The sequence below is a fragment of the Cygnus atratus genome, chromosome 11 (genome assembly GCF_013377495.2).
Source record: "Cygnus atratus isolate AKBS03 ecotype Queensland, Australia chromosome 11, CAtr_DNAZoo_HiC_assembly, whole genome shotgun sequence".
In the NCBI taxonomy this organism is placed as follows: Eukaryota; Metazoa; Chordata; class Aves; order Anseriformes; family Anatidae; genus Cygnus; species Cygnus atratus.
This window is the reverse complement of record NC_066372.1, coordinates 19,688,530-19,830,668: the sequence shown is the minus strand read 5'-3', so window position 1 is coordinate 19,830,668 and position 142,139 is coordinate 19,688,530. Positions and strand designations below refer to the sequence as shown.

Here is a 142,139-nt window from a genome sequence, read left to right as displayed (position 1 = left end):
CGGCGGTGTTTTTCAAACAAAGCTTAAGCCAGCCACAGAGTACATGTCCGTAGGAAACAGAATACGGAACCAAATGCTGAAAACAAGCCAGGGACGTCTTGAAATTTAGGCAGTAGTAAATTCAATACTCCATAGAAAAAAAAATGACAGATGAGAGAAACTGACCCTTCTTTTAATAAGGTCTGGTCCTAGAGATGAGCAAATCACCTTCAGTTAAGCAAAACCTGACCAGAACCTGAACTCATGTGGCAAATAGAGCTCTTCTTCCCCTCGCCCCACAAATACCCCAAACATCTATAAAAAGTTCGGCCACCTCTGACGGGCCTGGCACTGCTCCAGCCTGTTCCTCCTGACAGGGCTCGCTCCCTGGATCCATGTCAGCTGGGGCGACTCCAGCCTCGTTTCATTGAGCGGTTATCTCAGAGACTACAGCAAAAGTCAGAGGCTGCCTGAATCTGGGCACTTGGCCAAATCTGCAGAGACAAAGAACTTTGTCCAGCACAATGCTAATAAATGATTACACCCTCCCTTTGCAAAACATTAATTCACTTCACTTGGGGCATAGGGCTCCTTTTTCAACTCTACAGTAGGGGTTTAAAGAAAAAAAAACATGCCCATTTGCGAAGCAACTGATTCAAGACCTGATCAAACCTATTTTCCCACAGTCACCTTGCGCAGACTCCCTCATCCCACACCAATGACCTGTAGCACAAAGAGGGAAGGCCAACACAGAAGTGAAGGCAATCTGCGTGTTCTGGAAGAGGCACGGCAGCACAGCACAAAGGCTCGGCTGCGTTCCCTGTGTATGGCCACTTACAGTGCCGACCACGAGAAGCACGACCCCTGAACGCCCAGGTTCTCATATTCTTCTGGTTAAGTACTGGCTGGGGACGGCTGTCCACCTGCCTCAGCACTCTGCGTTGGACCTTTGCCTGATCCACATGGCCGTTCCTAAATCCTCTGTGCAAAATAATGGAGAATGGGGCCAAGTCCTGCACCTCCGCTCCTCTGCTGGGGAGGATGGCAACGCTGCAGCTCGCCAGCAGCCATTTGGAGCGCAGAGCCTCAGAAGCTCAACAGCATGGGAGAACATTTCGTGTTCTTGAGCACCATCTGCTGGTACCTGGGCCGCTGACACTCGCACAGCCACCTCGGGCTGCTCTTAGGAGGAGCCCAGCGCCTGGGACTCCTCTTTGAGAGGGAAGGACGAGGGCTTCCTCCCGCCCAGCTGCTGGGCTGCTTCCTCGCGCATCTCAGCAGTTCCCAGGCAGTGCCTTACACATGCCAGCAGCAGGCCGATGAAGCCTCATCCTTTCCTCAGGGGGAACATCCATAAGTGAGACAACTCCGGGGACCTGTAACAGCATTTTAATTTGGATTAAAAATGTGATTTTGGAAAATGAATGTACCAGTTCTTTCGTTTGCAATGTCCTGCAGTCCCACGTCGCCTGTCCCTCAGTCCCCCTGCCCTTTCACCAGGTGACACCCCCTGCTCACCGCTCACACGTGGGGCAGCACCCGGGATGCCCATGCAGGACCTGCCCTACCCCACGAGCAGGAGGAAGAGGCAGAGCACCACGGGCCTGACCCCTTTGCCCTTCCCAAGCAGTACAAGCACGTCCCGGTCCCGCAGTCCTGCGAGGCCTGGCGACGCCTCGCCTCCCCCAGCGGCCCCAGCAGCCTGCGGTTCGCGCTCACACATGCCCCCGCAGCAGCCCAATAACCCAAGTGCCTGTAACACTGCACGGTTTTGCCTCTGCAATCACAACCCATTTCCTTTCTTCTCCTCAGTCTCCTTCAGGCACCCAGGCAAAGGCAGGGAGAGAAAGCAGGAGTTAACCCCTTCTTCAGCTCTGGCCAGAGAGTGCCTTTGTCCCGCGCTTCAAAGGTGCCCCCTCAGAGTCTGAGGCTGGCAGCATCATTTTTCCTTGAAATATTTCACAAGTCCATGATTTGAGGATGGCCACACAGCAGCCCAGTCCTCACCGAAACCCTCCCAGGAACAAGGTCTTTCCCAGAGTCTGGAGCTTCCAGGCTGCAAGATGGCATCTCCGTCCCTCTGTACGCTTCTTGATGACAGTCACGAAGAGGACAAGGAAAATGACAAATAATAAATGTTAAATGTGATTTTGATACAAGGTTTTTTTTAAAGGCCATATGTTTTTCTTGTGTGATTCGGAATGATTCCCTGTTCAAAGTCATTAAGATAAAAGACCTGTGATCACAAATTAACAGCTGTTGACCAGTCACCATGCAGAAGGTTTCACATTTCCGTGATAAAGATGATGATCAGTTTAAAGATTTAAACCCTGTGAACTCACAGAATGGGGATTTTCGTGAACATCCTTGCTTTTGCAGAGTCCCAGTTCTTCTTCCTGTGCTTCTGGTTTTCTACGCTGCTCTACAGCAGTTTACTTCTGCCCTTGGAACGCAGCTCGCTGGCAGCTACTGTTAATGCATTCGTCAGGAGTCTGTAAACTCCAGATGGGAGCATGGGATTAATCCGTGTATGTGGCTCCTAAAGCATCTGATATTCACAAACATCTGGGATTTCTGCAGTGTCCTTCAGTGCAGAACTTTTCTACCACCAAATGACAAAACTCAGCTCGCTCTTCAGGAGAAACAGCAGGGCCAGTAGGTCTTGGTCTCCCTCTTCAGTTTTTGGATTTTGTTTTTCAGGTTAATCAGAAAGACTTTATACCGAGTAAATATTTGGAGTTTAGAGGCTTTCTTTCTTTGTTGAGTGAGTTCTCAATACGTGGACTTTCTGTGATTGTTTCTATCAACATCGGGGATTTGTCCTTTTTCTTTTTTTAATCAATTCCCCAAATCCTTGAGAAACATTAAGACAAAGGCATGACTCACGTTCAGAATTTCCTGTTGAATTTTCTTGCGTGTGTTTTTTTGTTGTTTTGTTTTGTTTTTTAATGACCAGGATGTCATTGGACAGCTTGTCCTAAAATAGACTGATTACGATAATTGTAAAAAGACCAGGGATGTAGAAGCTTTAAAGCAGCAATTTTGCTTTATGAGCCCCTTTTTGCCCGCACTGCTGTGACTGGAGGTCCCAGGGCAATCACTGGGACTTTTGCAGGTAGAGGATTCCCAGAAACTGGCTTTACAGAGCCAGTTCTCACTGAGGACTGACAAAGCAGTTCGTGTAGGCCATGAACCGACAGAAAGACAAAGACAGAGCCACGAGAGAAGCAGTGCCAGGGCTCTGTCACCCACCGTCACCTGGTGGTCTCTGTTAGGGCTGTAAGCTCTCCTCACTTCAGGGTGCAGCAGGATCCAACCGAGGCAGGGTAGGGTACATTTGCCCCCAGCTTGCGCTGCATTCGAGGAGGGTGCTGAGCAGGCTCTCTCTTCCTTCCCCCTTGCTGTGGCTCCATACCTCCCAGCGCAACAGAAATAAAGTGAGGACAATAAACCGGTAAATTGCAAGCGCAATTTAATGCTAAAAAGTTCTTCTGAACTGCTAGTGGCAGGAAAGATGAAGATAAATGGGAAGGAGGCGCACTAGGAAAATATTAAACAGCGAGGAAGTGGTTTGGGATGGCACTTGGAAGTGTCCCAAGAGCATATGCCTGACGGCAGGTTTCTCCAGAGCCCTTCAGAGAAAGGAAGTTACGGCAATTACGCTCCTTACAGGCACATTAGTTGGGAGAAGTGAATTTTCAGTTTTTCCTCGAGCTCTCGCATTCATCCAGAGCATTTCTCTCTTTGAAAAACGCTCTATTTTTTCATCAGACAAGGGGGCTTTCTGCTAACCAGGACTGAGTTTGAATGCCATGTGCTCCATAAATCCACTTTGATAACGTTGATGATCTGTTAGTTATTTCATTAGCATCATGCAACTACAAAGGGTGAGAGGCCACAGGAAACTCCATAAAATTGTCAGAGTCCTGTGGAGGAGGGGTGCTGGGGAGAAGAGGGAAGGAATCGGCCTTAGGAAAGTAGTGGGGAAAATGATACAAATGATGTACTCTGAAATTCGGTTTTGGTCAGATTGACAGGGTTAGCAGGTGGAGAATGCTTTCGCGTGCCTTTCAGATACACATGGATATTTTGCAACTGCAGAGGAAAGCATTGCTACAAAATTATCAAAGACTGAAGGACAAGCCTGTTCCCTGATCCCGTTTGAACTGCTGCGGGTCCCAGCACATCAATCACAGAGCCGGCTGAACACAGGATGCTTGCTAGCATAAAGACACGAGCAGGCCCTTAGTTTGCAGCACTACTGACCTGAAAGCAACAACAAAACAGGGCAGGAGGTGGTAAAACTGCCTTGGGAGCACAGTCTGCAGGACGCATTCCCCCCAACAAGACCCTTAAATGTCTCACAGCTGAGAAACAGGCAGCCAGGAGACTTACTAGTCAGAAATAGAGTGTACAAGGAAAAAAAAAAACACTCACTGTGTAGTTACATATGGCACTACATCTGCAAATATTTTACATTTTCAAATGTTTAGAGAATTATAGAAATACTAACTCTTACAGTCTCCCCGTAAATGTTCGGAACACATTTTATAGAATAAGCTGAGGCAGAGAAGTAGCTTGCTCCAACGCCAGACAGTCGGTAGCAGATTTGAAGAGATCCAGAGCTAAAAAAACACTGCAGAAGATTAAGAATGCTTATTTCATGGCACATGCAGATTTACTTTAACAGCATTCACCATCCTTTTTGACCTGTGTCAGCAGGTTTCCTTTCGAGTCGTTACTTTGTTCAGGGAGAAGCAGAAGTCTCAAACGCTCACTTTTCTGCATCTCTGCTGACTTTCACCATGTAATGCACGTTTCACAAAATGTGCACGTTTTTAAAGCCTCAGCTTGGGGAATCAAACCTCCTCTTTTATTCTTATGGTTTGGGAATTTATTTCTTTATTGTACTTAAACTTCTTAAATATATTTGTGGAAAAGAGCCTATGACAAAGCAAATAAAAGAAAACCCTCTAGTTATTTTTAGATACTCATTATTCCTGTGTACATCTCATGATACTAACAAATTGATTTAAGCTGACAGAAGCAGGGCCTACGTGGAGGATTGATACTGAAATATCCAGAGAGTCCTTTTGAAGCAAACCCTGGTTTAACTCCTCCAACTTCCAAAGCCATTCACAAAATACGAGCATCATCGTGCAGCTCAGTTGCCCAATCAAGTATTGCAAGTACCAAATGATGACAGAAACGGAAAACAAAAAATTAAGAATATCTTATGGGCTCTAATCACTTCCCAGGAAGTGAATCTTGCATGGTATATAAGAGTGAAGCAACAAAAATGAAATTCTATTAAAAATAATCTATAATAAAGAGAAAAACTTAGTAAATTACTAACTGCAGGCTCTGCTCAGGAGTTCCTGGCTCCCATTCCCCAGCTCTGTCCTCTAAACCACATTGGTTTCTGCTACACAAACAGCAGATGAAAAAGGCTCAGCTTTGGGTCTCCTGGCTAAACAAAAGAGCGGGCAGGGCGGCAGCCTAGAGCCTGTAAACATTCTGCTCTGGGTTTTTGGCGTCTGCAGTACACAGCTTTCTATACGTGTGCTTAGGCATGTGCACAGCCACCCACTAATAAATACGGACTGTTACCTTGAGGGAATAGCCAGAAAATTCTGAAGCAGGGACCTGCTATTACTGTAACCATATCGTGCTGAAGTTGAAACGAACCTTTCCTTCACCCCTCCTTCCCTTTCACATTCCTCATGCACTTTGAGCACAGATGGTCAAACCCAGGCTTGCTTTTAGGAACTTCCACTCTCCTGAGCTGCATCGCGATGCAAATGAGCTCCCGCTTTGGTCCGCAGTATTGTGTGTGTTTGCAAAGAACACAGGAACCGATACAACACATCTGCTCCCACTGCTTCCACAACACTATTTCTTTCATCTGTTCGAGTTTTGGCTTCTCTGAGAGGAAGTAATTGGCTGTTAATTATGGGGGCTGAGAACTGGTCACATCACAGAACTGTGTTTGCAAGCATGATTCATGACAGCATCATTTCTCAGCAGCTGTCAGCAGTAAAGGCTCAGCACTTACAAGAAACTATTATAATATTATACCAGCAAAGGATGAAGACAAACGCTGTGCACAGCTGAGAAAGCAGCAAACAAAATATTTTTTTAAAACCTTTATTCGATAGAGAATCAACTTGAAACATGCTGTTTCTCAGGAGAGACAAACAATAATCCTGCCAGCATGGCTTCCTGGACCATGAAACTGAAATCCAAACTCTTCAGAAGTCCTCCCCAGAGCTGGATGAAAAATGAAAAACTTTTCTCATTAATAGCTGGAAATTTTAAACTTCTTCTTAATACTCCCCACTCTGTCTCTGTTCCCCTTTCTTTCTTGTCTTGTGCTTAAATTGCTTGGTCCTTGGGGAAGACATTTTGATTTGTTATCTTCATATAGGCCCTAGGAGATCTGGCCAAAATCCAGTGTTACAGTACTTAAAACCAGAAATAGTCAGCCTGCAGCAGATCAGGAGTCTATATAGAACAGCATCCTGTCTCCAGTGACTCCCAGTAGCAAACGCTTTGGGGGAGAAAATGCAAACATCAGAACATGTGCGGGCTGAACTTCTTCCTGACTGCATTCTCCCTGCTTCCTGCTTACTAAGCCTCCTATCAGCAGCTTCGTAAGAAACAGAGAATAAGAGAAATTGGTAACGCTGGCAGGGGTGCGTCACAGAGAGACCTAAGTGTCCTTTAGTGTGTGAGCAGCTCGGTCCCTGAAGTCTGTGCTGCCACGATTTGTCACGGTTGCTTCTTTCCGAGGGAGCTTTGGCGAGAAGGGACAGCTCGTCCCTCGGAGCGCTAACTCACGGTTGCAGATGTCGTCACCTGAGCGAGCTCGAGCTCTGCTGCTGGAGACCGCTGAAGGAGGAGCTGTGCCTTCCACAGCTGTCCCTGCTGTTGGGAGCAGAAGCTGGTGCCCCCTTCTGCCACGCCAGCTAAATCTGCTCAGAAACATAAGGCAAACTTTCATCACTGTTCTTGGAGAATTTTTCTCTCTAGAAACCAAGCGTTAGCACACCACTCACTGGAAGACAGGGCTGTGCACTTAATTTGCCTTAACTCTAGTTCTAGGTTGGGTTTCCATGTCAGGAGCAGAAATGAGCAGCTCTACACAAGACAGCTCCTCTCTCCTCAGTGGCAACCGCTGTTTTTGCCGCAGCGACTACCAAAAGGAAGAAAATGATATAAAGGACAGTCCCTCTGCCCCACTTCGTCATCAGCGACTGAAAAACAAGGTGACCCAAAGCCACCACGCAGAGAAGAATGCAGCCTTTTGTGAGAAACGAAAACGCATTTATACGGGCTTCAGACTTTTTGGTGTGGTTTTACATACGCAGTTCCCTTCAGGATAATTGATGCTGGGGAGAAGTCTGGTTTGCAGTAGGCAGGAAAAATTAAGGCATTCAAAGCAGCTTCATGTTGTTTGTGGGCTAAACCAAAATACCAGGACTTGTATGTAGAACATAAATGAGAAGAAAGGAAAAACAACGTTATAAAAATCCCAGCAACAGAGCTTGGAGAGAGTTGATAAATAACATCTCTATCCTACCCCTCCAAAACAGGGCCCAAGCTTTTTCCCCCACTGACTTCCTTTTACTTTGGAGGAAAAACTGAGCAGAATGTTTGTTTGTCAGCACCCAGGAAACTTTAAATTCAGGGCTACTCATTTCAGGAAAATGGGAGCTTTAGGAACTTAAAGATACTAAGCACCCAGTTGTCTGATTTTTACATCAGAGAGAAGAGCAAAGGATTTCCTCATTTTCATGAAAACCGTCTCTCCTTGGCATTAGAAACAAGATACATACAGGCTCATGGATGGGGAAATGACTGCCAGAAAGAAGAAATCCTTTGTCCACGAACCAGAAAGTGAATCTTGATCCCTCGAGGTACAGTTCAGTGCCTTAACCCCAAGACCATCCTTTCACTCACAGTCACGTATCAAAGTCCATTCTCCACGGACTCCACCAAAAAGCCTCCCAGTCCCTCTGCACTTTGAGCACCTGAACTGAGGATAATCCTCCAAGCTTTACCAGAGCCCAGGCTGTACTTGTTGAACGCTAAGAAGTTCCTAGTGCTTCTGTTGTTGCTTGGTGGGTACACAGGAACAGTGTGCTGTTCTCACAAGTGGCAATATCGTCAGCACTGACTGGAGGTCGATTGCCACACTGCAGTGTACGCTGCTGCTTTACCAAGTACAAATGATAACATTTTTAAGACTGCACAGGGGCAGACCTGTGACACCACGCTACCAGGCCATGGATGTATGGCCAACACATATGGACACGTTCAGGTCTGTAGTTTAGATTTTGGCTGTCTTTCCTCCCTTGGTGAGCTGGAAAAACTGGAGGTGTGGTGCTCTCAGCCCCAAAGGATCACGGCCTATGATCTAACGCCATCTGAGTAAGCAGAAGCGTATGATGACCGGTTCCTGAATCATAACGCTTTGTGCTATTTTTCAGGTCAGGTAATTATCTCCAAACCCAGTTCCAGTTCCTCAGCACGGAGAGCCACGTCCTTGTGTCTGCCCAAGATGCTCTGCACAGACCCAGAGAGCAAAAGAAAAGCCACCTAGAATACCCCACATCTCCTCACCCGCTCAGTGCTCCCAATCCCAACATAAATTAGCGTTGGTCCTGTACCAGAAGTTGTTCAAAACCACAGGCACTTGCAGAGGTATGAGAGAACGCTCCAAGCACACACTTTTTCCTTGACTATTTCTGTAGTCACCCACATAAAGGTTTCCCAAGATACATCTGTCCCACAGAAGTCCCTGATAAAAGCTCGTCAGCTCTTTTAACACTTGCAGGTCGTACCTGTGTGATACTAATCACCTGCTGGGAACTGTCTGCTAGCCCACTGGCTTTGGGGTGAAACTGTGCTTAAAAACATGCTCGGGATAAGAGTTGAGTGAAGCTGCCCAGGCAAGAAAATCCAGCTGCATATTGCTGCTGTCTTATTCACGCGCTGCTGAACAACTTCTTACGAGGTCCCTCCAAAACACCAAAATGGTCGGTGGGGCTTTGGTGCCACGATCCTAATGAGGCACTTTCAGTCCCACGTGACAAGAACCACACAGCCACAACCTGCTGAAGGATGGCCCCATCTTACACAGTACTTGATACCACCCCAAATCCGATGCCAGTATGTTTCTTCTTAGGCACTGAGAAGTGTGGAATGCCCCCACCAGCCCACACCACTCTCCTAGCACGGCAGGAGCGTCCTGCACCAGGGGATGTGGCTCAACAGGTGAAGGAGCTTTGCTCCAAAGTCGCTCCTCGGATTTTCTCATCGTAAAGCAGCCCCGGTTGGAAAAACCTTACCGCAGCCTTCAGTGGCTTTTGCCACCTCCAGGCAGCAGAGTTAGTCTCACTTATCCTGATAACCGGGATCTCGGTGAGAACAGTGCACTCGGTGTCCCGGGAAAGCCGGAGGCGCTGCCTGTCCACCACATCTCCATCTTCAGCAAACTTTTGGGGCAGGGAGCAGTAATGTCGGAGATCTAGCTAAAAGCAAACATCTCAGCTGCATCATCTTTAACCGATTCATCACAAAGAAAATCCTATCTTTTCCAGAACTGAGAGGAAATGTGGACAGTTCCTCCCTGCACAGATTTACTGGAAAGGCTTTAATAAACACAGATGTTGGGAACGGATGGCTACTGTGTAATCATGGGTAGAAAAAGCCAAAGGACAAAATATCCCTTAATGAAGACCTGCATACCGTGCAGTATTCCAAAACAAGTGAGGAAGAAATATGGTCAGTGTTACAAGCAGACCAGTTACAAGATTCCAGGTGCTAAAGGTTTTTCTGTTGTGTTTAGCTGACAGAGGAGGGGTGGGAGAGCAAACGATGCTAAAAAAGCAGAACCCCGATCAGAAGTTGCTCTGAGCATCCTACCAGACAGCTCAGGAGTTCAAGAGACCTACAAGGTATCTGCATCAGTTTTGCAGACATTTATATCCAGTTTAAAACAATGACATCTAAATATGAGAAGTCTTTCACTATTTCCTATAGTCTTATTTTATAGTTACTGGTGTTGCAAGAAGTGCACACGCATTTTAATTTCAACAGGAACAAATATGTTTATATGAGGAACTTCTACTAGATTTTAGCCTCTGTTCTGCTTTGGTTTTTAGAGGTATAAGAAATAAAATAAAATGAAAAAGCATGAAAATATTTCTATGGCAATGAGCCCATTATTGGCCTATGCGATTACCAGTAACAACACTGGGGCTCTGCTGTGACCAGAAATAATCCTCGATTAGTACGAATGTGTTCACTTTTTCCAAAGAAGAGAGAAGAGAAAAAAATTGGACTCTGAAGCAAATAAAATGTCCATATTCCTGGCTTCTAACAGTTTTCAGCACAAAACTACAAATTTCATCTTTTTCCTGACCCGGCTGTATATGTTGGCAGAATATCAGAGCAACATTTTCATGGCATCTTCCCCCGCTTCTCCTTCCCCTCCCCCATTTGGGACTTTCATTCACTCGTCACAACTAAATAATCCCCAAGAAAAACCAGTTATTTTTGCCAGTCCAATATCCCTGTGATGCCAGGGAGCTTAGCTGGAGAATCCAAAAGTCAGGCAACTTACGAATATATTTGTAATATTCAACAAAATAATAAATTCTGCACATGACACAGGAAATAATAATCAGATGATCTCAGCCCCAGAAGTATTTCGCTGCTGTGGAAATGCCATGTTGGAGAGTTCATGTGGAAAAGGAAAAGCCTTGTAACTTCTCCAAACATCAGTCATCACTTCCAGATACCTCTAAATACAGCCATTCATTTCACACTGCAGGATATTGTATTGAAAAGCAAGGCAGGGCCAACGCAGCACCTTCTACCACTAAATATGCACTGCACAAACCTTAGCTAAGTGTGTTTTTCCTATTTGGAATAGGGCTCTTTCATTTCCAAAAAAGAGCTCCATGCTTCTCGCAGAGCAAAATATTTATAGCCACATGCAAAAAAATATAAAAGAGCTTGAAAAGACAAACCCAGAGGTATTCCAAGATAGCTCCGTGTCAAATAGAGGATGAGTCATCCACCTCTTTCAATGAAAATGTTCATCCTAGATAGATCAAAGGCACTAAGTACACCGAGCCCTTTTTGCTAAACCTGGCAAGAAAGTAAAAAGGTTTTCAATCAGCAGTCACTTAGTGGGAGGTCTGCGAACAAATGAAAGCCATAAGATGCTGGCACATGAAAGAAACCATCCCCTACAATGCACAATAGGGACAATGTATAGCATCTAAGCGTAATTTGTGAGGAACAGAAAGTTTGGATGAATATTTTTGTGCGGCGAGACCAGATGCCATATGGATCTGATATTAGCAGCTCGGCGTTGCTTTGTGCTGTCGGTTTTCAAAGACCTTCACGCTGCCTCCCATCCGTGTGCTCTCAGACACAGCTTTGAAGGCAGCCTGCCGCCTCATCACCCCGTTAGTTTGTTATTTTTGTGACCACTGCAACCCACGCGTGGACCCCAGCGGGCTCTCAGCAGCCCCAGCACCTCCGCAGCGGGGGAGCCTCTGCCAGCTGCGGTGCTCCTGCGGGGGGCACTCACTGCTGGCCTTCCACCTCTCCCCAGCACCCCAAAAGGCTGAGCCGCGGGGAAAGGGAGCCAGACCCTCCCCGTGACCCCCAGACAAGCGCGGTGCCGAGGTGCAGGCGGACACAGGCAGCGGGACCCGGGGCTGCAGCCCCACGGTGCTCCCCCGGCCCCGCAGCCGCAGCCCGGCGGTGCCACGCTGCCACCCAGCGGCCGGCCCCGAGCAGCCCAGGGAGCCCTCGGAGAGCTGCGCCTGTGGGCTAACTTGTGCAGCTCGCACAAGCCCCCTTCTGCAGGGCGGTGACTTGGTTAGCGTTCCCGATGCCCGTCTGGACAGCTCGGGGGTCCTTCAGGGGGGCTGTGCTGCCCTGCAGCCCATCAGAGCAGGACCAGGCTGCCGGTTCAGCCACCTGCGCTGGGGCAGCTATGTTGGGCTGTCTGAGCACTGGGGTTGGAGCTCCTTAAGAGGAGCGGGGACAGCTTCAGCTACCTTCACAGAGATCTGGCTCCCGGATCATCGAACAGCACGACGCAAAGGTCTCCACTGCTGCCAGGGCAGCTGGCATCACTCCTCTGGCGCTGCGGAACAACCGACTCAGTGATTAACCCTACACTGGTAGCTGGGTGCAGAGGCGATAAAGCCACCGGGGAAGACGAACACAAGTGCCCGGACCACGTGCGTGAGCAGCGCTGTCTGACCCCGTGAAGAAGCAGCGCCCGTGCTCGCACAAAGCCTCCCTGCCCAGGACTGATCTCACGGCCGGCGAGCTCCCTGGGACGGGCAGGACAGAGGTGGGCCGGCCTCGGCCGTAACTAAGAATGAACACCTCTGGGCAGGGAGCATTCCACCCCCAAAGGTTTAGCACTTCTGAGCTAAAAGGAAAAAGAAAAGCTCTCGTATTTCTCCCACTGAATGCTTTACTTCGCTGTTTGTGGGAAATGGAGAGAGCATCTTTCCCTAAAGCTTTCTTAACTCGCCCCACTGTCGCTGCCCTCCCACCTCCCTAGCTGGTGTTCGCCCTCAGCAGTGCGGAGCAGAGGCCCGGAGGCCCATTCGCATCCTGCAGCGTGGCTCATCCGCAGCCAGCAAACAGCCAGAGGGCCCAGGAGCACGCGGGCTGGCCAAACCCTTCCTGGTGGAAGGAAGCGGTGCCAGACCACAGCGCCCGGCATCCAGCTCGCTGCGCTGCGATGAAAAAAAGGAGCGGGGATGACGCAGGCGTGCATTAACACCAGCCTGACCAAGGCGCGGTTTCCATCCAACCGTCTCAGCAGCGCTGTCGGTGCACACACATCCTCTGGGCCAGGACGTTCAAACCCCACCAGCGCACACTGCTAGCTCCTGCCCTTGAACAGAAAGCTTTTAGGAACTTGACGCTTCATCACGGGAACACTACCCTGAGAAAAGCTGAGTTGCAAGTTTTGTGCTCAGGGTTGGGGTTTTTTTGCTAAATTCTTGCAACTGTTTTTAAATATTAACTGTGCAGAATTGTTTACTACAGAAGGGAAAATCCCGACGCTAACATCCTTCCTAGTCAAAAAGAATTCACGCATTTTACCCTATTTTGAAACTTTTTAACCTGGCTTCTGGACCAGATTTTTTCCATGACCCTTAAACTTCACCAGTAACAAACAGTTTGAATTTTTTCCTGGGTAACAGTTGCCTGCAAAGCACTTAAAATATATAAACTTCTCGTACAGCTTCTGACATTTATCATTGCTAAAGTAAATGGAGGCAATGGAATCGACTATGCATCATGAGTAATATAATGCAATATTAAAGGACACCCAGTGGAGTACTTCGGAGGCTCAAGAATCTAAATCATACACTCAGTGCTGGGAAGCTGCATAGGAAAATGTGCGGCACCATTTCTTGGTTGACTGTAGCTGTCACTGCTCAGTGTTACGAGAGCTAAGCTGCGCTGCTGATGCGCAGGGTTACATAATTGACAGCAGTGATTTACTATTTATGTGAATTAGAAGAGAAAGAAGCTGTGGAAAGAATTCCTAATGAGTGCTCACAAGTGTTTCCACACGGCCTGCCACAGCCGAGGCTAAACAAAAACTTACAGCAAGCCAGGGAGAGGGGCTCAGGCAGACCAAGAGGGGAACTCGCGCTGTCCCTGCTGGGGTTCCAGGCAGGTGGCTGGAGCTTCCCGGCCCTCTTGGTGTTGTGCACCTAAACTACTGCACAGAGGAAGAGAGGTAACAGGCATAATGAGCAGCACTGGTGAGATATGAAGGAGATGCCCACCTTCCTGTCTTCTGACTTCTTTTTGTTATCCTCCGTTGCCCTGGTGCTGGTCGCACATGCGGAGGCATGGAGCAGATGCACCGGGCAGAAACAAGAAGTTCTTTGAATGCACATTTATGAACGCTGCCACAGCCACTGCAGTCTCTGCGTGTCACTAGGAAGCAATCCTGGCTTGTCTTTGGCAGCTCTGTGGCTTACACAGGTCTTGAAAAACATGGACACCTCCTCCTTTGTGACCACAGGTTTTGTGCAGGCAGAATCCGAAGGCTCTAGCCCATTGCCAGCGACCTCCAAACACCCAGCAGCCCGGTCACAGCAAACTGCAGGTCAGTGCTGCAGGGTACGAGCAGTGTCTCTGATGCAAACCAGTTTTATCTGATCACCCGGGGGTGATGGGCTGATGGCACACAAGGCACATTTCCATCTGGGAAGACCCAGACAAAGGAGAAACAAATACAGGAGATAGGAGAGCTTTGTACATTCATTCTTCCCGACTCACTCACTGGCTCTTACATATGTCCCAAGAAAATATATATAGATTTTTGAGTAATAATATCCAGTACTGAGATGACACATTGGAATTCTATTTCCCACCCCCTTCCTGTTTTTCTCCTTTGCTTTGTTTTGTAATCTCCCCTGCATTCTCTTTCTTTCCCTCTTTTTGCTTCTTCCTTCAGTCCCACTGAGGCTATACACATGATCATGACATAAGAAATAAGTCACCCTTCCCATTCCTCTATTCCTCCTCCAATAATCTGCAAATTCTATTAGCTGAAATGATGTGGGACACGGGGATGGATGGGGGCAGACGGAGAGGCGCAGACAGACTGCCTGGTAGCGTCTGGTAGCCTGGCACCCACTGGCTACTTGGTACGGAGCTGCACTGTGGGAGAGTTTTATCAGAAGCATCAGTACAAAACCTAATCGTATTACAGAAATTGCAAGATGAAAATGAAAGTTTAAATTACTTCAGTGTTTATCTTCATTTGTATACATCTGGCCGTTAACAAGATGCGCACATACGCAATGCCACCCCCAGCAAAACGCTGAGAGATCGATGCTAGAGGAAGCAGTACGACCTGAAACCCCCTGCGTCCTGCCAGCAGTGACAGGAGGCGTTTCTGGGGGCGGTGGAAGCACCGCTCACTCCACTGCTGAAGCTCTGCACCCCTTCAATGCAGCGACCTGTGGGACCACGCTGTAATCTGACCTCTGGAAAGAGGCGGGAGGGTGTTTGAAGAAAAAACGGGTTTGGAGGACTCCGCACACTGCACCATGAGATCTTGGGATCGAGACCTGCTGCAGGAAAGGCATACAGATCACACATGAAGTATCACTTGAATACAGCTCTCAAAATACTATTTAATTCATGTTTGTGTCTTTGATATCAAAATACTTATTATTTTTCTGGTATGATAGTCAAACAGCTATATTGCTCTTCTGGGATTATTATGTGTTTCATTAGCAAATCAGCAGCTTCTGAAGTCATGAAATCGATTTTCAGAGAGTGAGTGCTCCGTTCTCAGGTTTTCAGTTTCCTTAATAAAAAGTTTCTAAGTGCCACAATTACAGTAGAAAAGTTCAGAAGAAATTAGGTAAGAGCAGTCTAATGGCTCAAAATACAAGGCAAACAACACATTTGGAAAGTATACTTATCTATTCTAAGCTTATGGCCTTCAAGACAATCTCATGACTTTGGGGAGCATATTTTACTTTGGAAAGCTAGTGGTTGGACAAGTCATACTGCTCATCACAGCTATTTCCTTAAAATCTTTGCGGAAAACATCTGCGACTGAAACAGGGAGCAAACAAGCAAGCAAGGTTCACGTACAGCATTCACATACAAACCTCGTGTTTCGCTGTTGTTTTTATGGCATAAGCACATTGGTATGGAAAGCCAGAAATGCTTTATTAGCTAACCAGCAACACGCATCACACGGTGCAGCCAGTAAACACATCTATCCCAAGAAAACATATAATGGGAGGGAGATTTAACTTGGCTGGCATCATTATTTACACACAATGCTGCACAAAATCTTTGCTTCTAATTACAGCTGCGCCTGGCTGGGGCGGGTGGATCAGATGTGAAGTTCCCAGGCAGGATGGAAGTGCCAGCAGGACAGCGGGACATCACCCCTTTCAGACCATTTTCAGGTCAGGCCCCCAGCGATGCTGTCTGACGCTGCCAAGAGCAAACTTGAGACGGGTGCGTGTGCTCTGTACCCGACCCAGCATCCCCAATTCAGTCTGGCAGGAAGGAAGGACCAGAGGAGCATCAGCTTCTACCCGACAAGCTAACCAGCCACTTCATCCCCAGCTGCACGTGCAGCAAAGCACCACTGCACACCCGTCGTGAACGGGACAGCTAAAAGTGGCGACTGCTGAGCAATGAGCTTCCTAGTGGGAGCTGTCTGAGCACAGGTCTCACGTCAGCCAGAACTCGGGGGGGTCACGGAGATGTGGGGAGGCGCTGAGCTATGGTCCTAGAGGCAGTGCAGTGAGGGGCAGGAATTAGGAGTGCCTCATCATCGGCGTAAGGTTTGTTTTCATACATACATGCGTAGGCACTTGCACACAAACAAACGATGTATGGCCAGTTTGTGGAATGGTAAGTTAGACTCAGCTGCTTGAAGATGCTTCAGGAAAGCACTAAAAAGAGGCCATATTCTAAAAGTGTAATGTAAAAATCCGGTTTCTATTGTCTCTAATTTCCAAAATATCAAGCCCCTGAAAGACACACACATTAAAAAACAAAATACCATAGAAAAGATCAAAGATCCCTCTGGAAATACGTTCTCTGCAAACTTCAAAGCCAAATGTCCCCTCACTTGCCCCCTTGTAAAGAGATTAACTTCCACGGGCTGAACCTGCTCACAAAATCAACAAACTCATGCAGTGAAAACAAGGATTCGTACACGTTAACTCGGGGACCTTGAGCAAAACCAAGAGATCCCTCTGTATTTTCCTCTGCTTGACTGAAATACTAGCATTTATACCCATTCTCACTTCCGAGCTGCGATTGGTATTTAATCTGTTAGCCTGCAGTTTGTCCTTGAGTCATTTCGCACGTGGATCAGCTGCAACCCCCTTTCCCTGAATTAAAGAGGAAACGAGCGCACCATCTGGCCAGCCCCTCGCCTGATTCAGCCCCAGCGCCCGCGGTGGTATTCCAAAATGCGAGGAACGCTCACCCAGTAGGCTCGGTTCACATCCTCCCTCCTATTGACTAAAGCTGCTCTGTCCCCTTCTGGGCCGCTTTATGTAAGTATTTGGTGGGAAGACGAGGTCTCGGAAATCTGAACCATCTTCAAATGTGCGCGTGGGTGGTCTGAGCAGGCAGCTTATGCAATGAGAAATGGGAAGCCACTAAAATGATTCTGCTTCTAAATATTTTGACCTTTATTGACATTTATAAGTAGCAGGCAGCTTAATTACCAATTAAAGGAAGTTATTAGCTACAAAAGGAGCCTGTTCTTTTTTTTTTCCTTTATGGCTCCTTTCCCAAACCAGCGCTGTTCAGAAGAGATTTCTGTGGCAGGACAAGGCAAAGGAGCCCGGGAGACCTCGACTCCTTTCCAGCTAACCTATACAGCGATCCTTACAGAAGTCAGAGAACTTGCATGAAGTGGCTACTCCAGAGACAACACGTTCAGAACAACAGACCCTCCACTTCTGTAGGTGTTAGCACCTTGTATTACAGTACTGCCCCATTTTTCTAAATAGAATTGCTTGGTGGGCATTTGTGCTGGCTTGTTTTCTTTCAAGCACACTCATAAACAAAGCCTCACCCTATTCTTTTTTTCCCCTCTTTGGTTGGTCAGTTGAGGATTTTTTGTATGACACATATCCAGAGGATGGCATGAGGAGCTGAGAACATACAAGACTGCCTAAGCCACTAATCCCAATACAAACTGCTGAAACAACTGGAGGTTCCACCCCAGAGATGGCTGAGTCCCTACAGCAAACAAAGCAGTTTCTTTAAACCACCCAGGCCCCAAATCTGCCAACAGGACTGCACTGGCTACCAGCTTTACACATATTTATGGCCCCGCTAGTGTGATAGCATTGTTTGCTGGGTAATAGCATTTACAAAAACCTATTGATTAGAAAATATTTATTAAATTTAAGATACTCATTAGAATGAGCAATGCTCTCCCATAATTTTAGAACATCTTTCTTTTAATAAATACAAACTAGGAGAACAGTATACCAAAACCACAGTACTAACAGAGCTCTAATACATTAAATATATGATCAGTGTGATGTTTTCTTTTTTTTTTAACCAGATTAGTGCTAATCTGGATTAAAAATAACCTTATGAAATAGCTAACTCTGTACACCGATATTATTTTCCGCTGTATAACACAGACGAATATTGTTTTAAGAGGCTCTGTGTATGAAGGGAAGAGCAATGCAGAACACACGTGAAAACCCAAAGATACTTAAAGCATTTTTCTCAATGGATGAATAATCCCAAGGAATAACTTCCCTGGCAACTACGAAAGTAGCTGCATGGTCCAGACCACATTTTAGAGTAAATCAAACCAAAAAAGCAATGGAAGTTCCAGCATTCTCCCAGGCAGGCACAATATTTTAGCTTTTCATCAGTGCTACTCCTGCATATATCAAAAGAAGTCCCACGTTACCTTCTACCAACCTCAGTGTCTGACTTTCCGGCATACTTCTGGGCTCTCTCAAGCAAGACATTTAACACTTTTTTTTTTTTTAACCTCTCTGCAATCTTTCCCCCAGATCCTCCTGCTTTTTTTTGTCCACATTCTTTACACTCCCTTTACTAAGTTGGTAATGCATGCGCAGTTTCACAGAAAAAAATATTTAATTGCAACCTATTTGAAACCCGGAGCTTGATCCTGCAGTCACTAAAGTCAAAGGCAACAAGGGCATTCTGTTCAATGGGAACAGAACAAACTCAGAGTTCCTGGACAGTGTGTTTCTAATCAGGGAGCCTTCACATTTAAAAGGAAATCATTTGCATCATATTAGTATTCATTGTCCACCTACACAGGATGGGAAATTCACTGAACAAAAAGGTTAAGTGTGTTGATGCCAAGAAGGCTTGCCCATTGCAGAGCCGGTCACAGCAATGAAAGCCTCTCAGCTGTACCTGTTCCAGGAAATTACATCGAAAAGCCTCTGCATTCATGGCTCAGGGGAGCCAGACCTGTTTCTTATGGTACATAAAAGGTCAACTGAGATCACTGTGTATTATTCATCCCAGGAAGAGTCCAAGCGTACCAAAAACAAAAATAAAGCTCAGTGAAGGAAGGTAGCAGAAGGGAAGCTGTTGCAGGCCGCCTGACACAGTTTACTCAAATACGTCACTTCAGATCAACAGAGAAATGTCCTCCTGCAAATTGTTTATCAGGGGACCCTTCACTGGAAAAATGATACAAGAGTTCTTTGTGCCTGTTACAGAAAAGCACGTGGGCTTTTACAGTTCTGCCCAGCCTGTGGTTCACAGGGTAAGCAGGACTCTGAGGCTACTTCCGAAGGACCGGTGTAACAAAACCGAGACAGAAGAGCCCAATGTCACAAGTCACTGGAAAATGTTAGGCACCTGCATTTTAAAAAAGACTGCAAGTCACTTATTTAGGTGTTTTGTACAAGATGATATTTATACAAGGTTTCTTCCTGTAACATTTGATCTAATATTAGATATTACATCTGGTGATTAAAGACTGAAAACCCTAGTTTTCTTTCCAAGAGGCCTCCCAGAGCTCCTCTGAGTCCTTCCATGCTGTCTTTCTCCAGTTTCATTTATATCCACCACATAATTTTTCTCATCTTTTAGTTTCGAGCAGAATCCAGAAGTGCAAAGCTTGTCTGTTTCCAGGTCCCTTTGTTCCTGGGATGGGTTTCTGATGATGAACAGCATCTTCTTATCCTTGCACAGAACCCTGTCAAGCATGACCAGTAAGACTGGGAGCTCACAGATGTTTAAAGGTTAGAAGGGACCTCTCAGGATTGTCTAGTTCCTGCCCTCTGTCCTGGAGAGTCTACTAATGGCAGTGTGCTCTCCAATAGACGTATGGTGCCTGCAACCTCTGAAAAATGAGCTGTAAAAATTAATCATAAAACATAAAGCATAAAACAAGCAATGGGGGGGGGATGCATTTTGGGTTTATTTAGTCTAAGAGTGCTTAAAATTAATGGTCGGGGCACTGGTGGAACACAACAGAACGGAGATACCTTTCCTGCTTCTTGGCAGAAGCAGCTTCTATCGACTTGGTTACATACAGCTCATTGCAGGTCAGGTAGGTAAAAAAATATTGGAAGCACTAGAAGGTTGCTTGCTCGTGGAACTGAAATTAATACACATTGAGCTGAGCAGGGCAGAGAAAATATATGATGCTTGACAGCAAAATGCCCACGAGGCTTGTTGGTGTAGGCAGACTCGCCGTCTGCTCAACTTTGAAGTAGCCCTTTGCTGTGTTCTGTACTGGGTAAGAGCAGGGAGCTCCTCCCATCCCCTTCAGTCCCACATACAGAAATACCACAGATCCATCCAGCTCTTCAGGAAAAAAAAAAAAAAAATCAAGAAATTAGTTTTCAAGGTGGAAAGCACTTTATGGTGCATCACTTCACTGACGTGTTGAGACTGTTCAGGACCACTGCACATCACAAACTCAAAAGGCTGTCTGTCAGGAAGATGTCTCAACCCTGATCCTTCTCCTTCGGCAGCTCTTCTGGCAGCTCCTCCTTTAGCAGCTCTTACAGGAGGGATAGAATGGGATCTCACACCCTGGGTTAACTTGTGGTTATCAAATGTCTGAGAAGAAATCATACTCAAAGCTGTTCTCCTGAATATTAACGAGCAAGGCTTTGCAAATATCAGCCAAAGTAACAGCTCATGTGTAGGCTCCAAAAGCTCGGGAAAGCAAATCAAATTCAAGCTTGCAGTAGTGAACAGGTATCAGCAGGCATGAAATATTTGCCCAAATTTTGATCGCCTTGAACAATTCAATAAATCACGTTGCTCCATGTACGCCGTTTGATAGGAGTCAGACGGCTGCACTGCCCCTGAGAACTGGGCAGTGGGTTTGAGGAGGAAGGAAATAGCTGCTACATGCAGTAAATAAAAAAAAAAGAAACAGTTCTGCTGCAGAATCATTCCATTCAGCCTAGCTAGAAACACAGGCAGCTACAAACCGATCATTCATCTCCAACATAAACAGAGATTTGGTTAGACCAGCAGTAACATAGGTTGAGATTTTTAGTAGATGACATAAATAAATGTATTTTTATATTTCCTGACCACATTAAGCTTGGAATCAGAGTTCTAAAATGCGAGCCCCATACTATAAGACTTCTAATAGCCAATAAATTCAGATAGTCACAGTGAAGCAATGTTTCCTCCTTAAAGGTACATTTTGCTGCAGTGTATATAAATACAAGGGGACTTGTTTTTTTATGGATTTGGAATTTTATGTAGCTGAACATGATCATTCAAAAAAGGTTAAAGTTCTCGTAGGAGGACAGCAAGATGGAAACCACTTCAGAAGGCACATAGTCAGAGTCCAAATATTATTCCTACATAGAAAGACATTAGTAAGGAGATGGGGGAAGGTTGGGGAAAATTATTTTCTCCCCAAAAGGCACCATCCAGGAGAGCAGAGGCATAGCTAAAACATCCCAGCTCAACAACATCACCGTATTTCTCCCTTCCTGTCCCACTCTCTTACACTAAGCAAGCATTAAACAAGCTCTTATCCCGCCCAGTGCATCCACTTCCCATTTGTAAAGCAGGCATTACAGGGCCAGAATTCCTTTAGGTGGTGCCAGAGGAATGACTGAGTTCAGAGCGTTACCGGTAACACTTAGTGCTAAAATACTTAGATGCTAAAGGTCGTTTTTCATCCCTAAATCTTCCAGCACTTTAAAGTGGAGATGACGATATCCCACGCTGGGAAATTGAACACAACAGATGGAATGACTTTTGTGGCTTCTCAGAATGCCAGTAGCAAAGTCAGGAGTGATTCTCAGGTTGGCCATACAACCCTTAAAAGGTATCTTATGCTTCCAGACCCATCAAGGCTGATGTCCAGGCTGATGCCCAGCAGTCAAAGGTTTTAATGATGAAAGAGAGCTTGCTGGATCGCCAGGCTGCCTTTCAGCACGGCATTGCTCACTAAGCAAGCTCTGGCTGAAGGACAACACTGCGCTGCATGGACTTTGAAGGCAAGTCCTTCGCCACGGAACAAAGTTGTTTAGTTTTTGGACCTACCACTTTCAGCGGGTCCCTTACAAAAAGACATGATCCCAGTGGGGGAGCAATAAAGAGAATCAGTGCGGACTGGCTCTGCTGCCCGTTATTGACTTAAAATCCTTGGAATAGCCAAGATGAAAATGTCTGAGCATTGATGTCACTTTGATACAATTGCTCTGGAGGCTATTCAGTTTTCCTCGGGGCGCCTATTCATTTTAGGAGACTTGCTGATCTTTGTCTGACGGCTGAAGTTTTATGACCAGGAAGAAATGAAGATGGCAGCTAAGAGCTTCACTTCACAATGAGAAAAATAATGCTTCTAAGGGAGAATTTGTCATTCCTAGCTCACTTTGAGAACCAGCAGTTGAGACTAAGTAGATGGAATGTACCAGCAGAAGAAATGTTAAAACTCCGAGTACTTCCAAGTGCAATTTAGCTGCAGGATGACAATGAAAAGAAAAATAATAATAACCTCCCCACACCCACCTATGTTAAGGTTGAAAAGCCAAGTATTCGAGGGCTGGAACTCCAGAATTAAGATTGCCTTGTGCCATCCTAATTCACTTCTCCTGTGTGATACAATTAAAATATATTTTCCCCCATGGCCTCACCCCTTTAGTAGACAGGATGAACAGAGCTATTCAGTTGGGCTTTGGGTTTTTTTTTTGAACCTTTTTGAGTCAATGTGTGGCCTTGGTTTTATTTATAGCACGCAGTTTAAACTCTTCACTGAATACAGGATTATTCATATCCTTATGGGTTTTTATATAACACTTATCACAGAAATATTTTCTTCAAAAACATAACAAATGTCTCATGACAAAACCCCAGCCAATGAGGTAGAATGGTAGCATGGGTCCCTTCAGCCCAAGCGCTTAATCAGAATCAGAGGTCCCACAAGACTGTTTTGATTAGTATGAGATCATCTGAAGGCAATTTAGTGTATAATATATTCTTGTTTCTAGCAAACCGATGGTAACAAAACCCCATTTTTCTGGAGAGAGCTCCAAAACTTCCACTGCCATGAGTTTTCTGTTTGAGAAACCATCTGCTTCCTTTCAGGGTCATCCATAGTATTTGCAAACTTTGTTTTCTGTGGTTTATAGCACTTCCTTCTAAGACCTCTAGACAAACGACAAGCAAGGCCTAGTCTGGAGCGAATCAATGTAGCACTGTAAAGCTAGAATAAAATCATTTCAAATTCACGTGAACTAGAAAGATTCCCACTTACATTTGTAATTAAAAAAAAATAAAAATAAAAATTACTACCTATCTTTGTTTACATGCCCTCTTATTTAGAAGTGTAACTGTATGTGCACGTGATTATGTATACATGCATGTGATTATGTATATACACCTAAAACCAAAAACCTAGTCATATCTGCTAGCAAGAATACTGAAAAAACATCATGTTTGTAGGATTTTGTTTGAACAGAGCAGTGCTAATCAGCAAAGTTTTAAACAAACTTAAATAATTCAGAGACTACATAATCATTCTTCTCACTGACAAGACAATTTACATCCACCCTTTTGATTTGGACCTAAGCTACAAGTCAAGTCACTCTCCACAGAGATAAATGTTACCTCAAGTTCACCAGTATGAACCCATTTGAGAAACACAGTTTTCAAGTTTGTGCAAGCCTGCAATCCCACCTGCACAATCAGAGAGATCGATTTATGATCCCCTATGTCATACTGCTTGTTTTACATTGTAGTCTTGAAGAAAGGAGCAGATGTTATTTAAGAAATAAATGACTTACTGATCTGACAGCCATCGGGATCTCTCTCTGTTCTTTTGGTTCATACTGCTTATCTCAAGCTGTTCTTCAATGATGCTCTCTTCAGAGGAGAGGATCTGACGGCTGAAAGAAAAATGCACGATGCTTACAGTTTATATCCACAAGACTGGAAATTTGGCATGCCTGGAGGCTTTAGCATTATTATTATTACAAATATATTCTGGAATTTGTATTTTTGGCATAACTGAAAGATTTGTTGTAAAGAATGTAGCTTTATTTTTTTTAACGTGTTAAGTTAGCTTGGATTATTTTGAATTCAAGTATTTCAGCGATGACTGTAAATAACATTCTTTTTTGACTTGATGTAGTAAAAAGAAAGTTAACAAACATGATCTCAAGCATCACTTAGCAACGTCTTTAAAAACACCACCATCGTTATCCTAGGATGCAGCTACCTGAAAATCTGGCCCTCCTACAACCTGGGTTCAATTGATACAGATTTGTTAACTAGAATGGCCTTTTTTCTTTAATGGAAATCTATTTTAAAGTCTAAAAAGTTTAAGAAAACCAAATTATCCCTCTCCAGAACTACTGCTACCCATCCTACCTTTTGCTCTGTTTTCACAATGATGTGCTTAATTCATAATATACGTTGTCCCACTGCAACACCCCTAGTTTAAGGCAAGGCCTCTAATTTATAAATACAGAAGTTGGTGCTGTTGTCTAGATTGTAAATCCATCCTCCCATCCACCACTGTTCTTCGGCACTATTAGTACTACAACACAAAGCAGTTTTAAGAGCACCAGGGAGCTTCCATTGCAGACACGGACATCACTACGCCGAGTGGTGTATAAACACAGCAGGGAAATAAAAATTACCACATCCTCAAAGAGATTGACGCAATTATTTTGTTGTTCCTGTATGAGGATCCCAAGGCACTTTGCAGTCAAATCTCTCAGGAAGACTGCATTTCCAGCCTTGTTTTACAGAAGGGGAACGTGAGGAGGACTGAGTACAGTAGCATGACACAATGAACTATGCTTTCGCTCTGAAAGGGGATGTACTCGGAGTGCTGGACTGAAAGCTCGCTGAGGTTCCCTTTTTGCAGAAGTTATCACCGAAGGTAAGAATCCACAGAAACTCGTAGGTCTGGTACGAGCATTTAACTCTGTAGGCACCCATTTCCTCAGCCTGACTGAGACTCTGGTAATTATTTCTACCCACTAGCCATCTGATGCTCTCAGCTGAGCTCACTGATTTGCTCTCAGCACAAAAATGCCTCACTCAAAGAATGCCTACACGTTTGTTAGTACACTGGGAATCAGAAGTCAGTGTGGCTTCCTATATGCCTTAGGAAGCTATGGTGATGTAACGTTTGCCATGGCTGCTATACAACATACAAATTACAGAATATAATCATCTTCCTGCCAACATCTGGTCAAGTTTAAAATGGGAATCTTGTAAAGCTTCTAATTACATCTCATACTTTTCTGAGCTTTATTAATCTCAGCTCAGGGTTTTGTTGTTGTTGTTGTTGTTGTTTTTAACTTCAATAAGTACGTTCTCTGATTCATAGCAATGTTTCAGTGAATTATTTCCATTATTCCCCTTTTCACTGCCTAAAATACAAAACAGGCTCCTGAAGTTTTAACCCTTCACATCACAAAGTGACAAAGGCTCTCAGAACCTCATCCAAGCCATGCTGCCATTAGCTAGAGACTTTCCACTGACTTAACTTTGGATCAGTCCCCAAAACAACAAGGGAGGCTGCGATACAGGAAGGCATTGGGACAGATATTCCACTTGAAGAATACGTTACATCTCCATTGGCATCACTTAGTCATCTGTTTAAGACAGAGGAATTCAGCATGTTCTTACATATTTTGCAGAACATATTTTACACCCCAAAATTGCTAAGGAGTACTAGTAAGGTCTAATCTCTGAAATTCATCTCTGAAAAAGCAAAAGCAAAAGTCAGTGCTTTTCTTTTGTTTAATAAACAAGCTACAAGAAGTACCATGTCGTGCCAGCACACAGCCATCACTAAACAGCTTACTTCAGGTGCACAAGAAGGAAATTATCCTAGTTCAACTTCACACTTTCCCCATGAAGTTTAAGAGTTTACCCAGGAAGTAAGGAGCCTGGCAGTTTAGAAAGCAGTCCTCTCAGGCTTTGCTCATGTGCAAGAAGTCTTACTGTCCCTTGCAGACTTGAAAACACACCACTCGCACTGACAGCTCTCCCGAAGCTGCAGAGAATCTTTTCTGTTCCTTTGCTGCTCTTCTCTGCGTGCGCTGGCCAGGCAAAAAGGACAGGTCCCTACTGCTGAACTAGTAGCAGTCCGTCAATAAATAACAGATTTCCAAGTCACTGGTACCCTGCAGAGCGCTTTTCGCTAGCATGTTTCAAAGTGGTCCTGGCTGTGCACGAGGACTATCAGCGCTGCAGCCATTCCCCAGGTGAAGGCACTGGGGAAGCAAGCCCAGGGTCAGCCTCCTGACCTCCAGAGTCAGGCACTCCCCCGACTCTTCCCAAGCTCCGTCCGTGCTGTGCAATGCTGCCTCTTGGTGGAGCACAGCTAAACACTCGGCAAGGCTTTCCGCTCTCCTCTCCAGCCTAAGCCTCCAGACCTGCACAGAAGCAAAACTAGTCTGTGTCTTCACCTATTAAGGTGTCCACGTCCTTACAATTCCTGTCTGCCTGCTGCATGTGAAAAGGACAAATGCCATACTTACCAGGACATTATTAAAGGTAAGATGTTCCAGGGGTGTGTTTTAAAACTGATAATTAAATTGGACAGCCAGAAGCACTGAATCTGAATGTTTTATAAGCCGAGTTGAATATCCATAGAGAAAAAATGTATGATTTTGCTAATGAGCTAACCCAACTAATTCAATAATGACCTAATTCAACTTCTTCCAAAATAATTCATGAGCTCTTACTCATTATCAGTTATACAGTACACTAGGAACTTCATTAATTATCATTATTGATAGTTGTTATATGTATTTATGTTATAGGTGCAACATAAGGGTGGACTTGGAAAAAAAAATCAGCTGTGCCTTTTCATTCCTACTCACAAACAGTGATGGGAAAACCTCCAAAAGCATTCTCAGTGTTTTGTAGTTGTTAAGACACTTCATTTTCTCTCATTCCCAAGCTTCAGAAGCTTCCTCTTTGTGATTGCAAACAGATGATGGTAGAGTTTGCAATTAAGCTAACACAAGTAAATTCCAGCCAGCGGTGGCCTACAGCAGCTTCTCAGTGTTCACTTGAAATGGGGGCCAACTCTTAGTACGAAGCTATCAGCGGGAAAAGCTAAATTAAAATTGATGTTTAGACGCGGTTTCAGTGACCCTCCTTGCACCCAGGAATATCTGTAACATCTGTCATGTATTAAATACCAAGTTTGGGATTTTCAAACATCCAGTGAGCTTGGGCATTGAAAATCCAATAAGGCCCTTGAATACATCAGTGCAAAATCTAAAGAGTTTTTACCATTTGGGAGAACAGCACTCCACAAAAGGGAGAATTTTGTGCATCCCTCTACATTCATCAAGAAACATTATTAATAATACACAATTTAGGGGCTTGTTTGAAAACTAGGCCTTAAAAACTGAGTTTTTAGTGTAACTGCAATAGATTTTGCAGATTTACCCTATCCTGTCCATCCTTACAATACTGTGGCAGAACAGAGATGGTAGATTCTTGCATATTTTAGGTTTTCCAGAAATTACCCCAGTAGAACCAGTGGTTAGTGGTTACAGCTATTCAGTGTCACAGACAGGCATAAAATATGATGGCATGGGCTTTCACAAGGGTAGGGACTGCTAAGTAAATATGGTGTAAGTTTCGGTTACCTATTCTTGATCTCATTTCAGGGAGCACAGTTCAAACACGAGATCTTCCAGACTTCTGGAGCTGTGTTTGTTGTTGTTGTTGTTTTAAGACGGAGCCTCTCTTCAGCAGCAGCACACAGATTCTCCCCGACACAGAAAGATTTGCATCCCCTGCAGTGGCAGGCCAGCAGAAGTATCTCTGTCGTGCTGGGTACCAGCCAGTTGGATGGTACAATTCTGCTGATGGTGCCAGCCAACGTCACCAGCAAATTGCATCCCAGATGCCCTGGAAACGGTGGCGAGCCTCCTGGTAGTCCCAAGGGAATGCAGGCTCACTGGAAGCCCAGGTCAGTTGGCAGCATGAAGAGCTGGAGAAAAGGCATAAAACAAGGTCAGGTCTACCAGGCTTTACTGGTAAAGGGCAGAACTGTGCAAACTTGAGCATATCGGTCTGGATAAAAGCATTTGTGTAGAAAAAAAATACTCTAAGCATAGGAAAAAAAATAAATAAAAAAAATCTTTAGAGTTAAGTTAATGGGCAAGCCTGGTGCATATATATATGTATACAAGTTCAAAAACAGGCTCTTAGGGCAAAATGACTCATCAGTGCTCTTGATCTCTTTTTATAGACAATAAAACGCATCCCCCACATTTCCAAACACTCCTTTCTGCCTTTTGAATGCACTCAGTTGTAAGAAACAGTTCTGAACAACTCTGTTAACAGCTCTGTTCCTCCAACTGCTTTGAGTCAAAGCAACATGATTGGTGGTAAAAGAAGACATCCTCATTTAAATTACTTCCAATTTTCTATTTTTCTCTGAAAAGCAAGTCCAGGCCATTAGTACAGTTGAATGTTGGAAAAAAAGTTTCCAAAACCAGCTAATATAATGCAACGAAAGTCATGTTGTAACACAGAAAAATACAAGTACAGTTATACAAGTGTTCTTGTTCCAAGAACAATTGTAAGTGGGTTTTGTTTTGATTTTGAAAAATCTCCAATATCTCAGGGTAGTTGCAGTAGACCACACACTGGAAAAATTACATGTTTTTCTGGTCGCTGTGTAATAAAAGGATTTTTCTCTCAGAGACAGAAAAGGCCTATTCAAGGTTGGAGAGGGAGTAAAACTCACTAGCAAGAATGAAAGATCAGGAAAGACTGGGTTCCAGCTACAGTTGTATGAGGATAATTTGGTCTAGTTGTCTGAGCAGCTGTCAGGGAATTAGGAACAACAGCTTCTACTTTATCATCAGCCTGCAAAAGACCCTAGGGCTAAAAGCAAAATCAATCAGATAGCAGTTTTATGGTCTCTAGTATTATGGGTGACTCCATTTCAGGGTGTTGAGAGGTTTTGCAACATGAAGTAGAGCACAAATAGAAAATCAACTGGGAGAATAAGTATCAACTGGGTTAAGATGGAGGGGTTTTTGCAAAAGTTTGTGTGATATGGCCACATAGTAAGCCTGCAGCCAGACAGCACGTAAATACCTACATCATTTACGGATGAAGACCCACTGCAGGGTGCAGACAATAAACTGCAGATAAGCCTAAACTGAGAGTCAGTTGTGACTTTCCCTTGACTTCACAGCACGCTGCAGTAAGCCAATTGCATAACCTACTTTCCAGGTTATTTTACTGCAGTCATAGGGCAATTTTGGACCGACTCCACTAAGTACATTTTTTTAACATTCTTTTTACTCACCAATAAAACAAAAGATTTTATAGCCTTGATGTGTTTCTGGCACATTTTAAAACTGCTGCTAATAAAACTTTTCCAAGATGAAACAAGAGGAAAAAATGACCCAGCTGTAGCAATGTGATTATCTCATGACTTGATTTTTTAGTTTTTTGTAAAGTTGAGCTTTTATGCAGGAAACTGGGAAAAAAACATCCCAGAATAAGATTGTGTTAAGAGAAGAAAACCCATGTAAGCACAACTCACCAAGCAGAACGGCGCTATGATTCTAGCAGCCAACGTTAAACGTAGCTTGAATCATCGTTTCATGCACACCAGGGGCTTGCCCCTTCTGACCACTGAAGTCAGTGACAACTCACCAACAGACTGCGGTGACGCATGAGCCAGTCCCTGAGGAAGCGGACTGGCTTCTACGTGCGGCACTGGGTGGAGAGCCAAGAGCTCTGAGCTCCGTTCCTAGCTTCGATGCAAACTCCCTGCATGATTTTGGTCAAATCTCCCAGGGCCTCGGCTTCTCATCTGTTAAGAGGGCGATCTGTCTCTGTCTGCTTCCACTGCTCTCGGAATTGTCATAGCCTCTCTCCTGGCATGCCAAAGCCTTGATTTTTGGTGTGTTGGTAGGTGTAGATGTGCTGTAACAAGGAATGACTAATGCACAGCCTTAACCAGCCTAACAGCTCCAGCATCACAGAACGCTGCAGTGACTCAGGACACTGCCGTGCCCACCTCTGCAGGAGAGAAAACTTGCCGAATCTGTGGCAAGTACTTAAAAACGTGCCTTAAGCACCAAGCACAGCTGCAGTAGGCTGACCTACGTATGCTATAGTGGCCTTTCTGTGCATCCTAAAACCCGAAGTGCATCAGCTGGTTGATTTTCAGGGATCACCTCCTCCAGGCTTGAGAAGGGCCCATCCTGATGAGCAGGGAGTCAAGCAGGAGACCTGCATGGATGCACAAGGAGCTCCTGACAAGACTCCCTCTATAGCTTTGAATGCTCTTTTCCACCTCTCAGAACAGAGTTATTATATTAACTACAGTGTTGTTTATTTTAGGCTACCAGGAAACCTTTTTAATGTCAACTATCTTTCATGAAACTGACCATGAGAGGGCACCAACACTTCTTTACAAATACAAAAACAGGCAAATAAATAATTGGGAATTTTCTTACAGACTGTATAGCTTCAAAGGCCTTGAATAGCGGGTTCCCCAAAAGCCCCCGTGTCAGGCAGCGACGTGGGTGCACTGCAACAGGAAAAAAAGCACCCAGCTCCCTAAAGCTGCTTCCCCTACAGACTCCCTTTATATACAGAGTCCCTTTCCTTAGGGCTGGTGAGTAAAAGGTTCACACACCTTTTTCTATCGATGCTGCCCAGAGCCTGCAGTATCTGTCCTACCCCAGACCTCCCTTAGAGGAGCAGTTGTTACCTTCACTGCTGCTCCTGGGAGACCCATCCCCTTCTCTCTCAGGACTACACCCCTTGCCCTTTGGTTGGGAAGTCCAGGCTGCTAGCATTCAAGGGAGAGAACTCGTTCCTGAAAGCTGGATGAGCAGCAACATCTGAAACCACAGGTTTTCAGCCCAGCTCGCCCTAGCAATAAGTTTGTTCATTTCATAGTCTTTCCAATTCATACATATGCTATTTTGTATTACAAGCCCAGCTCTCACAAGCTATTTACTGACAGCGTGCAACTTTACAGCACAGAAGAGATCCCTCTGTTTCCCAATTATAAATACATAAAGTACTCTGAATGTAAATTATTTCCGTCAGCTGAACTTCTAATTTTGAAGGGCAGCTGCAGCGATCTAAGGAGCTCCCCCTGTTACTGCAATGCCCAGCCACGCAGCCCCCGCAGCTGCAGTGTGAGACCTGTACCAGCAGACTGCCCTGTTCTGAACTGCTGATTTACATTGCAGAAAGCTGGAAAAACAGGGCAAAGATCAGCATTAAAACAGGTATCTAAAGCTTCCGTTGGGAATGATACTCTACTTGTACCCTAGAAAGCTGCCAGTGAATATTCATTTCATACTACTTTCATATTTTAGCAAAGACATCACCCTAACGTATTCCTCTAGAAATAAGAGAATGAAAAAGCTTATTATTTTTCAAGACTGCCTTATAAATACCTGATGCAGAATTACTCCATGTAAAAATAAAACTCTTGGCCTCCCAAAATCCCTCAGTCAAATCTCCCTGCCGAATACCATCTGGGATGCAGACACCTATGCCAAGAGAAAAAAGTGTCTACAAATGCCCTCTTCAAGAGCAAGCCCGATTATGTATGAACATATAGATCACTCAAAAAGCTAATTCTGCTTACAAAGGAAAATATCTCATTGCTAAAAGATCTGTACGGTTAAGCTAAACCTTTTCCTGCAGCATTGACTGTGGATACAAAAGGATTGTTCTGTTTTGTTTTGTCTGTAAGTCAACAAAATGCTGTTTTCAACTGGTTGTTTCCCCTGAGGTTTCATGCCAGTTCGATTAACTCTGTGCAATTATTCCATGAAAGTAATTTTACTCTAAATGCCCTGGTAAACATCTGGCAGTTCAGAGGAATCTCCCAGTTGGGACACATCAATTGAGAAGAACATCGGGTAAGCCAGAAACGGGGGGAGATGAAAATAACTCAGCCAGGGTGTGAGATAATGTAGCATCTGCAGAACAAGAGGGTCAACAGGGAGTTCTTTATAACAGCCTTACCGTCTGAACTTGATAAACCTTATTTTCTTCTACTGTATTTTTAAAGGTATGTGCCAGAAAAACAGAACAGAGGAGTTCCAAAAACCATGTATTCATTCAAAAGAAAATTAATTTATAGAACAGTCCACAGTGAACTGTGCATGAAATAAGGCTGTTTTTGTCAGTACGGGGTGTTGTAAAATTTTCAGTTTGTTTAAAAATGTGCTTCTTGTATAGCATGCATCATGCAAGTAGTTGAGTACTTAGAGTACTGAAATTATTTTTAATGCAGTTCTCAGGTGAAAGAGCAAAAAGATCTACTGATTTTGATTAATTGTTGTTCCTAGCTCCAATGGAGTTATTATACAAAATACAAATCAGATTGTTATAATTGTATAAAGCCATAACAAACACCCTAACATCTTATGAAAGCTATGTTCTAGCTTTGGAACTGAAATACCAGCCCTCCTGCAAAAGCATACACTCCTCTTGCCTTTGGGTTGGTCACGCTACAGAAGCCAACAATCTACATTGCAGCACGTTTTCTGCTCGCTTTGCTTCTTTTCACCTGACGATCAGTCATTGCTAACAAAAATAGGAAGGGTAATGCTAAACTTAAACAAATGTATGGACTAGGCTGAAGAGAGAGATTTAACTGTCAATGTCTAAATTAAAATCACACGCATCTGCAACGTTTTATATTAAAAATACAAATACTTAAAAGAGTATTCAGACACTGTGACCCGTAGCATGGAATAATTAAAAGCCTTTCCTTAAGGGCAGTATTAAAAGACCCCTTGTGGACTTGCCGGTAGAACCAGGCCTTTTTGTAGCTTCCTCCTCATTAGAGGATATTAAGTTCATTATGTTTTTCACTTTCGCCATCCCCAGAGCAAGATTATCCACTGAGATTTGAATATTTGGCTTCATCCTCCACATTGCTTTTACAATTGGAAAAAATGTAAATGGCTGCAGTCTGTTCTCTATTTTTTTTCTCTTGCAATTGAGTTCACATTAGAAATGCAGAGGTGAAGATTCTTTTAATTCTAAGTTAAAAGCACTTGATGTAGAAGTGGCTACATTTTCCCAAAGCAGCTTTGCAGTTCCTGAGCTAATTAGGAGACACGGTATGCTGTCTAATGAGCACAGAAGAGAGGGGAGAGAGGGGGATCTCTGAGGTCATACATTTATTACATGTTCTGAAAAGTGGTTTCTTTTTTGCCTTCCAGTTTTAACCAAACTTGTTATTTTTTTCATTTTTATCAGGAACCAATCTGCAAGCAACACAGATACTACATGGGCCCTTTGGACCTGGTCTAAGAGATCACTAGAGCTCTGACCTACAGGCCAGGGAAGTCAGTGCAAAGTTTCCCACCAGGCTTTGGCTTTGTTCCTACATTTTACATGCAAGAGTTAGATACTAGCAAATTGCAGTAAAAAAGCAAGTCAGAAATAAACTGTTGCTTAGCTGAACAATGCTGCTTAGCCACGCTGTCCCATTACTGACATCTAACAGAGAAAGGTGGAAGAGCACACAGTGGGCTCATCACAGGCAATCTGATTCTGACCGTGGTTTTTCCACCCTGACTCTGTCACTTGCCCCAGCTCTGTGCAAGAAGAGCTGATGAGAAGAGATGCTGTCTAAAATCCAGTTCCCCTTCCTGCGTGTCACAGAACAACTGCAAAGCTGGTTTTGTACAGGCAGGCAAGGATGTAGCGTTTTCAGACCTTCATTTACCTGCTCTTGGGATCCCCAAGGCTGTTAAATGCTCAGACTCACAAAAGCAGTCCAATTGATTGGCTTAGCAGACAGGTCCAATCCTGTAACCCCAGTTTTCTTTTCAAAGCTCCAGATGTATTTACTCTTTGTGAAATGCTCCAATGCAAAATATGATTATTTTTAATTAGATGTTTGTTCTGCTTTTCCTCACTTCCTTCCCCCATCTTCAAATTCACCAGCAGAGGCTCATGTAAAGCAGGTCCTTTGAGAACTGTATTAATTTTGTAAAAACAGTACTGTTCTACAAAGCTGCTCTACAACTTCAAATAAAATAGTTATAGCAGGTCATTACTATAGCTTAACCTGCAATAGCAGTTAAAAGTACAGTGCGTACATAGTAGCATACATACTAGTATTTTAAATGACTGCTAGAACAGGATAAAAGGAACATCATCAAGATAAAAGCTGCAGGTATTTAAAATTATTAAACAAGCCACAAGGTTTGTTTCCATTACATAGCGTGTTTAGGTGGCAAGATGCTAGCAGCATAATCACCTTGATTTCTTGCTCCCACTCCCACTCACTGTTTGCAGGGTTTCAGCTACTTACATTGGTGGGAGAGTTTGAAATCCAGAATGAAACAGTTGTCAAAGACACTTTTAGAATATAGAAAATCTAAGTAACATTATGGAAAATATGCAGGCAGCACTTTGAATAGTGATAACTGCATTTCATTCTTATCACTCTGCCAGATGCTTAACTGCATTTTCCACTTATCCCAAACACTACTTTTAGCCTTCACCGAAAATCAAACCCAATCAGCAGCAAAAATAAGCTTTTCCCTCTCGATCAGCCTAAGCCTGCTTTGCAGAGGGACAATACTTGACAATGCTGTTCTATTTCATCAGGTGGGAACTTGAAGAGAACACTTTGCAATGACAAAATTAACAGGGATGAAAATTTACATTTTGAGAACATGGTATACGCTCGTGCTGGCACTACGTCTGAACACTGCTGAAGATTGCCAGTGGACAAAGAATAATCCCAGCTCCTTCTATTACAGCACTTTTCCAACAGGTACTTTTCAACTGCAGTTGACTGTCGTTTTTACAATGCTCTAGATTGACCAGTGTTTGCAAAAAAAAGCTACCAAAGTCCTTTCCTCGCCCTTCCATGGAAATAGCTGAAACGTACAGAAATGCACTTTCTGCACCTAGCCCTGGAAATGTAAGGATTGGGTTAACCCTGCACTTCCTACAGTCATTTAAAACACTAAACTCAGAGTAATTGCTATCAGATTAATATTTTATATCCAGATCTCCCTTTCATGTCTGTGATGAAATAAGATGCACAGCATAACAAATCAAACCTGAGAACTCTTCTCCTTTTTGACCAATTATCTACAACTGATGAAAAACTACAAACTAAAAATATCCTTTGGTATGCAAAAATATTTATACACACACGTTTCATTCAACCAAAACCAAAACTTAAAAGGATATAGGCACTGATTTGGTTTTCTGCTTAAGTTTTTTTAAGTGGCTTATGAAATGGATTAATCATGTCCTTTCGCACAATACTAGGAAAAAAAATCAGAATATTTTTAGATATTTTTGGTAACAACAGCTAAACTTCTTGTCACCAAGAACGTAAAAAGTAGCAGGCATAAATAACATAAAAAACATATTTTTTTCTTACTGTAAGCCACTTGTACCATGCTATCAATGCACTACTTCAGCACTGTAAAATAATAGTAATACAGCTTAGTAAATGAAAAATAGATCATTTTTTCAGTGTATCATAAAAGGATACACCTGTACTCTGTACCTCACTTTCAGAGTCCCTATTTTATGCACCAATAACATTTCACAAAGAAAACATTGGCCCCGTGTTCAGTAAGCATGCAGTCACGCACATCTCACAGCAAGCTACGCAGCAGCTGCGGAGGTGCATCAATTGCTTTCTCATATGCAAATTTAATACGAAAGAGCAGTTGGGCCAGCAAAGTGTTTGGATTGTAACTCACTTCTTCTTACCCTTAGGCTTTTCATGGGGTGTTGGAAGTTCTGCCTATCAGACTGAAGGGGCCTGGGATGTGGACGGGAAAGGACCAAGTATCTGGGATGCTTTTACTCACACAAAAGGGAAAGTGTTTAGAAATGAAACAGGGGATTCAGCCTGTGATGGCTACTACAAAGTTAAGGTATCATTAAGGAGGAACTATCCCTCTAAAAACATTCTGGAGCCATTTCATGATACTGATTTCCCATTTAGAGCTAACAACTACGATGTAATATTTTGGTTGCCCTACAGCCACGCTGTATTAAGACAGATGAATAACTGAAGAGTTATTCTGCTTGGATATGACATATGCTAACTGGATTTTCTTTTCATAGGATGACATTCAGTTACTGAAGGAGCTTAAAGTTAATCACTATCTACTCTCTATCTCGTGGCCTCGGATTATGCCCACTGGCATCAAAAGTAAGCACAACAATTTCACCATACACTTACCAGTAGTAATATACAAGCAATTTTACTTCCAAGTAAACCAGAGTTGTATTTTTTTTTCCAGCTTGGAAAGCAGTCCAGGTAATTTCTTGTCTGTGTGTTTAATCAGCAGAACTGAACAAGAAAGGAATACAGTTCTACAATGACACCATCAATAGTCTTCTGGAAAGCAGCATTATCCCCATCGTGAACCTCTACCACTGGGATCTTCCACAGGTTAGACAAATTGGTGAAATGTCTAATGAAATGTTTCTGATAGGAAATTTATTTCTACATTTATGGACTACAAATGCATTAGAAAAATGCTTAAAGATGCTTGCATGGTTTTAAGGGTGCTTATAGTTACTTTTACTCACTTGCATTGATGTATTATTTATATTTCAGCAGCTCTGAAGAAAAGTCTTTGTTAGCTCGAAACTGACCTTTAGATAACATTACTGATTCTTGATATTCTTACTTTTGAAGGTTCTCCAAGAAAAGTATGGTGGCTGGCAAAATATAAGCATGATAAATTATTTTAATGATTATGCCAACCTATGCTTTGAGAAGTTTGGTGACCGTGTGAAACACTGGATTACTTTTAGTAATCCATTGGTAAGTTATCAGTGCTTTCCTTCCAATCACTTCAGTTGCTCAGTTCTGTTCCCAAAATTCTGTGGAAGGGACACTACAGAAAAGTAGGTTAAAAATTGTAGTTTAAAATGATAGATTGATGGATAGATAGTCTTCTGTAAGCAATCTTTGTGCCCAAAAATTGGTTTCAACCAGGACTGAGTTTCAAGACACATGAAATTCCAGTGAAGTTTTGAAAAATCATCAGCTAGAGAGGAGACAGGCACAGAAATCAGACAGGCAGTTGAAATGGGTGCAGGGCAAGCTACATCAGACAACGGCAAGCTGGCAAGTCAGTCCCTATGGCTGGTCAGCAACACGTTGTTTCCAACAAGCTACAGCGTACCATCAGCCAAGCAGTAGGACAGTAGACAAACGCCAAGGGCACGAGAGGGAAAAAGGGGTCTGGAAAGGATGAAGACATTAAGAGACAGATCCTGCATGGTCTAAATCCATAGGATGTTAGCAAATTCGTTAACTGCACTGTTCAAAGAATAACTATTTCTATGTGTTTGTAGGCAGTTGCCGAAAAAGGTTATGAAACAGGAGAGCATGCACCAGGACTGAAGCTCAGTGGATGTGGAGCGTACAAAGCAGCGCACCATATAATTAAAGTAAAATTAGAGTTGCACTTTAAATTATGTGTAAATTGAAAATTATTAGCAGACTGATTAAGCTTTTCCTCCTGCTCTTTAAACAGAAATATAGTTTAGTAATGATGTCATTTCCAACTGCCATATCAGATTTATTCAGTAGCTGAGGTAACCCGGTTTTAGACCACCAATGCATATTCAGGTGTAGCAAGCAGTCAGCTGTGCTCGATGTGACACTGTTGCAACAGCTCAGACTTCCCTTGTAATTTAAAGGTCCCTTTGAAACACCCTGTAAAACTGGTTGAATAAGAAAATATCTAGGTTACTCTAGTAACAAGGAGTAAAATCCTGGCCTAGTGAAATGAACTTGAATTTTGCAAGTGACTTCAGTGAAGCCAATTCTCACAGAAAAACTTTCACATGCCTCAATAAATTAGGCAAAGACATCCAAAGACCAGAGACGCTGGAATGCTGTACTGAATGCTATTACCTTTATGAGGACCTCGAGGAATTTAGGGAAGAAATATTGCAGCAATGTTTTTTTGATATCTTCTATAAAATGAAAGCTTCCACAATGTACATGAAAGAAATGATGCGATACTTCCAGATGTACCCTAATGCAAAAGCTTCTCTCCATCTTCAGTGTCTCTCTACACTTACTGTGTGACTGTGTATTTGCCCCTTTTTTCCCCCCCTCTAATTCTTACAGACTCATGCAAAGGTATGGCACTCTTACAATAGCACGTGGCGTAGTGAGCAGCAAGGTAATAAATGTTCATTCTGTGATTATGCTTCTATTTACATTAAGGGCTTAATGATTACGCATAAGCTGCAGAATTGTCATTTTGTTTTCAAGGTATGGTTGGAATTTCCCTAACTAGTGGCTGGGGTGAACCCATTGATCCTCACAGCCAAGCAGACATAGATGCAGCTGAAAGATACATGCAGTTTCATTCGGGATGGTTTGCAAACCCAATTTACAGAGGAGACTATCCAGAAGTGATGAAGAATTATGTAGGTAAGCCTCAGCAGCCCACTATGACATGCACAAATCACGCAACTGGAACATGTAACAATGGAATACCCCTAACCAATATGAACCTTAGTCAACTATGAGGACACAGGCAAGACGAAGCTAAGCAACGTGGGCTAGACGCATCCCGAGTATTCCAGGGGGACATAACAGAACTAAAATGTGTAACTGCTGTTGAGCTCAACAGTTGCCCAACTGAGTGTCCCAGTGAATGACTGGAAGCGAAGCAACCGTCTTTTCAGCGATAGCCTGTTTGCAGTGGTCTAACCAAGACTGGGACTTACTAGGTATTTTTCAGTATTTTCTACCTAAGCACAAAGAACCTGCGGAATTTTTCATCGCTAAAAGCTTGCATTTCTCCAGGACGCCATTATTTCACAGATAGAAGAAGAGAAGTGATGCACCCAGCAGCAAAGTGCTTCCTTTCTCATCACATTTCCAAGCTCTTTGAAAAAAGCAGCACATGAATTCACTGTCCTCTCCATGTACTGTACCTGACTTATTTCTGCAAACCAAAAGGAAGAACATTTATTTCATCTAAAGGAAAAAGCAGGCAAACTAAGCTGTCCTCTACACTAAGTTCAGGAAAACCATATTTATTGTTTGTCATTTAAAGAAAACAAGGTTCTGTGCTGCTCAGAAATATGTTTCCTGTATTTATTTTGATAGGTAGGAGGAGTGCCCAGCAGGGCCTGGGGACATCAAGGTTACCGACTTTCTCAGTGCAAGAGAAAAGCTATATTAAAGGCACAGCGGATTTCCTGGGAATAGGCCATTTCACTACACGGTATGTTACACAGAAGAGCTTTCCACTTCTACAAGTGTCCAGTTACCGCACCGACCAGGATCTGGCAGAACTGGTGGACCCAAAACGGCCAGCGCCAGGCTCAAAGTGGCTATACTCTGTGCCTTGCGGATTCAGAAGATTGCTCAACTTCATTAAGGTGATTACAGAGTATATCTTTAAAAAGAACAAAGAGTCAAGTTTCAAGCAGGAGTTCCACTTTTACTGTAAGGACAGATTTTCAACAGCTTCACCTATATATTCATCTACTTAAACTGGCAAGTTTCTTTTTTTTTTTTTTTTTACTGACAAACTTCATTTTAGTTTAGAGCTATAGAATTCAGTAATTTTAAATTGTAAAAGAAAAAGTTACATTCCTAGTTACACATTCTTCTTATTAAAGATAACTAAGTAAATCTAGAAAAATAGCTTTAAAGCATTTTAGTAAGAATTTCATGTTCTGTCAAAATAAAGTGATTTTATTCCTACAATCCAATTTAAAGACAGCTCTGTTTGCAGACACAGTATGGGAACCCTCTGGTTTATGTGACAGAGAATGGAGTTTCAGAAAAGGTACAGTGCACTCAACTGTGTGATGAATGGCGGATAGAGTATCTGAAAGGATATATTAATGAAATACTAAAAGGTAACTTTAAAAGCATGTTTTTCACTTTTCTAAAAATTCTTATAATTTACATCATAGAGAAATAAATATTCACAGATCAGACTGGACAGCAATCTAGACTACTGAATTCTTTCACAAAAGTGATTCAACCTGACCAAATGTACTCGTGCTAATAAATACAATAACCTACACGAGGTCAAATACCGTAATAGAACATCAGTTTCGGTAGAAAGGAGAAGTTGCACCTAATTATCATACTTAGGGAGCTCTTCGTACCTTTAAGCTAAAGATAATGTTTTCAAAGGATCTAAATTATTTTCTACTTTGTCATTTTTCTGTCCCCCACACCCCTACTTCTGCTATAAAACAAAACACCTACAGAACCATATTTTAAGGAAGACAAACACAGGCAATAAATTTAACAGAATAATTTGCGTTCTGTTTACAGCTCTAAATGATGGTGTTAATGTAAGAGGTTATACTGCCTGGTCTCTGTTGGATAAGTTTGAATGGAACAAAGGTTTCTCTGAAAGATTTGGATTTTATCACATTGATTTCAAGAACAAGAACAAACCACGATACCCAAAAGCATCTGTTAACTACTATAAAAATATTATTAGTGCAAATGGACTCCCAAATCCAACAGAGGTAATGTCCATCACACTTTTTTGTGTGCACGCATGCTGTGTATGGAAACTATCACACAGCTTCATGAAACAACTCGCATGAACATAGTACATGAAATTTGATGCTTTGCTACTGTAATTTAGGGATGTGTTATATATACTTATGCCTCCAAGAGTGGAAATGGCCTCAATTACTGCTTCTAAGGCATTCTACAAACACTAATTGGACTTAATTACGTGATAAAACTTTTGAATCGCAAGTTAAAAGTACTTGGTCAGGTTTCTATGCAAAAAATTACACATACGTGATACTTAGCTGGAAAATAACATGGAATGGTATGTGCTTTTTTCTTTTTTTTTTATTAAATAACTAAAATGCATTCGAAAAAAAACAAAGATGCAAAGAAACTTTCAGAAAATCATGTATTCACAGAGTAAAATACTTTAAAGTGAATTGTAGTGGACAAATGTTCAGGGACCAAGAAGCTGCTGCTGTGAGTAAGACAGAATATTGCAGTCTAACGGAACTGCTGCATTTCAATCTTCTCAGGTGGAAAACTGGCATCAAAAGGCCATGGACACTTGTTCTATCACACACCAGCTCCTTGATGCAGGTAATTATGTTTATTATTTCCCCTGAAAAATCAAAGGAACAGTAGAATACTGCTCATGTACTGAAGCTCATTCAGGGTAAGCAGAACTTTGGCAGCCCATTGAGCACTGACATCTTCAAAAATTTACCTTAGAAACAGAAGATGAAAGTATGTTATGGATTTGCTCCAGCTTGTACAGAGCAACAAAAATGTTTGCTTTATTTTACTTGTTATTTATGTTAATGTCAACATCTGACAAAATAATTTTAGGTTAAGGATTTTTTGAATATTTATGGCTATCTCTAGCCTAACAATGAGTGTATTGCTGAAGTTTCTTACATATTATTCATTTCTCAAATTTTAGATTCCTTGTTTACTCATATGGAAATGGTGACAGAGATCGTTCTTCCTACAATTTTCACACTCTGCATACTCATCAGTATTGTCCTACTACTCTTCTTCCTTCAAAATCAAAGCTAAAATTGCACACTTGGACACATCTTCATTTTGCATAATACAATGCAACTGTTTCATTATATTGTTTAAATCTTACCACAAATGCCTCTTTTTGTACCATTGTAAAGGTGAAGGAATATTACTTTACCTGCCCACATAGCACTGCTTCTAATTTTTTCTACTTAATTCTCAAAACAATTTAGAAATTTTATAAAAACCCGAAGTACATCTTTTTTTCTGCATTATTTTCTACACATTTTAAGTAGCAGATTTTGTTTCTTGTTATTTTGGAAACTATTATATATTTTGTTCACCAGAACAATAGTTAGCTAAGTGTAAAGCAGCTCTAAACTTGTCAGTACAAATTTCAAGTGATTAAAAAATATTTTATTTTTAATATTTTATTTATTAAAAACTATTCTGTTTTCAATCTGCTCATCATTACACTTTTAATTATCATGTAGCTGCTATTTGAAAAGAGATAAACACAACTGTAAAATGGAAGGGGACTTAACTATTCCAATAGCACTGCTTAAATATTAAACTCTTATTTCATGTCTAAACGTTAGGATAATATATGCCTTACTATTTAGGTGTGGAATAGAATTAGTTGAAGTGATTTATCAAAGATAATTGCTGTGTCAGATTTAAATTACAGAATCTTTTTTTTTTTTAAATAGGGAACTAGGTTTACCTCATACAACAATATATTTTATTGCACACACAAGTATGTAACATAAGTAATCCAAGCCACTTCCAGAATATAATTTTCCACTACAAATTCACTCAAGTAGGTACAAGTTAAATACATGATTACACAAAAAAAATAGTTCCAGATTATGGCCAGCTGGCTACATTTGTCTTTGGCATTGTGCTTGAAATCACTCCTCTAAAGCAAACCAATAAACCAGTTTCCAACTTAGCTCTCAATACAGCTTCAACACTGCTGTACGTATACTGAACACAGCAGCAGCGCATATATACAAAAATTCTTAGCTTCTATTCAAAGGCATTAACTATTAAATTGATAGTTATTCTTTTAAGATGCAATAAACTAAAGAAAGGAGTAAGAAATAAAAATAAAAAATAATATTTACTGAGGAGAAACGAGAAATGGTAGATGCTTCAGTTTTTAAATGCATGAATAAGAAGGTTTTTCTTATTCTTACTTATCAATAGTGAAGAGTTTTTTAAGCAAATACTTCCCTCTCAAATTAATCAGCATAGACTATATAGTTGGTTATACTACCAAAAGGTTACATACAGTATCTTATTAATGTACGACCATATGTAACTGTCAGTAATTAATCCCAACACATTTAAGTGATTATGCTTATCCAGCTATACTGAATAATTCTGAAGAAAGTAATGTAAAAGTATATATGACACCATCTAAAGTAATTCACTCTGCATTAAGGGAAAAACTGAATATGAGCAGCAGAAATAAGTATATCCAAGAATACTGCAAAGTATAAATACAGGAATGAGGAAAACCAAGCTGTCACAAGTTCATAATGCCCTTGATGAACAGCTTTCCAAATATATCGGAAGGATGAAATATCGCTTGGTACCAGAAAAACGTGGCAATATTGCCTGTTCTGTAAAAACCAAAATAAAATTTTAAATCCCAAAGTGTAGAACTTTATTGAATGTTTGTAAATTTATGAACCAAAATATCTACTATATTTTCAAAGTAACTATACTGTACATTCATAACTGCACAATATGTACAAACTAGACGGGTACAGATGAATTATGGCTGCTTATGTCACATGAGCATACTAAAGCAAATAACTCAGTAAGATGTATTGTTCTTCAAATCAGAGAATGTTGCTAAATATACTGAACTTTCCCCTTTACTGTACCTTTCCAGTGCCTGCCTGGAGAGTAACATCTATTTATGTGAAATGCACCTGACTGCAATTAGTCATTGTAATAAAATACATTCTTTCTTCAGTGCTTCCATTAACTGTAGAATCGCACAAGAGACCTGCAGAGATGAAAGATATGGTTAGCCAGAGTATTTAGTTCACGCAGTAATTTTGAAAACAGTTCTTGAAGCTAAGTTTTAGTGAAAGTACTTCATGACAAAAATTGAGAAAGATAGGAAAGCTTTACCAAAGCATTACTCTGTAACAAATCTCCTCCACCCAAGACAAAGAGGCAAACCATTTCTATACCAGTCTATATTCTGAATTCGTCCCTGTCTTTATGCATTTTCACTTATCCTACATTTGATTTTATGAAGCAAGGCATGCCTTCTCTCCTTAGTGCCTGTTTGCTTTTCAGACTAGAGGCCAGCATTCAGTAACAGGTAAGTTTCTCTTCAAACCCGTCCTCAGATAAACTGGCAAAGATATTAACAGTTATAACATACTGCGGAGAATACTAAACAATCATGTCTTATTTAGAACTCTTCTGTCATTTTAACTCCAAAAACATAACTCAGCAAAAGTAAGAAGGCAGGTCACAACTTTCCAAAAATCTCTTAGATGCTATAGATACCATCTCACATTTTTATTAAAAAAACAAACGCTGTTTCAGTTTTGCTGAAGATATAAATAAGAAAAAGTATAGACCCACTGAACACAGTATAAAAACCGAATTTCTTTTAAAATGTTTACTTTCATTACTTCATTTCGCCATACATATTCCTTACCTATATTGTTTGATATCATATGTTCAACAGGAGGACTAGTACTAACTTGCCATGTTGTTTTAACTTCCTTTTGGCCATGCCCACTACTTATGTCCACCTTCCATATTTCTGGGTGATCACTGACAAAATAATCAAAAAATGTTAAAATTTAATTAGGTATTCAGATCTGAACTCACAATCTGAATTTTAATGCTACTGTTTAATTTTAAAACACAGAAGATTATCTTACTTTTGATAGAACTTCTTGACGAGAGCTGGCCTGATTGGCAGTTGAAACACATGCTTCTCATTTAGAGGGTTTTCCTTATAATATTTCAGACAAGTTCTAGAATAATATAAATCAACTAGTTACAAACATTCTTTGGAGAAATACTTGTGTGACACGGCATAAGCCTTGTCCAAAATTAACTAGATCCTCAGGTTTTATAATTTCATTTGTTTTATCAATTTTAATCACAAACCAAAATTTAATAAGAAGATCCAGCTTCTGCAGTCTCAATCATCAGCATTCAGGAGGGTTGCTTTTTTTTTTTTTTTTTTTTTTGAAAGTTTCTTTACAACCATCAAAGAATTTATTTGCTCGTACTATTGAAAAGGAAAGTAAAATGAAATAATTACTGTGTCAAAGGGAAGAGGTTCTCATGTTTAAACTGAAGTAAGACTGTACAGCTGACCATTATTTCCAGCATATGGTGAAGCTTCTGAACACGATGAACTTGTTCTTGTAGATCTACTGATGTGGAAATGAAGTAATCCTGGAACAGCAAACAGTTTCCACTCTTAACTGGACACTCAATTTCTACAGACACACAACATACTCTCAGTTTACTAAAAACATTTTCTTGCTTCTTTTGAAAAGCAAAAATATAAAGAATGGCCCAACAATCAGAACAAAGTCAGAACTATACTGCCTGACGACTCATACCAGATACCTAGGAAATAATATATAAACTACATAATTACAGTTTTGCAGGATAATGTCCCATCCTCTTGATTTGCAATTCAGTTACTCAACTTTTGCGAAAGATGACTTGCATCCCACCATCAGCTAAGTGTGCTCTACTTTAAAAGTTAAAAGTAAAGGAACTCACCAAATAGGTTAATGTTGCAAGTTCCTGACCTGTAAAGTGAACAGGAAAAAAAGATTACCCCACATTGTCAGATGACATACAAGCAACACTCAGGTGATCTAACAGGGAATTTCAAAACAAAAAGACAGCCGTTAAGATACTAAGATTGAGGATGTTATTTATTGATGATTACTCTTTCAAAATAAGAAAAAAAACCTGCCAAGTGGCATTGTCTTACATACCACCAAGGCTGCACAAACATGGAAACACAATGTAGAAACCTACTGTATACTTTGAGACAATCAACCTCCTAGAGACGTACAGATTTACATATAGCAAAAATGAGCAAGCAAATCAAAGAAAGAAAACAGTGTGACAAAGCAAAGAAGAAATCAAGAAGTGAAGAGATGAAGAAAAAGGAAGTGGATAACACCACTGGTAAACATGACACCCCTCCCAGATTCAGAAAAAAATACACCTGTAATACTGAAAATAAAGCCACAATGTTTTCAAGAAAAAAAAAGTACTTTATGAAAATCATTCCAGCCTAGTTTTTGTTTCAAGAATAAAATATGTACAAAAAAGTATCTAATTACTACAGACCATACAAACACAGCTATTACATACAAACACCCTTGTCTGATTTCCTTTTAACCCTTGTAGACCATAGAAGAAAAGACAAAAAGAGCATGAAGGTCTTATTTTATCACCTACAGCAAACAGATAGGAAAACAAAACAGTCCTGTTACATAAGTCTGGTATCATTTTACACTAAGTAAAACCTTGAGATTTTTTTAATTAGAAAAAAGAAATACACAGCTTTGCTAAGCGTAGTTATTTTGAAGCATATTCATTTTTTAAGTTTGGAAAAATATATACAACTGGGAAGTACAAATACCAAGGATACTGGAGATGGAAATTCAGCAGATGGCAGGCAGAAGTGAGATCAAGGTTACCACAAACTTCATTATTTCATTGAATGGCTCAGGTCAGAAAGGACCTTAAAGGTCATCTCGTTCCAACTCCCTGCTGTAGGCAGGGATGCTACCCACTAGATCAGGTTGCCCAGGGCCTCATCCAGCCTGGCCTTGAACACCTTCAGGATGGCGTATCCATAGCTTCCCTGGACAACCTGTTCCAGTGCCTCACCACCCTGAGTGAAGAATTTCCTCCTAACCCCTAATCTAAATCTCCCCTTTTTTTAGTTTCGAAAGTAGTGAAAGTTTTTTAAGTATTGAAAAGCTGCAATGAGGAGACCCAGGAGCCTTCTGTTCCTCTGGCTGAGCATCCCCAGCTCTCTCAGCCTTTCTTCATAGATGCTCCAGCCCCCTGATAATCTCCATTTCCTGCATGAAGTAACCTTTTCCCTTTAACTTCTAATCATGTTAGTAGATACCAGGCTTACCTATGAAAAAGCTGACGTAATCCTTCTTCATCTTATCCAAACCAATCTCTAGGAGCATTTGAACTGGAGTGATGCCACTGAGGAAAACGGCCTCTATCTTGCCATGGTAAGACTGCTGAATCAATTTACTTAGCAAACTGCTACTCCCTTGGTGAATCTGAAAATTAAAACAGTTTTACTATGTTGTAGCTGTGTGCTAAACCTCATAATACTAGAAGTACAACACCACGGAAACAGAGACAAACTGTAACATGCAAAAGTAACTTAAAAGCAACGTAACATGGAAATAAGGGGCAGCTAAATGAGAAAAATCATGTTCTCCTTCAAGCAACTCAAAAGGATAAAATTCACTGTGAAATACAAATACATACCCATGGCTGTACTTCACCATGTTTCAGGGATTTTATGATCAATGTGAAACACTCTACCAACTCCTGATAGGAACTGACACCTTAAGAAAAATGATGCAATATTTTATTTATCAATCCAGGCTTTCCCTTCAGCTGTTAGATCAATAACAGGCCAATGCATACTTGCAAAAACTAAACTGCTCATTTAAAAAAATGATAGCTGAAATGACAGATTGCATTGCTTTTTGTTAAGTTTGTCATATCGTGACTTTGAATAGGGTTACTCTAAGGCAACAATGATCAGAAGAGACCACTGAAAAGCATAACTGTTTGAGAACAGAATATGACATAAGCTGCTTGTCCTGTAACACTTTTGTCCACATTCACTCTCTACACATTGCGACTCGGCACACTTTATAAAATTAGCTGAATAGCATCAGTTTAGAATATGAAGAATTAGTATCTCCTTATATAATAGCACTGTAAGTGCTATTACAAGAATAATAAAATCTGTATGCAGCCTCATCAACTTTAAAAACTAGTCCTTCAGATCTAGAAAGACAATTTTATAAGTATTTTATATAAGTATAAACTTCTAGAGCTGATGCATGCTACTGATTATTTAGTACCTTTTAAAATCAAATAAAATTAAATATAGTATCTCCTGCTAGATGTTGGTTTATATGTTGTAAGAATCATCTTACATACCTAAAACTAGCTCTTTTAGAAAAAGCCTGTTGGTAAAAATTTTCTGAAGAGCTGATCAGCCCTTAAAACTCAAGAGACATTTACATTCATTTCATCAAGAAAGCAATACAGTATGGTAGGTACACGGAAGAGAAGAATTAAAGGGCAATGGATGGGGTTAAAAAAGAAAAAAAGTCTACTTACTTCTCATTTTGCACCATAATTGTTCAGCAAAATCCAGGTCTCCTCGTTCACTGAAGATTGATTTTATTGAACTATCCACTGCAGCAGTGTCAGATTTGATATTCTGAAAGAGGTTAAGTAAAAAAGTATGCCTAAGATTCAAAGGCCTTATAAATTCAAATTCCTTCCAGAGATTAAAACTGGGTGTGTTACTGATTTTTCCCCTCTTCCATCCAGGGAACGTACTCCATAGAAGCTAGCACTGCACGGTAATTTAGAAGCATATTTTTATTGAAAAGTAAAATTAATTCTTTTCGTGTTTACCACCCCGGAGAATTACTAAGTTTAGTCCAGGAAGTGAAGTCTACTGTTGGAAAGATTTTTTGATGATAGCCAAGTAAAGACTGTCTTGTAAAAAACACCTGCTTAGCTCAAGATGATCTTTTTCAATTTACAGTGGCATGATGCACACAGCATCAGTAAACAGCCAGAACACAGGCCAGCAAAGTAAGCACAGACCGTATTTTGTGACAGGATACCAAGCTCACAGATGATTAAATAACAGTATATATAACCACTATATATATAGTGGTTAAAAGGGAAGGGAAAGAAGCAAGAAGGTATAGCTCCAGTACCTCAGAGACTGCCGCTGAATGCTAAGTTATATCAAAAATATGTTTAATGGACACTGGTAGAGCATTTAGTATTAAAAAAAAAGGGAGTTTTGTTGAAGGTAAAAATTATAGTGAACTTACTAGAGAGCAGCTATGGAACTTGTAACTTTATGTTTTCATCCATTATTTTTAAAAAGAAAAAAAAAACAGAAAGCAACAGATCTTTATTCTTTATGTCTATATATCTACATATATGCCTAAATAATATACAAGACATAATGAAAATTTAGAATAACTACTTATCAGCAGACCAAGGTGACAAAAACTGGTAGGAAATTGCATATACCTCTGTTTCATTCTCATTTCCTGATACACAATAGCCATCCAGTTTCTTCTTTAAATCTAGTAGAGGAGAAAACGAAAATCACCACTATGAAAAAAATATAGTCGAACCAACTGCATAAATCCCCTGGTACACCATAATTAACAAACACTTTGCTGGGTGGCTAATAGACAAAATGTATAAATTTTTAATTTTTTTCTACTGAGCAACCATATATTTTGAAAAATAATTTCTTAATATGTTTTATTATAAAATACACGTTTTCTCTGTATATCTTTACTACATTCTTGTAGCTAAGCATTAACTCCTTAAATTCCAGTGATGAAGGAATAAAGATTGAACAGTGGTCTAATAATCGTCTCTGTTTTTCTTCCAAATTCATTTGTCAGAGATTGTTTTTGTCTGTTTCTCCAAGTACTTTCTACACAAAACTTTCTGAAAAATCTACTGTCACATTTGAAAACCTTTTGGTGCATTCCTACATCTGATTTTCTTTTTAGATTCATTTTCTAATATCTTAAACTTCTGATAAGCAGAATTTCACAGCAGTTTTCAGAAGCAATCAGTAATTTTGGGTGCTTTATTTCAAGATATCAAACTACTGTTGTCCACCACCACTCCTTGGGAACCTTCGCACTTTTAACGCTCATATGCATGTCAAGTAACTTGAAAGATGCACCCAGAACTTGTCCAATTGTTTTTTAAACATAGTTCTCTCATTTTACAAAGAAAAAAATTTATTTCTTTTTTACAAGGTATTGGGACAAAGAAAATTTCAGAGATGTACCGATTAACCTATTTAACTGCTCTGTGCAGATTATTTAAGAATATAAATTACAATCTCTAATACTTTGAAAATTAAATATTGGAATTTCCTTTGCTTCTATGAAATCTGACATTCCTCTCTTCCCACACAACAAACAGAAATTACCAGTCAGAAACCCTTGGACCAGTTCAAAAGCTGATTTGGACTCCAAGGACTCAGGCCATTCAGTCACACCTGTCTTCAAACCTTCAGCCAAAGTCTAAAAGTAGCATCAAAAACAAAACACAAAACAGTTCTTGTTTAAGGTTCTGCATAGGTCTTTCTTCAAAATGTAGTTAACTTCTCCCAGAATCATACATCTCTGTACAGCTAACTGAATTTTGAAACTTCTCAGATTTCCTGGCTTTGCAATTCACAATTTGTTCTCTGTGTATTCCAGATTCCTGAAACTGAATTCAAAGTTCATTCTGAACTAAATACTTAAAGGTATCTTTGAAACACCTGATGGAGTTTTAAAAAGAGTAAATTATTAACACAAATTCACCATTCCACGTACATCTGAAATCGGAATTTCTCATTTATACTTACAAGGAGAAACTGCAGTTCTCTATACAGCGGATATACAGGACTCCTGGGGTCCCCAGACTCCAATGAAATATTCTGAAAGTTCCAGAAACTTATGTCAGGCTCAAGCTTTAGAAATCAAGTATCCAAAGATTTTCATTAGGGAAATGCAGATTAGCATAATTAATAGTTTAGCCTATGAACACATTGTATTGCTTATATAAAGAATATCTCTTACATAAATAATAAACAAAAATGGCAAGAGCCAAACATATTTTCTATTCTTTACACTATTCATAATATAAGCAGTGGAAAGAGTTTGAGCTCCTCGACTTACCAGTGTGGCAGCTGCAGTAAGTGGGGGTGGCTGCAGAATCTTATCTACAGTATTCCACGTAATGTCAATACATATATTGCTTTCAGATTCTACAATTGTGTCCTCTATTGCAGCAGCTCTAATAAGTTCATACTGAGCAAATCCTTTTGTCGTCACCTAGAATAAATAGATTTTAAAAATTATTAAGAAGCGCAACATCATTTGGTACCCCCACAAAATATTTTGGAAGTAGTTCACACACAAAAAATTGGCTAATGTGAGACATACTATGTAATATAAGGAGCCCAAACATCACTTCAAAATAGATTATGGTATCTTAGGGTTATGCTGAGTTTCTAAATAACATCTACAAAGCTTCCCAAAACCAGTATGATAAATGCGAATACAGAGGTTTTAGAACTTAAACTGGAGGCATGACGGACCATAGAAACCTACAATAGATGAATGGTGTTTGACTTTATGTGCCATTTTGAGTTCCTCTAGGTTTGCAAAACAGGTTTTATCAGCTGTAGGACCTGGGAAAGGAAAAAAGTAAGAATCAAAAAAAAAAGAACCAGTTGCAACATGACGTAAGTCATATTTGCCATGCAGAATTAATGCTCAAATATTCTATTTGGACTCATGTTGTCCTTCAGAAAGCTGTCATTTCTCTTGCATCTACTCTACTGACAATAAAAGCTGATGTCAACATTTAAATGTTTAGTAAGAGTCAGTGCTAGATGATTGCACCTGACTGAAGGTAGGCCTGCACAGATACTGCTGCTGTAAGTATATTTAAATGTTATTTCCCACACTGCACAACAGACGTCTTTCTCTTTTCTTTCACAAGAAATAAAAATTAAAACCACACATATCCACAAACAACAAGGAACCAGTACCAAGCCAACATCACACAAAGGCAGAATCCTTATATTTGTATTCCCACATTCTTAAGCCTTCCTCACGCAATTTTACGCGTAACATCATAATCTTACCGTTACATGTAACCATATAGATATTGATCCCTGTGATTTTGTTTCCAGCTTTGAGAGGCTCAGCTCCAAGCCAACAAGTACACTCTGGATCAGAGCCATCACACCTTATCCAGAGGGGAGGAAGCACAGCCAGTTCACTTGTCTTCAAATGGGTCATGTTTGGATTTTGTGCCATTGTATATAAGGAAATCAACTGCCTAGAGGTATGAACAGGAAAGAATCAGATGCCAGCAAGTATAACTAAATCTTTCTCTTACATAAAACTTTGAATAATCAGTAACACTTAACTCTTATCTGCCCTGCTTCATGAGCAGACATTAAATCATTTTACAAAAAGAATGCAGTATTATAATCCTCTTTTTACAGGTAGAGCAATGAAGTCATGAAAAAAAAGTAAGGTATCATAACTGATAATATATTTAATACAATACTTTCATTTACACTAACAATTCTAAAACTGTAATTGAATTTTACATTTCAAGTGTTTTAAAAGGGTAAGTTAGTTAATCAAACTAGTCACCATGCTTTGGTACCATGCCTTGGTACCAAACAGTCAAAGATTAAATCCCAATGAGATTTTTTAAACAGAACTCCTACAAAACCAAGCATTTAAGTCTTAACTAAACTTTCTTTGTGCATCTATGTTCAGGCAGTCCCATTAACCAAATGGGACAGGCCACAGGTGCTTTTCCAGTACTTGGACTTTAGTTACACTTCATTAGGGATACTTCTACCGGGGGAGGTCATTTTGGAGGACGAAAAATGCTCAGCTCATCATTAATCCGATGAGTAATTTAATTTTGAGGGATCAAAAATAACACAGGTGCTGAGTACCAGCAAGAGAGACAACAGTTAGGAAATAAAAAAAAGAAAGAAAGAAAGTTACATTGAAATAAGTGGATGGAGGCAGACTTGTGCACTTACTTTGCCCTTCTAACAGAAAGAGCGACTGGTCCAGCACTCTCCTTTGGTAAAAGCTCAGAGGCATAAAGAGCATCATCTGATTTTGATTCTTCCATTGGGTCACCTCCCTCATTGTGGCCCTTTAAGAGAAATGCACAGATGAGTCTAAAAATACAAGGTATGTAGAAATATTTGATAGGAATAAATTAAAAACTTTATATTACATTTAAAAGTTTAACAAACGTCATACACACTTACTGCTTTTTGCAAAATATACACCATACTACTTCCATTCCAAAATCTTTCAATGGGACTTTTGCAACCACGACCAAACAAACAGATCTCTACATCGTTCTGGAGGAAAAAGAAAATAAAAATAATACACTATGTGTAATTGATGTATTTCAGCAACTTTGTAATACTTCAAATTGTAAAACCAACAAATTACTTAAGTCTTTTTTCAACTCCATTGCTACCACTCATGAATCCAAGGCTTTCTTACTTCAGGAGAACAGTTACTGCGTAGGAAGTTCTTGGCGTTCAGTTCCACAAAGACGGAACTGAATATTAAAGCAACTGTGAAAACGCAACAACTTTCAAATAACCAACATAGAAACCTTCATCTTTAACGCTTTGGTTCTTTGAGAAAATGAAGTTTACCCAGATGAACAAAAGTTCAGGTATGAAGATATTATCCCTCAGATAACGAGGGATCATTGTTGTCAAGTAGCAACTGCAGTCAGTAAATATCTTTAAGATATACGCATTTAAAGTAACATTTAAAGTCAATTGATCTCTAAATTTCTCTTAAGCGCGCTAAACATTGTTCGTAGACATCAAATAACCCAGGCCTGTTCTTGGGAATGAAGGAATACCTTTATTTGAGCATCGTTTCTCTAAGAATACAGGGAAGCATCACTTGATCCATCATATCTACTTGGTTTTTCATATTACCCTATCTTTAAATGATCATTTGATTTTATTTTCAAACTACTGCCAAACTTCTAAACCTTGAGATTAATTTCTTGAGCCAGCCCTGTCCCGCAGCGCCCTCGTACTCACTTGTTCCTACTATTCTTTTAAACAAGTTAACCGTTAATAAGTGCAAAGAACTGGGGCCAGGCCGGGGGATGCTGTGAGGTAAATTCAGTATAACGCCATCCCTGAGGTGAATTCTATGGTTCTAATTTCCACTTCTGCGCGGTGCCCACACACCTGCTTCAACCGGGACCAGCAGGCGCTTTGCCAACACACAGACTTTCGAGGCTTTATTTCTACATATTTACCTCAAAGAGATAGGGGTGTTCAGGGATGCTTTTCTTTCCTTCTTCATATACCCTGAAACAAAACGAAACATTAACTACTTGGGATCTCCCTCACAGAAAATCCGCCTCCGTACACAAAAACACCGGAGACCCACCGGAGACCCCACCGGAGACCCCCCAGGAGCCCCCTCCCCAGGCCCGGGCCCGTCGGAGTTTCTCCCCGTCTCCCTCGGCCGGTCCCGTCCCGCACCGGAGGAGCTCTCGGTACAGCTCCGTCCCCGCCGCCCGCCGCGCGCGTCCCGCCGCCATCGTCGCCGCCTCAGCCGCGCCTCTCCCGCCCACCCCGCGCGACGGCCCGCCCACCGCGGCCAAAAAATTATTTTTTTCCCATCTAGGCAAGGATTTTATTCGGTTTTATTCTCTGCCTGCGCCCTTCTATGGAAAAATAATAATAATAATTTTAAAAATCTTTTAAAAATTCAACTTTTGTGAGACTGAAAGGGCCGCCACGGGAATCCCTCCGCCACAAAAGAGTCCCCCAGTTTGGGAGGTGACGGGCGGCGACGGAGGTCCCGGGAGGGCTCAGAGGGCTCCGTGCGGCCGGTGGCGGGGTGCGGGGAGGGGACCGGAGCCGAGGCCGGGGCCGAGGCCGCAGCCGGGGGCCGGGCGGTGCCGCCGGGGGCGGCGGGCGGGCGAGGAAGGACACGGCTGGTAGCGAAGCAGCGGTGCCACGTCCTTCCTTTTCCGGTTGTGCCGCGGCGGCGACGGGCGGCAGCACGAGGGGCTCCGCCGCTGCCCTCATGGTGAGGGGGGACGGGGCGGGACCGGGCTGATGGCGGGGATGGAGGCGGCCTGGGGCGGGCGGCGGGACCAGGCTGAGGCTGGCGGGCAGAGGGCCGAGGGCAGAGCCGGGCCGCGGGCAGCGCGAGGGCTGCAGGCGTGGAGGGGGGGGGGGCGGCCGCCATTTTGGAGGCGTCAGCGCTCTGCGGGCCGCCGGGAGCGGGGAGGGGGGGGTGGTCCCCGGCCGGGCACCTCCGCTGGAAGCCGGCCTGGGCCTGGGGTCCTGGCCCTGGGGCCCCGGTCCCGGTCCTGGCCTCGGTCCCGGCCCTCGGGCGGCGTGGGAGATGATGCGGCCTGCTGCCGGGGCAGCAACCGACCAAGTCGGTTTTGTCACGTAGCTCCCTAAAGCAACTCAAAAAGAAGCCACGTGGGAGCTTTGGAGCTAATGTTGAATAGTAGATAGAACGTTCCTTACAGCTGTGTTGTTTTTTTTTTTTTTTTTAAGTTGTATTTCTTCTAAAATATTTTATATACATGCAAATATAAACAGGCCTCGGTGTGGAACGGGGCTGCCAATATATATAAATATATATGTATGTATTCATTGCTGATACAGTTCAGATCGTGAACAGTTTCATTCACCCTGACGAAGTTTGTTGTGTGTGTCTGTGAGGCTCTCCAAGAGTCAGGGCCTTGCCGGTAACCACCATTAGGTACGCAGCACAGTGCCCTCAGTACAGCTGGCTGGTTACTTTTTGGAGTTTTGTGGTGTTTTTAACATCTGTGAAATGAATTATGCACGAGAAAGGGAAGGAAGGTACCTTGCCGGTACTGTTGCCATGAGCTGTTAATGACAAATGAGTTACAACGCTCAGAGATTATTTTGTGAAGGTTGCTGTTCAGATCAGCAAGGTATCATTGCTCATCTTCAAGACGTTTTGAAGAAAGAATGGCCATTCACTTTTTCATCTCTCAAATTTTGAGGCGCTGGGGACTGTTTGGGGATCCATACTTTAAAAAAGAAATCAGTCTGATCTTAAGTTAACTTGCTTGTAGTCCTTGTGAGCCTCTATATTGTACTAGAGAAGTTGGGTACAGCATTTCAGCTGCTGTACATGATCTGAAGTCTTGAGAAACTGGTAAACACAGGTGGGTTTCATACTTTTTTTTTTAATAGCAGATGGATAGTTGTTGAGAAAGCCTAGAGATTGGGTTCTAGATTAACGTTACCCAAATGACATCTCCTGAATTCAAACCTCAGGTGTGGTGTTCAGAACGTGGGAAGCGCTGGGGAGCACTATTTTAAGTGAAAACTATTGCTGTGATGATGTAATTTGCGTCTTATCCAGTGTTCAGTGACAGTTGCCTACTGTCAGCGTGCTGGCACTGTCGAACTGAAGACACCTTATATTCTGAGCAATATTTGATGGTTTCAAATGCTAGTGATGGACTTGACTTGTGCTCAAGAGTTTTTCCTTTTTTCTTTTTCAGGCTTGCGCTCGACCGTTAATATCTGTCTACTCCGAGAAGGGAGAAGCATCAGGGAAGAATGTCACCCTGCCTGCCGTGTTCAGGGCTCCCATTCGCCCTGATGTCGTGAACTTCGTTCACACCAATTTGCGCAAGAACAACAGGCAGCCCTATGCTGTCAGTGAACTTGCAGGTATGGTTTGTCTGCAGAACGGGTGGAATAACTTGTGGTAGCTGTTGATTTTTAATGTAGGTGGGTTAAAATTGAAACAAATCTAGAATTGAAATAAGAGAAGCACCAATCAGTAGGATTTCAAAGAGAAAACAAGGAAACTATTCTGATTCTTAACGATCTGACTTTAAATTACATGAAATGTTAACTGTTAGGAAAAGCAGATCCTTAATATGGTAAGAGTTATTTTACCTAATCATGGTTTGTTTTGCTGAAATGATGAGATTCCACTTCATCGGTCCGTGTTTCTGAACCATGTGATAACAGTGGAAGTTCTGATTATTGGTCTCGAACTCAGCGTATCGGTGGCGTAGGGGAAATTGCAGTGTTGTCGCTCTCTGAATTAAAATCTTTCTGCTGCAGGTCATCAGACCAGTGCCGAGTCTTGGGGCACTGGGAGAGCCGTGGCTCGTATTCCTCGAGTACGAGGTGGTGGAACTCACCGCTCTGGCCAAGGTGCCTTTGGGAACGTATCCTTTCGTAGCTGCTGCTTGCGTCGAGTGTAAATCTAAACTCATCCAGGAGAAGTAATTGTAACTAAATGCGAAATGGAATTCCTCCATGTCTTGGGGTAATGGCTGCCCGCAGTGATCTGGACTTCAGAGTCTGAGAAAACTTTGTGACTAGAAGCACCTGTGTGCAAATTCAGACTTACTTGAATGAACAGAGGCGTTCATTCTTTTTTTTTTCCCCCCTGCAAAAGTGGTGGACGAATCTTGTGATGCATACTGTCTTGCCATGATGTCGTAATTTGCGTCTTACTCTGTGCTCAGTGACAGTTGCCTGCTGTCAGTGTACTGGTACAGACGGTTGACGAACAGTTGATGCTGAGCAAGTATTAAAGAGGCGCACTGGAAAAAGAAGCTTCAAAAAGGTTGTTCTTAACTGTAGATGCATAGATGTGTCGTGGAGGCCGCATGTTTGCCCCAACCAAGACTTGGCGACGCTGGCACCGCAGAGTGAACACAACTCAAAAGCGTTACGCCATCTGTTCCGCGTTGGCAGCATCGGCTCTTCCAGCACTGGTCATGTCTAAAGGTGGGAGCTCTGCTTCGGGAAACGTTTGCCTGCGGTTTGGCATTGCCTGAGCAGTATCAGTAACTGTGATTACTTGAAATGTTTCTTGTGGATAGAGAAGTGCTCCTTTAAAGAGTTGAGGCAGGATGACTTTTTGTTAAGTACAACTGGGGGAGGTAACACACAGTTTTGCAGTATTGGAAGTTAGGGGATGCTGATGTACTTTGTGCGTTACTGGCACGAATCTTGTCCTCACAGTTAGTGAAAATGAGATTGAATTTTGAATCACGTGGCAGTTCAGTTTGATTTCTGTTCATAGAAGTCATAGATTATGCTTAAAATTTACTTGGGTATTGTTTGAGGCAGGCCTGTAATACTTCATTGAAACTTGTTTACTGTTCTTACTCTGCCTGCATATTAGAGTGTGAATTTCATTTCTGCTGCTTTTGATGTTGTATCCTTGTTAGGCCACCGCATTGAGGAGATTCCAGAACTTCCTCTGGTTGTTGAGGACAAAGTTGAGAGTTACAAGAAAACGAAGGAAGCTGTTCTTCTTCTTAAGAAGCTTAAAGCTTGGAATGACATCAAAAAGGTGAGTTGCTACAGGTATGTTCTTAAGAATGCATTCCTATAATCTGCCATTGTTAAATTAGGAATCCCAAATAGTTCTATTTGGGTTTGATGACACAAAAAATCCATTGGAAACAAAACTGTTTGACTGCTTAAACTTTTTTCTTAATGTCAGTTTCTTCCTATGCTGCATTACTCTGAGCTCATTTCTCTTCATTTCGGTGTTGCTTAACATTGATAGCTCAGTCTTTTTTGATTCTTGGGAATGATGAACTTCTCACTGGTCCGTGTTTCAGATAATCAGTGATGATTGTGAAGTTCTGACTAAAATGGATTTGTCTTACTATTGTAATTTGGATGTTTTTGAATATTCACAAGTTCAATTTTTTTGTGTAGGTTTATGCCTCTCAGCGTATGCGGGCTGGAAAGGGTAAAATGAGGAATCGCCGTCGCATCCAGCGTAGGGGACCCTGCATCATTTACAACGAGGACAATGGTATCATTAAAGCTTTCCGGAATATCCCAGGTAATTTTAACTTGGAACATGCTTACTCTTGTTGGGAGACTGCCTTGAATGATGAGATTCCACTTCATTGGTCCGTGTTTCTGAAACACATGATTTTGTGGAAGTTCTGACTTAAAGCAGTTGACAACTTTATTTCCAGGAATCTGATTTGGTGATGCTGACAGATATTTACAACAAATTTTATGGCTGTCACCATTCATAAACTGCATTTGGAACAGTATAAATCAAATTCTTAAGTTTGTTCCTGGAAAAGGCTTCTTTTTTTTAATTTATTTAATACTTTTTCATGCATATGCATATATAACTTAGTGATGTAGAAGTTACTAAGTCCATATCAGTTTCTGTGTCTATTTCTTTCTTAGTTCTGTGTTCTTTGATTTTCGTGATAAATTGAAGAGGTGTCTGTTTTACTATAGGAATTACTCTTCTGGATGTGAACAAGCTGAATCTGCTGAGACTTGCTCCTGGTGGCCACGTTGGGCGTTTCTGCATTTGGACTGAAAGTGCCTTCCGCAAGTTGGACGATTTATACGGCACCTGGCGCAAACCTGCTACTCTGAAGAGCGACTATAAGTAAGTGCAGCTGATCTCTGACACAACTACATGCAGGGTTAAAAAAAAAAAAATATGTGGCAGAATAACCTGTCAGTGTCAGGGATTCTTCAGGTTAGGTATGGAAAATGAACACCAGTCAGTACGTTTTACTAAATACCTCTTTTCATTGAATTAGTCACGTTTTTTTCCTACCAATCTAAACTCTGAACGTTTGTTTCACAGCCTCCCAATGCATAAGATGACCAATACGGACCTTGGAAGAATCCTGAGAAGCCAGGAAATCCAGAAGGCACTGCGTCCTCCAAAGTAATAATTTTTAACTAATGACTTCCAAGTGTAGTCTCTTTTTAGTAATTGCTAAGTGTAAGACTTTTTATTGAGATCAGAAATCTGTCCCTTGAGATGTGAGAGAATGCTGAGGTTTCTTTAGTTACTGGGTGTAAATACTAGGAATTACAGTTCTCCTAAATCAGACTTCAGGGAGAGCTTTATGGAACTTGAACTGTGAAATGTGGTCATGATGTACGTCTGTTCCTTTCAGGAAAAAGATTCACCGTAGAGTCCTGAAGAAGAATCCACTGAAGAATCTGAGAATCATGATCAAGTTGAACCCGTACGCCAAAACCATGCGACGCAACACCATCCTGCGCCATGCTCAAAATGTGAGTACGAATGGAAGCCAGTAGTACAATCTGAAGCATTAAAACCCATTTTGTATTTGCTAATGATCCTTTTTCTTTTTTGTAGCACAAACTCAAGGAAGAGAAGAAAGCTAAGGCCAAGGTCACAGCTAAGGCCAAGGTCTCAGCTAAGGCCCAGACCAAAGGCAAGACTGCACCAAAAGCTCCAGCGAAGGAGGCAGCAAAGGCCCAGGCTGAAGCGTAAACACCATGCAGTCCTCATCTGCCTAACTTCAGAGAGCTGTATTGTGGATTCACAGCTAATAAATTCTATTGGAACAGTGAAATGCTTCCGTGTTTTTCTGACACTTGTTTATTTTGTGGGGGCAGAATGAAGTTCAACAGTCAGGAAGATAAAAGTGTAAGTCTAACGTGGCTTTAGAAGCACGTTAGGAGAGGATGTATGGAAGAATTGTGTGTCTTACTGTCCAAGTGGAATGCAGAAACCGGCAGTAGCCTGGGACAAGGGTGTCTGCAACAACATCAACAGCCTGAGACTTCACATTAAACCTTTATGTCTTAAAACTTGTGCTTTTTGGGTTTGAGGGGAGTGTTACTTAAAAAGAATGCAAATCCTTGCTTTTAAGTATCTTAATTCAGGGTTAGGAAACATTTACCTGACTTAGCCCACTTTGAGCAGCTTTTAGAAGGGAAACGAGCAGAAAGCAGGGACAGTTGGGGCAGACAGGAGAATTCCTGTCAGCAGAGGGGGCTGGAGCTGGGGGGCTCCCCTCATGTCTCAGTAAAACTACTTTAACGAGCCCCTTTCTGCCGGTACAACTGCACCGAGTTACTTGATTTTTTCCCCTTACCGTGCACGACGAGTTAAAACGAACGTTTAATTAACGGGAGGCGGCAGCGGCTCTGCCTGCCCCTGGGGCCGCGGCCGGGCGGGGGCAGCCTCGGCCCGGCCCCGCTCCCGCTTGGGGCTGCAAATGGCGGCGGGCCGTGACGTCACGCGAGGCCTCGGCCGCCGGCTGCGGCGGCTCCGCCCGCGCTCACGGGGGCGCTGCCGGGGCCGGGCCGGGAGGGGCCGGGAGGGGCCGGGGCCTCGCGCAGTCGCCGCCAGGGGGCCGGGGCGGCGGGGCGGGCGGGCGGCTGGGCAGGATGCTGAGCCGCCTGCAGGAGCTGCGCAAGGAGGAGGAGACGCTGCTGCGGGTGAAGGCGGCGCTGCACGACCAGCTCACCCGCCTCAAGGTCGGCGGGCACCGGGCGGCGCGGGGCGGAGCGGAGCGGCCGGAACGCGGCGCTGGGCGGGCGGCAGCGGGCCCGGCCCGCCCGGTGCTGGGCCTTCTCCTCATAACGCGAGGGGGCGGCGGCGTCCTGGCGGCTGGCTGCGGCCCCGAGGGGTTTGCTCGTTCCCCGGGGCTTGGTTGGGATTTGGGGGCTGCTGCAGGCAGTAACGGCCGGGCTGGTGGCCCCTCACGCACTGAGGGCTGAAGCACGGCTTCGCGGCTTTGGCTGCTGTCAGTCATTCAGAAATACCTCATTTCTGTGTGGTAGAGTCCGAGAAGTAACGGTGTAAAGGCTTTTCTGTCCCCGTGTTCGCAGGTGGAAGAGCTGGCGCTGCAGTCGATGATAAGATCCAGGGAGGAGGACGCGGCCGTCCCGGCGGCAGCCGCTGCGGAGAGCCAGGAGGTGAGGGCAGTGCTCGGCCCTGGGATGGGTGGAAGGGGCCCGAGCGGAAAGCTGGGCCCCCTGAATGTGTGCCCTTTTCGGTTGTGTAGTGGTTGTTTTTTTCCCCGGCCGGTTGAGCTTCTTTATGCTTGCTGTTGGTTGAAAGGCCCAGCTGTAAAATCTGTCCCGTTTGTTATGGTTTAAGGTAAGTAAGTCCAAAGGGGTTTTCCCAACCCTGAAAGCAGGGTGTTGTTTCCAGAAGGGTTGGGCATACCTTCACTTCACAGTATGTAAGTATACGAGGCTTATTAAGCATTGTGTCTACTACTCTTAACTGTGACACAGTGTTTTAGCCATCTGATCGTAGGGGATGGAGGTACAGGTATCATCTGAACCTTTACCTAAAGTATAGGTTGAATGGGTTGAAACTCTTTTATGGAGAACTGATGCTCTTTGCTTCGATGGGCTCTTGCAGCCAATGGTTCTAGTACCAAGATCTCTAACAGACACTGTCACCACTCACTTTCAATAGTGGTGTGAGAAGCATTTGGTATTGCTGCTGATTTTGATAACTGGTGAGTTAAATTCTTTTATTGTAACAGACTCTTGGGCAGATGGACAACGAGGCTGCTATCAATCAAACTGAATTACAGCTAAGTCTTCAAGATCATGAAGAGGAAGAAGAAGAGGAGGAGGAATCAGATTCTTGAGAGAAAAAAATCAAGGATGGTTTATAATACAGACTCAGGAATTTCTTCTTCATTCATATAAAATTTGCCTACAGATTTTCATGTTCTCCTATGTATGGATATGATCCGTATGATACGCAAGACTTGGGGAGTCTGGGGAAGTTGCCCTTGAAGACATGAATATCAGAAGCTTGGCAAATTTTGAATTAGATGTTAAAAGAATGAAAACTTGCTGCACAGATATGTAGCATAATCCATTTTGTGTTTAAAACCTAATGTGTAGCTTATTACATCTTTACACATGGATGGGAAAAGTCATTAATCAAGTCAGACTAATTTAACATAGTAAAAGCAATAATTTGTCTGTTCTAATTTCCAGTTGCTGAAATATAAAACCAGGCCACGGAGGCTGGTTGCTAAACCAATGATTATATTATAACCTCATCTGCTTTAACTGGGAATTTTAAGATATGCAGTGAGCACAGATGTGTCCAGGATTGTCTCCAGGCATTCAGCTGCTATGTTCTCAGTTACACAGACCACCAGACGTACACTTCCTAGAAATGTGACTGATAGATGTAGGTGTTCTTACACTGGGAGAAGCAGATATTGCACTGTTGACCTCATTTTAAGTGCAGTAGCAAGGGAGCCTCTCTTTGTCCCTACTGGTGCTGTTCTTAAGTACTGTCAGTCTGACTGAAACAGTGAAGTATTTTCTACTTGCTCTTTCAGCGTAGCAGCTAATTGTCCTTCTACTGTTCCACAAACTGTATGGTAATAATTAGTCCACATTACTTGTAATAAAAAACTAATATTTTAAAATTAGTTTTATTTTCTTTTTCCCCCACAGTAATTTCATAGATCAGCTTAAGTCCACTTTCTGCTTTCAAGTTATCTTCGAAGAGTAGGAGTTTAATAACTTACTTATAAAATGGAAAGGGATATGAAGTCTCCTCCGCAATTTCTTTAACGGTACAGTAACAAGCTAGTGCTGCTCCTACCAGTAACAGTATGTTCTTTCTCCTTGTGGAATGCAGACACCATGTGGTACAGTTATTTTATCAATTCCTGAAGACTTATTTTGATGCACACAAATTCAAACTCTGTTAAAGTGATTAAAAACAAATAAAAGTAATATTCTAATTCAGATACTTTGTCAAACTGTCTTACTAAGAAACTGGTCAGTTACAACAATCCAGGCTTATTCACTGCACAGCTAGTAGCTAAAGGTGCTACTGCTGTCTCTGGTATTTGGTATTAGTAGCTCGGAAAAATAATCTTCTCAAGTTTGCTTTTAAGAGTGGGGAAAGTACTTGGAAAAGTGTCCAGTATCCTGGGTGTGGTCAGAACACTTGATTCAGCCACCAATAACTTCCTGCCACTGTTTGAAGGGAGATTATTTGGCTCGTATTTGGCTTGTAGCTATAGGAACTAGACCATTAGAATGTAAATGTAGCTTCATCCTGTACTAAGGACTAATTGTTTATTTGAGAAGCCTGGATGTCCTAATGAAAGAGCTTAGAACACCAGTGCAAAACACTTGGCAAAGCCTTCCCAAGGCTTGCAGGGAGAAAAAAGTCTGAGCAGATGTTGTGGCTTGCAGAGACAATTCTTTGGAAGTATCATGCAAAGAGCTGGTTTGTAAGGGGCTCAGTAGACATCCTCTCCTTCCTTTGCATTAGCGCTTGATCTGCTTTGGGCACTGCACTTGGTCCCTTGCCTCCATCTTAAAACAGGTGCACCTGCCTCATGCTTTGCTTCTGCAAAGCCAGTTCTGGAAGGGTTGTTCTAGGGTTTCATTACCAGAGGCTCATTTTGACCTTCGAAAAAATTGTATTTGTCTTCAGCATGTTACAGAGCAGTTTTCGGGGCTATACTTTATCTCCTTTCTTCCCTCTACCTTTTGTTAGCCAGTGCCTTTTGGATTGGATACTGGATTAAAATAGACAAACTAGTTTGCGTGTTGTAATAAAGTACTCCTGCTGTTATCCTACTACATATAACTGTGCTTACAGCACTCACATTATTGCCGTATGTGGAGTAAACAAGTAAAATCAGCTTTCTTCTCTAAATACTTGCTATTCACAGGCTGCCTATTTCTTTTAACAAATGATACAAAGTACTATTTTTTTTTGTATGTATTTCACTTATATTCTTAAACTAAACTACACAGCCCTGTCAATACTACCACCAGTCACAGTCAAGTTGAGGGAAGCCATGGACTTGTCACTGAGTGATTTCCAACTGTTGATAGCTTGAGAACTATTCATGGAAGTTCATGTCTAGAATGATTTGGATTCCATGTGGAAAGGAACTTCCGAATTCTCCTTGTCTGGTATGTCCTTTCACGGAGCTAAGCTTTGTATAGCATTGCTTAGAGTGGCTGTAAAGAGAACAAGACTTGGTGCTGAGGACATTTTACAGCAACAGTGAATATAGCTTGCCGAGTTTAGAAGCTGAACTTCAGAAGAAAAAACTCACGTGTTGCTGAGCTTCTGCGCCACAGTGCTGGTTTGTCCTAGGAAAATGCCTGCCAATCCCCATCCAGGGGGCTGCAGCAATGAACCAAGCATTAAATGCTGTACAAAGCTCGTGAGCACTACACAGTCAAAACTTCTGTAGTCAGATTTCCCCCAGACATGCCACACAAATCCAGTACGCAGGATAGTAACAGGCTCAAGTGACACCTGGCTCTAGCCCTCTAATTTCACAGCTATATTAGAAATTCTCATTTTACATACACAGCTTCATATTTCTCAGAACCAAGGATACTACACAGTTGTGAAAAAAAAAGAGGCACAACATATAACACGGTCACGATTTAGGATTAAGGTCTTGGTTAATTTTTTCTTTTTGAGTTCAGACAAAAAATTCAAGAAGTTACTTGATAATATATTTATTAAGAGAATTCATTGCTAAACATCTGAAAGAATAAAACAATAGAGGATCTTCATACACTTTAGACACCAAACACAGCTGTCATGAATCTTTAGGTTAAAAGAAAGCAAACTGCCTGGATCTTTGTCATGATTCTGTAGGACACTTCCAAGAGCTAACTTTTAAAAATCAATTAGAAAGACATACATCACTAAATCCAAGTATGATGATACATTTTAAAAATAAATATAGAAATATGAACAAGTCTACAATTAGAATATTGCCCTGTACATTCCAAGAAATACAGAGCTCTTGCCTTCTTTACCTGGAAAGAGAGATCTCTAAACAACAGCAAAATTGGAACCATTAGGCCTAACTTTCAAGATACAGTTTGGCAGCAGCAAAAGCATGCTCGACAGATACAGTTTTGGAGCATCCCTAACCCTTTTTGCGTGGGAGATTAGGTAAGCATGATTGAAGTACCAATGATTTACAAAGAATCTTGATAAAGTTCAAACAAGCTAGGGGTAAATACCCCCAGTGATATTTCATTAAGAAAGAATATCCATAATCACTTAAAATCAGCAAGCACTGTAACTTAAACATCTTACATTTTGGTCAGCAAACAAATGTAATCCAATACAATACCAATTAGTTTATGACAAAATTTAAAACCATTTGGCACATGCTATAAAGACATTCTTCCTTAAGAGGTGAAATACATGTTTGAACAGGTACAAGCTTAGGAAATAGGACCAAAGTAGCGCTGTTAACAGACGTACAGTACAGTATTTGCTCTTCCATATTCAGACTCCAGCAGCATGCGTGGGTGTACTTGGTTGGTTAAGGCCTATGGTTGAACAAAGCCATCCTGCAAAATCCACCTCCTCTGCTTCAGATCTCTTAATGAAAGCATGAATCTTAGCAGAGGAAAATAAAATTACTGAAATGCTCAAGATAACGTGATCAGGTAAAGAATAATTTTGAATAACATGAGTTATAAAAAGCCTAGTTTACTTCCTGTGTTCATGTGGTTTGGCAGATTTTATAGCTAGCTTGAAGTGACCAGTAAAACTTCTCTATAGGATTAATGAGATAACCAGCATATGAAATGTTCACATTGCAAAGTATTCCAGAGAAATACTGCCTACAGAGTGCCTATTGCAGAATAATTACACCACAGTATATAAGGATGTGACTCAGCCACTTGATAATACTCTGGAAAATGTCTGCCTGTGCTTTCATACACAAGGGCTTTTTGTAACAGGATTTGATTGCTTTTTGCACTCTTACTACACAGCAGCATCAAGGCACAGAAAACTTGATTTTTATGCAGTAGAACTTCAGCCCTATCATTAAACTTAAGGCCATTACATAAAGTCATTTCATATAGAAAAAAATGCAAGATTTGTTTGTGGCCAGTAGTTCTACAGATTTTGTAAGACAAAGCTGATGAGAGACAGGCAAATTTTGTTTCTCAGATGTTGATAAAATTTCATTTAACTAGTCTGTAAGATAAGTGGAATTTGGTTCTTTCATCATCTTACATACTTTATGATTGGTTAATAAACCAAAGTATAAACCGAAGTAAAAGAGAATTCTTCTGCTAATCAATTTAACAGTATGAAGTCATATACTTCTTCTAATTATCAAATGTCAGATTGAAAAACCCACCAGTATGGGGCTCCTGGACAGTTCCTGTTCTAGGGGTGTGTGAAAGCTTGAAGCCCCTTCATCTCTGGATGAGAAAAGTGGCCCCTTCCAACAGTTTGAGCCGTTTGTATCAAGAGGCACAAACAACATTCTAGGCCATATGCTCATCCTGGTCTCAGGTCAGCTGAGGAACCCAACCTGCATGGAAGTAGTGCTCCTAGTTCAAGTGAAGAACTTTCACTTACCATCAGCTGCTTCAAATCAGCTCTCTCAGCAGGATTTTTAATTAAACTAGGAAAACAAAGTGTTACACAAGTTATACTCTTAAAATAAAGATCAAGCTAGATTGTTAGTATACTGCTTTCATCCTGAGAAGATACCACTCTAGATAAAAGCATGAGGTAATGTACTGCCACTCAAACAGAACTGGGTCTGTAAGCAATTCTCTTCTGTAGGTTTCACAGGCATAATTTTAGGTATGAAATCCTGAGTTGCCAGATATTGTTCAGTGGGGGCAGGAGTGAGCATCTGGAACCAAGCTGGAGAGATCAAATTGCCATTTAACTCAGCAGTCTCAGCCGCTTTATTCCTCAAGTCTCTTTTACTGAAGTCTTTTTCAAGCTCAGTATCAAGTAGATGTTACTTTGTATTACAGCTCTTTCTTTGAGAAAGAAGTAATTCATATATGTAGCTTTAGAAAAAAGACAACTCATTTTTCCCACATTAATGAACTACCTCCCTAAGCACTGAATTTACTGTCTCAGTGCAGGTTACACTGAAACAGAATTGGAAAAGTAAACAAATGGGAGAATGACTGGTAAGATAAAGACGTTAGTTCAACAAACCATTAGGGAAGAGAAAAAGCATCTGGAGCCTAGAAGACTTCTGTATCATATGGAATGCTCACTACAGAATGCTGTGAAGGTTACCCATGAAAGTCCACATCCTCCTACAGAAGCGTGTTGTATGATCAGTCCACAAAAGTACTGTGGTGTCTTCAATGCTGAGAAAGTACTAAATTAGAGTTGCACACAGAACCAGAGATCGTATTTTACAGAGGGGAACATCTCTTAGCTCTGGGGTTCTCTTTGGATGCATATGCTGTCAAGCTGGTCCCTGTAAAATGAGCTTTAGGCACAGTAACAGAGAAAATACTTACCATTTGTTAACAAAATCTTGAAATTCAGAACCAAAAACACCATTGGGCAATTTTGGAGGTGGCTGAAAACAAAAGAGAAGAGTTGTTTAAAGCAGAAGAAATACATGAGGCTGCAACCTACCCAGAGATCTACCAGTTATATGTTTAATATCTGAGTAAAGGTGCAAAGCCAAATAATGCAGCCCTAGTGCTACTCAAGCCTTCTTTCAAAGCTGAGCTCTGAGGCAAGCGTCAGGCCGACCTCCATTTCCATGCATACAAACAGAGCATGTGCTGTCATATGATTTATAAAAGTAAAGATGCTCAGTTTATTACTGGCTAATTTTGGCCAATGCTTACTGATAGCTACTGGATTTTACATGTTTCTGTAATAAATCAGACCGGTTTGTGGTTTGTTTTTATTATTATTATTGTTTTTAAACACACATACCTCAGTGGGGTTAACACAGCCCTGAGATGTGATTAAAGAAGGCTCAGAGCAGTCTACAGTAATTAGCGTTGTGTTATTCTCCGTACTACTAATCCCCAGTTTGGGGAATGGAAGACACCCTGCATGGCATTACTTCCATAATCCTTTTGATCTGAATATTCTGTCCCAGGGAATTAATTTGTTCAGATTTAGAAGTCAAAATGAGTTCTCAGGTACTATATGAACCTGCATATTATTGTCTTGTTTTCCATGGCATTTGCTATAGAATCAGTGTAAAGTTTTCATTCTTACACCAGGGGTCCTACAAGCACTTGCACTTATGATTACTTGTAAGTGCAGACTTGAGATGTGGCCTGCAGCCGATTACTGGTGTGCAGGCCTTGATACAGCAGCTGATGCTGAAGATCCCTTGCACTACACCAGAGGTAGCAGAACGTAATCTTGTCAAATTCTCAGCTTTAGTGACCTCAGCTTAGAGTGACCTCCTCAGGGAAGCTACAAGATCATGACCATAGTATCTTAAGTAACCCAAAGCTAACACTATTCCAAGACTTAATGCCTTCATATTAAGCGTTATGTAACGTACAAAATAAATTTGTAACCTGAGAGAACAGTGCATGCAGCCAAGGAACAGAAGCAGTTATAAGTATCCTTCAGTAGCAGAAACGACGAGTAAAAGCTAGTCTTTGCAGAGACCTATACACCAACTGTGCTTTTTAGATGTGTCAGATACATCATTTTATAATTTATTCACCTTGAACAATTGTTATCCAGCTGTTATAAGTCATAGCTAACATGAGCTTTTTTTTTTTGACAGACACAAGTAATGAACTCGTGTGAACTTCCGTTGCATTTGTAAAAATACAGAAAATAGAGTATCAATTCTGACGTACTACTCTCTTAACTAGCCTTGTAGCTTAGATATCTGAAATAGTCTTATGAATCTGCTTATTTATAATACTTTAAAAGAAAATAACAGTTTTGTATATGCTTGATAGTACTGTTTGCTATTAAATCTAACAGGTTGCGTGACCCAGGCTGGAAAACCCAAAAAGCTACTTAACAAGGGTGTAAAAGAACAAGCTAAACCATCCCCAAGAATAATTTAAATTCAAGCTGACATACAAAACAAGGATGTCTCTCATATTGCAGTAATAAAAGATCACAAGAACTGACATAGTGTAACACTAACCCCACACCCAGTCAAATTCTGGAATGCTTTAAAAGTTTACAATTAAATTGGTACAAGTGCAATTGCTTACCTCATTGACGATGTAATCAAGGAGTTCAAAGATTGCCATTGGTGGCCGGCTGTCTGGTCCATAGGCTAAGAAGAAATTTTGGAAGTAGAAAAACACAGAGTGTTACTCTCCACCAGAGGCAGGGGTGCTTTAAAAAGCTAACAGTCATAGATTTGATTCTTGTATGGTGGACTTGCTGGGCACCCAGTAAACTTTAGAGAAGTGGAACAGCAAAGTAATACTTTCATGCAAGGAGAAACTATTATTTTTGAGTTGATGCAAATCATTAACTTCACTTCCTAATAGGAAGTCTTCCTATTGTACTTGGATCATACTGCATCTTAAAGAGATGAACCATATCAACAGAACATGTCTTAACGGTGTTCATGAACAGCCTGGTTATTAGCAAAAGCACATTTGGTCCTTGATTTTCAAGCTCAAATACCTCCTCATAGCAAGACTGAACCAGGTGCCCAATGTGAACCAGATGCCCAATCCTGTTCTTTTGAAAGTTTAAAGCCACGCTATGCAAATCAATACTAGGTAAGGAAATAGAAAACAATCTAACAGATTTTATACCTTAGCATTGGAAACCTCAGCTTAGTTCCAAATGACTTTAAGATGCTGCAAAAGTGCCTCAGTGGTACAGATGAAAAGCTTCTTAGTAGGCGTTACACTGGCACTTTTTTTTTTTTTATTGTTTTACAGCAAATATAAAAATATTTGCCTCACGTTGGAACTTACAGCTCACTGGTCGACCAGGTGTTCTTTGCCTGGGTGAGGTCTCAGCTACTGGAGAATCTCCCTCTACTGGGCAGCCAAACATTAACTCGAGCTCCTTAGAGTCAGGAGGAGGAATCGGGTATCTGCCAATGGCCATTTCTACCAGTGACAACCCCATACTCCATATGTCTGATTGCACAGAATAATGGGTCCCCTGTAGTCTTTCCGGCTACGAAATGAGAGAAAGAAAGAAAGGGACACAGTGAAACACCGTAACAAAAAAGAAAAATTAGAAATTGCATTCTGCTATAGTATGGATAAAGTGAGAGATGAAGCCCCAACTTACTAGTGTGGCATACGCCAACGAGCGAGGTACCTTTATTTAAATCTCAGCTAAAGTTCCAGAATCTTCAGAAACTTTGTATACAACGATTACAAATAAATCTGGGACTTAAAAACCATGCCATTATGTTGCTGCTTTATTCCTTTAACATAATATCTCAATGTTGCAATTATTAATAGTGATGGAATAATTAAAGAACAAGGAAACAAAACTAGCACTGGTAACTAAACACTCACCTTGCTTCCCTGAAAAGCCCTTTTTGGTTTTATGCTTTGAGAAAAAGAGGGAAGGGTATTTAATAGATTCTGCATGGGTCTCTGGTGCTCTAGCAATAATCTTGTGGTTTGTGACACTTCTCAGCTGATACCATTCTCATAGGTCCCTACAGCAGAAATGCATTTATGCAAGGCACGCATACTTCAGTTTTAGATCCATATTCAAATAATTTATATACAAACTACTGACCTCTATAATCCACTGAAACAATAAAACATAACACTGAAGTTGAATGACAAAGTCTTATGCAGTGTGCAGACTTTTCCCAGAAGTATAATGACTGGGATAAATATATGTAAGACAGGAAGATAGATGCCTGTTCCATTATTTAAACCACCTACAACTTATGAGCTGACCAACAACAACGTAACAGGCTTAAGTTTTTCTAAGGAAAAAAAACCCACAAAACTAGAGTGGGATGAACAAAAGCAAATTCAGGAGAGGCTATATATGCGTGCTAATACAACTATTATGAAAGTGCATGCAGGTAAGACAACAGATTCAGCTAAAAATAGATTGTGCGTTGTTTTTACGTGACTTGGACATTGGAAACAGACTTAGCAATGTCTTTTTTGGGCATCAGTTGAGTCGTGATGGAAACCATACGTGGATACCCCAATCATATCGCTCCAAAGACCCTCAGTTCTCCTCAGCGTAATCATCTCCTTTTTCCTGCCTAGAGAACTAAAACAAGATTAATCCTAAACTAACTCCTCTTGCCTAGTTTTTGTACTTATTCTATCAGTACTCTTAGATGCTAAAAGTATTTCCTTCAATGTTTAGTATATTGTTCTACATCATCCTCTGATCTGTTTTTACTGAGACTCCTCAAAGAAAACAATCACTTTTCTGTTCTTTTTAAAAAATCAAGATCATTTTACAAAAATCATGCAGACTCCAGTTCACATGCATATTTTGGAAAACTTGAAGCATTCCCATAGAACATAAGAATGCAGTATTACTGTAAAGTCCTTCCCTTTGCAATAATGGGCAACAGTTTTGTTAAATCAATTTTGTACCATTTGTTAAGGTTACACTTGAATTCTCTCCAGTGTCCCATCTCAGCAAGTTCTCAACTATATGGGTAAACTACATGATTGCTAGGCAATAAAGATAAAGATGCCCAGAAAGGAGGATACACACTGTTTCATAAAATTTCTAGTGCTGCACAAAACATTTAAAATCTGGAAAATATATTTGAGTTAAGCAATTTTGATTATACACACCTTCGTATAGTAGAATATGATGTTCTTTGGCATGTAACAATTCTCTAGCTATCACTTGAAAAAGTACGCTAAGGGAGAAAGATATTGCAGGAAAAGGTACTTCAGAGACTATTAAAAGAGTATCACCAACACAGCTTGGTCTGTGACATATGGTGACAGAGCACAAAGCTGAATCTCAGTTTTAGAAAAAACAAATTGATGAAAACTGAAGGCAGACAGCACTCTGCTCTTGTTCCTTCTACTAGAAGAAAAAGGGAAAGCCAGTAGTATGCTGAAGGTTTACAAGAGATGGACTTTTTTTGCGCACTATTAGCAACAGTCCCTAAGTGTATGTGGGAACATAAGCCACAGTTATTTCAAGTATGTTACCCATATTAAATGACAAAAAAAGAAAAGACTGTCTTTGATGTTGAAAAGCAGGTCCCACGCTGAGCAGAAGCAGCATTATTATGCTGTTTTCCTTTGAGTTTAAGCCCACGCAGTTTCAATCCTACAGCAGGATCTCTGCACACTCTGGTTTTATGAAGTAATTGGCTGTATGCTGAACAGGTGAGTACATTAGAATAAGAGATCTGTTATTTCCATTAGCACCGAATTCACATAATGCAAAGAGCTCCACTGAAAAGCAAGTTTCAAGGTGCTGCTCATGAACAGGAACACAGATCTGTGTAAGTAGTCCCAGATTAGCTGCCACGGCCTTGTCCACACCAGCCACTCCCATGCTTTTCCTTGCTGCTAGAGCCAGATTGGGTTCCCAGGAGCAGTCACAACAGAACCCCTAATTAGGCAGCAGTTTGCCTCCGTAAGCGACTGTAGCAAAATGCTGGAGTGGAAAGAACTGGATTTAATAAGAACAAGATACAAATACTGTTTTTCCAGAGATGCATGTACACGAAACCTAAACACATTAACCAATTGGATTCTGCAACGTGGATGTGATTGCACCTCTTTTGTAGTGTTATGAAAATATTCCTGTTGCAAGAAAAGCCAAGCAACACGTTCTCCCTCCCCCCACCCCCGATCTGATATATGGCATATGCCTGGAATGCAGGAAGTGAAATAAAAACTATGAATGTAGTAGAGGTAACAGCAACAGTTGGTTTCTTGTTTGATTACTGGAATCGTGATAACTCTACCATAATGTATAGTAAACTCAAAGCTATAAAATCTGTACTTACAGACATGTAGGAGCGCGTGCCAACAAACGAGTTTGCCATAGAATCTATCAGTTGTCCACTGACACCAAAATCACAAAGCTTGATTTCACCTCTAGAGTTTACCAAAATGTTAGATGGTTTAACATCTGGAAAAAAATGAATGGATGATTTATAACTATAATAGATAAAATGGGAAATTTGACAATGAAAGTAACATAAGAGGTGAGAACTATCATGTGCCTCCCTTTGTTCCCCTTCTAACTATCCCATAACTCCTATCCCTTCTCTGGGAATACTCAGAGAAGAGATCTGGTTCCCTACCCAGACCCAATTTGTGGGCTCTCTTTAAATATAAATAAGTGAAAATAAACTTTTTAAAATACAAGTGCAAAAAGGCTGTTGGTTTTCAGTTTGGATTTTACCCACCTTCTTGGCTTTCAAGTACTATGTTTGTGCAACTACAGCTTCCTTGCAACAACTAATACTTGGCATATGCTGACATACCAACGTAACTACTCTTTAGTGATGTTCTTTTGCCTAGAAATAATCAAGAAACCCTATAAATTTCTTTAAACAAAATCCATTGAACTTCAGCAGCTACTCAACCATCCCTGACTTAAACTTTGGGTGCACATAAACAAAAAAAAAAATGGTTTTGCCATAGGACATTTTAAAACACTTCTGAAAAAATAATCTAGCCTATTATTGAAGTGCTACACTTAAAATACTTGGAGATTGTTTACCTGTGACGGAACCCCCTTGTGATTTGAAATTAATCACTACCTAAATGGAAGCTTAATGAGGGCCACTGGTAACTATGCAACTAATAACAGCTATTTGTGAATGCAAAGGTGCTGAGAACAGTTTAGTATTTCTTTGATAAGTGTAACAAGTGTGTGTTTTTTCTTTCCCCTAAATATATCTTGCTGCTTATCTGGTCTTTACCAGTGGTGCATTATCAAGAGAAGTAATCAGCAGCTCACAATTGCAAAGCTACAGGTCAACAATAAAAGAGGGTACTATACGTTATTTTTGAAGGAAGCAATCAGCTCATGGTATCACAATCTCACTTTAGTCTCTGCTATTCAAGAGCAGATCCACAAGTCTGGAGCCTATAGACTATTTTCATTTGCTTTTCCACTTTCAGACACGGATAAACTCCAGGTAGCTTTCATGTCGGTGACTGCAGAACTGACCTTCGTTTGCGATGTCAACGGGATGTCACTGGAAAGATGGTACTAACATGACTCCTCCTCACTAGGAAAAGATCCCCATGCAGGAGGTTATGGATCTTCCTCGCTGAGCAAGATCCACCAAGATTGGAAATGGAGACAAAATATTTTATCTGTTTAATCCCCCCAGCCCACTTTCAAAGGCCAAACCAAAGCTTCAATAAATACATTATTTACTTCTGTAAACTGTGTGTACATTTTCTGGTTCCTGAAATCACCTTTCTAATACAGGAAACAAACTGTCCAGGCACACTGGAAACAAGGGTTTGCGCTGATCTGTGCACACAAGTTCCTCTCGGCTCCGCTGCAGCACAGGGAGCCTACAGCTAGTCCACTTCACTTGGAGCAAGCACTGGCCCACAGGAAGCCCAGGCAGTGATTTAAAACTACCCCATGGCCTCAACACAAAGGAAATCGTGTCTGCGTACACCTTCCTTCTCCTGACAAAAAAAAACAAAACAAAAAAAAAACCTACCTGGCAAGAGCAGTTGGGATTTTCTCCATACACGAAAGATGGACATGTATTCTGTGTGTACTATTTTCAATTCCACATCCCTGGGAAAGTAACTAGCTTATCAACACTGCTCAATACATTTTCCTCCTGTACAAGTAACAAAGGCACTGGGCAGTTTGTGGGGCCATTTACCAGGCAGGAACCACAATGTTAGACACTGGTTAACGGAGCAGGGAGCTCTTGCACAGGCACAGGACTTCAGCAGAGGGACTTTAGAAGCCTTTTGGACCTACAGCGCTACCTTCTGCAAGTTCTACCTTCTTTATGCAAGTTTTGACTATTTGTAGAGACCTCACCACAAGCACACTTCACAATGAAAAGGAAGAATTCACTCTAGGAGCTTGTCCTGTTTAAAATTTCATTAAGGAAAAAAAAACAAAACCAGTTTTGTTGGTGCAAAGAAGCAGGCAGCAGAAATATGAAACTCCCAGCTACACAGGAATCTTCACCTAAAGTTCTGTGTAAAAGCAAAGTAGAAAAGAGTGTTTGCAAAATACACAGGAAGTACTGCAGAGCCTGGACAAATTCTACAGGCCATGTTTATGTTTGGACTGCACACCTATGTACCTCTACTAGTTCGATTCAGAACATGGATAAGTCTCCACTTACCTCTACAGCTCATGAATGTTTCACGTTCATAATTAAAGGGCAAAATCCCATCAGCATTCCACTGTCAATGAACCAAACGACACTGAAAATTTCACGTTCTAGAAACCACCTGGTCTTTTGAAGACTTAACTTTTATCTTCAGTGTTTGTCTAGCTTAATATCACATGCTGCAACTTTCTTACAATAGCACAGCAAATCATGACTGCTCACTGACATTTATGTAAAGTCTGCCTCTCCCTGAGCACTTCAATTCTTCTCTCAAGGCCCCCAGTGTGATCAGAAAGCGCTGTTAGGAACATTGCTGTCTTTCCACTCTAAATGTGCCTTGCTATGCTATTTTAACTCCAGAGTGCCTAAGCTCTTAAGCAGTTTCTCTGGAAACCAAAAAGAAGCCAAACGAAACAGGAACGCCAAGGCATCCTTCACAATGTACGCTTAACTTGCAAGAAAAGGACAAGTCTCGAGAGGAAGATCAAATGTGCTACAGAAGCAAGGTATCGAAGTTCTAAAGAAGATGAAAGGACATTGCAAGCATCACTCCAGACTATCCAGAAGCAGAGCTGTGCAACTCTAGGGACACCCTTAGCCAGTCCAGATGCACAGATACATGACACTGAAGAGGGAGCTAGTAAATAAAAAAAGGCTTCTAAGTTTATAGGACGTCAACTACTCTCTGTAAGAAGTATGCCTCCCCTGCCTGAGCCTTGCTCTCTCTCACAGGGAGAAAGCCAGTTCATTCCGAAAGAATGAAGGCTCAGAACATTATCATAGCAACATCAGGCAAGAGTATTTTTCTTTTGTATCTGGAAGTTGGGTAGCTGCACTTGAGAGCGTATTTATCTTGCAGTGCATTATTGGCATCTTCCAACCACCCAAATATTTAAAACAAAGTTCATCCCTGTTTGCCACAAGTTCAGCCGTACGAGTGTCCTCTGGATATTCAGACAAACGCAGCCCAGATCTCCAAGACAGAGGAGTGACATCATGGACATTAAAGTCAAAAAAAAAAAAAAAGACGACTTAGAAAACTACAACTAAGGTCAACATATATCAAACAAACATAACCAGGAGTTTCTTAGCATCTTTCCCCCATTACGATTTCTGATTTTAAGTAACTTCTCAGGACTGGATCTTGGGGGAATGACCTAGGAACCAACGCACTGGAACAGCCCCTTGGCAGCACCCTGCTGTGCTGTACCTCCTGCCCTGAAGCTGCTGGCTGCAACTGGAGCTCAGAAATCTCAGAGCACTTCTGATGCAGGAGGAGATTTTTCCAGAGAAAATTACACCCCTGACTGTGCTCAAGAAGAACTAAACTTACCTTCTGATTAATTTATAGTATTTTTATTCACCCAGCGGAAAAGCAAGCAAAAAAGGTTGTGTGCATTAAAAACCTACCATAATATACCTTGCAATTAGGGAGAGGACATTTCTTTCCTTGTCATCTGGTGCCTTCTGGTATTAACCAAAGGTAAACAGCAGCACAGAAGCAGCATTTTCTGTATCACTGTTACAAATATATTTAACTGAACAGGAACTAGCACGAGGATATCTACCAGAGTCATGCTCCTAGCCCCCTTCCTTTTCTGTGTCTGTTTTGTATCCCCCAGCTTGTTTCTCAGAAGTTTTGCAATTTCTGTCATGTCTTTTCAGAGAACCAAAACAAAGCATGATAGTCCAGATGAGCTAACAGTCTATAAAAAGACTTTTCCATTCCTTCCTTAATAACCCCTAATGACTTCTTCCTTGAGCTGTCTGCAATGACATGTGAATACTTTTCCTCAGAGGTCACAGCTAGTTCAGGACCCATCTGTGCATGTGAGCACTAAGCTGAACCTCATGATGAGCAGCAACCACATCCCGTTGGGTTTTTGCCATCCTTTCTGATTGTCACTTCTTAATCCAAGCAAATGCATCACTTACCAGTTTTGCCAATTTGTTTTTTATTCCTTTCTTTCAGCTCAACATTATTTGCCAGTCTTGCAGTCCATAAACTCTTTACCCTGAAATACTCTCTGGTGGGTTTTCCCCCTGTGGTGACAATTACAGCCCTTTGTCTTACTGCCTCCCGGTAATGGCAAAATCCCTGTTGCACTAGCCACCCCTTACTGCTGTCAACCACACCAACACACAGAAATCTGACATCATAGACACAGAAGTCTATACTGTACAACAAAAGCAGAGAACATTCGATTTATAAAATATACATTCATGGGTGAGACTAATCAGGAAACCAAAGAACAAGCAGGATGCCTACAAGTTTCAAAGGAGGGATTCTACACACAAACAATTCCCTCCGCTCCCCAAAATCTTATTTTATAGTCTTACATACTACCAGAAATAAGTAGCTGTATGCTTATTTGCTGGCTAGCTAACAGCTGTTACCTACGTAGAATAGTTTGTTTTGAAGATAGAAGTTCATATTTTGCATCTTACTGTTAAAAGACATTTTGTACTATCATCTACCTCTGCTCTTCCTGGCATGCTCAAGGGCCAGGTCATTACAAACTGCTGCTGATATTGCAGTGCCACACGAAGAAAATGAATTAATGGAATGAATTCCTCCCTGAAAATGAGTTATCCCAAATCTCGCTCTCTTTTGATTTAAGAACAAGATTTTTTTGGCCTTTTTTCGCTACGTGTGTTTAGCGAGGATGTCTATTTTCAGGTCTCCCACTCTCACAACAAATACAACAAACCTTACTAAACCAAGCCCACCAGCTGCACATATTTTTCCCCGGGAACAGGATGAGTTCTAACAAACAGTACATGCCAGATGCTGGGCACACCATGTCAGTGCAGTACTAGATAATCACTGAGGGCCAAATATAGAAGCTAGAGAAAATAAAACAAATCTCCAACAATTACAACCATGTCACCAAAAAAATGCTGACCCAGTTATACCAGAACTGGGCCTTCACTAGTACTATTTATTTCAGCTGGGATTCTAGGAGGCACTCTGGAAAAAAGAAACTATTTTGCCAGAAAAAGCTTCACCTGCACTAGAAGGGTTTTCCCAGGCGAACATACTGATATCCTTATAGGATAGACTGGGCTTCAGCTTAGCTTCGCTAGGTAGCCCCCTTGAACCAGGGCCATATGATACCAAGAATTCTTAAATAAGAAATTAATAAAAAAGCCTAAGTAAAATGGTAATGTAAGATTTTTTTTTAAAGGTTAAGCTTCTAAGATATCAAATAGCAGAGAAGTCAGTACATTTACTATGGTATTGGGCTTTGAAGCCAAATTCAGCATTTAAAGAGGCATTACCTAAGCACGTTCTGACAACACTAACCCCTACTGACACTATTTCGGTCTATATATTTCCAATGCCTGCCATTTTTTCACATGCCAGCACCCGTTAACCAGGGGGTACCACACAGCAGCCCAGCCCACACTCAGCTGAGCAGCCCGCCAGCCTCCAGGACTCCGCAGCGCAGGGCAGACCTTGCTCGTAAGCCTGACGTGCAGAAAGCTGAACAAGGGCCCTCCTCAACCACGAAAAGCCGCGACAGCTCAAGCCCATGTGCCAGCCTACACGAGGCTCATCTTACATGTGGAGTCTACAAATAACGCGCACAGGGGCAGCCTGTCCAGCAGACTGCTAGACAGGATCGACGATAGGAACCGGAGAGCTTGTACGCAGCAGCTTACGCTGCCAGGCACGGTCAATCCAGGAACGCTGGAAGCAGCACAAAAGAGGAACTCGTTTGTCCACATATTCAAAGAGTAACCTCTAATGCGGCCACTGCTGCGAGGTTTCACTGCACTTAAAATCAGATTGGCTGCGTTTTGGATGTCAGATTTACAGATTGCAGAACTGTTAAGAACTGCTGTCTCAACAGTCAGCTGAACAAGAGCAACCTAAAAAAACCTCAGGCAACCAACAAACAAACCACTGCTGTACCTGAATTGAAAACTACAAGATGCGACGTCCACTCTGCCAGCGTGCCCTAAAATAAGATGACCTTTCCCAGGAGTCTCCCTTATGCACTGAGCTGAGACAAAGAGCTGTGCGATTACCATCAGAAATATCTACAGAGTCCACCTCATCCAGCCCGTTTTTCTAGTAGAGAGCTATATTTTTTTTTTAAAGAAAAAAACACTAATGTATAACAAACACAGTCTATACTTCACATGCAAGGTGATCCACAATAGATCGCATAAACTGGGATTGCTAATTACTCTTTTTGGTCTGGCCAAACTCAGACAGTGTCTGATGAAGACACTTTTATAATCTGAAGACTGGTCTCATTTGGTACCAGACCCACTGAACGCATGGCATGGTTTATACACATGGCACAATTGCTGTTAATGAATGGTGCCATTCAAAGAAAAATATGAAGTGCTCCATCTCCAGTCTTCAATTTAAACTTATGCCAACAATAGTGGTTTATAATCCATGCTTAAGATAGCAAAAATTGAAGACCAATGACAGCCACAGTAAGAGATAAAAGTCTGCCTTGCACTACTCAAGAAAAATCCTCTCAACCAAAATCACACTGAACCACAAAGTACACATCAAGGAAAAAAGTACATATTTTAACTTGAATAAAAAACTTCAAGAAAACTTGCAATGCAAAATTTTAATCTCACCTCTGTGCATTATTTTATGCTTCTCTCTCAGATACGTGAGTCCTTTGATTACCTAAAGACAAATAAAATAATTTTCCAGTTTATGAAAAGATAATTGCATGTTTTTCCTTGTACAAGAATTCCAACTGAATACAACATAACAGAAGTCCCAAAATGTAAACATTGCAAAAGAATATTTTGTTTAAATTTATACCTCCAGCTCACACTAAAAACCAGAATCAACTGGACCCTTACTGGAAGTTTTGCATATGCAGCTTGTTGCACAATAGATATGAGAAGGATAACATCCACTTTTTTTTTTTAAATGAAATGTTGCTTCTGTTCTTATCCACAAGCATCATCTGATACAAAGGCAGAAAATCAAAGCTAATGCAATAGAATGCGTTACTTGTTCCAGTGCCCTGAGCTACCAAACAACGACACGTACAAAGACTGCCTTCTTAAAAGGAAGCAACACACTTTGAAACCCAGTAAAATTTCTCTCCCCCATCCTCCAATGCTGGAGCGGCTGCTTCCTGGATCTGGCATTACCGTGCTGAGACACACATCTACCCACCCACAGCCTTTGAGAGCTACGAAGGCACTTACCGCAATGCTAACTTTGCCCAGTATCTGCTCTGGAATTCTTCCAGCCTTTTTCAGTACTTGATCCAAGGAGCCGCCGTCCTAATAATAAATGTTTGAATACTCAAGCTTCAGTCAAATTTCTCTAAAACATGTCAAACAGGATTTCAGTCTAAAGCCTAAATTTGGTGAGAAACTTTGCTTTTCACATGTGATTTGATATTGTTATGGTGCATATCTGAAAAAACAAATCATTCCTCAGCAGGAATTAGTCTGTTTTATGCTTTTTTTTTTTTTTTAAACAAACATTTGGCCAGTAATAACATCCACTCAAACATTTCTCACAGTGATCTCCCAAACTAGTATTTCCACGGTTTGACTCTTGGTAAGGAAGTGCTGAACACGACGAGCTGTTGACCAAACATTAGGAGTTTTACTCCTGAAAGTCTGTAACTTTCACTCCAATACATTAACATGCAGTTCTTTCTTTTCACACCCATCACATGCTATTCTTTTCCCTCCAAAGATAGAATTAGGAGGGCTGAAGAAGCATACATTTTATGGTACTGATCCCAAGGATAAAAATAATTTATGATGCTGGAAAATGCAGAGCTGCTTCATGAATATAATAAGTGCTCGCAGCACCCCATGATCATAATTAATCTTGCATTCCTGTCCACCTCATTCCTGGACTAGATCCTACACACAGAAAACTGGCCTCTTAGTTCTGCGTATCTGGAGTGACTGTCAACTTCCAAGGGTAGGGAGTTGATTTGACACAGCTCTCAAAGCATCAAAATACTGTGAAGCCCTTAATTTTTTTTATTTTTTATTTTTTGTAAGTAATGGTCTTACTAATTTTACTAAGTAAAATAAATTGAATGCATGCCCAGACACCCCCAGCAAAGTCAAATACACTCCACTGTTGCTAAGGGCTTCTGAGAAGGAAAACCATAAAAAAATTATATACATATTTTAAGTAACTGATGCAATAGTAGGTATGTGCTGAAGTTCTAGATTCTGTAAAACAGACATTATACAAAGAAGCTAGGAAGTTATTTCTCAAATTAAAAACAGTACCCTGTTGTCCAGATAATCATTTGGTAGCTCCCAGTAACTATGACAAAAATCCAACTTGAAAAAAAGTAATTTCCTTCTGCCTTAACTTGTCCTTCGGAAGTTTGCATCATTTTCACTACTTATACATGCAGTGCAAAAACTAGACTACAGAAAGTTTTATTACTTGAGGACTAACATCTAAAATTCTTATGAGAAGTAAAGTATATTAAAAAAACTTATTTGATCATGCCTTTTGGGAAAAAACCAGATTTGATTAAAAACACACCACCAAAAACATTTTGTATATACATACATAAAAATAAATGTCTTTTCTATAAACAGGCTGCATTTCTGGACAGCTATTGCTTCTGAGACACTCGTATATTAGCAAAGATCTCATACAGAAAAAAAAACTTTTTTCCCCTGAGGACTAGCTTCAATCGTGAAAGATGCTGAATACAGTTCACTTGCCTAGATGCGCGGGCTGCAACCTTCAGCACCTTTCAGGAGCAGACTCCAGACTTTTTGCATGTTAAATACTTGCTGCTAAGCAAAGTTATGCATTGATTTTGAATTTATTACCTAAAAATATCACTCAAATCTTCAATTTCCATGCCTTTTTCACCAACAGCTCTTCGTTTGTATTTGTATGTATGTTTTGCTAGAAGTCTTTATTTTGTCTGATACTAATTGAAAGAAAGGTACATACAGAAAAGACAACGGAGACTCATCTAATCTCCTACCCAAAAGGAGAACAATAGGTTACACCTAAAGATCTACTTTACACCAACAACTTAATTAAATCACTTAATTAAGACGGTAAATTAAATAATCCGCCTTCTATTTCCTATCTCCTTAATCAAGTGTTCTTTTTGTAAAATCCTGCATCCAGTCTGTCTAGATTCAGCACTGAAATAATAGATTTCATACCACCTTCTCTTAAATCGAAGAGCTGTCTACTGTCAGATGCATAATTCCCTGTTTAGGAACTTGCAAACCCCAATTGCTTCTTTTTTTTTTTCTTCCTTTTATATATAAATAGAGATTCTTTAGACATCATATTTACACATGTAATTATATATCACTGCCATCTTTTAGAAATTACAGATGTGCACTTTTGTGGCATTTAATAATGTATTCCTAAACAATGCCCAGACAGTCATTTTTAACATCTATTTTCGTCTCATTTTTCATGACTGTTTTCAATTTTGACAAACTAACTTCTGTATAATTCCCAATAGTCATTTGCATTTTAGGAGCATGCACACTTTCTGTTCAGCTTGCGCATGTTTAAAAAATGGATCATGATCACTTGTTCCTAAGCAACCATCAATTTGTTCTAAAAATTTCCATAAGAGAAGACCAGAAGCATTAAAACTTTCCCAAGAAAATACGGTTTCTCTCCAAAGAAAGTTTTGTCAAGGGAAAAAAATAGTCTTAGATTTATTGTATTGCATGTTGTTAAAAACTTCCTCTACTAAGCAAGTGAGGAAAAGGATTCACTGACCTTTAATTACAGAAAATTTACTTTTAGTGTTTGGCTCCATATGGTAATAGAAAGGCAAACAGATGTCGAGAAGAATGTGTACTTTTCTATTAAAATGAAACACAGTTAAAAATATTTTTGGTATTAAGAAAGTTGTTGAAGTTCCTTCTGGGTTTGTTCGTTGCCTATGCAGTAATCTGTATGCCTGCAATTCTGCAAAGTTTGAAAGGAGACAAAATATAGATCTGTCTAAATCACAATAAATTCCATTCTCATTATCATAGCTACTAAGGGCCACACAGCTGTCATACCAATCAGTCAGTGTGGTCTGATCCACGTGCTCTCGGTACTGCATAAAAACAAGAACAAACCAGAACAAGTGAATAGCAGGATCAGGTGAATATTTTAAAATAAAGTATCATGGATATAGAAGAAATTGGGAATCTGAAATAGTTTCAGATTCCTTATTCACACAGAGAAGTCCACATTGCTAACTTAAGTCCTGCTGACAGCCAGGTTTTGCATTAATGATCCGTTAGTAACTTCAAGCTAGGAGATTTGAATGCACTTACCATGTGTTCCATGCAAATGCTGATTTCTCCATCACTGTAAAAAGCTCCATAAAAGCCCACAATGTATGGCGAGTTGCACTCATGTAGAACTTGCAGCTCACGAATAATCTGGTTTCGAATAGCTGGCTTGATCTCTAGATGAATTAACTGTAAAATAAACCATTCTTATTGTTTTCCTAGGGGCACAGGGCCTTGCAGAAGGAACAGGTTGTTCAGAAGTTGGGCAGTCTCCACCTTCAGAGGGTTTCAAACCCCTCTGGATAAGGCCCTGAGCAGCTCTGCTCTTGCAGCTGACTCTGCTTTGAGCAGGTGACTACACGACCTCCTGAAGCCCCTTCCAATCACAACTGTTCTATGACTCAACTGTAAAATAATTCCTTTTTATTGTCTTAGTAGCACAGGGAAGGGCAAAACACTATAATACAGCATGAGGAGGGCAAAACATCAGTACTTATGAAAGAGCCTAGATTTAGGGGAAAAAGTGAAGTAGAATCTATCCCTAAAATAGACTAGTTTATTATATAAACCAACAGACGTTCTCCATATTACTCAAGTATTCCATCTCCACACCGTTTCTGAGCAAGACAGTCGACAAACCCCTTTAAAAATTTCTCATTAAAAATGGCCAAACTCCTATTTTAGTTAAAGGGTTAATGAGTAACAGCTGTTAATCTATTAAAGCTACTGTCAATGTAAATAACAGACACTAACCTTTTCAGTTTAATGATAGACCAGTAACAAAATCTCATAGCATCGCAAAATGTTACAAGGAAGTCCAGACAGCGATGCAGCAAGTTCATCAATGGGGTGCTATTTTCATACAAAAACTTTTAAGGGGATAGATTTTCATATCTAAAAGCTACAGGAGTAATATCAACATTCCAAGTCTTAAGATATTTTTTCCTTCAATGGAAAATTCTACCAGAAGAAACCAGAAGCAAAATCTATTACAAAACAGAAAAGAATGTACCATTCCCCAACGTGAAAGGGAAAAAAAATTAATCTTATCAAAATTTGAAGTTCTGATTATGACAGGAAGTCAATATGTGAAAGAAAACCGCAGTTCAACAAACATCTCAGTTGCATTAAATATTAATGAGTTGGGGTAAAAATTCCTGTTAAACTCGCAGTACGTGAAAAATCAAGTACATTGATTTAGTTCAAATAAGCTTCAGCAACTTTTATATTTCATAATTCTCACTCCCTTGAAAGTTGGCACTTTTCAACACCTTTCCCTGAACTGTTGCTATACTGAGCATGGTTATTAAAAGTCAGCGTGTGCATTTCTCCTCTATTTTGTTGAAGATGACAGCACACACTTGTTCAAAGGCTTTCAGTGATTTCTTCAACTAACTCCTCAGTTAAAAAAAATGGAAATTTTCACCTGCAATTTGAATATGCCCTATGTTCTATCCTCTCAAAGAAATTATGTTTCTCATGAACCCAGGTAGCCTGCCAGCTTTCTGATCCACTGCAGCACATTGATCTATGGCTGGACTCTGCCTCATGCAAGGAACTTCACTCCTGGAAGGAACAGGCATGAGGTGCCCAAACACAAATCGTACCGTAGTATCAGACGCATTTCCATAACTGTTATTTAATTCCCAAGGATTTTGAGAGAAAGTGAAAGCTCTTCTTGTACACAAGATGAGAATTAAAAATTGAAGACAGTTAAGTTAAAAAACCACAGTTCTTATAAGCTAGGTCACAACTGCTATAGGTTGTAAAGCGTAAAGCTGCATCACTGAAATACACTCTCCCCTAAAGGAGAGACACCTTTTCACACAGGAACCACCTGCATCCCATGAAGAAACTGGCAACAGGAAAAGTCACCATACTCCACCACATTCCCTCGTTCTTAGAGTTCTCGTTTTTTCTAGTATCCAGGATCACTTAGAGGCCCTTTTCTGGTTTGCAGCTGAAAAGGAAGATCTTACAACAGGGCATATTTTTTCGATTTCTCTAGACTTACAGCCCAGAACACAAGATACTGTCACTTACCCTAACTTACATCTTTCAATAACTTTTAAGGCCTTCTACTTAATGAGTCTAATACATTTTCTCTGAAAGATACATACACAGCTGAAAAGACTATACTTGTCAAATTGGGGGGAGGGGGGAAAGATGAGAACGGGCAATAATATTTATCCTTTCATTGTTAACACATGGAACACTTTCTGAAAAAATGGAAGCGTAGGATAATCAAGCACAGCCTTTCCTACTTTTTGGAAAGTTGGCATTAAGCTGTCTTTTGTGTCAACATCACTTATTCCTCCAAATAATAGTTCAGAAAGCCTCCTCAATAAAGGTTGTCCTCAAGTTCTTGTTTTTGAGGCACTCACCTTTCTTGCCATTATAAGACCAGAAGGCTTGTGAGATACTTTGAATACCACACCGCCATTTCCCGCTCCCAGCTCACTGATCTTCTCAAAGTCATCATCCTTCAGCTCTCCAACTTTTTGTTTCTGGGTAAGGAAAGCTTCGAGGCGCTTTCGTTGCTGTTCATCCAACTCTAGTTCTTCCAGCTTCTTCTGAAGCGCTTCCAAATTTGTCCTGTACAACAGAGAAAGAATAACTCAATTCAGCTGGTTGAGCTTGCTCGGCCGTGTTGCAAGAGGAAGAGCAATAGATGACTGAGGTCAGAGACTAATTGCACGACATTTTGGCACCTATGTAAATTATCTAGATGAAACAGACCCATACAGTCATACCCATGAGAGACGTATTATTGGATCTCTGTTTTAAGTAAACAGTATTTTTTTCCAGATAAAACAATGACAAACACAAGCAGATTGATACCGTTTCCCCATCTCTGAGGTTCTGTCCAAGTTCAAGCATGTTAAGGTTTGGTATCTACAGGAGTGGGTTTAATGACTCAGCATTCATGTTCAGAGACCTCGTGAATCATAGCACAACTCTCCCAGCTATTTTTAGTTCCACGTTTTCAAGGATCGTGTTGTAATTTCCTACATAGTTTGTATTTCAACCACTGACTTTAACACAATTATATTACTAATAATCCACTTAGATATTAATAAAAAGTTACCAAGCACAAACATGCATAGAATGCTACCAGAAACACGACTCTTTGTTTAAGTGGGATAGGAAACTGACCGAAGTTATAAAAAAAAGTACATCTACCAGAAATCTAGGCTTAATGTCATTGATTACTACCAAAACAGAAATACAGGGCTCTAAAGAGGAGGTAAATTTAAGAACATAGACAGAGGTTTGATTTTCTGGTTTTTTTTTTGATAGTTTAACTTCAGATCCTGTGAAAACACTTCGTCTCAGTAATGTGAAAGCTTAAATGCTCGTTTAAAATTGCCTGCTTCCAGCTGTAACAGTAAGTTTCTGCAGGAGCAAATATCTGTTTGGCTTAGCCAAATTTAATGCAACGTTCCCATGGATTACAGTGCTGCTAGGATGAAAAACTTGAGGAGCAGAATCTACTTCTACAGAGCCTACACCACTTCCAATTAAAAAAATAGATTAAAATTCACCACTAACCAAGAAAACTGTTTCTATTCGTCATTTCATAAACATCCACTTACAACTCATGCTGCAAAGAGACGCATCCCCTGGATGCCCAGGCAGGTGCTGGTCAGCTCAGAGGACTCACGGCTGACTCCAAGGAGCAGTGACTGACAATCCTCAGACCCAACGGGAGGCCAGAATCACAGGATGCAGCCCTCACCTTGTTAACGAGAGAGCCTGCACTTCCAGCCAGGACAACAATCTTGGTTTGAGTGTATCTAAGGTTTAATTAAGGCAAACAAAGAAATCCCAAATATTCACAACTCTTCTCTGCTACACGATCTCTAAGTTCAAGCAATCCCAAGCTCCTACTACATTTAGCAGTTTAAACGTGTTCGATGGGATGCTTTCTGAGGATAGCTTAGGAAGCGATAACACCTAGAAGAGCTTAGTAAGGGAAACAGAACGAGACCTTTGATGGAAAGGTGAGCTGTGTTCAGTTATTTTGACATTTAAACACTCCAGGCCTAAGATTACCAAACAATGATGAGAAAATAATGTCTATTTGCATGTCAAAAAGAACAAAAAAGAACAAGAACAAAGCAAGTTCCACAAAAATATTTGCCCTGGGCAAATGCCATCTGGGAATGCGGCTCAAAAGCAGAGGAGTTTTACACGGTAAAATCCGATGTACACTGTCTAATGTAGTTACACCAAGTCTCTCTAACTTATATAATACTTTTATAATAAAAATAACTTCATTCTGTAAAAATGGAGCAGGATACTGCATTTTCAGGCTATCCTACAAGAAGCAGCACACTCTTATTTCTGTCCTCCTCCAATGTTTTATACCAGCACAGTCGTATCGGTGTATAACCATACAACGAATATCCTGGAGCATCCAAAAAGTTTTCCTTTGTAGATAAGCACGACTTATAAGAACATACAAGTTAATCTGACTTACAGACTGTTGTGAAGATGAACCATAAAGAGACATTTTTGAAATCTAATTTCTAAAACAGAAAACCTAGCACTGGATACTGTTTTCCAGACGTGCCCGTAAAACCAATAAGCCCCAGCCTAAAGCCAAAACAACGTACGCTTGTACATGGAACTGTAGTTGCTCTTCTAACATTATGACCTCAAGATAAAAATGGGAGTGAAGTTCAGTACCCCTTACTGTCCTCCAATAAACCCCAGCACAATGAATGATGGACTCAAGCTCTGTATTTTGCCCTAGAAGATTACTGTTGTGAGAACACAAAACTGGTGTTTTCCAGGGGACACGCACCGACATACCCTGCTGGTACTCTCCACATCGCCTCCCCACCAGCCCTGCTCAGCATCTTGCAGGGCAGGGAACGCGCCGGCTGCTTGCTCTTGTAGGCTTTTGACATGCACTTGCAAGATACACATCATTATTTTTCATTGAGCAGTATGTTGTACTTTTTTTGGAACTACAGGTCATTTTTTTATTCTGTAGAAACCTCTGCAACCAGTAGAAATGGAGAACAGCCCTCTGATATTTTTTGGGCCACTTAAAGATACTTTTCCTCCAAATATTTCTTCATATTAGAAGCACAGCAACTTTATAGTGCATGCCTGCTACATAAAATCTTTTACATCGTACCTTTTAGCTGCTTTTACCCCGCACTTACATCATGAGTGACCAGAAAATACAGCCTAAGAAAAAAAATCAAATTAATAAAGCAGTTTTATGGGATGCGACTTTTGCACAGACATTTTCTTCTCTATCACTGCTTTAAAGAAGTCAGGACCAAACTGGCAAGAGCTCAGCATCTAACTGACCTTACCAGGGAATTTCAGTTTCCTTTGAACAATCCAGTGTGCCACAGCAGCAAGCGGTCCCCGGCTTCACTTCGAAATTCAGAGAAGGAACACTGAACTTGCTGTCCTTTTAGAGATTACTGAAGAAGATAGGGCTGCTCATTTGGAAAGATAAAGGAACTAGAGGCACAAAGACAGAACACAGCATAGCTTTTCTTGCTCCATTTTGAAGAAAACAACTATTGAGTTTTTTCTCTGAAGCAGAAGAGCCTTTCTGGGCTTGGAGACAACACAGAGACGCTTGCGCACATGACCTGGGGCAGACAAACAACCTAGTGTGATGAAACAAAAACTCAGTCATGCTGAAGCTTTAGTACCAAAGACGACAACTTGCTAAGATAGCATTAGGCTAACACAGATGTGATTAACGCATATCTGTATAAAACTACTTTTTACATCGTTTGTTCCGATCTCAAGCTTTGCACTTCAGCACAAGTGTTTCCTTGCTTGAAAGCATAAATTATTGTTGGTGTCCTTGTTCAAACAAGCACTAGCCAGAAGACTCCAAAGGCTTTCACAGAAGGAAAAGTATTGGCATCATGAATTTCAGCACATCAGGTTTCTCCATTTATCTACAATGTGGCTGCGGTAGCAAAATAAAAAAAATTAAGGTAAAAGATCTTTGGTCCCACCTGAGGCCAGACCTAATCCTCTAGAGGGGAAAATCCTCAAACTCCCTGCCATCAACACAGAACCAATGAGGACTTCAGACCAAAGTCACCAGAATGTTCTAAGCTCTAATGGCAGAACCTCCACTACTTGCAGGGACGGGCAGGACAGTAACAGCAAATAAGTTCAGATCTCACTTGAATTTTTCAGGACCAATTCTTTAATTATAACATAAATCAATCTGAAAACTTCCTGCAAAAGTAGTTAACCCAAAAACACTGTCAGGTTTGCTGTCCAGAATGTAACTAAATAACATCTGCACTTAGTTTTAGGATAATTGAATGACAAATAGTAAGACAGAATTTATTTTTTTCATTCTGGTCCTTCGCTTGAAGCACTAGACATTAATCAATTTCAAATGTAAATAGATAAATAAAAAATTATTTGTAGCATTAAAAGAGATGGAATTAATGTAGTTCCAGTACTTCAAAGAAGCAGGGTTTATGCAGCTTTAGTTTTGAACTCAAGCTTCTGCAGGAGTCCTGCTCCCAGCCAGGAACTATGATCATTGCCTGGACCTTCCCTGTATAAAAGCGTCACAACAATGCTGCAGAGCAAAGAACACACAGAAACACGTGTAAGTAATGAACAAGTCACGACGTAAAGTTTTACAAATTAAAACACAAATACAGAAGAGAGAATACACACCAGTTCTACAGCAGGACACCACGAAAAAGTTAAGGAAGTTTGGTAGCTAAAAGCAGCAGCGTGCTGGTGTGCCAGTATCTGCCTCCAGAAGCACCATTAGTAGTTACTTAATCTTATATAAAACTTATTCAAAAAGACCAAGATTCCTATTAAAATTCATCACCATTACCTTCTGCAGTCTTGGAGTTGTTTTTTCACTGTCAAAAAGCTAAGCCTCTGCCAGAGCTCCATCACAGCAGGAAATCATCAAACCACCTCAGCCCTTTGCTGTTCCAAGCACTACCCCAAAGCAACAGGTTATCCTTCAATTTATTACTAGCAGTTTTAAAGCCAAGCACACACTAAACATCCTGCGCTAGGGAAAGAATCCAGCTTTTGTAATGTGATCGTCTGAATGAAGCAGCAGGGAGGTCAGTGCTGTTGTCCCCACTCGTTAAAGACACAGCGTAATTTTGCAGACCACATTCAATAAGTATCTTCTCGATCGGCTGGCAGAAATGGACAAATCTGCTGTGTAGCCAGCAGGCAATGCCACTCTACAAAGTGGACCACTGGACGTCAGGTGCAATTGTTACAAGATCTCTCTCTTCCAGATCAAAAGCAACAAAGCCATACATCAGGTTCAGAAGGGGTTTTCTGAGGAGGTTGGTTGTTTTCTCCTCCAAGGGCAGCACCAGGCTGCAGGTGTTGTGGAGGCGGGCCTGCCTCTGCCCACACTTGATCGGGTAGGGGCCCTCCTGTAAGTCAGCATCGCTTCTTCTGTTCTGCACTCGAGGAAGTTCACTGACAGCTGTGCAGCACTGCTGTGGCCTCGGAAGTATAAAGACGCAGAGCAGAACTTAAAGCAGTCTCCTACCAAACACAGCCACCTTCTTGACTCGACGACCATCCTCTGGTGCGTGGGGAAAAGTTCTGCTCCTGCCCATTCACACCTCACCAAAGCCCCACTTTTGAGGCCAGCTGCAATCGGACATCCTGCATCTGAACCCACATCTACACAGCCAGCTCCCGTAAAGCCAGAGGGCAGAAAGCTCTTCCGAGCAGGATCACTGCACGGGATACTTGGAGCTTTAAGCCTCAGGACTACCTCAGGTCCACAGAAGGAAGCTGATCTCAGAGTTTACGCGTTGTCTCACCTGTCCCAGGATCTCACATCCTGACAGGGGCCGCATGGATGCTTAGAAATAGTACGGCGGGGGTGCCAACAACGGGCGTGCAGGCACAGCAGCGCCCCTAGTTACTACTGGACTGGATGTTGTGTTTAACCCTAAAATCTATATTAAAGCTATACTTAACCCTGAAGCCTACTTCAGAAAAATAAAAACTTGGTAGAGGAAATTAAAAAAAAATCCGATGCCATCTTTACCAGTACCTTGTCACAAAGCTGCTCAGAGTTATTACTATCAGTTTTGCAAGCTGAACAATTAGCATGAGTGAAAGCATAAAGACATACATTCACTTTCAGATCTCCTGTCATACGAGGATACAAGCTTGGGGGCTGTTTTCTAGCATAGTGACAGTAACACTTTCCCCAAGCCTACACAGCTGTCAGTTTAAAGCAGAAGTAGGCAGCTCACTACATTATTTCCACGAACAGCCTCAATCAGGGAGCTGAAACAAAGTACGAAGAAGACGACGACATTTTGCAGCTTTGAGAAGACACTACTATTTTGCATGACTGTGCTAAACCTGGGCAATAAGACAGTTTTATTATTTAACAAAGAACAGCTCAGAGAATAACATGGAAAAAGCAACGTGAGTAGTCTCGCAGCTAACAGGACAGGTGTCTCTGTCTCTGGGCTGACTCCAGCGCAGCCTCATAAAACCTGCAGTTAAAACAATTCAGAAAGATCCGCACTCGCTCGAGGTGCAAAGGATTCTCATTTGGAAAAAAAAATACACTGCTTTTCAACTCCCACTTAGTTTTCAATTCTTGCAGCATGTCAGAGGTCCTTCATACATGCCCCACTAAAGGAAATGCTTATATGACTGCCCAGCACACTTGCTCCTTTCTAGCAGCCATTTTCACACACTGTTACCGTTCCACTTTCAGGACGGAACAGACCCGGTAGGGCATATTTTGAGGTTTAATGCTACCAGAAAAGAACTACCCAGTAAGAGCAAGAGGCAGATGATTCTGGCTAACATCTATTTCTTAGGAAAAGATAAATAAAACAAAACACCAGAAGTGTATTTTTTCCTGTCTGAAAGTGTCCTGCCGGACCAATGACACTCAAAATTTCTATTCCCATTTTTCCTGAAGCAGAATGGGGTATGCTTTAAAGATGAAAATGTGATAAGACTTCAAACATCCAACAAGCGACAACATAAATAACTCCTTGTAGGCTGATCTGTTAGGTAGGAATATTTGCTTTAAAATTCTTTCCTCCTTTGCTTTAGCGCAACCAGTACGCCATTACACTTTTCAGAGTTTTTTATTCCCTAATAATGTTTGAATTGAAGACTGAGTTCAGCAAAGGGAGAAGAGCCACAGGTGTGGATGGTGGCACCAAGGGACAGCCATCAGCTTCCTGCCCTGGGTGCCTTTTCCTCCCAGCTCCTTCTGCAGCTGTTCCCAGCCTCCGCTTTGGGTTGCAGCCCTTTGTTCCCTGTGGCAGCAGCTGCCAGCAAGGCCCAGGCGCCCCTTTCCCATATTTAATGCTGTGGCTAAGCTACACAAACAGTGCTTTGCTCAGTTTGTAGGCTTCCTCAACACTTGCTGCAGTAGTGCATCCACAGTTTGTTACACACAAACCCTGCAATCTCAAATTGACAAATCCTAAGAACAGAGTCTCCAGAACTGGAAATCCAAGTCCTGAGTCCTCCTCTCCCAAATACTGGTGCTCCTACCGCTCGTGTCCCCAGCCAGCACTAGGTCTGCAACACCACGGGGCAACCTGCACTTCCTCACGGAGCCCAGCTTACTTGTCGGGCATTCAAAACACAACACAGAGCATAAAGAGATCTTATGAAAGTCTAGTCAGACGATACATGTGGATTTACACAAGTTCTGGCTTTCAACTGTTTTAACTCTCTGAACTCCAAGTTGAATTTAATAATAAAAAGGGATAAATACGGGCAACAGCAACGATAACCTCATCTTCACAACTCCCTTCTGTGGTAAGGGCATGGCTTCAGGGAAACACTATAATAAAAAGATGAAGTTACGTTATCTGTTTACAAGGCCCATAAAGGCCAAGGTTAGAATTGAGAAGCTTCAGGTGCAAGAGCTGAGCAAGGAGCTCAGAACAGAAACTCTGTCAAAAGCTGCAGCTGAGACGTCAGGGAGAGGCAAAGAACACTGCCTGGGTACGCAGATAAATGCATACAGAGAGCCACAGCTGGGATCCAGAGAAAAGCACAAACAGAAGGCTTACGTCTTTTCCAGGGCAGGTTGGATGGGCTTTGAGCAACCTGGTCTAGAGGGAGGTGCCCCTGTCCACGAACAGAGAGGAACTGGGAGGGCTTTAAGGTCCTTCCAACCCAAACCACCCTGTGATTCTGTGATCTTTGCCCAAATTTGCAATAGAGGGATTGCACAACACGGGACATTTACCAATAGAGCCAGTTAGTAAAAGAAATTAATCATTTTGACTTTTTATGTACAGACTTTAACAATACATATTTATACATACACACACCAAACATCTCAGCAGAATCTCTCTGTATGTAAGAACGGAATAATTTCCCCCCCTCCCCAAAAAATGCATTCTCCGACTGCTAGATTTCTGCATTGAAGCTGTTGACTCATCTTCCTGCCACACTGAAAAAAAGTTTAGAAAAGCACAGAACAATGCTGAGTTGTGAACACACAAAAAGAACAACACTGAAGGAAAGATGAGTTACCAGGAAGTTTTAACAGTTTGTTTTAGAAACCTTCAAGCTGGTTTTTAGGAAGATACTTGTTCATACAAGGAAGCGCGCAAAGGTGGCAATGCTGGAACATCTCTGTGCTAGCTCTCAGAATGAAGTAAAACAATCTTGCTTCCATTCTCATTTCTTTTGTATGTGTCACACAGGGACAGACACCACTGTTCACTTCCTCCTGCTGGATGCCTGTGAGGCTACAAACCCAGGCGAGAGAGAACGGCCTCAGCTGTCAGGAGACAGAAGTTTGCTGGAATTCACTCTCCTCTTGTTCAGACAAGACTCGGGTCAACGGCTGAACAGCAGATGTTTGCAAAGGGATGCTGAGCAGGGAGTTAGCCTTGCCCGGTTGCTCAGTTGCTGGGGGCACTGACTGGCAGAAAGGCTCGCACACTCATTCCAAAGAATAAAAGATTGCCTAAGTAATATTGAATGCACATCAAACCAGAAGTCATCTGCTTGCCAATTCCTAACAGTACCAGCAAGCCTTCAGAAGCAAGATTCCATTGCTTCCTTACAAAGGAGGAACGTGGGAAGGCAGAACGCCCTCCCCAAAAATTCAGCAGCCCAGAAGCTGATGTTGCCAACTACCATTGCTTCCTTGGAGAGACGATTTTGTGCTTTGGCAGTGGAATCCATAAACTTCTAAATCCCAGGCAGTCCCCAGGGCAATGACGGGAGAACAAATGCAGCTTCCAGCAGCTGTAAAAAGGGTAACACAGGGAGGAGGATGGGGGAGCTTTTGTACTGGAAAATTTAATAATTTAAAGGGGCCATCTAGGTTTACTGCACGTAACAGACGATTCCTTCCTCAGTTCATTTCAGAATGCTTCTCCTGTGTATACTGAAATATGTAGTGAGTATCCACTCAAATAGTTCACTGATGTATTTCCTGCCTTGCAGATTTCCCACAATTTAAGGCTTTTTTTTTTCCCCCAGCCAGCACTTAAGCAAAGACCCTTTGCCCAGATGAACAACAGCAGCACTGCTGTTATGCCAAACTAAGAATTCAGCTGCACACGGGGCTTGCCTAGTCCCCTTCTTTTTTATTTTTTTTTAAATGAAAAAGCCTTCTTTGACTATTAAGTAATATTGCAAGATCTCGGAGGTAATGTGGTCCTCTCGAGACAAAGATCTAAGACTATTCAATTAAAAGATGTGCTACTCTGAAACTTGTAATTACTGAATCTCTGCATTTCTCTGTAGTACCTCTCAGGCTCTGGGTATGCTGTCACATAATCCTGCAAAAACCTGGGCTCTCCGCACAGGCTCTGCCCCATTCTGTCCCCAGCCATTCATTCATTCCTGAGTAACCCCACTCAGAACAGATACACTTCAAAGATCACTAAAAAACCTGTGTATTTTCAGCTGGAATATCTCCCTGATTAAGTTCACCATGGGGCTACACCAGCGCTAATGTGAGCCCAAGAGGACGGCCCCACAAAAATTTATCTGGGATTTTTTGGTGGGTAAGTTCTCGGTTGGATCAGCACAGATGCCTGACTCACTGAAAGAGCTGATGCAAGAAAAGGAGCCTCAGGAACACGTGGGCAGAGCAAGAAGAGGACAGAAGTTCTGAAGCAGCAGGATCTCGCATGTGTGCAATCGTGAAATCACACCTTTCTAATTCCATCTGCAGAACTGCTGTTGTAAAGGGCAGAAAAAGAAAAAAAAACTGCTGGCTCCGTATTAACCACCAGCACTCTCCTTACCTGTGATATCACTGGAATGCAACATCTTTATTCCCAGTTTATTTAACTCTAATAAATTGATTTATGCTTTCTGAACAATGACCACATCATCAGAATTACAGTACATTTCCATTACAGTTATTATGCCTAAATACGTGTGTAAATGTGTAACAAGACTCAGTACTCTTACTTCAGGATTAACTGTCTTACAACCTTCCCTACATCCAGACTTGATGAAACAGCGTTTAGTTTACAGCTGAGAACAGCAGAGGTCAATTTGCCACTTGTGTTAGCTTTGTATTAGCTGCACATGCTTACTCATTTTTTCAGCACATGCTTCTAGAAATAATACAAGAAGTTAGTGCTGCAGGCTTTTACTTTCACCTGTTTTATTATGACAGATCATACGCTCTATTAGCTTAATTATTACAATGCTATTTCTAATTCAATGAAGGCCTGTGCCAGGCTCAATAGCATTCATTTTAAATCTGCTTAAGTGAGTATGTTTTAAGCTAAATTTGGAGGATTTAGTGAATAACAAAAGACTCAGTTTACTTGAAGTTATCTAGCATTTATGACTGCATGCCCAAAATGCGTTCTCTCTTACCACATGTATTTCTGAGCTTGGCTAATCCTTCATTAGCAGAGAGTAGGGGAGCTTTTTTCTGAAAAAAGCTTTCTGAATTTTTCTTGTAAATATTTACAGGTCTGCAGTAATTCCCTGTACACATTTAGTGCGTTAGCAATCTTGCCAGCTCAGTCATAAAATTTCAGGACCTAATCTTCCAGAACACGACACGCACACAGAAATCCTCTGAAGTCAAAGGAATTCCATACAGGGGCTGCCTCTCATCAGAGACTATTTGGTTTTAAAAGCAAAGGAAAAGAAAAACAAAACAACTAAAGCAGCGGTGATCCAGCAAGCATTAAAACAAACAACTTGGTGAAAACCTTCCTGTCATTTCATCTAAACTCACATCCAAGAAAAGCGAGCCAAAAAAGATTTACTCTGTGCAGGACAGATTCTGCCAGAACTAGGTCTGTTTGAGAGCAGCTCACCGATCCTGCTGCTCACCTCCCACCACTCCCGTTCTCAATGCAAGCCTCAAAAAGCAAATAAATGAAAACAAAATCAACCTCCCATCCCCACCTACTCCTACGAAGTCCAAACTGAAGTTCCCTTGAGAAAGATGCTGAAAAACATGAAAATTGCAAGACACATCGCAAGCAAGCAACTTCTGGAAATGTCTATACAAATGGAAGTTCAAGCCACTTTTGCGTAATTTCCGAATTACTCTTTGACTACCAAATGTATGCAGCTGCACTCAGAGGTCATGCCAGCTATTTGGTGGCTTCCTTAATGCAATTTGAACAGGATAAACAGAAAGCAACAAGAAAAAGCTCGCACTAAGAACTGAAGTATAGTTTATGACTGGATTTTGCCAGTCGATTTCTAAGAAATTACGCGTTGCTTTGAGCAGTTCTAAGATGAGGATATGCTGCAGTTAAGACGGAACACATGTAAGCACCACTGGCAACAATTAGGTTCAGAAAAGTTCAGAAAGCCTTCGGACTTTCTTTCAAGACATGTCCTGGGAAGAAATACAGTCCCTAAGGTGGTAAAAACCTGTAGCCAGCACCTTCTTATATTCTCAAAAACTTACTTCCTTACAGCACACTGAAAGATGGCAAATTCCACGTTCCACTTTTCCTTTCATGTGTTTTTTTCCACATAAAAACAAAACAGAAACATTCTTTTGCACTGTCTTTAGTGCCAGTCACCAAGAATACAGTCCTGCTCTGCTCGTTCCACCTCACATCATACCTTGCTCTGTCACAGCTGAGACTTGCTTGGCATAATCCTCCTGGAGCAGAGACTGAGGCTTAGGCTCGATTTGGGAGCTAGCAGCTGTTACCAAAATAAGTAAGTAGTTGTGGATTTCAAAATTCTTTAAACAGATGGAAAAAAACAGACTTCAATTGCGACCACCTTTTCCATATGAATGCTTATACAACACAAAAGCGACACCCTGTTAAGAAGTTTTTAGTCCCAGGCACTTCTGGAAGGTTCAAATGATAGTACCAGAAAGAGTAGCAGCCTTTATTTACTCAGTAAGTAACAAAGAGAGGCTTTAGAGCACTTCTGCTGGTACGTGCAACCGATGGACAGGCAAAGCAATCAGAAAACATCTCTTCTGAAAGGAAAAGGTTTAAGCTGGAACAAACTTTAATACACACTCTTAACCGTAGCAGGAATCTCTTCCATGACAGACAAACGAACTAAAAAACTAATTATAAGGCTCCATCTCATTTTGTGGCTGATTGGATTGTTGCATTCAATGACAAGATGTATCGACTATTTACTTCACTTTTTCTAATAGCATTTTTTTAAATAGCCTACATTACATGCCAAGACATTCTGTAGTCACAGCCTCTCATTAAACATTAAATCCACGCCCTGAGATCTTAAATATCTTAAATTACCTTTTTTTTTTTTTTTTCTATGTGTATCCTCCTGGACATCGGAATTTTAACCGGCAGATTTTCATCCAATATCCTGAGGTCAGTGGGACACTTCAAAACTCACTGCACAGCGTAACACATAAATGATAGCTTTTGATGAATAAAAAAGTACCGTTTTTTAAATACGTTTATACTACAGGGCTGTAGCTATAGAACTCTTGCATTTTGTGCCTTCTCATTTAAAAGCACTTCAACTAAGGTGACCACATTTAGATACTTGCATTTTTGATACTTGCTAAGACAAGACAGTGAAAGTTCTATTTTGGCATGGTTTGTAAATATCATACACATAGCCCTTACCTGACCTGGCATTTACTGGAGTACCTAGAGCAAGGTAAAACTAGCTGTGCTTGTTTTCACTGGCATTTTACATCAAAATCACTCCCTCGTTATAAATGCAACCCTTCCTTCTGCTTAACTGTTTTTGTAAAGATGTAATTAAAAATGACACGGAGGTAACTTTGTTCTCATGTGAACAACATGCTTATTGTAATACAAAATCTTCAAACGTCCCCTCCTGCCTCTTTGCAAAGCGTCTACTTCATATTGTGTGTCTAGTTTGGATTTAAATAAACCTAGAAATTGAGCAACAACTACCAGATATTCAAAAGGATGGAAACCTAAGTTTGAGAGGAAGAGAAAGTGGAGATCTTGTTCTTGTTCCTTTTGGCTATTAAGACAGGGAACTATCCTATCACTTTCAGTCAAAAGGGAAGGAGCATCCCTTTTACTGCATTCAGGTTTCTTTCATTTTTCTCCCATTTTTCTCTGCAAAACCCTTGCACATGCATACCTGTGCAGTTCCAGAAATACCAGAATGAAATTAAGCCTGCAGCTGGCCAGCGTCATCGCAGCCTCATTCCGATGATGTAAAGCACCAAAGAGCTCAAGAGCAGCAGCACGGGTTCAGCTCTGGGTAACTACTTCTCAGCAGGAAATGTCAAAAACAGAAGTGAAGTTCACAGCACAGAAAAATGTTGTAATACGTGTTCTCTATTGTCCACTGAGTAGCTAGGGACTTGAAAGGCGCCAGAGAGCACCAAAATACACTGCACGGATTAATAAAGTAATAACTGCATACAACAAGCTACAAATAACAAAAGCTGTTATCAGAGTAAAACAGCATGAAATTGAATATGCCATATGCACGTATTTAAATTGCAAGTACTCTACTTCTCCTTTATAACACTCTGACAGGATTTTTTAAAAATAATTAATGTGAGTGTGGATCGAGCCTCCAATGCACACTTCTTAACGCACTACCCCTCACCCTACAAGCATTTGCTCACTCCAGTCAATGAGATCCCAATGCCAAATAAGGATGAAGACAGAGGACACGACAGGCATGGGAAGCAAGACATCCTCAACCACCCAGTCCCTTCTTCTTTTAGTTTTGCCTTTTCCCCTTCCTTTCTGCCAGGAAGTCCAAGTATCACATGCACCCATTCCCAAAAGTATGAAGCTTCAGTATTTTAAAAACTAGCACGGTTATGTGACTGTTCAGAACGTTACAGAATCTTCTGACCCACAGCTAGAAAGTTCCCGATTTCTGACATAAGATCACTGACGGCCAAGCAGTACCTTTTTGATTTTGTGCAAGCCCTGCCTTTGAGCCTAAGAAAGTTCCTTCGCGCATTTACAGAGAGCAATCGTATCACCTCTCACTCAGTCTTCATGTTACTTAACTAAATAATTCGAGCTCTTTTCATTCTCTCTTGAGAGGTTCACTTCTCTGAAAAAGAACAGGGAAGCAGCCAAGATCATTTGCATCAAAGTGACAGGTTTGTGTATGGTAGAAGCAAATAAGTAGCTGGAGACTCACACAGCCAAAATTCCATTAAGTCAGGAACAAAGCTTCAGAAAGTGTTAATATGGTAGTCTGCAGCTGCATAACATACTTGAAACACTTGACCACGTATACAGACTGACAAACACCTCTACAGTTGATTTCAAGCACTGACCAGAGGGAAAAACTGCACAGCAGGAAAGAAAAAAAGAAAGGTTGCAGATGAAACAAACAAAAAAAGGACTATTTTCAGCTTCATTCCAAAACCATTTCCAAATTCTGATATTCTGATGCAACTATGCTTTGCAACCTAATGTCTTTCACAATGAGGATTTATATACCCTCATCCCACAAATAAATTAATTCTGGCTGTTTAGGGGACAACAGGTTACCGGACTTACTTCTTCTCTAGGCTGCTGTTTTTAAAAATACTTTACACGTCTCTTCGCTTGGCAAAAGCCAGGTATAGGACTAATGTATAATGAAGAGCAAAAGTCTAGGAGATGCATATACCAAATAACATACAAAACAGAAAATGCAGCAAGACTCTTCGTTGGTGTAAGCAAGACTCTACACTCCCATGAGTCTCTCTGTAAGTTTCCAAGAAGTAAATGAGTATCAGACATCTAAGCAATTTCAGATGAACACTGTTTCTTAAATGAAGAAATATTTAAGATATGCAGTATTTAATACAGTACTTGTTTGGTGCTTACCTTTAGGTAGCACAATAAGCGATAGGTATATCAGATTTATTCCATAAAACAAGATCAGTATGCAGGAGGGATCCCTGAAAACTGTATCAGCCTATCGACATTTTCTATTTTCTGCCTTGAAGAAAATCAACTGTAAGGTGCTATACAGAGAAATATAAAAATAACACCATTCCCCTTTTGATCCAGAGCAAAAACTGTATCTAAGGATTATGATCTGAATATTATGCAATCAGGAATCCCTGCCACAAGATAGCTTTTAAGAGAGCTCACCGTTCAGTTCGTCATCAAAAGACTTTGCTAGAAACATCACAGCGGGAGCTGTGAGATACTGAGTATATTCTGAGGTTAAACGAGGTCTGAGCCTGCCTGAAAACGTGGCAACACCACCACACAGGGAACAATTCAGAGCCTGACACCTGTACATCTCAGTGCAGCTCTGTACTGCATATCCTGACAGCGCAGTACATAACTACGTCGGAGCTCTGCTTATGTATCCAAGAAGAGTGAAGTAACCATACAGGGAAAGGAATGCGCTCTTCCAACATGCATCTGTATTTCACGCCTCCGTTAGGAGCTAGTCCATCACCTTAACCTAAAGATGAAGTGGTGAACACAGACCTGTTAACCTCGAGGAAGCTCCTTTTGTAACACTTCACGGTGCTGCCATCGCAATATGAAGCCTAACTACCATGAGTGTGCTCAAGTGCTACTTCGTAAGCAACGCTTTAAAAAAAGCATGCCCATGATTAGCCTAGACTTACCTTCCTTTATTTTATAAGATGTAACGTTCATACTAGAGCCAGGAAAACTCAAGAACATCTTCTCCCAGCGCCACTCACAGATGTCCCTAGCATTACATGCTAGTTACTGAGAAACAGTTTCACTGACATTAGCTTAAAGTGAAGGAGGGGATAGATAACAAACAAAACCCATCACTTTTCCTACAAATTTGCGACTCCCAGCATAACTTCTCTGCACCCACGTTTATTAGGAAGGCAGAACTTGCCCTTACCCCATAATTACATAACCCAGCCATCTGACAGACGCCCCCCACATTACACCCGCTTTCCTCGTCCCCCCCCCCCGCTCACCCTACACCCTCCAGCAGCCACTGACCGCCGGGGGGGGGGGGGGGCGTGAGGCACCCCCCAGGAGCAGCCCCCCCATAACGGCCCCGTTCTGGGACCCGGCCCCGCAGCGAACCCCCCCCCCCCCGGGCCTGACTCACTCGGCGGCGCTGGTCCCGTTGACGGCGGAGCCATCGGGTGCGGGGTTCAGCTGGATCGGCCCCGGCTTCTTCTTCGGCATGGCGGCCCCCGGGCGGCCCCCCCCCGGTGCCGGTGCCTCAGGCGCTGCCCGGCCGCCCCCGCTCCCCCCCCCCCCGCGAAGCGGCCCCGACCTGGTGCCGGCGGCGCCCGGTGCCCGTGCTGAGGCCGCGCCCTTCCCCCGCACCGCGCCTGCGCGAGCCGCCCCCCGCCCCCCCCCCGGGAAGCGGAGGCCAGGCAGGGGCATGCGCGCTTGCGGAGGGTGAAGCCGCGGGGGAGCTGTGCCCTCACAGCGCTTTGCCCTCACTTGGCGGGAGGGGCGGGGGGACCGGGCAGACCAGGGCGGTCCTGGGGGGGGGGGTCCTGGGGGGGGGGGGGGTCCGGGGGTCCCGCTGGCAGAGCTCCGGCCGCGGCCCGCCCTCTCCTGCCTCGCTCCCCGTGGGGAACACCACATCCGTGCCGCCTGCGAGACCTTGTTCAGTTTAAAATGATTTAACTTTCTTTAAAAAACCCAAACCAGTTTAAAAGAATTTCATTTCTTCCGTTCCTTTCAAACCCCAGCTGCAGGCGGCCAGGGGCGGTGGGCCGAGGGCTTGGCGAAAGCCTCGCGTCTGCTTCGAGGCTTGGCCAAAGTTTTGTGGGTTCTGTGCTGCTGGTGCTGCTCTTCTCCTTTAGAGAGCTCTCACCACGACCACGTGAAGCAGCTCTGCGCAACGAGCCCCAGCATCTTCCCCGCAGAGCAAACCACGGTGCTAAGGCGTGTTTTGTGAAGCTGTTCGTTTATCTCCCTCCTTAATGCACCCAGACAAGGGAACTGCCGTATTTATAATTACAACAAAAACCTCATGTTGGGGTACTCGTGGCTGCTGTTTTTTTTTGTTGTTGTTTTGTTGTTGTTTTTTTTTTACCAAAGTGCCTGCAGTAAAAATGGAAAAGGAAACTTACACTCAGAGAACGGTGAGTTATAAAGAGCAGAATGAGTACGAAAACACAAGGCCAAAGGTGTTATTCTCGCTTCTCTGGACTGTTTTATTTTCTGTAGCTGCCAGGAATGATCAGGTTTGGTCACAGGCATTTCATGCTTAATGGGATCGTGGTTTTGTGTGTGTACGTTCCTGTGAAGTTCTGACTCACATCACTGTTTGGGGGTTTTTGTAATTGCATTAGTTTAGGCAGCCTAAAGGTAAAACAAAAATGTTACTTTCCAGGAGCTCTCCATCATATATTGGCATACAGAAGTGAGATATGGCTGAGACAGTATGCTTTATAAAATAATAAAAAATACAAGGTTGTATATTGGCATTGTATGTTATGAACACACTGATTTTTTAACACTTTTCAACACTGAAGTCCTGAACTAACAAAGAACAAGGCTACAGTCCTACTCCACGGAGGGAACAGTGTGTCTTGTATATGGGTTGTTTCAGGGAGAAATACACCAACAGAAATATCAGGTTAAAATTCCAGATAACTAAAGCTACCTCGTTGCTGAAAAAAAGCTTCCACCTTGGGATATAAGCTGAGTGCTACCTTGCTTTAAAATCAGCTTGCTTCCAAACATCTACAAAGCACTGCCACACAGCAATGGAGGAATGCGAACCAGAGCACTAAGAGCAGTGGGAGCAGAGGGACGCTGCTGGGGAAGCAGAGGCAGTCGGGTGGGGTGGGGACATGGGGGTGTCCTGCAGCAGCGGGGCCAGGTGCAGCGGGTACACCTCGTATGGCTGAAAGAGTGTGGCTCGGCCTGACGCACCACATTTACAGCCCGGGACGTGCTGACAGGACAGCAGCTAGCCTTACCTTCAGTAAGAGCTGAACACCCTCGCTCCTGTCCATTGGTGATCTCATCTGGCGTAAGCAAAATTGCTTTACAGTAATGAAAGTCCCTTTTCTTCAGTCACAATCAGCGATCCCTCCATGCCAGTTCTCTTCCTGAGAAGGAGAATTTAAAGATTCTGGTCGTTTACTTGTAGATCTCAAGAGGAAGCAATAGAATATTGGCGTGCTACCTATGGACCTATCTGGATCAACAGAGTTGGCTGGGTATTCCATATGTGCGGAATACCCAGCCAACAGATGAATGATTGACATACCTACTGAAAACAGAAGTTTCAGCATAGAGAAATTCTGAAACATAGCAGGAAAGCAGCGTGCATCATAGATCACTCTAGCTGACTGTAGTCAGAGTGAATTCCATAACAAAACTTACATTGGAAATACTTTGTATGAAGAAATGTCAATTCCACGTTTTACTGTTCAATCATTTTCAAAAGTAAAATAATCAAAGCAGTCATTAATGCTTTTATAGAAACTGAAATTATGAACAAGGTACGTTATATATTATGCAAAAATGCTATATTGTTCCTAACTTCTTGCGCATTTTTAAAATAGAAAAGATTGAATTATTATTTTCACAGCTGTGCTATTCACAGACATGGTCCCTCCATCAAATTGCAAACACTAAGAGACAGCTCCCTCCTCTGGGGCACGTTACACTTGCATTGCAAACATGGTCCCGTGGAATCTTGGAAAAATGACTGAATTCACACATCTGTTTTAAAGGCCCTTTGACCTACAGACTAAACAAGGGGATTATTGAATTGACTGAATACAGAAAGACGCGGGTCTCTGTACTGATACCATACAGAACCGTTTCTGTGTAATGGTTCTCCATGAACCATTTCTGTGATTGCTCTCGCCATCGTTGTCTTCCGCGGGCACTCCTGTACCCCTGGAACCTTACAGAGACCTAAGAGATGAGTGGCCCTCGAGCTTTGTTCAAAATGCCACAGAACACCCGCTTTGTCTTTTGTTGTTTATAGTCAATAATGGCCCTCATGCTGATCTATACAGGCAAAGTATTATTTCCTGAACGCCCAATTTTCCTGTGTATGATTATATAGTATACTTGAAATGTTTCAAAAATTCTTATAGATTGCTTTGAACTTCTGTAAAACAAACAAATTTAACTTCAGTAGATTTGCAACCAAAAACCAAGCATACTTTCCAGCCCAAACCAAGACATGTTTTGGGAATTCAAACATTCTCGGTGGGAGGAACTGCATTTTGCTTTCTGAACAGGTGTTTCTGAAGGCGGATCCCACAGGAAAAGATAAAGAAAAAATATAAGGTGGTGTAATCTCTGTGAATGACTTCTGAACAGGCAGACATTCTGATTGATTGATTCTAGCACCACTGGAAATAAATAGAACTGAAATATGTCCCTGTGAACAGAAATGCATCAAAGGAGCTTCTCTTCATTACTACTTTTTTCCGTCATGGAACTAGCCTGCCAAATTTTGTCTAGTTTCTTGCAGGAAAAAGAAAATGTGATTATTGGATACATTAATTGCACCACTGAATTACCCCTATTTTTAAAACTTGATCGCCACAAAAAGATGCATATTTTACTGCCAGAACAGATGCATGCAAACTTTTATTTGAAAGATTTAATACTTCATAATCTATTTAGTGGCTAGCAGAGCAATTTAAGGAAATAATTAGTCCCAAAAGCAACGGAATTTAAGAAGCCTGATTCAAATTCGAATGAAACTGGTCTACAGGATCAAAAATTATTAGAAGGCAGCTGACAGACACACTTTCTTTCAACCAGCCAGAGATCACGGTCTTTCTTGCACATCTTATTTTCCTCCAGAAGCAGAGATTGAAAAAAACACTTTGGATTGGAACACTATCTGAAGTGTTGAGTAGTGTACCAACAGCTTAAAAATTAACGTTTAAGATGACTGCATAATATAAAATTTAGATTATAAACAAGTTATAACCCACAAATATCTGAACATTTCTACTTCTGTGAGGTCTGATCTCCCACTAACACAGCTACCCTGGTACCAATACAGCCAAGGGCTCACTGGATCGGGAGCACTTTTATTGCATGAACAGCTTTGCCGATATAAAACCCTCCAAATGTAGAAGTAGCCAATCATCCATTTTACAGATTTTCTCTGCCATATATCATGTGTAACATAAAACAGGAAATGAGACGTTTAAAATAAATAAAAAAAAAACCAAAGTGCTAATTTTCAGCAGTTTCTGTAATGAAATAACACTATTTGATACAAAAACAAACAAGCAATGCTTCTGTTTCACCCCAACTAGAAACCAGAAGTATTTTCTAGAATTGAGGCAAGGTTTTCTTTTTTTTTTTTTTCCCCCCCCCTCTGGCTTATTATTTTATCAGCATGTGTCTGCTTATTCATTTCCTGGAGGGAAAAAAACAATAATCAATGCCTGCTGGCATATGCTTTTCATTTAATTAGGAACCTAGGAGTGGAAAGAACCACCTAGGACATCAAATCCAAACTCCAATTAAACACTCTTCAAAAATATTGATTAATCAGTTGCATAAATATGACAGGTTTTATAACGCTGTACTCCTCTACAGAGATTGTAAATGATCTTCCACTTTAACTCTTGGATAGTATTTTTTATACTTCTCAAAGCACTTTTTAATATTCAGTACCTACCTGTTCTGGCTAAGACAAAACACCCGTCACAGGACAAAGCTCTGCTCATATAGACCAGCTGACGTGGTGAAACTGTTAGCTCTAGCAAGTTCAGTTGCCATTACCTAAGAATTTAAAACCCAATTATTTCACATACAAAAAAAAAGCGTTAAATATTAAGGAGAACATTGAAGTGAAAAGATGCGTCACACTAATGGTTTTAAGTTTGATATTCAGGCCACACTCAAAACCTAATTCCTTTGTTGATAAACATTTTTAATATAGAGGGACTATTAATTCCAATATAAAGAGCTCTCTATATAGAAATTGGATTTTCAGTAATTTTATGACATCTTTACAGTGTTTGGGTTGGAAATCAGCAGCACTTGATCTATAATAACTAGAGTATCTCTGTGTTTTTTTCATACTTTGTATTGAGGAAAGCGGTCGTATCTAAAAAGTTCAGAAAAATGGATTGAATGCCAATAAATCCATCAACATGTTTACTATATTATGTGTACTCCTGACTATAAAAGATGCTCCTGCATTTGGGAATACATGTTTTAAACACGGTTAAAATCATATTGACTAAAGGGTAATACATTTATGCTTTAAATTGAAAGTGCTTGTAATGGATTTTACTGTTAGATGGAATACATTAAATTAACAGGTACGTTACCTACGTCAAATTTGGAGAGATACCAGAGAAACCCAGTTCCCTTAAGGCACTGTCGTTGACTTCGCTCCTTCTGCTCCATGAGGCTGTCAGGACCTCAGCCCCTCTGGCCATAGAATCACAGAATCGTTAAGGTTGGAAAAGACCTCCAAAACCATCTGGTCCAACCATCATCCTACCACCAATGTCACCCCCTAAACCATGTCCCTCAGCACCATGGCCAACCTTTCCTTGAACACCCCCAGGGACGGTGACTCCACCACCTCCCTGGGCAACCCGTCCCAACGCCTGACCGCTCTTTCTGAGAAGAAATGTCTCCTCATTTCCAACCTGAACCTCCCCGGCACAACTTGAGGCCATTCCCTCCAGTGTCTAGTGTAGAGTGAAGAACTCTACAACTCAAAAGCAAAATGAGTTATAAAGTAGGTATGTGGTTTATTTCGGCGCTGGGCGTATGCAGGATAGCTCCCAAAGGCATACGCAACAATTCGCTCACTCGCGTTCTCTTTTATCCCCTAAAATATTACATATGCATTGTTTCGCAACACATCTATGCATATGCATTTCCTAGCTCCGCCTAGCCCCGCTTCGTATGCTAGTTATCTTATCAGTCCTTCTGTGTTTGCGTAGCACATATTAAGCAATGAGTGTTGTCTACATATCCACTCTTAATCAATCGCCCTCTAATTTCTAACCCCATGTCTCAGTCCCCCCTTTTCTAGAAAATCTAGTAAATTCTTTTACTTAATACAAAAATTCTTCTTCCCAATCTCTACGATATGTATCCCTCAATGCCTTGCCATGTACTTTCGACAAGGAAGTTAATATCGCCGTTCGTTGTAACATTTTCCAATTCCAAACAAGTATTACAAAAGACAATACTAAACTTATACCAATTAATATCAATAAAACAATAATTGGGTGACACAATGTGTTCAAAATCCCAGTGGCTGTTGGCGACCATCCAAAGAGTGCATCCCACCAGTTGTGATTTTCGTCTTGTTTTACTCTTTGCAGAACTCTGCTTATTTCCTTTGTATCATGATGGACAGTGATTAGAGTCTTCTCTCCATTTTCCTGAATGCCTTTCAAAATTTTGATCAGGTCTTGGCGTTTAACTAATTGCCTCACTAAGGTGAGGCTCATCCCAGTAGGTATAGGTAATAACTTGTGATACATTGTGTTGTTAGACTTGACTAACTGGTGGGATACCACTGGTGCCGAATATAGAAAATCACACCCGACAATTCTAACAAAGTTACAAATACAAAAGTTAGAATGATTTTTGCTAGGGAGAGTTATATTTTCCTTATCTACTTCTACAAAAGCACAAGCAGTTCTTAAACACACACAGCCTTGACCAATATATACAAGCACAGTCTTTTGACTAGTATTTGGATGAATTTCAAAGTGGCAAACACCTTGCTCAGTGTCAAGACATACGTCCTGAGCGTCAATCGTGTTGCTTTCACAGATAAATCCTTGTTGTTCCCGGTTAGCACAGGATTCCAGATTTACAGTCTGCCATTTCCCATTCACCATCCGTGCCCATGTTCTATACTTTGAAGGATAAAGCACTGTCTCCTCATGGTTTAATCCTAGTGCAACAATGGGGTGGATAACATAAACTGTGGCATTACGTATAGTAAGCACAAAGGCAGTAGCCATGTTAACAGTGGGATCATAGGTAAAATTTACCAGAGTCCACCAAGATTGGAACTTCCTCTCAAAATCATTGGCATTGTCCCAAACAGCCTTTCAGACTTCAACCGGGAAAACGCCTTCACTTCCTTCCCTAATGATCAAGGCAGCTGTTGCCTGCATCCATAACTGTGCTTGCATACAACTAAAAGCTAAAGATACATTATCTTGAACCATACTAAGTGCATCTATTATTAGTTTGCGGTCTTGGTCTTCAGCCTTTTCCCATCTCGGTAATACCTTTGAAACCTGCCATTGCCTAGTTCCCAATGCCAATAATGATGATTGTAGGGGCTGTTTTAGTTTTGTCAAATCACTTGTTGCAGTGGCCAGCTTATTCATTAATATTTCCCAATCAATTCCGTTTAAAACTCCTAATCCTGTTCCTAGCATTCCAGTTAAGTCTCTTCGCGTCCTGCCCCTGAGGTGTGCTTGCTTTTGTAACCATGTTGTCCAGCCTTCAAATGATGTCTTTAGGAAAGGAGAGCAGGCTGGTTGAACTTCCGAGATGTTAATTTGCATTAGCAATTCAACATGCTTCAGAGACCATTCTGGATTAAATAACAATTGTTGTTGGCCTGTGTTCCTTACTAAATATGGGCCTGTTTCATAAATTTTGGGTTTAAGTTTGGTTTGGGGTTGGGCCACTTGAGTGCTGGCATAGGTTGTAGGGGGCTCCACTGTTGTAGGAAGTACAGCATATATTGTAAAATTTAATATGAGGCCCTCGCCCTCCTCGATTTTGAGCTCTTGGCCATTATTAGTCCAAGAACAGCTAACTACTACGGTCTGTGTTAATATAAAATTATACCAACAATCTAATTTACCTGGGCGGATACAACCTTCTTGCTGGCCACTTTTGGAAATCGGTTTTACTAAAATCCCTGTTACTTTCTTGTGGGTTGTTCCATTAATCATTTGGCACCCTATTTTAATTTCGTCCCCTGCAGTTCTTTGGTGTGTCCACTCTTCTCCTAATTTTTGCCATTGTGATAATATATGTAAATGGTCACCATTTGTTTGCCACATAACCACAACTGCTAATTTTCCATTAATGCTCTTATCCTCCATTGTTACGGCTTCGGACCAAGGCCACTCACCATTCTCTTATTATCTTAGAGGCACTTTCCAATTCTTGAATCACAACAACAACTATAAGCCACACAAATAAAACAATTCTGTTAAATAAATTTCTGCAAACTATTTTACTAAATATTCCTGACCGTAACGTCTTCATTTTGCTCGAGTGAGCTTTAGTTTCAATTCACTGTCACCCAGTGTTACTTTCCAGGGGGCTTCTGGGGCTTTCTCCGCTCAAGAATGGCGAATCCAGGCACTCTGTTCCTTGATCTTAATTGCAGTGAAGGTAGTAAGGAGCACCTGGTATGGTCCTTCCCACTGTGGTTTCAAAGTTTTCTCTGCAAGACATTTAACATATACATAATCTCCAGGCTGTATGTCATGCACCAGTCCATCCAGCTCTCTCCTCTGAGTTCCAGCCACATGTTTTTCTATTTCTCTCAGTTGTTTACTCAAAGCCACCACATAGGTAGTCAGCGTCTCTTCCCCAACCTGGGTAGACATTCCCTTCTGGACCCTGTATGGTCTCCCATAAAGCATTTCAAAAGGACTTAATTTTTCTTTAGATCAGGGCTTAGTCCAAATCCGCAGCAATGCTAGCGGGAGAGCTTGGGGCCAGGGCAAGTTCTTGCCCTAACCTTACAATTTGCTGTTTGATCAAATGGTTCATTTTCTCCACTTGACCACGTGATTGAGGGTGGTATGGAGTGTGGAGTTCCCAATCTATGCCCAAATGCCGACTAGTTTGCTGTACTATTTTTGAGATAAAGTGTGGCCCCCTGTCTGAGGACATGGTGGCTGGAACTCCGAAGCATGGTATTATTTCTTGTAACAATACCTTGGTTACCTCTCGGGCTTTGGCAGTCCTGGTGGGGAAAGCCTCTGGCCATCCTGAAAAGGTATCTGTTAACACCAGTAAATATCGATACCCCCCTTTTCTTGGAAGTTCAGAAAAGTCAATTTGCCACTGTTGCCTGGGCCCACGGCCTTTTCCAATTTGACCCAGTTTTGGTTTGGTAGTATTTTGGGGGTTAGTCTGGAGACAAAGATCACATTGTTGAGTTACTTGAGTACTTCTGGTGTGCCTTAATGTGTGACATCTCTGCGCGATTTACCAGCTGTCCTAACTATGGGGGTCCCCCCTTTTTATACGAAGTACATACCGTTTCTCCATGGTGCAGCAGGTCATTGCCTGCCCCTGCAGTGAGTGGCCGAGGAGCAGAGTTCCTCCAGGGAAATTCTCCCGGTGCGCGCCATGAAGCCTGCGGCGCAGCCGATCCTGTGGCCAGGCAGAGAATGTCCCACCTGGGTTGCCAAAATGATTCACAGAAGAACTATAACTCAAAAGCATATAATGAGCTATAACGTTATAACTCATTTGTATAACTCAAATGAGTTATAAAGTAGGTATGTGGTTTATTTCGGCACCAGGCGCATGCCTTTGGGAGCTATCCCGCCTATATAACTTTATATATGCGGGATATATATATGCTTATATATAACTTTATAACCCATATATATTTATATATAACTTGATAACTCATTTTGCAGTTGTATTTAGAGTTCTTCAGGGAATCACTAGTCCTATCATTAGTTATCTGTGAGAAGAGGCCGCCCCGGCTCCCCCTGAGGGATCTGCTCCCGGTGTTTCTGGGCCCCCAGCTCCCGGCCGGCCGCCATCTCGCAGCCCCCCGCTGTGACCCTCACAGCCCGGACACCAACCGGCCGAGCTTTGGGCTCCCAGAAGGCTCAACGGGCGTTCGCACGGGGAATGGCCGGAGACCTGTCCCGAAGCCCTCCCCCAGTGCCAGAACATCGCGTAAGGCTCGATATCCGCTATGTTAAAATCTTAAAACGTTAAACCCCTTCCCGGGGCGCAATAGCCCCCGGCCGCCCCTCACCTGAGGGGCAGCGCCCAGCCCCTCCCTTTCCTCTCAGCCTTTTGGCGCCAAAAGCGGCGCAGCAGCCTCTGCGCATGCGCCCTGCTCCACAGCCGCTCTCCTCAGGCCGGGGTCTCGCGACATCGGCGGCTCTCGCGGTGCCTCCCCTCGAGCGGGTACCGCGCTGAGGTACCCGGGCGCCGGGCTCCTCTACTTAAGCGCTGTGGTGCTTGCTGCGGGAGGAGAGCACAAACGTTCGTTTTTGGCCATGATAGACCCTTTAGAGAACAACTTGTTCGATCTCCCCGACTACGAGAACACAGAAGATGAAAAGTTTCCGCCCCTCCCACCCCCTGCCTCTCCGGGGGCGGCCGGGGCTGACTGGGCTGAGGCTCGCGGAGGTAGGAGGGCGCCGGGAGCCTCCTGGGCTGAAGTGCTCAGAGACCGGTGTTATGGGGTTGTACTGGAGTTCGCTGCATAAAAATAGTCTTGTATAGCTTTAAAAAAAAGTAGTCAATTCAGGTTGAAGCTGCGCTTGATGCTGTGTATTCATACTTGTGGGAAAAATTCATTTTTGCAGGTTCTATGGAAGTATACACACGCACAGGAATGTCGAACGTAGCATTCCAGCTAGAATTTGGTAGTTTTTGTAGAATGTCTGACCTAGAAAACATCCAAGGCACTTCAGGACAGTAAAACAAGTTATTTGTATTTGAGGAGATCTTAGTGTAATCCAGTGTACTGAACAAGCTAATAGAAAGTATAACGACTTTATTTTTGCTATTATTTATAGTCAATTATGAGTAAAAGTAATGTTAAATACATGTTTTCCTTGGTCCCTATCATGTCTATTCACTAGAAAGGATCAGTTTTGGATGGCTACAATTCTTTGATATATGAAAAAGAGAGTTCTAACTGAACTTCTGATGAATTTCTGATGTTCAGAGTATCAAAATGTTAAACAAGAAATCAGTGTAATAAATAATTATTCATTCTGAAATGTGATGCACAGCGGTACCTTGTCTGTTGCAGTCAAGCGTACACACTAGCCCTAATCAAAAAAACATGAACTTTGGTTTTTAAAAGGCACCCAATTGTGTTCATACGTAACCTCTTTATTTTTGAAGGCTGTACTAGACTTATAAAAGAAGTTCTAAAACTAGGTTGGCTGAAAGAGAAAATCTTTCCTTTGCTAGAAAAGTTGATTCTTCAGAATAGTAAGATACCTATTTTTGTACCAGACTTGCGTGAGAAGGTAGATGAAATATGTAAGCGTTTATTTGGAGTAATATTGCATTGGAACGCTTGTGACTGTTGCCCTTTAGATATGGTAGAAACTTAAATTTTATGTAATATAATTCCAGTTGATGCCATTTGTGCTATGTACTTACAGTATGTTATTTTCTGTATTAGAACCAGATGGAAACCAACAGTCACAGACAAAGGATTCTTCTGTAGCTACACGGAAAGCAGTTAAAAGATCAGTACCTAAATTAGATGCTCACAGGTATTGTTGCATAATGTTTCTTTGATGAATTTGGTGTATGGCTGTGGCGTAATAATTAAGGTTACAGCAATATCTGCTTGGTCATAGCTGAGTAAAATATCAAGGATTTTGGAGATAAAAGTGCTTGTGTGATCTATCTCAAGCTTTTATTCCATGCTTACCTATATAATGCTACTGTTATTCTTAACTTTCTTGAAGTCTCCTTGGGACTTAGTACATAACTAATAATTTTGTTAATGGATAGTAATTATTCATGCATAGGACTCTTCCAGCTGTATCCTCTTTATTTTGCTTTAGACCTAGTATTGTGGATTTCTTTAATTTATTTCAAATGTATTTCAGAATAAATTCTCAGTATAACAGTCACTGGAAGGTTAAAGCATGCCTAACACCCGTCTTACTTACAAACTAGGTAAACTCCGTGTAAAGGATTTCAGTATTTTCCTTGCTTTTATCACTAAAACTGCTGTAAGTTCCTTATGAGCGATGGAAAGCATCTGAGCTTCCCATTTCTTTCATTTTAAAGATAGTGATGAAGTTATTCAGTGATACCACAGGTGGATGCTTTGATTGTGTTTCTAACAAGTTTTACTTGGGCAACATAGATACTAGAACTGACCGTTCCATTTTCTTGCTGTGTAAACAAATCAAAAAGCAGCTTGGACTAGGAATATACGTATTGTGACTTTTGAAGAAAGTCTCATGTCTTACAGCAGTCTTTATTGTATTTTCTGTGTTTTCTTAATGGCTCCTAATTCTGCATCTCTCTCAAATAGAGCTCTGTAGCTTTAGTCAATATAAGGGAATGTGGATTTTTTGTTCGTTTTTCTTAAAAAAGAAAGTTGGTTTTCAAATAACTTTACCTGTTACAGGTTAGTTTCAGAAAGAGGACTTCCTGCCTTAAGACACATGTTTGACAATGTAAAGTTCAAGGGTAAGGGGCATGAGGTAAGACATAATGAACTTTTTAAGTTATTTCCTGGAAGATTAGTTTAAATTGATAGATTGTTGCCTTTCTGATGTGGGGAGGATTGATATTAATCTCTGGTTAGCCAGTTATGTGCAAGGGGGCTTTCTAACAGTATTTGGGTGTACCCTGCTGGGGTTTGTAGTTATAAGCTTAACAAAAAAATACAAGACTACTTAACAAAATAAATGTTATGACATTAAAGCTTTTTGCCTCTCCTTCAAAACTGGAATACCATGTCTGTGACTTTCCGTATTGTCCATAGAAAGAGGTTTTGGGAATTGGAACGGGCTTATAAGACTTGTTAATATATGTGGAATGTCTTACCTTTTTGTTTCATGATCAATTTCTTCTGTAAGTGACAGTCTTCTGGCTGTTGTGACACCTGCATTCCAAAGTTTTTGATATTAAAAGTGTATGACATAGCAGTTTCTTCTCTACAAACTGCTTTATTGTCTTGGATATGCTTAGCATACAAGGAGACTGCTGGCATGCTTGCAAGAATGCCAGTGTGTCTCTGGTTTACAGAAAACACTTATGGTATAAAATTTCTTTTTACAACTGGAGGCACAGAGAAGCTGGACAATACTTATAATCTGAGCAAAAGTCTTTATCAGATAAGGTTATTTAGGTGTATGTTTTTCTGTGTGTTCTAAATATCAAAATAAATACCAGCTGCTTCCCATTAATTTTATCTTTTTTAGATTGAGATCACACCTAGGTTGCTTAAGGGCAACTTTTCAGAAGCTATCAAGTGTTTCACAATATATGCAAATGCTTTCCCTGAGCTCTTATCACTGTTTTTCTCATAGCTTGAAATTGCACTCACAGACTTCATTATGGGAGGAATGATTACCCAAGCGTTCATATTACTTACATTTTCAAGAGACTTTCAAGCTGCAGGTGCTTAATCTTTTTAGAAACATTACTATCATGTTTACTTCTGCAGTCTGCTGACTTAATCAACTTCTAACAGCTGGATATCTTGTTTTATGTTTAAGGCAGAGGACTTGAAGACACTTATACGACATATGGAACACTGGGCTCATAGATTATTTCCAAAATTGCAATTTGATGATTTTATTGACAAAGTAGAGTCTCTGGGAAGCAAAAAGGAAGTTCAGGTATGTATTGTTCCTGTCAGTTTGTCCTCGTGCAATAGTGTAAGGAACAGGTTTAGAACAATTATACAGCAAAAGAAAATATAAGTTATACATACTGCTTAGGTGTATAATGTTATATAAATTAATTTCTCTCATTCTCTCATTTTAAAGAGTTGTTTCCAGTATTTGAAGTATTTAAGGCGTCTGACATTTAGATATAATCTTTATTTAATGTTTCAGAGAATCTGCTTCAACTTTTACAGGGCATCTTTACCAAAGCAATTTGTTGAAGAGTTCTGGAACTCTTCTAATGTTTGAACCTGCAAAGGAAGACTTAGGAAGAATGCTGCTTCATTTGGCTAGGTGACAGATTAAAGGTTAGGAAAGCAATCCACAGCATTCTAACAGACGCATAATGAAGGGAATATTATTTTAGAGTAATAAAATGTAAAGAGAAATTGCGAGTACTATTGAAAACATACCAACATAACAGGAAAGATTTTGTCACAGGTGAAATATTAATTTCTCTTCATCTGCAGACCTGCCTAAAACGGATTAGACTTGATCTTCCTATTTTATCTGAAGACTTCACAAGTAATGAAGGTATGCTTGTTACACTGTTAGTTCAGTGGTTTAAAAACTTTCTTCCCCTCTTACCGACCAGAAAGTAGTGATACATTTTTTTATTTTAGAAGAAATTGTTGAGTGGTCCTCTATTTTAAAACCAGGCTTCTCGGGGTGGGGGGAAGCAAGCTTCTGTGAGACTCAGAACTACTAAACTGAACTCATACTCAGACTGAAGTGCTTTCTGCAGATATTTAAAAGTGCATGGCATACAGGAAGGAAATGAAAAGCGGGTATTACTACTGGTGGTGTTAGCCACGTTCTTGGAAAAAAACCACAGAACTGCAATTATCAAATAAAGATATTCATGATTTTTATTTTAGTCTTATGAGTGTGCGGTCTGAAGAACTCTTGGATCTTATTAGTGTCGAAATCAAGAATTCATTATTGTCTTTATACTACCAGCACTTACAGCGGAGTCAGGATGTTGAGTCTTCTGTAGGGAAAGTACTTACTAATACGTGTGGGCACTGATGCGTGTGTCAGTCTTGCTGTGTGCCTATTCAGTGTTCTTTCTTCTGATATCAAAATCTATCCACTTAACAAATAGATAATTCAGGAGTCTCTTCTACTCAGATGATGACTTTTAGATAAGTCAGAAACAGACTCTTTTTTTTAAAAAGAGGGAGTGGAGTTCACCTAGTCATTTGAAAGAAACTTCATTAGTGGAAATGAGTGTTATAGCCCTTCCTATGGTCTGTTGCAGGTTTTTTTTCTTGCTTTTACTCTGTGAAGTAAAAAGCTGATTGCTCTTGAAACAATTATCTACCTGTTGTCTGGTTTGTGTTCACACCTGGGGAATGAGTTACCCAATGCTACAGCCTTGCCCTACTTGTGGGTAAAACTGTGGGGGTGGTTAATGCTGTGTGGCTGTCTTTGCTGTTGGCTGCATTTGCTAGAAATGGAATGCAGCTATAAGCAGCCACAAATAGTGAAGTAAATGGTTCCTGCCGACAGTGTCTGTAGAGTTATCAGATTTTTCTGTGCGATGGTTCCATACATCTATTTCAGTGAAGTGCTGGTGAGTTCTTGAACCGTGTTAGCCAGTGTACTGCTACAGCTGGTCAGTCCTCAACTGAAGAACTCGAGTTGGTGTCTTGTGTTTTGAAATAAAAATTCAATCTAGCGTATTTTATTAAAAAAAAAAACAAAAACAAAAACAAAAACTTGTCAGCTAACTTCTCTAGTCATGGGCTTAAAGTACTGCGGAGGCACAAGCCTACTTGGCCTCAGGCACTCTTTCAAAAGAGTGCCCTGCCTTCTGTTTGTGGGTGAAGTTTTGTGACAGAATTGGTCTGCCTCCATTTTGTATGTGTTCATCTTAGCAAACGATGAGTAAATGTTCTGTAATAGTAGCACAGTGAACTCAATTATTTAATGTCTGTGTTGAATCTGATTCCTGTAACTACTACTTCCACTTTCCAAAGGGATGGGAAGAAAAGTATCTGGCCTTTCGGTAAGAACAGCTTGAATTTACTGTCCCTTCAACTGTCAAGCACGGCTTACAATTGCTAACTTAGTACCCAGAGCTGTACTTCCCTTAAACTTCAGTATTTATTACTGAAGTGTGTTTGGGTTCTTTTGATTTGTTTTATATTTTGAATATCAGAAATATGGACCTAGACAGAAGATTGCAAGTTAAAACTAAATCACAGAATGATCTTCAGCTGTTGTAACTGTTTTAAAATGTAGAATATAATCAGAAATTATTTAAAATGCTTTGACAGATATTTAGCAGTAGAACTCTGTGTTCAAAGTGCTGCTTTCTGCCCCTCCTCACCCTTTCACTCCTTCAATTTTTATCCAGATGGTGGAGGTGAAAGCAATGGACTGGATACAGCCAATGAAGAAGTATATCCGTGCTCTGGGAACGTAGGAGACCTTGATTCTCTGCCTAGTACAACTCTCACAGAAGAGCAACAACAGCGGATCAGGAGGAACAGGCAGCTGGCCTTGGAACGTAGGCAGGCAAAGATGCAGTGCAACAGCCAGTCACAACGCAACGGTAAGAGTTCTGACTGAAGTGTTAATGTAATAAGCTTAGACAACTGAGCTCCCGAGTCAGGAGCTGTGGTTCGGGTGACAAACTGCAGTCATTAAACACACAGCAGCAGCGCTTTCTTACTGTGGGCCACTTTATTTTTCTTTTAACAGAGTTCTCTCCTAGTTACCCAGAAGAGGAGGAGTTTAATACCCCCATTGCTCAGGGACCTGGCTGATGTCACAGAAGACCCTCAGGTTACTGTGCCCACGGCTGCTGTTACGGAAGCTGAGGACAGAGATACAGAATTGGAATGTGCCAGTGAAAAGCAGAGACCTTTTCCCAGCTCTTGAGTGACTTTAACAGAAGCACCCCACCAGGTTAAGTACTACCATTTTTATTGAAAAGCTGCTGGCTCTTCACACTCCATCTCCAGAAGCGCAGGGAAGCCCTAACTGTGACGCCTGCATGGTTGGGCAGAACTGTTTTCTTCACACTGCCGATGAATTGCTCCGTATGCTGGCAGACAGGACACCATTCTTCATCGTATCAGCATGTGGGACTTCTTTTGTTGTTGTTCACTGACATTGTTTAGGAAATGTTAGTGAGTTTTCTGGCCTACTCTGACCTTTTCTTACAGTTGATGTCAAACTGAGATGTTAAGAGGTTAAGTTTGTATTCATGTTTTTAATGGAAGATACGTAACAGGAGAGTTAAGTCTGAACAAGCATCCTGTTTTTAACTCACTTATCAAGTACCTGTATCTTGTTCTTACAAAACAGAAGCTATTAAATTTCAGAACTCAAACTTGAAATTCTTGTATGAGGCTGTTACACTACAGGCATTCAAAACTTCCCCCTCCCTGGTGCAAGTCAAACATCCTCAGACAAGTACATCTTACAGGACCATAAATTAGCTATCTTTCTTCATCTAATCCTGTTCTCTAACTTGAAGCTCTGTTTCATCTTCCTTTTACAATACCGTTTTTCCCTCTTACACAATAGCAACAGCCATAAAATAACCTCTTCTTTCTGTAGAATGAACAAGAAACTACTCCAAAGTTACCAGCATTATGGTAAAGCTCTGGGACTGTCCTCTGTAGTAGCATAGGGTAGGCCTGTTCAGAACAAGCTGGATTTCTAAAAGTTGAACTAAGACACAAACTGAAGTTAGGACACGAACACCCTTTACAGCTGGTGAAACAAGTTCATGTCAACAGCTGTTATTTTATGCCAGCTGGAGAACTGCAATTAACAAAGGCTCTAGATTAGCATGACTGAGTTCCCTGTTTATAAGCTTGTAGTTATGAGTTAAACTTGCTAAACTCTGTTGGCGGGGAATTAACAGCTACAGTAAGTAGGAAGACATCAGGAAATAATTAGGTTTTAAGAACTTAGTTTATAGAGAACAAGGACAAGTAACTTTTTTTTGAATGGCAGTTGAAAGAATTTACCACGCAGTCTTAAATCTAGAAGATGAGATCTAGCATGTATAAAGTCTTTTAAAAAGTCACATGTATTCCTAATCATAAAAATAATTCTTATTTAAAATAGACAGTTTATCTTAAAATCACTCAAATATTTAAATATTGTTTTTTAAAAAACTTAATTGTACAAATTGAATATGAGTAGAACCTCAAAAAGCCTGTTGGGTTATAGTTCAAGTTCTGATATCAGCTGAAACATCCAATAGAGCCAAGTCCCTGATCTCCTCCAGCAGCTGGTATAAGCTTGGTCCCTTTGTCTGGCAGTACTCCCGATACTCTTCCTCAATTACTTCAACTCTTGCTTTTTCTTGGGCATGCTGGGCTTTTTCTGCAGACTGGCTGACTTCTTTTACCAAATCAGATTTCACCATGTTGAAATTCTTCTGGGAAACCTCCGTGGCTGAAGTCTGGTACGGTGCATTCCTGATTATTTCAAGCTTGATTGTGTCAGCATGGCAGCGGGAAGTCTGCACAAGTATTTTCACCTTAAAAGCAATTCAACAATTATTTTATTTCTCATCATGCTATTTCCTTTTACTTTCTTCAGATTAAATACTCACTGTTATGTGATCGAAAAGGCTTAATGTAACTGATTCTCCAGTGGTTGTAGTGGAAGTAATTTTGTTCTGAAACCGCTGAAGCGATCCAGGCTTCCACTCACAGCTTCTATCACCTCGACAAAAGATGACTAAGCTTTCTTTGTTTTTCATATAAGCAGCACCTTTGATTCCATATCTTAAAAAAAAAAAAAAAAACATGAACAGAATCTTTTAAGAATTTCCACCCTTACCGGTTCTCTTACTAATTTTGAAACCAAAGGAGGGCTAGCTAGGATAAGGTATAAGCAGGGTAGCTTGATAATCCTCCTTCAGGAGCACTTAACGTGTATTATCAAAAAAAGTAACCCTGCAGTATATGAAAACAGCATGAGACGGCGAGTGAGGTTTTTCAAAAGCAGTGAAGCAGAAGTAAAATACAGTCAGTAATCCATTATCTTTGAGCCTGGAATGCCCAGATAATGGAAGAATAGCAGTGTTACGGGTTATTGGAACTCATTCTCCGTTAAAAATGAGTTATTTAAGGTTCAGCAGCATGAGGGGTGAGGAAAACAGAAAAGCAGTCTATGATTTACAAAAAATAGAATAGTGTAATCAGTCAATATTTCCTTTCTTAAGGACCAGAGGTGTCCTTACAGCATTCCAATAATACTTGTGTCTTATTTTTAAACTGAGCCCAAACTCTAATGAACTTACCTTGGTACAAAAACAAGCACGCCATTTGTTCGAATTGAGTAGATAACACCATCTGCTACGCAGCGCTCATCAGTTTCTGGGGTTTTGTCTTTGAAGTACATGCACTGGAAGAGTTCAGTAGACTGTTTCTGAGCATGCTGGGCTGCCTGCGAGCACCCCCCAGGAGAAGAGAAGAGAAAACAGCCTACGTAAATACTCTAATAAACTTGTTTGGCTTAGGTCTTTATATTCATTTTTCCATGACTTAGTCCCCTACACTCACCCCAAAAAAATACATCTGAAAGGAAATCCTGTCTGTGGTAAAGGTGAGTTATAAAGTCATTTTTAGTACTACTCTCAGAAGAAATGTGATATTTAAGTTAAAAAATAATAATAAAAAAATAACAATGAAGTGATAGTAGGGCACTGTAGTATCCAAAAGCTGCAGTCAAGACTGGTATTCTATTCCACTGGGCAGCATACAAACACAGAGACACACTGTGACCGTCTTACCCTGTTCCTGTTATTAATGTGCCTGCACAGTTCCTCAAGATCCTTATTGCTGAGTACTTTATCCTTAACATCTTTAGTTTCCTTCAGAGTGGCTGCCATCAAGAGTCTGTGGACAACTATGTCAGCGTATCTTCTAATTGGAGAAGTAAAATGAGTGTACTTATCTAAAGCGAGTCCTACAAATAAAAAAGGAAGCAGTGAAAAGCAATCAACTGCCTCTCCCCAGCAGTTCAGAAATAACATAAATAGTGTAAAAAATAAGGTGACAGGATACCGTAATGATGAAACTCCTCTTCAGAACAAGAGCCAGTTGAGAAGTACAGTGCATTGGACATCGCGTGAGTGGCCATAGATCGCAACAGTTTGTTTACAATTGGATCTAAGGGATCATCTGCTTTATCCAGGGACTCAGCCAATGTTTTGTTAGACCTGTCAAAAAAGTGTTAATTCTGAATAAAGTTACACTGCCCTGATCGTAACAGCCTACACTTAAACTCCTACAACTTGGAGAACCAAGGACTACAGCAAAACCTGCCTTCGTGCTCTGGGACCTACCGAAATGATACCTCAATGTGATGAGGCTTACAGCCTTCTCATCAGATCCTGACGTACACATTCATTCTAAATTATTTCAAGTCTTGTAAAATTATTACACTGCACTGTAATGATTACATAGCCAAATAGTTAATTGCTTATCTTTAATTAAAGTGGTTAAGATAAGTAGCAAAAGATACCTTGTGTCTATTGGGAAACCTTTGGCACTGGCACATTCTCGAAGTTCAGTAAAAAACTCCTGTCGTGGTGGAGGATGTTGACGCAACAAAGCTTGATGAGGAAAGTGTTCTGAAATCTTTTTTGCCACCCAGTGGTTGGCAAGAATCATACATTCTGCTACAGTCTCATGCACCTCCAGTGGCTGCTTGGGGATCAGATCGTGAATGTTTTTTTTGTCATCCAGTTGCACTCGGATTTCTACCCCTTCTAGTTCTAGAGCACCACAGCTGTCCCGCTTAGCTCTAACGTGCCGTGCTATGTCAGTGAGTTTTGATATTGCCCAAACCAGTTCCTCCAAGTTCTTCTTTCTAGTTCTTTCATCCAAGTCTTTCAGTTCCAGGATATCATCAACAACACTCATGTCTCCATCTAATAATCCCTGTGCTACTTCATAGACTAGCTTGTACGCAGACCGGATGATGGTTTTATTGTAGCAGACTCTCAGTATCTCATATGACTCTCTTTCTAGTTCCCACAAGATGCTTACAGCATACCTTAAAGAAAAAAAGTCACAATGCTATAAACAGCTCTGGTTAGCTTCACATTTCAAGCATATCCAACTGTTGCAAATTTACACATCCCATTCTGTGTTGATTTTTTTTTTACTGGAAACTTTTTTCTTCATGAAACAAACCTGTGTTCAGCAATGCCGCTGAATAATGTGCTTAGCTTTCAGTTTTGTGCATCACTTAATAAATGAGGACCAACTACATCAGCAGTATTTTCAATCTAACTGTTGAGCCAGTGTGCACATAAGACAGAAGGCCAAATCTGTTTTAAAGCACTGATACACTGCAAAAGTTGCTTTTATTCATATTTATTTTATTAGCCAGATGTATCCACTAAGATCATATCTGCACCCTGCATCTCCTCATTTTTGGCCAGCCAAACAACCCTGTAAATTGTATAAAAAAAAAAAAAGAAAAGTGGGGTACCAGGGTAACAACACATTTGAGAAACAGGACAATAGTAGAAAATGTGACCATTCACATGGGTACATGCACCTTTAAGTTGCTGTTAAAATAAAAAGCAAATTGCTAAGGGCATGGGTACACACTATCAGAGGAGATGGTCATTACCTAAGACCGTATTTCAGCTTTTTGTGACTCTCCTACCTTGCTTACAAAAAGTACCAAATACCTCAAAGAGCACAAGCATAAGCAGGTGCTTTGTACAAACGTGTCATGTAAGGTAACATTTCTGTGCATTCACAAAGTGTGCACAATCTAACCGAGCAAAAAAAATTAACAAAAATTTTTCTTTCACACAAGTCGGTGCATCACATGGTGACGCAACTGCTAGCAAAAAGCTGCGCAGGCAGTCAATGACTGGGGAAGGCATTGGGGAAGAATAAAACATCCTCCCCTTTCTTAGCTGCAGTACTGAGTTAAGCCCTATAAAACGCATCATGGAATTACAGAGTTGGACACTTAACTTTTAGTGTTAACTCGCACTGAAAAAAAGTACTACATGAATAAATTCATGGTAACTGCTGCTGTCTGAAAACCTAAACAGGGCTAACAGAGGTAGGAAACCTGGCTTTTGCCATCAGAATTAGTCTGTCAGTAGTTAATTTCATCCAAGAAAAGATTCAGCAACGATGAAAGAAACATTACAAGAGCTCTTCTAATTGGGCAATGTGACAACAATTAATTATTTCAGGAATGCATTTTTCCTGTCTGAAGAAGAAGTCTAACCTCAATCTTCTCAGTGATTTCATGTTATGGATTGAACCTTGCAGGGATTGTGTGTAAGTTCAGCTGGATTGTCCTGCTCAAACAAAATGTATATATGCATTTTGGCAAGGTAAAGGATTACAAAGCAGTCACCTTACAAAAATACCATAGAATTAGAAGTTATTTTTAAACATACATTATTCTTTCAGTTGAAGATTTAGTAACAATGCAAAACATGCACACAATTAATAAACAGAGAGACTGGTAGCAACAACTAAATTACTTGTAAAAATCTCTTTTGTCAGAAATATCACCAAATCTTACCTATCAACTCCACTAAGAAGAGAGCATATGTCAGCACTCAAGACGGCGGGCAGCATATCGTAACGACGATCCGCCAAATAGTAAGTTGTTGCCCTGAAGAATAAAACACAGTCACTGTTCTTCTCACAATGACTCGTTGGTGTTTATCTCCCAAAAAGTTTGCAAAATAACTACGGCGTCAGCAAAACGTAACACACAGTATGATTTCAGAAGGCTGTTCTTAAGGTTATTCTTACCCAACACACACGTGGTACTGAAATTATTCAAACAACTATTTGTGTAAGCACAAGCCTAAGTTTGCCTTCCTCTGTATCTCCAACTTGCAATAAAGGCAGAGCTAGGACTGTACAAAATAAGCTCAGCTCAGAAGAGGTCATTTAATGGCTATACAAACACCTCTGCTGGCCATTAAGTTTACATTTCTTTGTATCTACAGAGATACAATATTTCGTTGTATCTACACAGAACAATACATTTCATAAAGTGATTCAGTGGTCTGAGTTCAAAACAGTGGTAATAACAGAAAAAAGTATGGAATATAACATAAAGTTAAATGTTAAAAACAAGAACTCTTCCAAAAGAGTTAACAGAACTTCTCAATGTTTCCTTAGCAGAGCATTACAAACTTCCAGGCTCCATACATTTTTTAATTTTAGAAAATACATTACCTTGCTCTTGCCTCAACATCAGTGTAAGAATCCGCTGCCACGAAGTAGGTTACGTCTGCAATGTGGACACCTAGCTCTAGATTCCCATTAGGCAGAGTTCTAACGGATAGCGCGTCATCAACATCCTCACAGCCTTTCGGGTCAATGCTGAATACCAAATGTGTATCTCTCAAGTTGAGGCGTTTTTTTTTCCTCTTCTGGATTCACCTTCCACGGATTCTTTGAAGAACTCATGGGCATTTCACTCATCTGCACAAAAACAGTGATGAACGTACAGTTATATCTTTCCTACAAAAATAAGCCAACAAATTAATTAGCTCTTCCTTTTGTAATCCATTGATAGTTCTGTGTTGGTGTACTTTTCCATCCCTGACAAATTCTTTCCTTGCATTTTCCAAGTCAGTCTACTACATTTACTTTCCTGAAAGTATGAAAGAGAATCTGAAAGAATGCTACACATATTATTATCAACTGCTATTACTGTAGTGATATTGCAGCTCTGGCCAACACCAACACTGTATATTGTTTCTTACATTCTTTTTATTTTCTTCAATTAATTTTAGGTAAAATCAAAATACTTCCCCGTGAGAACTGTTTCCCACCCTGGTTGAGGACAAAAAGGATTTAAAGCAATGATTTCAACCAGTCTTGGCCTTTAGGATCAGCACTATAAACACATATAAAGACAATAATATCTTAACAGTCTACATCAAATTAGATGTAAGAGTTTGTAATTTTCTCCTCATAGTGAACAGATTATCTTCAAATCATTCTTGACTTGAAAATTCTTAGCATCTCTAAAACCACTGATATCCACAAGTAATTCCAGAAAAATACTCTAAAAATAGTTTTCAGTTTTCAAAAGACTGTTGGCAATACGCTCAGCTGAAAGAGGGCCCCCCTCTTTGAGGAACAAGAGCCTAGAAATGAACAGAAAAGAATGTACCTAATCACAAAGACTAACCTGGATTTCTGAGAAAGGGGCTATAGAAATGCTGTTCTCCACCAGAATAGCTGCAATTTCCCCTTCGAGATCTCCAATTCTTCCTAAAACCCTCACAAAGTGTCCATTTGGATACACAGAATTTGATTCCCAAGAATCAATGCGCACAACAACTCTGTACTCCTGCAGCAAGACAATTCTTCTGTTAAAACAGCAATCTGCTCCTGACAAGCAATCAACATAAACATTCTTCGGAGGCAAACACAGCAATCCAAAGAGACTAGCAACTCTAAGAACTTTTCAGAAAGGAAAAATAAACCCACGATCAGAAGTTTACTGAGAATTACATTTATTTCCCAATAAATTACTCATTTGGGGTCATTATATAAAGAATCTCTAACTTGAAATAAATACTTTTTAAAAAAAAAAAAAAGACAAAACCAAGATGTAAACAAGTATTCCTATGCCACAGAAAACAATTGGAATTTACAGCCCATTTACAGCAGCTAGGAATGAACAAAGCCACGTTTCTTGTTGCTGCAGGAATGGCTGGCCAATCATAATCATTCATTAACAATTTGTTGAAAAGCTCCCCTTCGTACTTTCACCAGTTATATATAGTCATAGAGCCAATAAGGCTGCAAGGGCTATTGCATTTCAGACCCCTAATATGACCCTGAATTTATCAGGAAACAAACCAAACCAAACCAAACCAAGCCACAAAAATACACAAAGCGAGCAGCGTACAAATGCTCAGGGTGCCTGGATGGACTGTGGGACATCCAGAACTACGATACGCTTTATTACCTGAAGGTTACAGTTCTGACAGGAATTGAACACACTTCTTCATATTGAACTGTGTCCTGCTTCCACAAACTTAACTTGATTAATAGTTCTCTACCTGTCTTTTTGCCTTGAAAACATCATGAGAGCATATAACACCCAGGCAATTTTGTAGGAATACAGAACAGAGAAATGCTTCTGCCAAATTACCTGTAGTGCTTCAGCTTGCTGGGTACTGATCCGGATTTTGGGAATTCTGTAGTCCCAAGGTGTAACAAGGATTTTCTGAGCATTTCTGCCCTGGGACTGGCTTTCTTCTTTAGAAGGGAAAGTGACCACATAATCCCTCCAGTTCTTTTGAATGATTCCAACAACTTTACCTTTTAATAAGGGACATTGTTGGCAGTACATTAAAGAGTTAAACAGGGACATGAAAGGAAACACGAGAGAGGTATAGAAGATCCATTGCTTTGTAATATGAACTAATATTTCCACAAATCTGTATTATAATTGCTAACAACTTATATTATGCAGGAAACAATATAAGTTTGTAATAAATCATCATTGGCACATCCAGCTTTTATTGAGCTTTTACTTCTGTGGATACTAACAGAGACTAACTCATTGTATAGATTTAAATTGATACGGCACTTAAATGATTCAGTGAGATTCTCACTACTACTAAAACGTGTCTAAGTCTAGTAAAAAATACAGAAAAGATTTACTAGCAAAGACCAAAATTATATAGTATTTTCTGGTAGGAAGAGAACTAATCTCGAACTTTTAACTCTGACCTCAGCACACTCATAAGATGCAGGAAAGGGACTATAAAATGAAGACTACAATACAGATCAGACCAGAAAAGTGAGGTAATCTTAATAAATATTGTATCATTCTATCTACTTTACCTGTGGGCATAGGATCACCAGTGGTGTCAGCAGGTGCTTTATCCTCCGTCTCATTTTCACAAAGGGCAACAATCCTTCCTTTCCATTCGTGCAAAGGTAGTAACTCTACAGCTACCACATCACCGTGGATTGCACGATTTCGAGCTCTGGCCCCATAAATAAGGATGTCGCTTTGAAGGTCTAAATTTAAAATAAAAAGAAATACAACTAGGAACTACTTAAAACTTCAAGTCCCTTCACTGCCCTTGGCAGCATTCCGCTGAATTAAGTTTATAGAAAAGGATATTTGCAGTACTTCCAAAAGGACTGTTGGCAAGTAATTAATACTGCACAAAAATTAAAACCTTTCCCTCATTTTTTTTAAAAGGAGACATATTAAGCAATTCTTTAAGAGAACTCTTAAATAAAAAGCAGCATAGGCTAGGATGGTATCATTGTTCTTAGGAAGCAGTTTTAAAAACACACAGCACAGTTAAATTGTGGAAACCACTGCCACAGAGTTTTTAAAGAATGGTTTGTATATTGAACACTGGTTTAGCTGTTAGGTCTGTCAGAGGAACATTTGAAAGTACTTACTAGTGAAACCTGATACAAAATACCTGTGCAAGCAAAATGTGCTGTTCCCTCAAAGGTATTAATTACTAAATCATACCAGAAGGACAATACCGGTGTTCTTATCTGATCCTAAAAGCATTTTCCCTATTACATTCACAATGACCAGCTCCCTAATCCTGCCAACATCTCTGCAAACACTTATTTCAACCAAATGAGTGGTCATACGAAGTTTGAGCAAGCACAAATAAAACAATTTGCATCAATATTTAACTTTAGAAAAAGTCTAGAGAAACTCATTAGTAGGACAGGAGTCCAAAACACAGCCAAAGGTACTAAGAATGGGGAAGGAGGATATACAGGGTATGGTCTTCTCAGGAGGTCCAGTCTCTGGGGTAATCTCCAGCCTCCTTTCTGGCCCATAAAAGGAAAAAAAAATAAGCATCACAGTATCTTAGCTTTCATCTTGATTAAGAACTGAACAGCTATATATATATGGCAACGTGGATTCACGTAAAAAGCACAGAGAGCATCAAGAAGTCATTGAACACATCCTCTCATCATCTTTTCACCTGTTTCTTTGCTGCCAAATCCCTGAAGTCGAACAAAAGCTTCCAATTGTGCTCGATGCTTATTGACATTCAGAGTACCCTAAAAGTAATAAACCAATAAACAGAATGAAATAGTCACGTCCCTTAATAGCAAACTTTAAAGTATACATTTTTGTTCTTACAACAATTTTTAGATAAATTAGCTGTTTTCATTGATATTTAGGTTATGTTGAACGGGACTGTACTCTCTACAGGGAGAGAATGTACAATGCAGCCGTTTAAGCACTCGCTTCTGTAAAGGAATGGCAAGTTCTTTTAAATGCTCAATTTAACCGTAAGGCAGTAAAGGTCATTTTATTCAAAGCACAGGCAGTGTAAGATTACTTTTGTTGCCTGCCCTAATACTGAATCTCCAAATCTCAAGTGAAAAAGAAAACTCAAGTCTATCTGTTCACATTCTGTTTTCACCTCACTAGTTAAATAGTCAAGCAAGGAACAAATTACTACCTCTAATTCTTTAAATTATTTTTTAAGTGAAGCCAACCAACAATTAAGGCCCTGAGCAGCCATAAAATTGTAAATTAACTTCACTGAGATATAGACTGTGTGCAAATGAAGTAAGAAATGCTGCCCTTGTACAGCATTATCTATATTTGAGAATTAGATACAGTTGTTCCATATCACACATGGCACAAGACTGCATCTTTATGTGTATAATTTCTAAATAGCAACTGACCTGTATATATCTTCCAGATTTTATCCCAGCCTCCAATATTTCCATGGGTAAGTGCTCAGGATATTCTTTTCCGTTGTTTTCTTGGTTTTCAGTCTCCCGTTCATGCCGAGCTTGAAGTATAGAGTCAAAGAGTTCGTGGGCAGCCTTTAAGTCAGGCCAAAAGTTATCCAAGTAATTCTGTACGCGCATATATTAACAAACAAGAAAGGATTTAGAGGTCACTGTTATTTTAATAATGCTTCATTTGAAAAGCCTATTATACAAAAGAGCTGCCTCGTGCACTCATGGGCTGTCTAGTGCTTGGTAACACATGCTCAGATTGCATTTCCAAATGGCAGTGATGTGTCTGCTCTAAATACCACAGATCTGTTCCAGATTCACCCTAAGTCATTTGGTAAATATAACAAAAGAGATATGACTGTTAGGAAAACATCCTAAACTAGAGATTCTCAAACTTCTACTAGCAATATACCCCATCCAAGCTACATAATTCTTGTAAAGTGCCACAGCAAAATCATCAAACTGGCAACCCGCTATTATTTGTATGCATTTTGTATGATTCTCTGTACTACATTTGAACCATAGTCATAGGAACAATTTGAGCATAGTCATTTTTATACAAATTTGAAGTAAATCTGGTTGGTTTTACTTAATATCCTATCACGACCAAACATAAACATCCTATCCATGTATCCAGCTGAATACAAGCAGTATCATAGATCAACAACTAAATGACAAATTATCTTCTCATGCATCAGTGTATCCTATATAGTCAAGGCTAACACACACTGTCAGAATAATGCTGATGAATATTTTGGCTACTTCTGTTTACAGAATGCTTGCACTACAGATTTAGATATCTGGCTGAGGTAACCTATTATTGGTCACAGTGACAAATTCTTTAAAAACAAGGAAAACAATGAAAAGGGCTCCTAAGAAGGATGATCTGTATCTTTAAAGCTGCTGTTTTTCTTTTCAGTTCTCTGCTTTGCTCACTCTCCATTTTTAATGACATTCCCATGACAGTCATCTTTGCTTTCTTTGAGAAATGAAGTCATGAGTTAGAATTGTAGTATTTTTACATGTAAACTCTGAAATGATTTGCACTATACATTGGGCTTTAAAGTACTTGCTTTGTCATTTTGATGAAGCACCAAGGCAACCTTCTTCTATTTTCCTGGCATGTTACCTTGAAGGAAATCACAAACACTCCTTCTGTTTCATTTCCGTACTGCCTGATAGCATCTTCATCTTCTGTTACCATAACAACTGGCATCTGACCCAAGCAGTGATTATAATACCAGACTGCTGCATTGTAAATACTCCTAGAAAAGCAAAGTTTGAAATAAGACTCCTGGCATATCTCATTTGCTACTTGCAAGATGTTTGCAGACTTTGTATAAATGAGATTCTGGTTTTACACTTATTCTTCTGAGATACATACAACAAACTACATAAACTTTATACCCTCAAAAACTTATGTGCCACACATGAGCACTGAGAGGACAGAAAAAGAAAGTGCTTCCTCCCCAGTACATCTCTATGTGCCCCAGCTGCAACATCATGTATTATTCCTCTGAATGAAAGCTTGTAAAAATCTAGTTGGAACTGCCAGTAGTCCAGCACTGTGGGGTTTGTAGGCTATGAGACACTACATCTAACGGGATCTAAAGTGATCTATTTATTATGCTAAAGCATCCTTTAAAATGGTTGTCCAACTTTAAAATGATCGATGCTTTTTATTTTAGCATTATTGCATTTAATTAATGTGTCTGTTTTCCTCTGAAAACAACGTTGAAACTTTCTTAATCACAAAAGGACAGTCTAGACTTTTAGAATTGTTGTGAACTGTTCCAGAGCTAAGCAGAGGAAGAGTATGAACTCTTACATATCCAGTGTCTACTAATATTTCTAAATACAATGTCATGATGTTATTCAGTGTAGAACTATGCAAGTTAAAGCAAACCTGGTCTGCCATTTCTCCATCGATTCTCCCTTCTCTCTTGGCCGGTAAGAATGCTGGTGGAATTCATTAGCAAACACTGTACAGTCATGACGGGCATCCTTCACCAGATTTCGCAACTTGTTGTACTGTCTGGAATACAAAAAAGATCAATATAACATTATCAAAAGAAAGAACAGGAGTATTTTAATTCTAGCTCAAAATACAGCTGAAAAACTCAAGGAAAATTACTATAATGCATAAAGAAATGCATTTATTAAATTCTGCCATTGACAATAAAACCTAAAAAATCATCTGTAAGCAAGCTTCTCTAATTTTCATTATGAATACTTCTGATTTTTAAACATAGTTGTTTTCCAATGAGCCCCACAAAACATCGTAAATGTTCAGGAACTTATTTTATTATTTCTGGGACAAGACATTTTTTCAAAGATGTTTATGCTTTATTAATCCCAGAAGAACTTGATAGCAAACTGCACTCTCATATGCTACGGCAATATGGTTCGTGTCTGATAAGGTAAGTACCATGTACTAGTATTACTCGCTCCTCAAAGACAAGTGCTCAATCTGTAATACAGCAGGAACAAAACCACATGCATAATTTAGTTGTTGCATACAATACATCATTACTGCAAATTCTCCTTAATTCCTGTAACAAGCCATCTGATTAGTTCATAATGTTACAGGTTTAATATTAATATTCACTATTAAGTGAAAAATATGCCAGGCATTGATGCCTACAGATCACAAAGGATCACAGTTCTTTCTCTTCTGTAAAATCATATTAAGACACTTGAAAGACCTAACAACAATTTAAGCACAGCATTTTGCTGACTTTGGGTAGCTGTGCTTAAATACATATTTTACAAACTTAATATGTTACTTCAACCTATATTAAAAAATGAGTTATTATAGGATAAGTACCTGCGACCTTTTTGATGTTGCACAGCTTGGCATGCTGTTTGCATGAAAATAATACCTTTCAGCTCCGGAAACTCAAGAATCTCAAGGTAATCTTGAACAACCTTCCAGTCTGGGACAACGTAATGAGTCACATCATCTGATAACAATTTGCCATCTAAAATACAATTCAGAGGTTAAAGGTTTAAACTTTCAGTCGCAATATTGCTCTCTTAAAAACACCTTCAAATGCCAGGACATTAGAGTTGTGTATCTTCAAAGGTATACATACGTATTTTTCTGATGAACAAAGTTATAATGACTATTACAGTGCAATTCTGTGGTACAATCTCTACAATTTGTGATGGAGCCCTTTTGCTATCCACGGATGCCAAAATGTAGGATAAATTCTATCCAAATGTGTGAAAAAGATCCAATTTCATCAGGAAAAGCAAGTTACTTGAAGAGTGCAGGTAACATTCCTTCTTCTCCTCTGCTTCCACATGAAAAGAGAGATGATATTTCTACCAGAGAATGGAATTATTCAAAGGGTGTACCACTTTGTCAGAGCTCTCTATTCAACGCTATCCATTTACAACAGGCTCTTTTTCTGTACCTTCGCATAAAAGAATACAGATAAGAGAAGACATTCTTGAATCTAAACTATTACCATCATTGCCAATTCTCTCTATTAGAGACTCCATCCCTTAGGCATACGCCATCAAAATATCATAACAAATCCCTCATAGATTAAATCTTAAAATGTCCCCCCAAATTAATTAGTTTAACTACTTTAGATATTTCAATGATTACCCACTAAACTTTTAGCTGGCAGGCATTAACTCCTCTGATTTTTTCTCGTTATCTACTTATCCCTTACAATATTATAGAAACTGAACTGCTGAATTTAGTGCAGGCAAATTATAAAGAATAAAACTATACAGATCTTGACAAGTCTGGTTATTGTCATGAATTTCTTAAAAGCTGTCACAGGACAAACCGTCATCTATTACCTGTTATCACTAGATGTGTGATTCCAGTAAGCACAATTCTGCATACAGTAACAAGGCTACATCTCACTCCGGAGGTATATAATGGATGATGGCAGAATGCATATAAGAAAGCTAATATTTATTAATAATTCAGAAGAGCATTAAAAGTGAAATGTCACTCAAAGAGTTAAGTGATCTGCTCATGTTAAGCTATCCTTTTCTAGCCCATACATCTAGATCAGAATAACTTTTAAATAGAAACCGCATGCCACTAAAAGTATCTGCAGATGTGATTTATGTAGGCGGTCTCTCACAACACATAAGGAAAGTCTGATCAGCACAGTGTGTAGAGTCAGGAATAAAAATAAATGTTCTCCTTACCTCTGAGTTACCTGGAATAATTATAAATGGACATATTCTGACACTCGTCTACAGCACAATTTACATTCAAGCCCAGAAGAGGGAAAGTTAGGCATAGGGAGAGAGGTAAGACTTTTGTCTGGTACGTGTCTGTAATTTATCGTTAGGGAATTCAGAACCAAATTCAATACACTCCTCTACAGCACTGAGATCCATAAAAGATCAGTAATTATAACTAGTCCTGACATCCTAGATCACCGTAACAAACAATTATGCTTAATTATTTAACAGAAATAATTGCTGACGCAGAATAACAAATGCTTCATGATAACCACTTGGCTGCATTAACAGGTAAGGTATACAACTTAACTCACACTATAAAGCAGCACCCTGCAGAAAGTAACGTACATATAAGAACTTTTTTAAAAGCAAAGTGTGAAACATGGGTGTTTCCTGGCACACCTCCACACCCCTTCAGCCTTTACCCCAGTCACCAAGCCGTTGCCAGCCAAAGCCTGTATCAATCCACGTCTCTTTTCAGTTCCTTTCTTCTCCCCTAACACTCCGTTTATTCCTGACTGGTTTTGCCTTGAAGCAGCACTCTCCCCATGCCCCCGAGCTGCTCATTTCCCCACTGCTCCGCGTGCTGCCGCCCCTCACACCAACCCTCAAGCTCAGGACAGCAGTGGGGGGCTTCCCAGTTTTTAGAAAACTTTTCCCCTGCCCCATCTCCCCCCTCCCCGCCGCCCTTTTCTCTCCTCAGCCCGCCACTGCCCCGGCGGTTCCTGTCAGGCCTCGCCGGCGGCGAGCTGAGGCGCCCCGGGACGAGCCGCCCCCAGAGCCCCCTGCCTCAGCCGCCCCAGCCCGGCTCCCTCAGCACCCCCAGCCCGGCTCCCTCAGCCCACGTCCCCCCTGCCCCTTCCTCCCGGAGCCCTCCCCGCCAGCCAGCTCACCGCCGGGGCAGCCTGCCCGGCACAGGGCGCTGCGGCACGGCACGTCGGGCCGCAGGTAGTGCTCCCGCACGACGCGCACCGAGCGGCCCTGCTGGCTCCGCAGCTGCAGCACTTTCTCCGTGCGGAGCATTCCGGCGGAGCCACAGCTCGGCCAGGCCCGGCCCGGTGCTCGGCGGCCGCCTGCGCACGGTGCGAGGGGCGGTGCTGCACAGCGAGGGAGGGACGGAGCGGGGCGGAGGGGAGGGACGGGAAAGCGGCGGGACGGCGGCGGGGGGCGCTGCTGGGACCGGCCCGGGCGAGCGGTGTGGTGGCGGAGGGTCTGGGATGAGAGAAATCTCTGAGAGGCAGGCGGGGAGGGCTGAGGGAACCGGGCTGCAGCTGAGGGGACGGGCAGTAAGGAGTTGAGGGGAGATTCTGAGGGGTAGGTGGGAGTGAGCTGAGGGGAAGTTCTGAGGGAGAGGTGTGAAAAAGCTGAGGGGAATTTCTGAGGAATAGGTGCGAGTGAGTTGAGGTAACTGGGGCTGCAGCCCGGGAAAGTTCTGAGGGACAGGCAGGAGCAAGCTGAGGGAGTTTGTGAGGGACAGGTAGTGAGGAGCTGGGGGAGTTTCTGAGGGACAGGCAGTAAGGAGTTGAGGGGAGATTCTGAGGGGTAGGCGGGAGTGAGCTGAGGGGAAATTCTGAGGGAGAGGTGTGAAAAAGCTGAGGGGAATTTCTGAGGAGTAGGTGCAAGTGAGTTGAGGGAACTGGGGCTTAAGCCCGGGGAAGTTCTGAGGGACAGGCAGGAGCGAGCTGAGGGAGTTTGTGAGGGACAGGCAGTAAGGAGCTAAGGGAGTCCGTGAGGGGCAGGCTGGAGCAAGCTGAGGGGAAATTCTGAGGGAGAGGGGTCTGGAGGCACTGGGAGACTGGAAAGGCTCCAGAGAAGAACAAGAAGAGGTTATCTTGCTATGCTAAACTGTAGTCCTGCATAAATGCACGTGTGTGAACCTCCATGGTCGTTCATGGCATCTCCCAGGAGCAGCCCCAGGTCTGTGAGCTAGGGAAGGTGGCTGGGGTGAGCAAGGGGTGCAGGCAAGCCCTAATGTCAAATGATTTACAGTAGGCACCGATGTTGTTCCTCACGTTTACAGAGGGAAGATGATGGCAATGAAAGATTAATTCTTGCTCAAGATGAAACAAAAGCAGGGGAGGGTCATGAGTGCAACACAGTGTTTCTGGGTCCCAATCAGTGTTCCTTAAATAAGGCTGTGATGCAGCTAGTATGGCATTTTGGGGATGATTTTGACAATAAAGAAGCATTAATACGTTTTCAGAAATGCCTACATCATAACCTTATTTGAACAGAATATGTGGTGCAAACTGTTTGTCCTTACGAGGAAAAAAGACTGGGAAAGAGCCAAGGCAGTATGTCACTGTATGTTCCTGTTTATTCTACTTGCTTATTTTTCACATATTTTATAAAATGTGTATCTCCAATGACTAATACTTCTGAGTAACCAATTGGTGCCAGTAAATGGAAGTACCATCTGTAAGAAACTGATTTGTAGAAGCCAAGTTCTCAAACATATGAGGAGGAGGAGGTGTTATAACTTAGTGAGAGACGACTGAAGTGTGGACTTGGTTTTGGGAGTCTAGATGATTTTAGATGCGTTATGTAAGCAGGACGTGAGAGGAAAGGGGAAATGGAGACCAAAATGATGGAGCTCTTCTTCAGTAGGAACAAAGATGGGGTAGCCAGTGGTGACAGAAAGGGGAAGAAAAAGACAACGTTTTGGGGAAAGATAGTGAATTCAATTTGAAATGCAGTGGGTGCTGCCTGCTGTGACTGTGAAGAACGCACATCCATGTGCCTACTGTGTCATTCAGTGACTGCAATAAAAGTAAGGTTAATTAAATGAAAGTGACTGAGATCACTTCTCTAATTTGTTCACCGTTTCACAGAGAAAAATCTAAGACCTTTGGGCTAAGTTCATGCACTGCTGATACTGCTGAGGAGCTGCATGCTTATTTCTAATATACCAGTTAGACAATTTTTTAAAGTTTGTTTCCCTCCTCCCTTCCTTCTTCTTTTGGAGAGCAACCTCTCGGAAGTAAAAGTCAGTCTAAGGTTGAGTCACTAAAGGTAAGAGAGATGTTTACACTTCATCTGAGTTTGTCCTAATGAGGTCAGAGTCAAACTTCTGTGCTGATCTGGTAATTGATTTTATACAGGGAAGAAGTTTGTGCAGGGAGAACCAGAACTAACAGGATAACAGGAGCATCCTTAATTGTTTTGAAATAAAAGCTGCTAATGAGTTCAAAATAATAGAATCAGAAGATCTCAATAAATGTCAAAGAGTGAAGGTGGAATGCAGAACAGCTGCAGACCAGTGAGACATACATTTTTTCATAGTTTTCCTTTAAGTGCTTGAGAAACAAAACATGGCAGAGCAGATCCAAAGAGAGCAATATAAATATTTCTTTCTTCTCATAGAGTATGCCTTACTTCATACAGTGCTCCCCTGGATAACAGTAGTAAATACTAGAAAAGCTTTTGTTTTATGAGTGAGAGAAGTCCTTTAAAGTTCAATTACATGTTTGTTCTTGCCTATGTTGGGAACTGTGAGCCTCTCAGGAGGTCTCTCCCTGCTTGGAAAAACATGTCAGGAGAAGCAGTGCAGAATTTCAATGTGGTACCTTTTGAAAGAAGTTGCTTGGTGTTTTGGCAAAGAAATGTGTCAGGTCATTGGAGAATACCAGCTTTTGGCTCAGGTTTCCCAAGCTCGAAGCATGACTCATCTTACAGATGGCTGACAACAATATGACCTAGGAAACTAATTTTGAGCACAGAAGTAAAACAGTTTATTGTGTAGGTTATTAGGCGTCTATATGGGGAAATGGAACATGTACAAGGCAAGGGCAAGTATTCACACACAGGTGTGATATATCGTTGGCTGTTAAATGTAATGCCATTTCACTTGCTTACCAGTATTTGTCAGTTGGCACCACACAGGTGAACCTTCTTGATGTACCTCACTCCTCCTGTCCTGGCAAAGCAACTGCTGGGTTTTCTTCTTGCAAAGGGACTTGTTCCTCAGCTTTGTAAAACCTGTGACTATATGATACTAACTCCCTCCCTCCCTCCCTCCCTTCCCATCTTATGAGCTAGGCTACATAGCTAAATGGGGATACATCAGCCAAATTTGTGTTTATATTTAAGATGGCGACAGAGAAATATATAAAAATGCATATAGCAAATTATGGTCAGTTACTGTGCCTATAAACACAACTCTGCCATAGACAGCCTAATGGTGGGGTTACGTAAGCTATGAGGTCTGATAGAGGCTGACAAAAAATGGTGAAGTGACAAGAAGGAGAGTCAGGGTATTAAAGTCCAGGATTCACACATTTCTGGAATCAATAGCAATCTTATATTTTCTTTTGAGAAGTACTTTTTTTCTCTCCAAGAACTCCATCACCTGGGTAGCGGATGCAAGATTTGATTGTCTTATAGTGTATCTTTGAAGTTGGTTCTTCCATTTTTAAAGTAATTTTGAAGCAACTGGCAGTTCAGTATCTGCTTCTAACTCCAATACAAAACTGAATAAATACTTTCTTTTCTCTTGGAGATTCTTTCTCGTGGATCGTTAGTTCAGTAAAAGCCAGATATTGTAAAAAATAGTACCCATATCTGGTCTGAGGATTAGTATGCCACTCCTTGCACTTGCAAAAACGTGTAATACAGTTCTCACCTAGCTGTGCTCTAGATGCCAATACTTACTGTCTTTTAAGGATTCAGTCTCCTTCATACTCTGCAGCAGAGAAGTGCTAATAAGAGAAGTTGACTGTTTTCTGAACAAAGACCATATAAAATCAAGATCACTGCCCGTAGCTCTACCATTTGGCTGCACTTCCAAAGTAGAATTCTTTGCCTTCATTTGTGGGAAAGCATATAAAAACTCCCTCCATTTGTTAGCAAAAGTGATAAAATATGCATAAATGTCATAGCTGAAGGTCTGGGAATTTTATTACTTTAGATCAGAGTGGCTGTGGGTGATGGAGCACTGGAACAGGCTGCCCGGGGAGGTTGTTGAGTCTCCTTCTCTGGAGATACTCAAGGCCCGTCTGGACGCCTACCTGGGCAACCTGCTGTAGGGAACCTGCTTTGGCAGAGGGGTTGGACCTGATGATCTCCTGAGGTCCCTTCCAACCCCTACAATTCTGTAAGTCTGTGATTATAGTGACAATATTGCTTTTACCAACAAATTCATAGTCTTAAATAAGAAATATATCAAGTTAGTTTAACAAGGTCTATATTCTGTAATCCCGTGTCAACTGGCATTAGTTTTATCACCCTCCTTTAATTATTTTTGTTGAATCCCACATTAATTAGACTTTCTGTTATTTTGCCTGGGATTGCTCTTTGACTGACAAGCCTATAATTACCTGGATTATCCCATTTATCCTTTAAAATTATTTTACTTAACATTACAAGGAACATGCTAATTTTCTTTTTTATTCTGTGGAAAGAAAATTATGATGTATTCGTGCGTTGTTAGGATTGAGATTTTCTCCCTGGATTTCTGTTACGAACCACCTTGCTATCTTTAAGTTTTCAATACCGGTTACCACCACTGGGAGACACTATTAAACTGATTTGCGGTTGAAATGACACTTCAGCTTCCATTACCACATCTAATAGGCTAAAATTCAACCTTTCAGCTTCTGCGAACAAGCTGCTTTGAGTTGCTTATAACATAACTAGACAAATTTCTTCTACAAAATACACTGGAAACTGATGCTGTTCTGTAGTACAATAAAAAGAACTACACACACAAAAAAAACACCCACCTGTCTTGCAGATCACTTTAAGCATGGCAGGAGTATGAAACTACATGATGTTTACAATTACTGGAAGCATAAAAGCAATTTATTTATCACAGTCTCTCATAGCTACTATAGTATGCATTTGATTCTCTTCCCATGACCCTTTTTTTCTTTGGATACATTTCGAAAGTTTATTCTATCACTGGATTGCAAAGATGCGTACTATTTTGTTTCACCTACTTTCTGTACCTTTGTTCATTCCAGATACTCACTGATGAGAGATCTCAAATATTTAAAGGAAAACAGCCTTTCTACTAGCATCATTAGGATGTTAAACTTCAGCTGATTAAGGAGCTTTCATTTATTTGTAGATGATAAAAATTTGGTGGATTCCAGTCTTTCTGTTTTCATGATGTTCGGATTTGTTGTGTTAGAAATTACCAAAATAATTTAGATGGATCAAAGGAAGAGTCCACCAGACCAATCTTTTTGCCAACAAAATGCATTTGAGTTGGTTGGAGCCTTTACAATGAAATGATGCTCTATTGTGCCTTAGCCTCTGCAGTAATTCCTGTATGGTTCAAAGGATAATCACAGTTAGGGATGGAAAGACCTAACAGGTCACCTTTTCCTCCCACTACCAAATTGGGATTGTTCCCTACAGTATATCAGGCTCAAGTTTGGGGTTAGTGCTGCAGAATATAATGCTCTAAGATATATTTATTTATATACCATAGGAAATAGAAAACAGAGTTGTGTAAGGGTGACTTTTTTTTTTTTCTTGTTCCGTGCTTTCAAAAGCACAAGGAGAAATTTCTGGGTGATTAATTTCCTCTTAGGTTCCTATCATGAGAAATCCAGTGGGCTTGTGGCTGACCTGTGGGCAGCTCCGCTGTACAAATAAGATACAAAAGGCTTTCCTTGAGAGCTCGGAGATGTATATTGAAACTAAAGGAAAATAGATCATACTGTATTTTTGGTTTACAGCTGTGCTTCTTAGCTGTTTTGTATTTTACTCACTAAAAGGGTGTAAATAAAGGTTTTATATAGCCATAACTACTCTGTCTGCTGGAAAAACATATTGCCTAGCAGGGCTGGGCAAGTAACAGTTTACGCTTGTTTTTTTTTTAAATTGTTTTCAAATAAAAAAATGTACAATTTCAAAATGCATTTTTTTGCCAGAATTATTGTCAAGAACTAATTCTTAGCCAGAAAATAATACAGATATTCCTCATAGTACGTAGCAATACTTTAACCTTCACTGCTTAGTTCTGTAAGTAATGATATTATTTGTGTTTCCTAACTGCAGGGGTGTGAAAACTGACCAGCAGTGGATTTCTTGAATTTAATGTAATATTTATAAAATGACATATATATTGCGAACCATTTGAGGTTTTCATTTGGCAAATGTTCAGGCTTAAAATGTGTTTTTCATGATTATTCCCCTTATTAAAGCTCATTTGCTATTCACGGAAAGTGAGCACAAAAGGGATGTGAACAGTCAAAAGAAATCCATTTAAAAATTCAAATGAATATCCAAGGGAAATGGACTGCAGTGTTTGCCCAACTCTACTGGGCATACTCTGCTTATGAATGTCTTATTAGTAGGTACCTTCGTCATTGTCCTTAAGGCTTTCATCACAAATGTTAGATGGTTCCGTTATGACTTCATATTGCAGTTATTATGCAAAATTCATTCCCGAAATTGCTAAAATAGTTCCATTAGAGTGCTGCTGTGTGAGAGTGTGTTCACCATGTGGATGCTTCTTTTTCAAATCCGTCCAAAAGCTGTATTTGTTGTGATGCTGGCTACTGAGTTTCAGTGTGATGGAAAGGAGTCAAAGAAACTCAGATCGTCATCCTTTGCTGAAAGCTGAGAGATTACTTCCAGTGGCCTTGCTCATAGCCTCAGACACTCCAGTTATCCCTCTTGTAACTGCATTTGTAGAAATAATACTTGCCTAGTGATGGGAAGACTCTGGATCATCAATTGTGAGAGCAAAAAGGAGTCATTGCTGTTTATTTTCTACTTACACCAAGCTCCTGCTTGCTAAGTGGCTGAGCACCACTGAGAAGAGTCTGGCTCTGTCTTCTTTACCTCCCTCCTGTCAAATGTTTATGCACACTGATAAAATCCACCTTGAACTTTCTCTTTTCAAGACTAAGTAGTCCTAGCTATTCTATGTTAAGGTACCTCATAGAGTTTTATGCAGGGATAGACTTCAAATGAAACCAAGAAAAGAATTTTCAGGGGTTTTGGTTTTTGCATTCCTGGATGGCAGTTAGGAATTATTTTCATTACAGGTCTATATAAATATAAGAAAATTGACCTGAAGCCCAATGGTAAAGACTAATATAAGTAGTTGCTCTGTAACATAAAAGCAAGTTGCAATTGCCCTAGCATGACAGCCTACTGTGTTACTCTTTGCTTACTCTAATGGGCTATAAGTTTTGTGTTATAGTTAAATAGTGTTATATTTGGGTGTTATCACTCCATATCATGCCATGTTGGAGGGTTGTGTGAGCAACTGCATGGTTTCTAGAGGTAGATTACAGAAAAATAATACGCTGCATCATTCAGCTTGAGGTTTTTGAGATGCATTAACTTGTGCAATGTGACGTCAAAGGCTAGTGCTTTTCAGAAAGGTCTTGCTTCTTAGCCAAATTTATAGCTGCTCGAATGGAGGCAAAGAAGGTCAAATAGTTTTCTAGGGATCATGTGCCAACTGAGCAAGTCAGCCAGGACTTGAGCCAAAGATCCATTCTCTTAGTTCATCGCCCTTGGCTGTAAATAGTGGACTTCATTCTGGTTTATGAAGATCTTAGGCAGGTAGCATAATGTTTTATAAGTTTCTGAGAGAGACTGAACTGCTGCTACAATGAGAAATAGTCTAATGCCCTAAGAAAAAGTTGAGAAAAGGTAAGATACAAAAAATATTGTCAGAGGAAAAAATTAAAAACTATGTGTGACTTTTGTCTCTAACATAGCTCTTTCTGCTTTAGGGCTTTTCAGGATC

At 41.0% G+C, this 142,139-nt stretch overlaps 8 protein-coding genes and 6 non-coding genes across 17 annotated transcripts; 10 read left to right on the top strand and 4 right to left on the bottom strand.

Annotated features, from left to right (window-relative positions):
* Positions 1-34,763: 34,763 nt before the first annotated feature.
* On the top strand, positions 34,764-43,034 carry LCTL (lactase like). Its single transcript, XM_035554834.2, has 12 exons — positions 34,764-34,804; positions 36,124-36,211; positions 36,348-36,454; positions 36,704-36,832; positions 37,369-37,464; positions 38,153-38,207; positions 38,279-38,461; positions 39,146-39,420; positions 39,780-39,906; positions 40,334-40,533; positions 41,062-41,125; positions 41,469-43,034. Exons 2-12 carry the CDS (start codon positions 36,193-36,195, stop codon positions 41,582-41,584), a joined length of 1,371 nt encoding a protein of 456 aa, XP_035410727.1. The 5' UTR covers positions 34,764-34,804; positions 36,124-36,192; the 3' UTR covers positions 41,585-43,034.
* Positions 43,035-43,173: 139 nt separating this feature from the next.
* ZWILCH (zwilch kinetochore protein) lies at positions 43,174-54,106 on the bottom strand. 2 transcript variants are annotated; one of them, XM_035554829.2, is made up of 18 exons: positions 54,044-54,106; positions 53,702-53,753; positions 52,674-52,769; positions 52,437-52,555; positions 51,513-51,709; positions 50,974-51,053; positions 50,539-50,694; positions 50,226-50,297; positions 49,803-49,896; positions 48,875-48,930; positions 47,936-48,038; positions 47,066-47,145; positions 46,695-46,851; positions 45,311-45,339; positions 44,838-44,974; positions 44,449-44,544; positions 44,220-44,338; positions 43,174-43,550 (listed from the first exon to the last, which is right to left on the bottom strand). In XM_035554829.2, exons 3-18 carry the CDS (start codon positions 52,695-52,697, stop codon positions 43,459-43,461), a joined length of 1,611 nt encoding a protein of 536 aa, XP_035410722.1. In that variant the 5' UTR covers positions 52,698-52,769; positions 53,702-53,753; positions 54,044-54,106; the 3' UTR covers positions 43,174-43,458. The 2 variants fall into 2 exon arrangements, with proteins under 2 accessions (XP_035410722.1, XP_035410721.1); XM_035554828.2 differs by lacking the exon at positions 54,044-54,106 and adding an exon at positions 53,931-54,014.
* Positions 54,107-54,264: 158 nt separating this feature from the next.
* On the top strand, positions 54,265-59,797 carry RPL4 (ribosomal protein L4). Its single transcript, XM_035554832.2, has 10 exons — positions 54,265-54,483; positions 55,952-56,123; positions 56,526-56,632; positions 57,062-57,200; positions 57,647-57,771; positions 58,146-58,275; positions 58,692-58,848; positions 59,053-59,136; positions 59,372-59,492; positions 59,578-59,797. The coding sequence occupies exons 1-10, from the start codon at positions 54,481-54,483 to the stop codon at positions 59,713-59,715; spliced, it is 1,176 nt and encodes a 391-aa protein (XP_035410725.1). The 5' UTR covers positions 54,265-54,480; the 3' UTR covers positions 59,716-59,797.
* LOC118252069 (small nucleolar RNA SNORD16) lies at positions 55,778-55,879 on the top strand. The gene has a single exon (XR_004780042.1). It is a non-coding gene; the product is annotated as a small nucleolar RNA SNORD16 (small nucleolar RNA).
* Positions 56,374-56,445, top strand: LOC118252063 (small nucleolar RNA SNORD18). The gene has a single exon (XR_004780036.1). It is a non-coding gene; the product is annotated as a small nucleolar RNA SNORD18 (small nucleolar RNA).
* LOC118252068 (small nucleolar RNA SNORD16) lies at positions 56,897-56,996 on the top strand. The gene has a single exon (XR_004780041.1). It is a non-coding gene; the product is annotated as a small nucleolar RNA SNORD16 (small nucleolar RNA).
* On the top strand, positions 58,010-58,077 carry LOC118252067 (small nucleolar RNA SNORD18). Its single transcript, XR_004780040.1, has one exon. It is a non-coding gene; the product is annotated as a small nucleolar RNA SNORD18 (small nucleolar RNA).
* Positions 58,319-58,389, top strand: LOC118252066 (small nucleolar RNA SNORD18). The gene has a single exon (XR_004780039.1). It is a non-coding gene; the product is annotated as a small nucleolar RNA SNORD18 (small nucleolar RNA).
* Positions 59,798-60,573: 776 nt separating the features above from the next.
* On the top strand, positions 60,574-62,963 carry SNAPC5 (small nuclear RNA activating complex polypeptide 5). The gene is made up of 3 exons (XM_035554833.1): positions 60,574-60,707; positions 61,062-61,148; positions 61,730-62,963. The coding sequence occupies exons 1-3, from the start codon at positions 60,618-60,620 to the stop codon at positions 61,835-61,837; spliced, it is 285 nt and encodes a 94-aa protein (XP_035410726.1). The 5' UTR covers positions 60,574-60,617; the 3' UTR covers positions 61,838-62,963.
* A 1,733-nt stretch (positions 62,964-64,696) lies between these two features.
* MAP2K1 (mitogen-activated protein kinase kinase 1) lies at positions 64,697-102,184 on the bottom strand. The gene is made up of 11 exons (XM_035554830.2): positions 101,984-102,184; positions 85,876-86,086; positions 83,534-83,680; positions 80,441-80,518; positions 79,853-79,904; positions 72,923-73,047; positions 69,921-70,128; positions 69,198-69,262; positions 67,506-67,567; positions 66,592-66,637; positions 64,697-65,613 (listed from the first exon to the last, which is right to left on the bottom strand). Exons 1-11 carry the CDS (start codon positions 102,061-102,063, stop codon positions 65,500-65,502), a joined length of 1,188 nt encoding a protein of 395 aa, XP_035410723.1. The 5' UTR covers positions 102,064-102,184; the 3' UTR covers positions 64,697-65,499.
* An 844-nt stretch (positions 102,185-103,028) lies between these two features.
* Positions 103,029-111,977, bottom strand: LOC118251960 (uncharacterized). 3 transcript variants are annotated; one of them, XM_035554659.2, is made up of 6 exons: positions 111,845-111,977; positions 111,107-111,248; positions 107,166-110,281; positions 106,508-106,611; positions 103,821-103,952; positions 103,029-103,197 (listed from the first exon to the last, which is right to left on the bottom strand). In XM_035554659.2, exon 3 carries the CDS (start codon positions 109,932-109,934, stop codon positions 108,921-108,923), a length of 1,014 nt encoding a protein of 337 aa, XP_035410552.1. In that variant the 5' UTR covers positions 109,935-110,281; positions 111,107-111,248; positions 111,845-111,977; the 3' UTR covers positions 103,029-103,197; positions 103,821-103,952; positions 106,508-106,611; positions 107,166-108,920. The 3 variants fall into 3 exon arrangements, with proteins under 3 accessions (XP_035410552.1, XP_035410553.1, XP_035410554.1); XM_035554660.2 differs by lacking the exon at positions 111,845-111,977 and adding an exon at positions 111,666-111,741; XM_035554661.2 differs by lacking the exons at positions 111,107-111,248; positions 111,845-111,977 and adding an exon at positions 110,782-110,801.
* A 92-nt stretch (positions 111,978-112,069) lies between these two features.
* TIPIN (TIMELESS interacting protein) lies at positions 112,070-120,068 on the top strand. The gene is made up of 7 exons (XM_035554662.2): positions 112,070-112,224; positions 113,237-113,330; positions 114,203-114,278; positions 115,299-115,421; positions 115,940-116,003; positions 117,832-118,029; positions 118,179-120,068. The coding sequence occupies exons 1-7, from the start codon at positions 112,092-112,094 to the stop codon at positions 118,241-118,243; spliced, it is 753 nt and encodes a 250-aa protein (XP_035410555.1). The 5' UTR covers positions 112,070-112,091; the 3' UTR covers positions 118,244-120,068.
* On the top strand, positions 116,891-117,027 carry LOC118252065 (small Cajal body-specific RNA 14). The gene has a single exon (XR_004780038.1). It is a non-coding gene; the product is annotated as a small Cajal body-specific RNA 14 (non-coding RNA).
* Positions 119,665-134,506, bottom strand: DIS3L (DIS3 like exosome 3'-5' exoribonuclease). Its single transcript, XM_035554658.2, is given in 18 exon segments — positions 119,665-119,976; positions 120,052-120,226; positions 120,745-120,890; positions 121,237-121,412; positions 121,511-121,665; positions 121,971-122,504; positions 124,011-124,103; positions 124,679-124,866; positions 124,868-124,927; positions 125,643-125,804; positions 126,615-126,784; positions 127,313-127,492; positions 128,437-128,515; positions 129,152-129,328; positions 130,341-130,476; positions 131,118-131,246; positions 132,039-132,192; positions 134,320-134,506. Coding segments are annotated over 18 exon segments (3,156 nt in total). The 5' UTR covers positions 134,450-134,506.
* Between the last annotated feature and the right edge of the window lie 7,633 nt (positions 134,507-142,139).

Coding starts and splice junctions, on each gene's coding strand:
- LCTL (XM_035554834.2), top strand. Junction 39,421..39,779: donor GATTGCTCAACTTCATTAAG/GTGATTACAGAG, acceptor CTCTGTTTGCAG/ACACAGTATGGGAACCCTCT. Junction 39,907..40,333: donor TATTAATGAAATACTAAAAG/GTAACTTTAAAA, acceptor TTCTGTTTACAG/CTCTAAATGATGGTGTTAAT.
- ZWILCH (XM_035554828.2), bottom strand. CDS start 53,989: ATGGCGGCGGGACGCGCGCGGCGGGCGGCGGGGACGGAGCTGTACCGA. Junction 52,770..53,701: donor AACACCCCTATCTCTTTGAG/GTAAATATGTAG, acceptor TTTTTCCTCCAG/AACGATGTAGAGATCTGTTT. Junction 47,146..47,935: donor ATTATGGTGCAAAATGAGAA/GTAAGTAGACTT, acceptor ATTTTTCTTAAG/GTGTCAGTTCCTATCAGGAG.
- RPL4 (XM_035554832.2), top strand. Junction 57,201..57,646: donor AGCACTGGTCATGTCTAAAG/GTGGGAGCTCTG, acceptor TATCCTTGTTAG/GCCACCGCATTGAGGAGATT. Junction 59,493..59,577: donor TCCTGCGCCATGCTCAAAAT/GTGAGTACGAAT, acceptor TCTTTTTTGTAG/CACAAACTCAAGGAAGAGAA.
- SNAPC5 (XM_035554833.1), top strand. CDS start 60,618: ATGCTGAGCCGCCTGCAGGAGCTGCGCAAGGAGGAGGAGACGCTGCTG. Junction 60,708..61,061: donor ACCAGCTCACCCGCCTCAAG/GTCGGCGGGCAC, acceptor CCGTGTTCGCAG/GTGGAAGAGCTGGCGCTGCA. Junction 61,149..61,729: donor CCGCTGCGGAGAGCCAGGAG/GTGAGGGCAGTG, acceptor TTATTGTAACAG/ACTCTTGGGCAGATGGACAA.
- MAP2K1 (XM_035554830.2), bottom strand. CDS start 102,063: ATGCCGAAGAAGAAGCCGGGGCCGATCCAGCTGAACCCCGCACCCGAT. Junction 70,129..72,922: donor GCACGCGCTCCTACATGTCT/GTAAGTACAGAT, acceptor CTCATTTCGTAG/CCGGAAAGACTACAGGGGAC. Junction 67,568..69,197: donor TTGATTACATCGTCAATGAG/GTAAGCAATTGC, acceptor TTTTGTTTTCAG/CCACCTCCAAAATTGCCCAA.
- LOC118251960 (XM_035554659.2), bottom strand. CDS start 109,934: ATGGAGGATAAGAGCATTAATGGAAAATTAGCAGTTGTGGTTATGTGG.
- TIPIN (XM_035554662.2), top strand. CDS start 112,092: ATGATAGACCCTTTAGAGAACAACTTGTTCGATCTCCCCGACTACGAG. Junction 113,331..114,202: donor CCTAAATTAGATGCTCACAG/GTATTGTTGCAT, acceptor TACCTGTTACAG/GTTAGTTTCAGAAAGAGGAC. Junction 118,030..118,178: donor CAGCCAGTCACAACGCAACG/GTAAGAGTTCTG, acceptor TTCTTTTAACAG/AGTTCTCTCCTAGTTACCCA.